The 144,179-nt window shown below is 43.4% G+C and overlaps 1 protein-coding gene across 4 annotated transcripts; it reads right to left on the minus strand.

Moving 5' to 3' along the window:
- Window positions 1-19,405: 19,405 nt before the first annotated feature.
- On the minus strand, window positions 19,406-109,392 carry ADTRP (androgen dependent TFPI regulating protein). 4 transcript variants are annotated; one of them, XM_079147913.1, is made up of 7 exons: window positions 109,182-109,392; window positions 87,226-87,471; window positions 76,488-76,622; window positions 74,352-74,453; window positions 45,785-45,900; window positions 35,641-35,792; window positions 19,406-20,182 (listed from the first exon to the last, which is right to left on the minus strand). In XM_079147913.1, the coding sequence occupies exons 2-7, from the start codon at window positions 87,373-87,375 to the stop codon at window positions 20,148-20,150; spliced, it is 690 nt and encodes a 229-aa protein (XP_079004039.1). In that variant the 5' UTR covers window positions 87,376-87,471; window positions 109,182-109,392; the 3' UTR covers window positions 19,406-20,147. The 4 variants fall into 4 exon arrangements, with proteins under 4 accessions (XP_079004039.1, XP_079004038.1, XP_079004037.1 ...); XM_079147912.1 differs by having other exon boundaries at window positions 87,226-87,486; window positions 109,182-109,391; XM_079147911.1 differs by having other exon boundaries at window positions 109,149-109,391.
- Between the last annotated feature and the right edge of the window lie 34,787 nt (window positions 109,393-144,179).

The following is a 144,179-nucleotide window of genomic DNA, read 5'->3' on the forward strand; positions in this document are numbered from 1 at the left end:
GGGTATAGGCCAAGGAGTGGGATAGCTGGGTCAAATGGAGGGTCCATTCCGAGTTTTCTAAGGAATCTCCACACTGCTTTCCAGAGTGGCTGCACTAATTTGCAGCCCCACCAGCAATGTATGAGTGTACCTTTCTCCCCACATCCTCGCCAACACCTGTTGTTGCTGTATTCTTGATAATCGTCATTCTAATTGGGGTGAGATGGAATCTTAGGGTGGTTTTGATTTGCATTTCTCTCATTACTAGAGATGTGGACATTTTTTCATATGGTTGTTGATTGCTTGTAGATCTTCTTCTGCGAAGTGTCTATTCATTTCCTTAGCCCATTTGTCGACTGGATTATTTGTATTCTTGGAATAGAGTTTTTTGAATTCTTTATAGATTCTGGAGATTAGTGTTCTATCTGAAGTATGATTGGCAAAGATATTCTCCCACTCTGTAGGCTCTTTCTTCACATTGCTGATAGTTTCCTTTGCTGAGAGAAAGCTTTTTAGTTTGAATCTATCCCAGTTATTAATTCTTGCTTTTATTTCTTGTGCTATGGGAGTTCTGTTAAGGAAGTCTGGTCCTAAGCCGACATGTTGAAGATCTGGACCTACTTTTTCTTCTATAATCTGCAGGGTCTCTGGTCTGATTCAAGGTCCTTAATCCATTTTGAGTTCAGTTTCGTGCATGGTGAGAGATATGGGTTTAGTTTCATTCTGCTGCATATGGATTTCCAATTCTCCCAGCACCATTTGTTGAAGAGGCTATCTTTTCTCCATTGCATATTTTTGGCCCCTTTGTCTAGTATGAGAATATTGTATTTATTTGGGTTTGTGTCCATGTCCTCTATTCTGTACCATTGATCTACCTTTCTATTTTGGTACCAATACCATGCCATTTTTGTTACTATTGCTTTGTAGTAGAGTTGAAGATCTGGTATTGCAATACCCCCTGTTTCACTCTTCTGCTAAGGATTGCTTTAGCTATTCTTGGTTTCTTATTCTTCCAGATGAATTTCATAATTGCTTGCTCTATTTCTGTAAGGTACGTCATTGGGATTTTAATTGGAATTGCATTGAATTTGTATAGCACTTTAGGTAGTATGGCCATTTTGACAATATTAATTCTTCCTATTCAAGAACATGGAAAGATCTTCCATCTTCTAAGGTGTTCTTTAATTTCTTTCTTTAGTGTTCTGTAGTTCTCATTGTAGAGGTCTTTCACCTCTTTTGTGAGATTGATTCCCAAGTATTTATTTTTTTTGAGGCTATTGTGAATGGGGTAGTTTTCCTAATTTCTCTTTCTGAAGATTCATCACTTATGTATAAAAATGCGTTGGATTTATGAGCATTAATCTTGTAACCTGCTACTTTACTGAAGTCACTTATGAAGTTCTAAGAGTTTTCTGGTGGAATTTCCAGGTTCCTCTAAATATATAATCATGTCATCAGCGAACAGGGATAGTTTGACTTCTTCTTTCCAATTCGTATCCCTTTAATTTCTTTGGTTTGTCTAATTGCTCTGGCTAGAGTCTCAAGAACGATGTTGAATAGAAGTGGTGAAAGAGGGCATCCCCTGCCTTGTTCCAGTTTTTGGGGGGAATGCTTTCATGTTTTTTCACCATTTAGAATGATATTAGCCATGGGCTTAGCATAGATGGCCTTTACAATGTTAAGGAATGTTCCCACTATCCCTATTTTTTCTAGTGTTTTGAGCATGAAGGGGTGCTGTATTTTATCAAATGCTTTTTCTGCATCTATTGAAATAATCATGTGATTCTTGACTTTAAGTCTTATTGATATGGTGAATTACATTTATTGATTTCCTGATGTTGAACCAACCTTGCATCCTGGGGATGAAACCCACTCTATCATGGTTTGCACTATCTGTTTTAATATGTTTTTGTATGCGATTTGCTAAAATTTTGTTGAGAATTTTTGCGTCGATGTTCATTAAGGATATTGGTCTGAAATTTTTCTTCCTTGATGAGTCTCTGTCTGGTTTAGGTATCAGTGTGATATTGGCTTCATAGAATGAGTTTGGGAGGGTTCCCTCCTCTTCTATTTTATGGAATACTTTGAGGAGTATTGGAATGAGCTCTTCTTAAAGGTTTTGTAGAACTCGGCTGAGAACCCATCTGGTCCTGGACTTTTCTTTGTTGGTAGGCTTTTGATGACTTCTTCTATTTCAGTATTTGAAATTGGTCTATTTAAATTGTGTATGTCCTCCTCGTTCAGTTTAGGCAGTTCATATGTCTCTAGAAACCTGTTGATGTCTTTGAAATTTTCTATTTTGTTGGAGTATAGATTTTCAAATAGCTTCTAATTATGTTTTGTATTTCAATCGTATCTGTTGTGATATTTCCTTGTTCATTCCGAATTTTAGTGATTTGGGTTTTGTCTCGTCTTCTCTTTGTTTGTGTGGCTAAAGGTTTTATCTATTTGTTTATTTTTCGAAGAACCAACTATTTATTTTGTCAATTTTTTGTATTGTTTCTTTTGTTTCAATTTCATTGATTTCAGCTCTGAGTTTAACTATTTCCTGTCTTCTACTACTTTTGGTGCTGGTCTGTTTCTTCTTTTTCTAGGGCTTTGAGCTGTAGTGTTAGGTCGTTTATTTGTTGGTTTTACTTTTTTTTATTAATGCGCTCCATGAAATAAATTTCCCTCTAAGTACTGCTTTCATAGTGTCCCGAGATTTTGATATGATGTTTCTTTGTTCTCATTTACCTCTAAGAATTTTTTAATTCCTTCCTAATATCTTCTGTTATCCATTCATCATATAATAGCATATTGTTTAATCTCCAGATGTTGGAATAGTTTCTGTGTTTTACTCTTTCATTTATTTCAACTTCAATACATTATGATCTGATAGAATACAAGGTAGTGTCTCTATCTTCTTGTATTTGCTAACTTAGCTTTGTGGCATAATATATGGTCTATTTTAGAGAAGGATCCATGTGCTGCTAAGAAAAGTGTATTCGCTCTTGGTTGGATGGTATATTCTATAAATGTCCGTTAAGTCTAAATTATTGATTGTGTTATTGAGATCTATGGTTTCTTTTTTCATTTTTCTGGAATATCTGTCCAGTGGTGAGAGAGGCGTGTTAAATCACCTAGTATTATTGTGTTATGGTCTATTTGGTTTCTGAAATTGAGAAGGATTTGTTTGACATACATGGATGAGCCACTGACCTTTTGACATTAATAAACCCATTAATCTAGTAGTTGGATTTTAAAAAAAAAATATGTCTTTGGATTGTGCATATGGTGCATCTCCTTCACACTTCCATTGGTCTTAACTAGTCTCTTAGATTTCTCACCTCGAATCCACCTATTCAGCTTCGGTCATTTTTTTTTTAACCATTTCCTGTTTATTGCAGATATTTTCCATGTACTCCTTAAACACAGTGATTCCATAACTTGCATCTAATTATTCCCAACATGAAGTAGAGTCTTACTGCTGCCATTTCCCTCTCATGTGACTTTCCTGTGAGCCAGCTGCCTTTCACTACATGCTTCTAGAAATCTAGAAAACAGAGTTTTGGTGATTCTCAGGACCTGGGAGAAGGTGCCCTTCCCCAGACAGTTTTGCATATGCCCCTGATAGGCATTTAGGGCACTACCTCTGTGCAAATAGCCAATTTAAATTAAAGTCCTGGCTTAAAGTTTCCTGAACAACCCCTGGATTTTGAATTCAGGCTATAAGTTCTCAGGGGACTCTGTGTGGTGTGTTTCTCTCTCTGCTCAGTATTAAGACACCTCTATCTTGGGACTGTGGTTAGTTTTTACTTCCTGAAGTTTCATCACTTGAGGTTCTTGGTTAATGTAAAGGAGATCCAGCATCAACCTTCCAACGAACGTGGTTGGACTCCAAGCTTTGACTTTCACTTCTCTTACTCAAAGAACTCTTCAAAACTCTAACACTATTCTCCTAGCACATTCCTTAAGGCAAAAGGCTTTTGATGTTTTTCTGGAGTCTCTTAAATTTTGGTCTGATAATTCCCTACTATCTTCGTTATTTCTTTGATGTTTTTAAGGAGATGAGAAATTATTTTACCTATTATTTTTAAAATTGATTTTAGCAGGAGGGTTGGCACAATTGACCTTATTCTTTATTATTGGAAATGGAGGAAATTTGAAATATTTTTTGTAGTCTCATTTTCCCATCATTTCTAGGTATAAAAGTAATCGCCCAAATTGGTGCCCCACTATTTAAGAATTTTATAATCCTGAATGTCAAGAAAGAAGAAAATAAAAGAAGAAAAGAGGTCACTAAGGAGACCACTAGCAATCCAACAAACATGGAAAAATATTTGAAATTCATACCAGGAAGCTCAAGCATAAACAAAAGGATGATTTTTTCTTAATATAATAGCAGTCTATATTTGTATTGATTGACATGTACAAAGTTACCACATAGGTTAACATTGTAGAGCAGCAAAAGGTATTACGTCCCTGTTTCTGGAGTCTGGGGGCAGTCCAGCTGGGTGGTTCTGGCTCTGGATACTGTGGGAAGTTATGGTAGAGATGTTGGAGGCTTGCCTGAGAGGAAGCTGTTTCTGAGGCCATCTATTCGAGTGCTGGCAGGAGACTTCTGTTCCTCACTGACTGCTTTCTGGATAGTTCAGATGGTTCCTCTCCACGTGGTCTTTACCATTAGTCTGCTCATGGTATGGCAGCTGGCTTCCCCTGGAGTGAGCAATCTGGAGGAAGTCACCAAGACAGGAGCTGAAGGTTTCCTTGGAAATTCGATACCATCATTTCTGCCATGTTTTTTGGGAGCACACATAACAGCAGGACCATGTGGGTGGTGGGGGTCACCTGGGGCCATCTTGGAGATGATCTGCCACAAGCTCCTACAGTTCAAAGGGAGGAAAATCCAAGCAGGAAAAATAGACAATATAAAAAGTCTGTTTTTATGGAGCAAATGCATATAAATAAATATTAAGATATATCTTAAATGCAAAACGATGTTCAACCTCATTCAAAATAAAAGTAGTGTCAGTCAAAACTGTATTGAGATCTAATTTCCACCCATGAGACTGGTAAAGGTAAAACACAAAGTTATAACTGGTTGTAATGCTAAGGATTTGGGAAAACAGAGCCTCATGTTTTGTCAGTAATGGTAGATGTTGGTGAAACCTCTATGAAGAGTAATTTGGCAATAACTATCAAAAGTAAAATATACATATCCTTTGATCCACTTGGAGGAATTTTATTCAAAGTATTTTCTGGCACATGTGCAAAATGATGTCTGTATAAAGATACTTAGTGTAGTGCCAATTTGTCATAGTAAAAGATTAGAAACCATCTCAGTTTCTATCAATAGGGGACTGATTATAGTAATATGAATATAATAGAATTTGATGTATTTCTTTAAAAAGAATACAGCTCTTTTTGCTGATTTAAAAATTTCAGCAACACGTACTGAAAGATGTAAAAATAAGATGCCAAATAGCACATTATCATTTGTGAAAAAAATATGTATATGCTTATAACTCAGTAGAGTATCTCTGGAAGCATGGCTAAGAGATTGAGACTTGGTCCTATTGAAGAGGGGATTTGGGTGGATAGGTTATATGGAGGTGAGAGAGAATTGCTTTTAATGTATTCCCTCTTGTACACTTTAAATTTTGTAGTGTGTGCATGTATTGACCATAGTCTCAGTCTGTTTTCTGTTGCTATAACAGAACACCTGAAACAGGATATTTGTAAATAAAAGGAATTTATTTTGGCTCACAGTTTCAGAGGGCCAAGAGCATGGCACCAGCATCAACTTGGCTCTGGCAAGGGCCTTATGCTGTGTCACAACATGGCAGAGACCAAAGGGGAAGCAAGCAAGTGCAAAGAGAAGATATGCTTGCAAAAGAGTGACAGGAAAGAAGCCACTCTCTAATAACAACTCCAGTTCCAAGAAATCTAACTCACTCCCAGAGACCTAGCAGCATAAGAACCCTTATGCATTTGATAAAACAAATTTTATGGAAATTAACATATAAAGTTTTAAAAAGTCAAGGCTATTCTTTTCTGTATTCTACCATAAGCTTCTTGCAATTAGAGGTTATATTTTAAATTTTTTTGTATGTCTTACAGTACTTAGTATGACTTGTTGTAGAATCGCATAAATATTTATTAGATAAGTGTCTGAAAATGAAATTTCTAAAACCATGTTTTTTTTTTTCCTTTTAGAAGATGGATTGAATATTCATCTAAACGCAGAGTATGAGCATCAAAGAGATTGAAAATACAATATCTCATCATCTCAAGGATGAGAGGGCACAAGGAAAAAAGAGGAAGCTCATGCAGGAGAGGGACAGCGACAAATTGCTAATTGGAACAAGAAATAGGAATTTCACAGAATAAGATAATTTGTTTCAATACACCTTAGTTTTCTAAGGGGAGGAGTCGATTTAGCCACCAGAGGGCGCTCATCTTCACATTTAATAGTAGGCTTAGATCCAAACATGAGATGAAGGAAAAAAAGCAGTCTAAGACCAGAAAGAAAAACCAAAATGAACTATATAATGCATATACTTCCCCTCCTCGCCAATTACACTATGCCACCAATGTTCGGATGTCAATGTGATAAGATGCCAAGGCATCTTATTACAGGATGAGGGGCTTGAACATCAGTAAATGTGCTTTAAATACTCCATCTCTTGTTGAGGAGGGCTTCCTGTCTTTTGTTGGCTGCAGTTTGAATTTTACCTCTCATGCTCTGTGATGTACAGACTGCCTGGAAGGTATTCCATATGTTGGGTAGGAAGGGGGGAGCCGTGGTGAGCCACTTCCTGTAAGCCTGCTGAAGCTGCTATTTATTGAAATTTTAGTGCTTTATGAAGACTGGAAGGTTCTAAAATCTAGGATAGCTGGAGTGTTTAGCATTTGCAGTTTGTACTGTCTTCCCTTGATTTTGTTCTACTTGAACTTTGGGGCAGGGGTAGATGTTATAACCTGACTTGGGGCCCTCTTGCTGACTTTTTGAATTGACACCACCCATAAGTGAGTTTTCCTTCTATGAGCATCTTCTGACTCCTGGTGGCCACCACTGGCTCCTTTGGGCTCTGTGATTTTACCACTAAATCTATCAGGTATGTGTATTATAACCTGTAAAACCCCTCATTGCACCCAGAGAGCCTTTGGGTGAAGAGAGCAGAGAAGGAAATGAACGTTTATTGAGTGTCAACACCAGGCTAAATGTCCAGGTCTATTACCCTCACAAAAAGCCTAATGCACAGCAGATATTGCACTCCTGATTTGCATAAGAGGAAACCAAGCTCTGCGAGGTTGAGTGACTCACCCAGATGGAAGTGCTGTGGAAAGGACGACTCATTGAATTAGAATCTAGAAGCTCTCATTCTTTTCACCCCGACATTTTAGTCGACTCCTGATGTCAGCTTGTTACTTTGGGCTTTCTCTTCTCTCTGGTGACCACCTTCTCTTCGACCTGTTTAGGGTTTTTGTGATGGCAGCTCGTCGGTGGAGCTTGAAGGCAGTGTATTTGATGTCTCTGGGGAGGTGTGGCGTGATGGTGGCCGCAATGCCACAGGATTGTTCCCCACATGTGGGAGGAAGGCGAGGGTGGTGCCCCTAACCCTGCCACCCGCCGTGTGCGAGGGCAGTACTTGAAGCAGACCCTTGCAGGCTCTGTAGTGGCTGTCATGGTCCTGGGCAGCTGATACCCTGAGCTGGGAGCGGGTCACAGCTCCTCGCTGTGAACACAGGTATCATTGCAAACACTGAGTGTGTGATCAAGGGCCTTGCTGCTGGGAGAAAGGCACCGTGGCCCATGGTCAAGAGGACACTTGCCTTTTCCGGCTTTCCCTGCACTCCTCCCACCCCCACCTAAGTCGCCTGGCGAGCAGTGTTATGTGGCGAGCATGGGTTTGCTTATGAGCCGCCCTGCAGAGCAGCAGGCTGTAGCGGCTCCTTCAGGAAGCCACACTCAGGACTGTGGCCTCCAGAGCATCACTGGCCAAACCCAACCTGTCTACAGACCCAGCTCCCTGCAGCCCCGCCTCTGCACAGAGCATCACAAAACGAGTCCCCTTCCTGTCACGTGTGAAGGGGTCTCAAAAAACTGATTTCGAAGTAACACTCACAGGTTCGGGTTTTCTTTCTGAAACCTGTTCCACTGGATGGGTCCATCCAAGGGAACAGTCTGCTGCTGCTTTGATAGGAGCGGTGGGGTTTGGGGAGACTCTTGAATGAAGAGAGGAGGCAAGCGGAAGCCAAGGGATTATTATAGGCCTGTGAGTCACAGGGGCTGCAGTAAATGACGCAGAGCAGGGTGAGGGAGGGCGGGCAGGCGGGCGCCAGCAGGCTGGAGGCGACTGAGGGGAAGGAGGGTGAGGTGGGAGCAAAGGCAGAGGAGTGTCCGGGCTCCACAGAGCAGCGGGACCCACAGGGTATTGTGTGCACAGGTGCAGAATTTAAGGAACTGGCTCATGGATGAAGGAGGCGGGTAGGCCCAAAGTCGGCAGGTTTGAGGACCAGGGAGGAGCCCACTTTGCAGTCCAAGCCTGAAGGCAGCTGAGTGCTGGCAGGTTCCCAGCAGACTCGGGATGCTGCAGCAGTCCGGGGCTCTACCCAGAGCCAAAGCGCCTTGAGGCCTGGGGGTAGGCATGAGAAAGCCCACGCGGTGAACTCTGCAGAGGCCTCACATCCACTCCCGGAGCCTGGCCCTCTACTCTGCCTCAATGTCACCTCTGCTGGTGCACCCAAGGGACCCTGCAGTCAGCCGTTGCCACCAGAGTCGCTGAGCACTAGCACCGTCAGGCAGTGGCTCGTACAGGCAATGTTAAAACAACCTCAGCCACTGCCATTTCCAAGGAAAATCAAAAGAGAATTTCCATACATCAAGAGTCAAGGTGGTTGGTGTCCAGCCTTGGCTGCCGAGTGGAGTGACTTGGAAGTGTGCCCCAATCCATAGTCCGGACCGTTTCAGAATCTTTGGAGAATCTTTGGAAGAGGGTTCTGGGCAAAAGGATTTTTCTAAGCTCCTCAGTGACTTTAAATATGCAGGCAAGGCTGGGCAGTTCTGCCATGTGCCTGTCTGTCCACTGTCTATTGCTGTAACGGAATACACAGGCGGGGGTACTTTATAAAGAGTAGAATTTTATGGGCTGTGCTTGTGGCTCAGGGGTAGAATGCTTGCCTAACATGCAGGAGGCCCTGGGTTTCATCCCAGCACTGCCAAAAAATAAAAATAAAAAATAAAAAAGTAGAAATTCATTTGGCTCCCAATTCTGGAGGCTGGAAATTGAAGAATAGGGCACGAGAATCTGCTCAGCCACGGGTAAGGGTCTTCTTGCTGTCATCAGATGGCAAGACAGAGCAAGTGTGCCAGTTCAGTCCTCTTCCTATATTTATAACATCACTAATGCCACTGTGAGGGCCCCGCCCCCACGACCTCATGTAATCCTAATTGCTTCACTATGGGGCATATGAATTTGAGGGGCTAAGTTTCCAACACACACACTCTCAGGGAATGCATTCAAACCTAATGACCCCCTTGGCAGCACTTAGCATTTCCAATTCCCTCCCAATGTCCATTTAACTCATTTTTGTCTTCTTTTATTCCTTGCTGGGGATTGAGATCCAGGGCCTCCCCATGCAGAGCCTACACCCACCACTGAGCTACAGTTTCTGAGGTTCAGGAGGGAAGGTGTTTCCACAGTGACAGTTTCCCTGAGCCCATGCCCCTCCCACATTGTCTCAGAAACCCTGAAAGGAAGATGCCTGATGTTTGACCTTGAGGAAGCGGATGGAGGACACAAACTGGCTTTGATACGGTTTGTGTTATATGGGAGAGGGGCCGGTAGCAGAGCCAGACAAACTAAACTTTGACCTTCATTCTTTTTGGGTAATTCTTCATTGAGAAGATCCTTCAGATTCATGAGCCTCAGTTTCTTTGTTCTTGACATTGGGATAGTGACAGCTCTCTCCTGGACGATGTGGTGAGGCCTAGAGAAAAACGCTCATCCTGCAGAGGACACGCGGTCGATCCCATAAATTACAGGACAGACAAGTGGGAAGAGTGAAAAATTGGAATTTGGTAGCCAATGACCTTTGACCTCAATCTCTTCATTTGTCAAATAATGGACGGGGGGAGTGATGTGTTGAGTTGAGTGGCGTGTCCTTCATCCTCCCTAGATTCATGTTCGCCTGGAACTTCAGAAAGTGACTTTATTTGGAAACGGGGGTCTTTGCAAATGTAATTAGTCAAGCATCATCATGGACCCTGCATCTATCCAATGGCGGTGTTTTTTTAATGAGACAATGGAGAGCGAGATTTGGACAGGAAGTCCAGAACTCCTGTGTGGTAAGAGACAGAGACCTGCGGGAACGGTGCCAAGTGAAGGTGGGGGGACAGATAGGAGTGATGCTGTGACAGTCCAAGGATGACTGGAAGCCCTCCAGAAGGGAGGTTTCTCCCCTACAGCCTTCAGAGGGAGCACAGTGCTGCTTGACACTGGATTATAGACCGTTAGCCTCCAAAACTGTGAGAGGCTAAACCTCTATTATATTCAAGCTCTCCAGTCCGTGGTACTTCTTTATAGTAACTCTAGGAATCTAAACAAATAATAAGAGCTAGGCTACTTCTGGGTTATTGTAACTGTAATTAGATTTTTGCAAAAATAATTAGATTTAGTAATAAAGTTTTAGCTAAATGTTCATTGGGGTTATTTAGGCAGTGGGTAAGCAACCTAGTGTGGTGATAGTCTGCGCTAGGAGCACTTTGGGGTTTTTTGGCAGTGATCGGTGAGGGGTGAGAGGCGTGGAGTCCAGGAGAGGCAAAGCAAGATGCCCGAGGACGGGAAGTGACAGCAAGGAGCTGCCTGGGGCCAGGCGCCTCCATCCACCTTCCAGGGAAGAAAGGCTCCTTGTCCTTGGTCCCTGTGACACAGCCAGCCCTTGGTAACAACATACATCACACCTGCACACCAGTACTTTAGAATTTTGTTGGCTCTCATCTTTGGATTCCCTAGAGCTGTGCTTTCAGTCTCTTCTTCAATCAGTAACCACAGAACCAAGGTTCAAGTGCTCGCCGTGTCCCCCATAAAGCTCACTGGAGGGGACAGTAAGTTTCCTTTTAACATCATTAATACAGTATCCCCTCCCGCTGCCCATCTGTGGTTTTGCTTTTTGAAGTCGCAATTATTCATGGTCCACTACCACCCAAAAACATGAAATGGAAATTCCAGAAATGAACAGTTCATAAGTTTTAAGTGACTTTGATTATAGCATATTGTTATAATTGTTTTATTTCATTATGAGTTATCGCTGTTAATCTCTTGTAGTGCCTAAATACAAATTAAACTTTATTATGTGGAGGGAAAGCAGAGTGTGCATGGGGTCTGGCACTGTACAGATTTTAGGCATCCACTGGGGTAGGTATCCCTGGTGGACAGGGGACACCGCTGTACGGCCATGTACACCCTCCCTGTCTCACATGCCCAGGGTCTACAATGGCTCCCAAGAGGACTTAGAGTTCATGGTTGAGTTGGAGTTTTGTTCTGCAGAAGTTCTTTTCTTTCTCTTGATTTGAGGCTTACAAAGATATCCACAATGGCGAGGGGGGAGAACATGACTGAACTGGGGGACAACAGTTCTCTTGGCCTCTTCCTGTTCATTTGGTTGGATGCTACAAGGGTGCAACTGGCAGAAAGGGCCTGGCAGAAGCCGATGCTTGGCAGGGCCAACACAGTCTGTTTTATGATACAGAGCCTTACTTAACCACGAGACTTTAAAGATTGGAAAAGTTGAGTTATTGCAAGCTCATAGAACGACAGCCTAATTGCCTTTTAGAATGTGGTTAGGAAATGTTTCGTGTAGAATAAGGCACGTCTTGTTTGAGCGTTTTCAGAATCGCATAGCAGATTTCCCAGCAAGGTAAAGTCATTCCACATTTGTTTTCCTAACCACATCATCGAGCTTCATCATTCAGATCTTAATAAAATTTAGTGTTGAGTGAAAACAATCCCTAATGTGTAACCAAATATATCTGCTCAGGCCAGACTTAAGCCTCAGCGGAAGGCTTGTAAGCTCTTGTAGTGGAAGTGATCTTTCTCTTCCTCCTGTCAGCATCTCAGAGGAGCTGAGTCTGGCTGAGCAGCTGCTAACAGGGAGCCGGGACAACCAGGCAACTCTGCTTTCCAAAGCTGCTGCGACGTGGAAGGACATGAATCTCCAACCCTAACGCAAATGGCGCAGGTGGAGGCCACCGTGTCCCCACTCTGGCCATGTGATGCAGATGGCCAGAGCACACCCCTAGTAGGGACTTTATAATTATTTGTTAAATGAGCGGATGGATTCTGCAGTGCAGTACATAATATTACCCTAAGTCCATGTATGGCATGAATCTACACCATGCACAAACATAGAAAGGAAAAGATGTACTTCTTTTGTATACAATGAATCAAAATGCAGTCTGTAAAATTTAAAATATATATATATAATAATATAATATAATAGTAATCAATATAAAATATATAATCTCTAGATTATGATTTCCAATCTATTTTAATGCACCTGTATCAGTTTTATGGAAACATTCATAGAATTGAAAACTTGAGACTTATTAGGTTGAACCCTTTAATTATCAAAGAAATGTGTTATTTTTAATTACACCATTAGATTAGGATACCAATTTAATGGTCACAATAGTTTAAATAATGGAAGAGGAAAGACTGACAGAAAATGAAGAAGTCTCTTGCACATTTTAAAGATGAATATGATTTTAGGAAACTTTTTTCCTTCATACACATGTGTACACACAAGTGTTGTGCATGTGTACTTCCACTGAGTCACAGGCCACATTTACTCCTGAGGGTATCTGTCAGGATGATGAATCTTCCATATTTACTCTCAAAAACTGAAGTTAGCATACTGTAGCAAGACGTGCATGCCCGTGTCTACAGCAGCACAATTCACAATAGCAAACTATGGAACCAGCCTAGGTGTTTGTCAATGGATGGATGGATAAAGAAAATGTGGTACATGTACAAGAAGGAGTTTTATTCAGCCATAAAGAAAAATGAAATTATGTCATTAGCAGGAAAATGGATAGAACTTGAGACCATTATGGAAAGTAGGTCAAATTCAGAAGGCTGAAGGTCTTCTGTTTTTCTCTCATATGTGGAAGCTAAAAAGGAAAAAGGAGAAGATGGGGAGCTGATCTCATGAAAAGCAAAATGAGATCAGGAGAACAGAGGAAAAGTTCTGGGGCAGAAAGAGGGGAGGAAGCGGGAAGGGCTGGGGAGGAATATTGGCCAAATTACATTGTTATGGTGTGTGCGTGTACTAACATGTAACAACGAATCCCACCATTGTGAACAACTATAATGCACCAATAAGAAAATGTGTTGAAACAAAATAAAACAAAACAAAAAAGAAGCTGTTGTTGGTGGAGAGAAAACCATTGTGGCATGCGAGTCAGACAGATCTGGATTCAAATTCCAGAGGTGCCATAAATCACTGAGCATGTTACTTAAATCTGTCTGAGCATTTAACACCTATTTGAAGCCTATGGTTTGCTACTCTCTGTGCTCTGTGGGGATTACGATGGCGAATAAGACACACTTCTTGCTCCCAAAGGGCACACTCTGAGTCTATCTCTAATGCTTTGGGATCTCTGTGACTGGTTGATATGATAGATGTTTGGTTAAAAAGGAATCTAGGAAAGCTCAACCCACCGTAGGCTCCCCAAGAGCCAGTGGAATCCAAGAGCTATTCTATTTTTAGTCCTTTGTCTTGGTAAGAATGGCACCAGCCCAACACCGACTTCTCTAAAACAAACTTAAGTTCCTGTAATGTCAGCCAGACCATCAACAACACTGGAGGCTGAGAGTAACACGTCACAGCTATGTCCCCTCCGTCTAGTCCTCCCAGGGCATGCAACATTTAGTTGACTCTCGGCTGCCAAGATCGCTGACCAGCTTCATTGTGGAGCTACTGTAAACATGCTTTGGAGTGGAGAGCTGAGACACCTCCAGCCATCTTTTGGCAACTTCCATGGTGAGCAGTTTCAAACTAGGTGAGATTTGTCCTTAGAGGCTGCAGCCAACCCCTTTTGTCCCTGTTCCCTTTCTTACAAGATCTTTGTTTTCATACTCCCAAGCCTGCTTCCTTCCCATATTAAAATGTACTTTCAAATTACCTAGCATCTCTCATTTGTAGACGAACATGCATGAGTTTAAAAACAAATGACTTTTGTTTTCTTTTTTAAATTATTTATTTTTAAAATTTTTTACAGACTGCATTTTGATTCATTGTACACAAATGGGGTTCGTCATTTCGTTTCTATGGTTGTGCACGATGTAGATTCACACCATTCGTGTAATCATACCTGTACAGAGGGTCATGATGTCTGTCTCAGTCCACCATTTTTCATACCCCTCCCTCTCATTTCCTTCTACATAATCTAAAGTTCCTCCATTCTTCTCTCCCTCCCCACACCCTCACCCCCAATACATATCATTCTCCACTTATCAGGGAAAACATTTGGCCTTTGGTTTTTTGGGATTGGCTTATTTCACTTAGTATGATATTCTCCAGTTCCATCCATTAATTTGCAAATGCCATAATATTATTCTTCTTTTCTTATAAAGAATTACATATTCAATTGTCTTTACATGGAGACTTTATCCCTAGCAAAGGTTCTTTGTCCACATTAGAAACTATTTGGGGTGGTAGTACGAGCACTCTTTTGGGTCTCTGCAGAATCACCCATGGGAGGGGCTGATGAAGTGTGGTACTGTGATGAGGTCAGACTAGATCACAAACAAGACTAGTCTTCAGTGTGCTCTCTTCCCACTAAAGGAGCCATGTTCCACAATCTGCCTATTGTGAATTGAGCAGCTATGAACATTGATGTGGCTGCATCTCTGTAGTATGCTGATTTTAAGTCCTTTGGGTATAGACCAAGGAGTGAAGAAACTGTGGTATATATACATAATGGAATATTACTCAGCCATAAAGAATAATAAAAGTATGGCCTTCACAGGCAAATGGATGAAATTGGAGAATATCATGCTAAGTGAGATAAGCCAATCTCAAAACACCAAAGGACGAATGATCTCGCCAATAAGCGGATGATGACACATGATGCGGAGTAGGAGGGGAGCAAGAATGGAGGAAGGAGGGACTGTATAGAGGGAAAAGAGGGGTGGGAGGGGTGGGGGGAAGGGAAAAAAATAACAGAATGAATCAAACACCATTACCCTATGTAAATGTATGATTACTCAAATGGTACGCCTCTACTTCATGTACAAACAGAAACAACATGTACCCCTTTTGTTTACAATTAAAAAAAAAAAAGAAGGAGTCATGTTCCTGGGTTGGACCCAAGAATCTGACAGGCTCTGCATTTGGGAACCAGGACCATCCACTCATCTTATCTGGAGCTCAATCTGCATGCAACCTGATGCTCAAGGCCGGTCCTTGTCTTCTTTTCCTTACTGTCATGGTTTGGATGTGAGGTGTCCCACGAAAGCTCATGTGTGAGACAAAGCAAGAAAGCTTGGAGGTGAGATGATCGGGTTAACCCAGTAAGTGAATTAATCCCCTAATGGGTGGGTGGGGTGTGGCTGGAGGAGGTGGGCACTGAGGGCATAACTTTAGGATATATATTTTGTAAGTAGCAAGTGAAGTCTCTCTCTCTGCTTCCTGGTCGTTATGTGAGCCATTTCCCTCCACCACACTCTTCCGCCATGATGTTCTGCCTCACCTCAAGCTCCTAGGAATGGAGCTGGCTGTCTATGGACTGAGACCTCTGACACCGTGAGCACCCCAAGAAATTTTTCCTCCCCAAATCATTCCTGTCAGGTCTTTCAGTCACAGCAGCGAAAATGCTGACTGATCATTAATTTGTCCTGTGTCCCATTCTATCCTTGTTTTCTCTACTGCTGTCACTGGAAACTGTAATTTGATCATCACTGTTAAAGGAATTCTGGTTTTGAAGGTGGAGAGAGGGTCTTAAGTGTTACTATTATCTCTAATGTTGGGGATTTCAGGTTCCAGGGAAGCCCAAGGTGGAAGATATTTGATAATGAAGCCTATAAGGTGAAGAAACTGCAAGTACTTCTCCAGAGAAGTTTATATTCTCAGTACTACCTGGTGACTCGGGATTAAGCTTTGTTGGGATAAAGCTAGGTAGACATGGCGCTTGGTCTCAGAAGTTTGCAGTCAGGCAGTTTAGGATGGGGGATCATGAATGCCAGGCACTTGCAGCCACCGCTTTGGATTATCTTATCTACTCATGGAAGGTATTATAATCTTATCTTTGGACATAAGGAATCCTAGCTCAGATAAGTAAACTGTCTTCCCCAGTCTCAATGCAGAGAAAGAACAGTGGAGACAGAATTTGAACTTAGGTGTGCTCTGGGTTTCCAGTGGGTGTTCTGTCTGGCCTTCCACACCATAATGGAAGCAGAGGCCAAGGGGGACGTGTACAGACAGGGATGGGGACTGTGTGGGAGTTCAGGAAACCTAGGAGGGTTATGTAAAAGCTTTTAGGAGCGGGAGTCAGTGGCCCTCAGGTGAAGTCTGCAGCCAGGGGCAATGACATGCTTATTCCCCAGGAGCTGGAAGGCAAGGGTCTGACCTGGTCTGCCAGGGCTTGAGGCTGGAATAATGATGTGCAGGGGCCCAAAAGGGGCAAACCCCAGAGGGGAATGAAGACATCCCTGTGAAGCCAGGGAAATGCAGGAGGGTGTCCTAGGGCCGGCACAATTGCGGGGAGCCATCCCCTCTGGAGGAGGGTGTGGGGGCCTCTCCTCAGAGGTCCTCTGCGGAGCTGCTGCTTGCAGGAGGCTGCTGAGGGGAGGGTGGGCAGGTGAGGGAGCCAGGTGGCTCTCCTTCCCTTTCTGGAATCCTGGCCAGTTTCAATTTACATAACAGCTTAATCCACAGAAACAGGAGCCGCAAGGCAGGTTCTTTCTCTTTTTTTTTTTTTTTTTTCCTCTCCAAGACACGGAAACCTTTATTTTCTCCCTACACCACAAACCGGTGCTGTTAAATAATATTGGATAATTGCACCTGTCGTGCTCTCCATATTGTGCCGAAGAAAAATAATTGCTGGTTTTCTGCTTTGCCGTTTAGCTGTGACTCCGTCATTTGACTCGGAGCATGTCATTTTCTCCCATTTTAGACTGCGTACAGTCAAACTGTGTGAAAGGACTCCCAGATAGCGGCCCTGCGTGTGCGAGTGGGCGCGGGCCTCATTCAGCAGCGACTTCTCATTTATACAGCATTGAAAATCCACAGCTATAAATAAACAGTTCCGACTGGCTTTGCTGCCTACTCAAATGCTTTATTAAAAAAAAAAAAAAAAAAAAAAAAAAAAGCATGAGAAAGGAAAACAAGACTGGAGGAGGAGTCGGGTTTCTGCATCCTGCGCCTGGGAGGGAAGACAGGACGCTCAGCCCTGCTGGCCTTGGAGGAGGCCTGGCCTAGCCGCACCTCCTGCCTGGTCCCTCACGCTCCCGGGTGCAGGTGCAGTGGGTTTGGGGATTACAGCAGAAGAAACTGGCTTCCTGTTATGACAAATACTGCCAAGTGTGTAGGTGCAGAGCTCAAAATAGCTCGGGAAATGTATGACCCTCTGCGGGAGGAAGAGGTGGATGAGGTCTTCTACCCAAGTTCAAAATTGGTTTCACATGTGAGACGGTGACCAGGGAAGAGGCACACGCACAGGCTGGTTCCTGGGTGGTGCTACTGTGACTCCTCCTGGTGCCTGGACCACCTTCTCTTTGTAAGATATGAATGCATTGTTATTTTTAGTGAAGGCCTTCAGATGACCAGCTACTGGTCATTTGCTCTGCAATAAAATTTAGAAAGACAGGCTGCAAAATCAAACATCCTTGTAAACGTGGCACTACCATTTCTCTGCTCTGAACTCAGATGTGTGTTGGAGACAGGCATCAAAGATCCAGGGACTAGGCACATCTCTTCCCAATTGTGCATTGGCAACATGTTGGTAGCTGGAAAAATGCCCCAGTGGGGGACAAACATAGTGTCCATGTTTACGTCATGGAAATGGGCAACTATCAATTAAGATTTTACAACCCTTTTTGTACCCCCAGAGAGTCGGTTGTTAAACATTTACCAGCACACCACCATTCAAACTTAGTTTACTCATTGTGAAATAAGGACACGATATGTTTTCTACTTACAAAATTTTGTGCAGTAAAATGAATGAGGGTGATTGTAAATTTCATGACACTATATAAATCTTGCTGGTATCGTGGTTTGGTTTCTATTAGTCTCCTTTTATAATTACTAGGGACTTAACACAGCCCTGTACAGGCAGCACATACTGTGTATCTTTTAATGTGGATTTAATCAGTGTTCATTATAGGTGTTTCACGGCTCATATTTTCTTAAGCTACTGCTGCACCGCAGAAGCACTTGGGTGCTGGTTGTGTATGTACTCAGCAGAAAGTGGTTCTGAGATTTCTGCTGTTGGAACAGAAGTGATTGCACAGTGACCAGCTATGCTGCAACCAAGGTTTAACTTGGTCCTGGGACAGCAAAGCCACAAATAGAAATCTGCAGGCTCATCTTAGTCAAGAGCTTACTGTGAACGAGGAGTGTGCGACCCAAGTTATCTTTGGGTGTGGAAAATTTGGGTGATCCCCTGCAGGCATCATGGTGGGGTATTTCACCGTGGCAACTGCTTCTGAGGCCTGCTGAGACCAGGTGCTCAGAGCAGTTAAGAGGCAGCAGCAGGTGTGGGAAGAGGTGGTGTCCCCAGCTCTATCTGAAGAAGACCCGAGACTCTGTTTCTGTGAAAGTAGAAAAGAAGTGGAGGGTTGAACAGGTGTCCTGGTGCCTGTCCTCATCTTTCCTGGGGATGTGCACCTGCCCTGTTGGAATATTCTCCCTCTTCCCGACAGGGAACGCTGTTTTTGGTGTCCATTTTTACCAACTTTCCCCTGTATACGTTAGTCAGTCTTGTCATTTTTCTGCTCTGAACCCAGAATGTGCTAAAGACCGGCTCTTGAGGATCAAGGGACTGTGGACCTATCTTTCCAGCTCTGCACTGCGCATGTGTTGGTAGTTGAAAAGTACCATTTACTCTGCAGTCCACATCCTGCCCCCATGAGCCCAGAGACACACTAGAAGGCTCAATCATGGCTACCCACCAATGGACATTGGCCATTTGTTTTCTTTTTAAAATATGTCTATAAATCAAGGCCTGGAATAAAACCACTTGGAAAATTAAATCAGCGTTCAGAAATTCTTGTTAATCACCTGACAATCAGCTTTCTTAAACCACGTACTATCTCAACAAAGTACTTGTGCCGCAGGAATCTCAGAAGGCCTCATTACTATATTATACCCCAAACATAAAACACAACATTTATTTGACAAATTAATCAATATTTGAATGGAAAAGAGTGTGACAATGTCATTATGTTCACAATTTATTCTTGCCCCAAAAGTTTGTTTCCAAAGAGGACCAATTTCCCAATAGCTTATAACTTATTTTCTTATTGCCCCAACTAATTTACTGTGATACCAGGTAGACAGACAACTTTGGTAGCAACCTCCTCCCTACATTTCTAAATCAAGAAGAAGAAAAAAAAAAAAATACAGAGAGATAAATCCATGAACATAACTACCTTACTAAAATACTTATTTTTTAGAGAAAAAGAGATTTTGGAAAATGGCCCAGAACTGGAAGTTAGGAGATCTGGGTGATAGAAGGCCTTATCTTCATTTAGATTCTTTGATGCAGGTAACTTCTCATCTGGATCCTTACCATCCTCCTTTGGAAAGTGAAGAGTTTGGATGATCCTAAGTTCCTCTCCCTTTCTCTAAGTATTCTTTAACATGAAGTTTATGTGTGATTCTTTGACCTTTGGCCAGATTTTGACCCAGAAACCATCATCTTCCGTGAAGGTCAGGCAAAGTTAACAAATTCTGAGATGGGAAGCAGTTGTTCTGGGCATGTATAAACTTTCAAAGAACCAAGAATCCTCAAATTAATCTATCTTCATAACCTCTGATTAAATTTAAATATCGACCTCTGTCCTTTCTACATTTCTATGTTCTTCTATCACCTCCCCCACAGAAAGAATAATAAACAATAATGCTGATGAGAAAAAATCTCATGTTTTCTTCCTCCTTGATTTTTGGAAAATGGTGTGTGATCACTTCCTCTTCATCCATGGCTGCATCATGTCACCTGTACAAACAAGAAGATAGAGATACCTCAGTCTTGGGGTTTCCCTAACAGATGTTTTCATGTGGGTAGACACTTTTTCTCTAGCAAGAAGTGTTCTGAAAAAATAGTCCCCAACTCCAAGAGCAGAAGGCATCTGCCGTCCTCTGATGACAGTGCTGGCAGGTAGCTCTGCATCTGAGGCACTGGTCACGGCTGCCTGTGGTGAGTGAGTGTAGGCTGCATTGCTGAGACTTTAGAGATGGAGAGGAGGAGACCATGTCCAACTAGAGAGGAAACAGAATAATGGGTGTTCACCTAATTGGGATTGTTTCTGCAGACTCTCACCAAATCAAATTATATCAACCCAGCAGGAAAACTAAAGACATAATGGATTCTTCTTTTTGCTTTTGTTTTTGTTTTTGTAAGCACAGGGTAGGGAGCTTCTTCTACTGAAATTATAGCATTCGATTTCTAGAATGACATCCATTCAGTCAAAAAGTTAGTACCTCCGTACTGAATGATCATAAATCTTTGCATAAGCTTTGAAATTGATAAAAGGTTATTAGGTCATTATCTTTTCTGCCTGTTGCCAAATACTATCAATCCTACTTTGAAATGTTTCTCAACTCAGTGTCTTCCTTCATTCTGGAAATTAACCCCCCCCGGTAGTTTTGGTTTGGTATTACCATAGCAATCTCATTCTTCTAATTCCAGGCCAAGTTCACCCTTCAGATTCTGCGGCGTTCACTAATTCTGTCCCTAACAGGAAACATTAAACATCTTCCACTCATTTTATTTTGCTGGAACCCCCTTCCTCAGAGGCTGTAATGATGGTGACATAAAGACCTACTTGTGGCCTCTTACCCACTCTGATTTTTTAGGACCACCATCTCCTGTCACTCAGCCTTGTGACCACCCTTCTTTTCTTCCCTCTCAACAAGGTTTTAAGGCCAGAACTCTCATTCATTGTTCTCTTTCTCAGCAACCCAGATTTCTCCAGTTACCCCAGCAAAATCTTAATATTGATTTAGTTTTGCAGGGTAAATGTTGTTCTCATTTATGTTTCTGCTTATTTTCATTTTGATGTGAAACCCCCACCCAATTAGATCATATCTGTGTTACATATACAACTATGATAGCAATACCTTCTCTCTTCTGCAGTGTATACTTTGGGCCTTTAAGGAATTATTCATAAACTAAATAACAGGCCTATTCTCTCACATTCAGGAGCTTGGTTGACATGAACTTCTGAAATCTGTTCCCTTTGCAGTCATTCCAGGGCTCCGAGACCTTCTTGATCCATGCCGTTTAGTAACCCTAGCCCCTGTGGCTAACTGTAATCATAACCTTCCTCCTTAAAGTCCAGGTGCCAAGGGCTGGAGATCCCTCCATTTTAGGAAACACAGCCAGACATGAAGGCTTAGAGGGAAATAGAAAGGATGGTGTGAAGTTCTGATGGACAAGGAAATGTCTCCCCCTGGGAGATCAGAGTCTCCTCCAACTAAAACCAAGCAGCAAGATGGAACACCAGGAAATTCCCGCATATCCACTGCTGTGAATGGATGTGGTCTGAGTGCATCCCAGAAGCCTATTGTGATTAAAGATCTCATCCCCACTGTGATGATGTTGGGTGGTGGTGGAATCTTCTGGAGATGGGTTCTTGTGGGAGACCTTAGTTCACTGGGTCCTGCCCTAGGAAAGCAGTTCTCATGGGACTCGGAGGTAGTTGCTATAAAAGCCTTAGTTTGGCCCACTCGGCACTCTCTCTTCTCCTGGTTTGGGTTGTAACCATGTGCATGCTCCTCTTCATACACCTATCATGATGTGCTACCATCTGCTTCCCTCAACAGAGGCCAAACCAATGGGGCCATCCAGCTTGGAGTCTCCACAACTAGATTCTAAATAAAACTTTTCTCTTTATAAAGTTAGCTGCTTCAGGTATTTCATTACAGGAATGAAAACTGACTAATATAATCAATAATATGCTAGAAAGGCACCTTCCCAGTTTTCTGTGTTGAGCTCCAATGATAATTTTATTCTGTGGAGACTTGTATGTATCAATACCTCAGAAATTGTGTTTTTATTTTTGCTTCATACAGGGGAGGCATGAAGTGGGTTCTTAGTTTTTCTCACAGAGCTGAGCAGTTTCTAAGTTTCCAAGTCCTCTGAATTTATCTCTATGTTCCTATTGTACATGGGAGCTGTTGACTTAATAATAGATCATATATCTCAATCAAAGTTCACAAAATGGATTTCAAACCCTGGGAAATAATATTATTTGTTATAACATTTCTTGATTGAACAGAATTTTTTTCCCAGTAGAAAGTCTGCTAGTTGGCAGCTAGGGAGTTAGATCCATCCCTGACTTTTTAGTTCTTTCTTTATCCTCCATCATATTGTGCCAAGGGCTAGAGAGATTTTAGGTCAAATATTTAATGTTCATTCACTGGTGTGACAAAAAAACCATTGTTTTAATCAATATTGCTGTAGATATCATTATATAATTATATACTTTATAACTCTAATAGTCAGAACATAAGATAAATAAAAGCATAGTATTCTCGAAGATTTATAACTCTGAGTTTACAACTAAAAGCTACTGCTAGACTTTGAGTTGAAAATCTGAAGAGCATTATGGAGTTTTGGTGGGCTGCCTTGGAGAAGCCTAACAAGATGATGCTTCAGAGGAAGGACATGGCATTAGAGGAATAGGACTTGTGCATTGGTGAACTGAAGTCACTGTGTAGAAGAACCAGGAAGAAGATGGAACTGTGTAGAAGAACCAGGAAGAAGATGGAACTGTGTAGAAGAACCAGGAAGAAGATGGAACTGTGTAGAAGAACCAGGAAGAAGATGGAACTGTGTAGAAGAACCAGGAAGAAGATGGAACTGAGGGCTGGCTGGAGCAAATATCCTGGTAAGGGAGATGAGGAAGAGGGAGAAACAGTAACACAGAGTAGACTCCCTTTGAGCTTAGGGATATGAAGTTAAGAAGGCAAAAGGAATTATATTTTTGCTATTGACTAAATATTGCTCCAGTGGGATCATACTTTAGAAGCACATGTGGAGTCATCTCATAATAAAATACTTTTTTGTTCTTCATCTCAAGGATAATATGCAAGAAAAATATAAATTTCTTCTTGTATAAAATCAAGGAGGTAGACCAGATGGCCTCTAAGCAGCTTTCAACAAGAACAACAAAAAATATTTTAAAACACCCAGTCTGTGGTAAATAATATTAAAGGTAAGTTTTTGTTATTTTATTGTTGCTTTGTTTTGTCTTAGGAAAGTCTTAAAATAATTCTTTTCAAGTACCATCACAAAGTCACTTGGCCAGACTGTAATTTTCAGTGTATTAGTTTATGATTGTCATTCAGGAGAAAAAGCATCATTGGTCTTGGAACCTGAACAGAGGACAGCTTGATCCCTGGCACATGGCCCTCAGGCCAGTGGGAAGACGGGGCGTGGACTCTGGGTAAGCCAATGTCTCTCCAGCCACCCCTGCATGAGAGGCACTGCCATTTTGCTCTGTAGGCACTTAGTCCTTTCCTCTGCCTGATAGCTCATGGGTTGGTTTTCGTTTTCCGAAGGACTTGTGTCCTGGTGTCAGCATCCCTATGGTCCTATCATCAAGAAAAATAAAAGAAAATTAACCACTTAAGTGGCAAGAAGGACTTTGATGTCATGTCCTGATAGCCCCTTTCCTGGAGGAGAATCTGCTTGGGGCCCATTGAGATGGTCAGATGGGGCGGGCCAAACTCACAATGATCTCCCAAGACTGCTTCCCCTGTCTGTTATTATTGTTTGAAATCAATTCCATGCTCCAATAGTAGAAATGAAAACTTTCTCAGTGAGTGGGTTATCCTAATAATTCCTCCAGTGCAAATTGCATTTGCCTGGCACACAGGGCCAGACCCTTACAACTGTGGGCCCTGCGAAGACTTCTTCACACACTTGCCAAGTTTCCACTGAATTCCTGGTATCATTTCTTATAACTGTCACTTTTGCTCTCTTCACATTTATCCACTGACATTATGAATGAGGGGGGAGGAGATGAGCAGATGTTTTGCAACTGTGACCCTGACATAATTATCTCCCTTGGGAGGCCTCCGGGGTCCTAGTTGTACAGAGACTTATCCTTAGACCAGCAATGATATCTCTGGCACACACTTTCAGAGGGCAGAATCCCCATCTGCACCCAAGGTCTACTGAATGAAAAAAAACCAGATTTTCCAAGATCTTCATTTTAACCATATCCAGAGGCACATACCGGTTTGAGAAATACTGCTCTATAACAGTGACTCTTGGCCCTGACTACAAATTAAAATAACCAGGAAGCTTTAAATAACACCCCTGATAAATCCCCATTTCCAGAGATGTGGCTATAATTGGTCTGGAGTGGGCTTGAGAGTTAGTGTGTTTAAGACACCTTCAGTGATTTGCGGCCAAGGTTGAGAACTACCATTACGGAGATACCTGGATATTTAACAGGTCATTGCTGATAGTTTACCTGGTATTCTTGACCACCTGATGCTGGTCTGGTGGCTCCCAGCCAGGTCACACTCTCAAAGTTTCAGAAAAGGAGATTCCAAAGAATTCTAGCCTCAATTGGCACAACCCTTTTCACTGTAAGTTCTTGAATCCACACACCATCTCTGTCCATTTGCATGTAGTTAGGTGACTATTACTTTAAATGACTTTTAGCTGGGACACTGGTAATTGGTGCAGAAAGTGGAAGGGGAGGCTGGGAATATCCACACAGAGGAGAAAGGTGATTTTTGCTGGGGGAGATTGAGACTAACAGCAATGGTGACAAGCTCTTGCTAGTATGCAAGGCTCTTTACACTCAGACAGTCATCTAAGGACCTCCATGATCTTAGAAGAAGAATGTAAGTATCATCTTCATTGTGAAAAGAGAAAACTGGAACCCAGACACTTTGAGTGCTTTGAGTAGACTCATAGTGACACTGGACCCCCAGCCACTGCCTCCCACTGTCTCCCCAAAAGTCTCCTTTCACTTTCTACTCTCACCTAAAGAGCTCAGACTGCAGAAGGATGACAGAAGAGAATTTGGGTTTGGATTTGGATAGACTAGGTGACTATGTATATGTTGCCATAGATCCAGAACAGAAGATGTGGAGAGCAAAGGGAATCAGAGGATGGATTAGTGTGGACCTAAGACAATCCAGACATCAGTAAGGACAGCGGCACAGCAGGAATATACCAGGACCATCCCAGACAAAATGGGCTGTGTGGTCACCCTGCTGAAATGTCAGGCTGCCTTTGAAGAATTGAAGTGCACTCCCTTAGGCAGGTTTGTGGCGGGGTGAGGGACATATGTCAACTTTCTCTATTCCTTTTTCCTCGGTCTTCCCTTGGTCTATATTGCCTGTCCCGACCTGCATCTCTTTTTCAACAACTCTGCAAACAGAAGCCCATATCACCACCCTCCCATACTCCCTAGGCTCCTGGTGCAATGCCCTCATCTACAACTAATCCTAACCCTTACCCTAACCCTACCCGCACTCCTGGTGCAATGCCCTCATCTACAACTAACCCTAACCCTTACCCTAACCCTACCCGCACTCCTGGTGCAATGCCCTCATCTACAACTAACCTTAACCCTTACCCTAACCCTACCCGCACTCCTGGTGCAATGCCCTCATCTACAACTAACCCTAACCCTTACCCTAACCCTACCCGCACTCCTGGTGCAATGCCCTCATCTACAACTATTAGAAGCACTCCTTGTCTGTGTCTCCAGAACACATTTGCAAAGAGTCCCCCTTCAGGCCTAGAGAGGACCCTGGGATATCCCACCAATGCTCTGACGGGGAAGCTAGTAGAAGCGAGGATTAAGATATGGACAGGACACACTCCTAATCCTTAAGAAACCCAAGCTCCATATAGAAACAAAGCCCTAAGGCAGTGGTTAAAAAACAAAACAAAACAAAAAATGGTACTAATGCTATGTAAGTTGATTGGGAGGCACAGGGGGAGCCGTGGAGCATTTGGGAAGGAGGTCAGATCCAACCTGGGCAGAGCAGGCAAGGCTTCCTGGAAGAGGTGAGTTGAAGTGAATGAGGAGGTGTGACTAGGAAAGGACTGAGGGATAAGAGGAAGAAGCCCGTGGAGGTCAGAAGCAACATCAACATGGAAGTGAGTAAGTGCACCAATGCTACTGGAGCCCAAATTGAGAAGAAGGTGAGAAAACACTGAGACAGGGACTGGGTCGTTCTAAGGGCTTGGTCCTGGACTTGGTCCTGCTACTGTAAATGGGGGAGGCCTTAAAGTGTCATGGGCAGAGGAGGACGTGGGGACTGATCTCTGTGTCACATGGATCAATAGACCACTGTGCTTGGATTTCAGCAATTTAAAAGCATTCGCTGCCATTGCAAATTTTTTTTTCTTTTCACATTTTTTATTGGTGCATTCTGGTTGTACATGATGATGGGATTTGTTGTTACATATTTGTACATGCTCACAATATAACAATATTATTTGCCCAATGTATAACTCACTTTTTTTTTTAATTGTAAACAAATGGGATACATGTTGTTTCTCTGTTTGTACATGGCGTAAAGGCATACCATTTGTGTAATCATAAATTTACATAGAGTAATGTTGTTTGATTCATTCTGTTATTATTTCCCTTCCCCCCACCCCTCCCACCCCTGTTTTCCCTCTATACAGTCCTTCCTTCCTCCATACTTGCCCCTCTCCCTAACCCTAACTCTAACCCTAACACTAACCCTTCCCTCCCCCCATTATGTGTCATCATCCACTTATTAGCGATATCATTCGTCCTTTGGCTTTTTGAGATTGGCTTATCTCACTTAGCATGATATTCTCCAATTTCATCCATTTGCCTGCAAATGCCATCATTTTATCATTCTTTATGGCTGAGTAATATTCCATTGTATATATATACCACAGTTTCATTATCCATTCATCAAGGTTGGACATCTAGGTTGGTTCCACAGTCTGGCTATTGTGAATTGAGCAGCTATGAACATTGATGTGGCTGTATCTCTGTAGTATGCTGATTTTAAGTCCTTTGGGTATAGGCCAAGGAGTGGGATAGCTGGGTCAAATGGAGGGTCCATTCCGAGTTTTCTAAGGAATCTCCACACTGCTTTCCAGAGTGGCTGCACTAATTTGCAGCCCCACCAGCAATGTATGAGTGTACCTTTCTCCCCACATCCTCGCCAACACCTGTTGTTGCTTGTATTCTTGATAATCGTCATTCTAATTGGGGTGAGATGGAATCTTAGGGTGGTTTTGATTTGCATTTCTCTCATTACTAGAGATGTTGGACATTTTTTCATATGGTTGTTGATTGCTTGTAGATCTTCTTCTGCGAAGTGTCTATTCATTTCCTTAGCCCATTTGTCGACTGGATTATTTGTATTCTTGGAATAGAGTTTTTTGAGTTCTTTATAGATTCTGGAGATTAGTGTTCTATCTGAAGTATGATTGGCAAAGATATTCTCCCACTCTGTAGGCTCTTTCTTCACATTGCTGATAGTTTCCTTTGCTGAGAGAAAGCTTTTTAGTTTGAATCTATCCCAGTTATTAATTCTTGCTTTTATTTCTTGTGCTATGGGAGTTCTGTTAAGGAAGTCTGGTCCTAAGCCGACATGTTGAAGATCTGGACCTACTTTTTCTTCTATAATCTGCAGGGTCTCTGGTCTGATTCAAGGTCCTTAATCCATTTTGAGTTCAGTTTCGTGCATGGTGAGAGATATGGGTTTAGTTTCATTCTGCTGCATATGGATTTCCAATTCTCCCAGCACCATTTGTTGAAGAGGCTATCTTTTCTCCATTGCATATTTTTGGCCCCTTTGTCTAGTATGAGAATATTGTATTTATTTGGGTTTGTGTCCATGTCCTCTATTCTGTACCATTGATCTACCTTTCTATTTTGGTACCAATACCATGCCATTTTTGTTACTATTGCTTTGTAGTAGAGTTGAAGATCTGGTATTGCAATACCCCCTGTTTCACTCTTCCTGCTAAGGATTGCTTTAGCTATTCTTGGTTTCTTATTCTTCCAGATGAATTTCATAATTGCTTGCTCTATTTCTGTAAGGTACGTCATTGGGATTTTAATTGGAATTGCATTGAATTTGTATAGCACTTTAGGTAGTATGGCCATTTTGACAATATTAATTCTTCCTATTCAAGAACATGGAAGATCTTTCCATCTTCTAAGGTGTTCTTTAATTTCTTTCTTTAGTGTTCTGTAGTTCTCATTGTAGAGGTCTTTCACCTCTTTTGTGAGATTGATTCCCAAGTATTTTATTTTTTTTGAGGCTATTGTGAATGGGGTAGTTTTCCTAATTTCTCTTTCTGAAGATTCATCACTTATGTATAAAAATGCGTTGGATTTATGAGCATTAATCTTGTAACCTGCTACTTTACTGAATTCACTTATGAGTTCTAAGAGTTTTCTGGTGGAATTTCCAGGTTCCTCTAAATATATAATCATGTCATCAGCGAACAGGGATAGTTTGACTTCTTCTTTTCCAATTCGTATCCCTTTAATTTCTTTGGTTTGTCTAATTGCTCTGGCTAGAGTCTCAAGAACGATGTTGAATAGAAGTGGTGAAAGAGGGCATCCCTGCCTTGTTCCAGTTTTTGGGGGAATGCTTTCAGTTTTTCACCATTTAGAATGATATTAGCCATGGGCTTAGCATAGATGGCCTTTACAATGTTAAGGAATGTTCCCACTATCCCTATTTTTTCTAGTGTTTTGAGCATGAAGGGGTGCTGTATTTTATCAAATGCTTTTTCTGCATCTATTGAAATAATCATGTGATTCTTGACTTTAAGTCTATTGATATGGTGAATTACATTTATTGATTTCCTGATGTTGAACCAACCTTGCATCCTGGGGATGAAACCCACTCTATCATGGTGCACTATCTTTTTAATATGTTTTTGTATGCGATTTGCTAAAATTTTGTTGAGAATTTTTGCGTCGATGTTCATTAAGGATATTGGTCTGAAATTTTCTTTCCTTGATGAGTCTCTGTCTGGTTTAGGTATCAGTGTGATATTGGCTTCATAGAATGAGTTTGGGAGGGTTCCCTCCTCTTCTATTTTATGGAATACTTTGAGGAGTATTGGAATGAGCTCTTCTTTAAAGGTTTTGTAGAACTCGGCTGAGAACCCATCTGGTCCTGGACTTTTCTTTGTTGGTAGGCTTTTGATGACTTCTTCTATTTCAGTATTTGAAATTGGTCTATTTAAATTGTGTATGTCCTCCTCGTTCAGTTTAGGCAGTTCATATGTCTCTAGAAACCTGTTGATGTCTTTGAAATTTTCTATTTTGTTGGAGTATAGATTTTCAAAATAGCTTCTAATTATGTTTTGTATTTCAATCGTATCTGTTGTGATATTTCCTTGTTCATTCCGAATTTTAGTGATTTGGGTTTTGTCTCGTCTTCTCTTTGTTTGTGTGGCTAAAGGTTTATCTATTTTGTTTATTTTTCGAAGAACCAACTATTTATTTTGTCAATTTTTTGTATTGTTTCTTTTGTTTCAATTTCATTGATTTCAGCTCTGAGTTTAACTATTTCCTGTCTTCTACTACTTTTGGTGCTGGTCTGTTCTTCTTTTTCTAGGGCTTTGAGCTGTAGTGTTAGGTCGTTTATTTGTTGAGTTTTACTTTTTTTATTAAATGCGCTCCATGAAATAAATTTCCCTCTAAGTACTGCTTTCATAGTGTCCCAGAGATTTTGATATGATGTTTCTTTGTTCTCATTTACCTCTAAGAATTTTTTAATTTCCTTCCTAATATCTTCTGTTATCCATTCATCATATAATAGCATATTGTTTAATCTCCAGATGTTGGAATAGTTTCTGTGTTTTACTCTTTCATTTATTTCTAACTTCAATACATTATGATCTGATAGAATACAAGGTAGTGTCTCTATCTTCTTGTATTTGCTAACATTAGCTTTGTGGCATAATATATGGTCTATTTTAGAGAAGGATCCATGTGCTGCTAAGAAGAAAGTGTATTCGCTCTTGGTTGGATGGTATATTCTATAAATGTCCGTTAAGTCTAAATTATTGATTGTGTTATTGAGATCTATGGTTTCTTTGTTCAATTTTTGTCTGGAATATCTGTCCAGTGGTGAGAGAGGCGTGTTAAAATCACCTAGTATTATTGTGTTATGGTCTATTTGGTTTCTGAAATTGAGAAGGATTTGTTTGACATACATGGATGAGCCACTGTTTGGGGCATAGATGTTTATGATTGTTATATCTTGCTGATTTATGCTTCCCTTAAGCAGTATGAAATGTCCTTCTTTATCCCTTCTGACAAACTTTGGCTTGAAGTCCACATTATCTGAAATGAGGATGGATACTCCAGCTTTTTTGCTGAGTCCATGTGCATGGTATGTTTTTCCCCATCCTTTCACCTTTAGTCTATGGGTATCTTTTTCTATGAGGTGAGTCTCTTGTAGGCAACATATTGTTGGATCCTTCTTTTTAATCCAATCTGCCAGTCTATGTCTTTTGATTGATGAATTCAGGCCATTAACATTCAGGGTTATTATTGAGATATGATTTGGTTTCCCGGTCATATGGTTCATTTTTTAAATTTTATTTATTTATTTATTTGACACTACTTGGTTCCTCCTTTATTTGACAATTCCTTTAGGATAATTCCTCCCTTTGCTGATTTGCTTCTTTGTTTTTTATCTCTTCCTCATGAAATATTTTGCTGAGAATGTTCTGTAATGCTGGCTTCCTTTTTGTAAATTCTTTTAGCTTTTGTTTATCATGGAAGGATTTTATTTCATCGTCAAATTTGAAGGTAAGTTTTGCTGGGTATAAGATTCTTGGTTGGCATCCATTTTCTTTCAGGGCTTGAAAAATGTTGTTCCAGGTCCTTCTAGCTTTTAGGGTCTGGATTGAAAAATCTGCTGATATCCGTATTGGTTTCCCCCTGAATGTAATTTGGCTCTTTTCTCTCACAGCCTTTAAAATTCTGTCTTTATTTTGTATGTTAGGTATTTTCATTATAATGTGCCTTGGTGTGGGTCTGTTGTAATTTTGTGTATTTGGAGTCCTATAAGCCTCTTGAACTTGATTTTCCATCTCATTCTTCAGATTTGGGAAATTTTCTGATAGTATTTCATTGAATAGGTTGTTCATTCCTTTGGCTTATTTCTCTAGGCCTTCCTCAATCCCAATAATTCTTAAATTTGGCCTTTTCATGATATCCCATAGTTCTTGTAGATTCTGTTCATGATTTCTTACCATCTTCTCTGTTTGTTCAACTTTGTTTTCAAGGTTAAATATTTTGTCTTCAATGTCTGAGGTTCTGTCTTCCAGGTGTTCTATCCTACTGGATATGCTTTCTATGGAGTTCTTAATTTGGTTTATTGTTTCCTTCATTTCAAGGATTTCTGTTTGTTTTTTTTTCAATATCTCTAACTCTTTATTGAAATGATCTTTTGCTTCCTGTATTTGCTCTTTTAACTGTCGATTGGTGTGATCATTCAATGTCTGCATTTGCTCTTTCATCTCATCGTTTGCTTCCCTAATGATTTTAATTATGTACATTCTGAACTCCTTTTCTGTCATTTCTTCTGCCTTGCTGTCATTGGGTTTTATTTATGTAACATCTAGATTTGTTTGCGGCATTTTCTTTCCTTGTTTTCTCATATTGTTCAGGTATCAGTGATCCACTGAGATATTGCAGATTTCCTCTATTGACTTATAATGTCCCTGAAGATTTCTATATATATCCCCCCTTAGCCTTCAGTAGGCTGAAGTCTTGGAGGAAGTTGATAATGCGGTGCTCCACAAAGAAGCTGCCTCTCTAGGAGTGGTGGCCTTCAGGTGGGATATATTCCCTGCTAGTGTGCAGAGGTGCCTCCACTTGTTGACCAATGGTCATCCAAAGGGGAACTAGGCTGCGGGCTGAGGCAAAGCCTGTTTGGGCCTGTGTCTCTGGTTTTACCGTCCTTGTGGGGAAACCTCACCTGGCAGGGAAGACTCACCCAGTGGGGAGGTCTCACTGGTCAGTTCCCCTCCTAGAGGTTCCCCTCAATTTACAGTTACCGCCTGGGCTGGGCTGCCTTCCTCTGCAAAGTTCCCAGGGGCCCGGCCCTACCCCCCGGGCCTGGGAGCCTCACCCTTCGCAGATGAATCTCCTTAGGCTGCCCCTCCTCAGAGAATCTGCCCGCAGGCCTGGAACCTTCGCTCCGCCCCTAAGCCTGTCTCTGTGCGGCTCTTCCACCCAGAAGCCTCCTAGATCCTGGAACCCTGCTCTGCAGCTAATCACCTGGCTATGTGGCCCCTCCTCTGAGCAGCCACCTGGGGCCCCGTACAATCGCTCTGAGGCCCAGAGACCTGCCACACCGCTCTTCCTCCAGATAGCCGCCCCGTATTCCTGTGCCGTCACTAGGAGTCCAAGCAATTCACTGCGTGCCTCCTCCTCCCACCAACCGCCCGTTGCCCTGGGCAATCACTCCGAGTCGAAGTGACCCACCCCGTTCCTCCTCCTCCTCCAGGTAACCCCCCGGGTGTTCAGGAGCGGTCACTCTGAGTGGCTCTGAATCCACGTGACCCGCTGCATGGGTCCTCTGAGCAACCGCCCGGAGCTCTGGTGCGGCCACTCGAGACCAAGCGACCCACCGCGCTCCTCCTCCAGGCAGCCCCCCTGTGTTCAGGAGCTGTCGCTTTAAGTCCAAACAACTCACCACTCACCTTCTCCTCTGAGCAGCTGCCTGGAGCTCCAATGCAGTCACTGCGAGTCCAAACGACCCGCCGCGCTCCTCCTCCTCCTCCTCCTACTCCTCCGGGCAGGCCCCGGTGTTCACAAGTGGTCTGAGTCCAAACAGCTCACCACGCAGCCCCTCCTCTGGCAACCGCCTGTAGCTCTGGTGTAGTCACCCGAATCCAAGCAGCTGCGCTCCTCCTCTCCTCCTACTCCTCTGGGCAGGCCCCGGTGTTCAGAAGCAGTCGCTCTAAGTCCAAACAGCTCACCGCGCCCCTCCTCTGGCAACCACCTGTAGCTCTGGTGCAGTCACTCCGAATCCAAGCGGCCACGCTCCTCCACCTCCTCCTCCTCAGGGCAGGCCCCAGTGTCCTGAGTCCACACAGCTCTCCTCGCCACTCCTCCCCTGGGCAGCCACCGGAGCCCCAGTGGTTGCTCCGAGTCCCAGCGCTGTGCTGAGCAGCCTTCTCTCCGATGCTCCCAGTTGTCTGAGTTCACTACTCCAGCGGGGGGAGGGGCGTCTCGCTGGCAGCTCTACTTCACAAAGTTCCCTGCATTCCGGGACTACCGTCCCATCTGGGACGCCTCCCCAACGGGAGAGACTCACCCGGCTGCTTTGAGTTGGTCCCAAGTCTCTCAATATCTCCTCTTTTGAATCTTGAGTCCTGGAGCAACATGAAATGCAGCCACCCTCTAGGCTGCCATCTTGCCATTGCAATTTTGAGGGGTTTAGTTTCTCTTTTGTTATTCAATTGTTTGCAGTTAATACAGATCTGTTTGGTATTTAACACATTTATGATCCAATTCTGATGCTATATAGAACTTTTTCTCCATTCTTCTCTTCTTTTTAAATTTATTTTATTTTTAAAATCTTTGCAGGTTGAACCCAGAGGCTCTCTATCACTGAGCTTCATCCCTAGCCCTTTTTATTTTGAAACAGAGTCTCACTAAGTTGCTAAGGCTGACCTTGAGCTTGTGATCCTCCTGCCTCAGCCTCCTGAGTCGCTGGGATTATAGGCTTGCATCACTATGCCTGGCCACCTGTTATCTTCATAAGGAAATAGACATATAGAAAGAGGAGAGAGAGAGACAAATAGTCCCTTATGACAGTCTCTGTCACTTATGTGAGCCTTTGCATTTGCACAATGTATGTGAGGGTCCCTACATTGATTCTGGCTTCTTTGCTCATTGGGACTTAGTTGTAGTGGAAAATTGAAATATAGTACCAAAACAATGGCATATTAAGAAGAGCTTTGTACTGAAAACAGTGATTTCAAGGAAAATAAATAATAATGAAATTTTATTTTTAATTCAAAGGATGTTTAAAATTCACGGTAACAATTTAAAAATTAATCATTATCGAACTCAATATAATTGATTAAAAAGTTATTTTTCTCTAAGTAATCCCATTTTTTTTCCCTGCACTTCTTAACATTTGCCAAATTTCAAATGTTTTTTTTCTTTCTTTCAAATCTATAGATTTGTGGAAAGCATCTGAAAATCTTTACTCAGAACTTCAAGGAGCCCAAAACAGTCAGAATTAGTTATCAATGCATCTAAAATGTCAACATATTTTGTGATTTGGAATCTTGATTTGGGGGGCGTGATTTTTAGTATTTTATGTTTTAGAGTTTGCTTTCATATAGAATATTGGCTTGGAGATTTTCTGAACCAAATTCTTCAAGAGCAGAAAACATGTGACCAACCCAAGTTGCTTGCTTATTTCTCCAGGGGCTCAGCCTGTCCTCAGAAATACACACTGTGGTATTGAGCCTTCTGAAACCATGGACGTTTTGTGTACACCGGCTTACAGTTCACACTTACTCATGCAAAGGGCAGAAGATGTCATCTCTATTTGTAGAACAGAATGGCCTGTGAGCTAGTGGTATGGGTGGGGGCTGCAGGTAACTCTGCCTTCTTTATATACCAATGAGGGCAGAGTTCCTGCACACCTCCTTCGGTGGGCTGGGGGTGTCACATTTTGCAACCTGACTTTCTGCTACCTGTGGTTACTTTTCTAGCATAAAGCATGTTCTGAGGTGCAATGCACAGGGGGAAAGCAGGGATGAGAATAAAATCTTTCCTTTTAAAATTATCTGAGGATTACTCTATGAAGAAACCACCTGCTTCTACCCACCTATGATTAGAAAGCGTGACTTGCTCACATGTCCCCATTGCCCAGGACCCTATCTAAATGAGAATTCCAATGTCAAGTACAGCATGTGATTCTATTTGGTAAATGCTTTTTTTAAGCTTGAGAAGCAACCTAATAAAAGAGGGATAAAAACTCGTCTGGGAATGCACTGCTGAGATTGGACAAGCTAAGAGGGTCACCTGAACTCACTTCCTTCAAAAAGGAAATCTTGACATGGCAACAGCTTTGGTCCACCTCGCTTGGGTAGTGGGGGACTCTGCTACCAATATTTTTTTTTCATTCCTAGAACAATAATATCTCGTTTTCTGGGTCCTGAGCTTTCTAAACAAGATTTAGCTTTCAAGTTAAATAAGGTGTTGTCTGGGGAGGAGGGGAGATAATTTGATGGAGTTCTTGGAGAATGCCAGCTTGTCCTAGGCTATGGCTTTGCCTGCTTTGGTGGGACTTCTCCCAGTCCTTTGGATGAACATCCTCAAATACTACTGCCTTCTGTGTTGAACTAGTTTTTCCTTCCATTTCCAAAAAGAATGGAGAAAGGGTAAGAAAGAAATATCTTTGTAGACAAGAGAGAAATACACTGACCCCATTTCCAGTGGTTGATCTTCTCTCCAAGGAGGTAGATGCTGACACTCAAGAAGTAGCTGGAGGAGAAGAAGGCTGCGAGACCCAGGGGGCTGAGTTTTCCAAGCATGGGGTACACCCACCTACCAGTCTCAGAGTAGATCCACAGGACCCTGTAGGAAACAAGTGACAACCATTAGGACAACAGGCACAGACTAGCCATTTTCTCCCCAGCATCAGTGGAGAACTGGAGCCAGGCAGATGAAAAGCAGCCAGGAGAAACGTCTGTCCACAGATTCCCACAGCTCTTCAGAAGTGAGTCTTCTCTTGGTAAATTAACTTGATTTAACAAGACACCTTGTTTCATGGTGTGAGTGGGGTCTTTTCCTCCTAATCCATTAAAATCAAATCTTGGTGAAAGCATAAGGGAAACAAACTATTAGTCAAGGAGAGTTTGTGACTCTGTGAATAAATTATTCCTCTGCTGAGACTGACAGTTTGCTGAGACATGGGACCTCCTAAGATGGCATCTGCTTCTGGCTCTCACCAAAGAAGTGAAGAATTTTTTGTTTTTGTTTCTGTTTTGGTACCTAAGAGGAAGGAAGAGCTTTCCATTATCTCTCCAAGTCCTTTTGGGCTAGGAGGAACAGAGACAGAGAGAGAGAGAGCCTTATTGCTCTGATACAGTATGCCTGGGGTTTAATTGTTGGTTCCAATTTTAGCTCAAGGATACAATTATGGATAGAGTGTTAAGTAGGAATGTATGGATTTACCGGAAGGCCCAGATCTTGCTCACATGAGGATCCACTGTAAGTCATTTCCATAAGCCAAGAGAAGGAAAAGAAATGCTAGGAGAGAAGCCATGATATCCAAGTGAAGCCTAAGAATGTGGTTTGCTGGAAACGAACTGTACTGCAAGATGCCAAAGTCTGAAATAACTTAAAAATCAAATATGGGAAGATGTCGCATTAGTTACAGTTTGTAATTGGTTAAGAGTACAGAGTCTGGAACCAGGTTTCTGCCATCTATTAGCTATGTTACCTGCAGTAATTTATTCTACCTTTTCGGTGTAAAGTGGGGACCTGAACAGCACAGACCTTGTGAGACTGTTGTAAGAATTAGGGAGGTAACATGTCAGCTGCATGCCTGTGTTCTGTGTAAGCTATCACAACTGTTGGCAGGCTGTAATCATTTGACAGGAGTTCCCAGCTTCTATCTCCATAGAAGGATGACCCAGTGGGAATCTTCTCAGCAACTTTTCTTCGAGTCTGCTCATCTCTTGTAACAATTGAGATAAGCCAGGTTCTGCTTCAGAATCAGCATTCAAATGTGGCTATCCCGGATTGTCAAAGGAGTTCAGAGAGGAAAATGAAGTTCTGAGCACAATTAAACTTTCAGAAACTCAAGTGGGATCTCTGTCATTTCAAATTCTTTGTTTGTTCAAGGTCTCGTGAAAGAGACACAGGCTGACATTCAGGTCCAGGACTGGAGGGAGGCCAAGGAGGCAGTTGGGGTGTAAAACTCAATAACTCATCTTTGTGCATCAAAAGACACAATCAACAGTATGTAAAGGGTACCCATGGGGTGGGAAATAATATTTGTAAGTCATATGTCTAATAAGGGCTTATTATTCAGAAGTTATAAATAAGTCATATAACTCAACAATAAAACTTAAACAGCCCAATTAAAAACAGATGAAGGACTTAATAGTATTCTACAGAGGAGACATACAAATGGCTAACAAATCCATCCAGTGAGGCTCACCATGGCTAATAAGTGGGAAATTGCGAATTAAAACCACGACAAGATGTCACCTCACTCACCTGCATTAGGATAGTCACTATAAAAGACACAATAGTGAGGATGTGCAGAAATTGGATCCCTCTTGCCTTGTTGGTGAGAATGTAAAATGGTGCATCTGGTATGGAATACTATATATGCATTCCTCAAAAAAATTAAAATAGAATAATCATATGATCCTGCAATTTCACCTCTAGGTATATACCCAAGGCAGGGATTCCAAGAAATATGTGTGTATTCATTAGCAGCATTATTCACAGTGGCCAAGAGGTGGAAATGTCTCACACATTCATTGGTGGATGAATGGATAAATAAAATGTGGCCTACAGATCCACATTAAAACAAAAAAAATTCAAACACATACTAGGACATGGGTGAACCTCGAAGACATTACGCTAAGTGAAATAAGCCAAACAAAGGACACCCGCTGTATACTTTCATTAACGTGAAATGTAACAGTGTCAAGTGCTCAGAGTCAGAGGGTGAAATGGCGATGGCAAGGCATTGGGGCTGTGGTACGCGGGCTTCAGAGTTTAAGTTTGGGAAGAACAAAAAGTACTGGATGGATGACGGTGACAGAAAGCCACTGACCTGCACACTTCGAAGTGGTAAAAATGGTAAGTGTTCTGCTATGTGTACTTTATTACAATTTTAGAGATTGAAGGAGGTGTTGATCTTTGGACTCTGTAAGTGTAGGTTTGGTCCATGGTCCCTGGTCCTGGTCCTATTTACATTGCTTTGTTTTCCCAGGTCTATTTTGATGCTCCTCCCACAGCAATGTTGAGATGACTACAGAAAAAAAAAATTCTTGCCATTATCACAGCCATAGGAATTCCAGAGGCTGGGCACCCAGGGATGCATGCGGAAGACTCTCCACAATGCTCCATGCTGCTGGCTGCTTCTCACAACAGGGCAGAGAACGTACCAGAGGCAGAAAATAAATATCCCCAAGTCGACCGGGCTTCAGTAAGGAGATGCGAGAACACTCCAAACAGATTGTATTAATTAGTTCATATGGTTTATTTTGTTTACCTGAAATCAAGGCTTTCGGATTCCCATGCACATTTACATAAGAGAGTCTACAAATAAGGACAACCCCCTGGAGGCCTGGAAAGTTTCTGTTTACTTCAATTTTTGTTTCCTTCAGCATAAGACTCATAGAGGTTCAAAGATGAGTGAAAGAATTGTGAGTTTTCATGGAGAAAGTGCTAGGTGTGTTGGCCGATGGTGGGAAAGTAATGGAAATAGAAATAGGGAGGAGGGAGAGGAGGCTGGCGAAGAGCCCTCAGCAGGGAGCACCAGGGAGGAGAGCCACAACGTCAGGGGTATCGCTGGACATGAGAGGGGGGACAGAAAGAAAGGAGGGGAGCAGGGATGGGCGAGCAGGCAGGAACAGAGGGGTGGAGGAGGAAGGGAACCTCTCCCTCACAGGTCCTGCCTTTCAATGACAGCTCTCTGCTCACTCTTGCCCCCACGTCTGATCCCATGAAACTCTATCCACAGGTTCCTCCAGTACGTCTTTCATGACCTTGGTCCAGGGCCCTTCGTCTAGCCTGTGACTCTGTCCTTTTCTCCCAGTTGGTCTTCTTGTGCCCTTCCCTTCGCTTTCCACCCTTCAAGTCACCAGGAACCAGGCATCGTTCTAGAGGTGACCCTGTCCATGACACCCCCAGCTTTCAGTAGCCATCCGTTGCATCCAGAAAATTCCAAGACTCTTCACCTGACCTACTTGGCTCCCCTGCCACCATCCTGCCCAAAACCCTTCTGGGTTTTGAATGAAGCAGTTTCTGGGTCTTGTCCCCCGGGATCAACTCCACTGCAACATCTCCAGTGAGTCTGTCTCCCAGACACACTTCTTTTTCTTTGCCAAGTTCAGTCTTACACTTCAAATCTCATCTTGAAAGTCACTTCTCTAGAAAGGTCTCCTGGAAACCCAACCTCCATTCAGGTGGGTTCTTGTGCCATGTGTTCCCCTACCATGGAACTTACCAATGTTGCTGGTTTATTTTCCTTCCCAGTCTGAAAACTGCATGGATAGGGATGGTTTCTGCCATGCACATCAGTTTCCCAAGTACCCAGGACCAGCTGGGTCTTTCTGCCTTTAAGTGATGGCTGTCCGGGTGGTTCTGGTAGGAATCATGGCACTCTGTGAATGTTGTTCACCACAGTTATGGTAGTCAGCTCTCAGCTTCCTGAACCTCAAGACAACTGTAGCCTTTGAAACTTGGGAAATGTTCCCACTAGCCTTCCAAGTTTGGGTTTCACTTAATTAATACTTTGAAGAGGCCAATATGCTGCCCCTCCATCGTCATAGAACAATGTTTTATATCCTTCTAGAACTATCTGCCATAGGAATCTTTGGGTGCCAGGCTGGCTGGTCACAAATAATGTCATAGAGTTTCCTCATTCTAGATCTCATAGCATCAACATGGTGACAGTGGAATTCAGATCTTCTCTCTTATTAGTAAGGAAGCAGTGGCAGTCTGTGGTTAGAGATAAATAGATAAGGAAGTTCTGTGGGCTTTCGGCATATCGTTCTTGAAGTCTTAACCTTCATATCACATCTTTCTCACCCAGCAGAACAAATCACATTAAAGGAGTGAAGATGCTATAATTTGTTCCCCTAAATTCATGCAGAAGTTTAATCTCCAAAGTCTTATGTTATCAAGTTTTCACCCTTGTGAGTGGGAACTTAATCTGACTGTGGTGTTTAGGAACAGGACCTTTGGGAAGTGGTTAGATTAGGCTAGGTCATTGGGGTGGAGCCCCCATGATTGAATTCTGGTGGCTTAATAAGGAGAGGAAGAGAACACAAAGACACAGAGGTATACATTTGCTCCTGCCATGAAGTAATGCAGCCAATGGGGGCCCTTGCCTAACCCGTGCATACTGTTTAGATTTCAGCTTCCAAAACTGTTAATTAAATAAACCTCTTTTCTTCACTAAATAGTTAACACCTGATATTTTATTATAGTAATGAAAAGCTGACTGATATAGGAGAGAAACTTCAAAGCGAGAATGGTAGACAGATAGTTCATCTGGATTTTGACAATATGAGCAATGAGGAGAGTTGTTGGAGTGGCAACCCTGGCATGGAGATGCAAAACCCTTGCCCAATCCCTCCCTGACATACCTCTCCCATTGAGAAGCTTCCTTCCTGCTTAGGGACAGTGGAGTTCTTGTCCAGTCCTGGTTTTCTACCACCTGATGATCTGATCATTCTCTGCCACCTTGGCCAGCCTCTGGGATTAAGCTACATAATACCTTGGCTGAGTTTGACTTGCACAGTATGATTTTACTTCACGTTGCTCCCACCTCGTCAGTCCAATCCACTTCAAGTGCAACTGTCAAGATTGACTATTTAAGGCATAATTCTCTGTCCAAGTCATTAATACCCCACAGAAACAATCAACAGCAACAATAAACTCTTCCTCTGTCTACGTAGATAGTCCCCGACTTGCAATGGTTCAACTTTACTTTTTTTTTTTAGTACTGGGATGGAATCCAGGGACACTTAACCAATGAGCCACATCCGCACTCCTTTTTTTAAAAAATATGATTTTTTAGTTGTAGATGGACACAATGACTTTGTTATTTATTTATCGTCATGTGGTGCTGAGGCTTGAACCCAGTGCCTCACGTATGCTAGGCAAGTACTCTATACAACCCCAACACCCCACCCCTTTTATTTATTTATTTTTTATTTAGAGATAGGGTCTTGCTAAGTTGATTAGGGTCTCACTACATTGCTGAGGTTGGCTTCAAACTTTTGATCCTCCTTCCTCAGCCTCCCCAGTCACTGGAATAGCAGGTATGCACCACTGCACCCAGCCCAACTTCACAATAATGGGAAAGCGGTAGGCACTCCATAGAAACAGTGCTTGGAATTTTGAATTTGACTCTTTTCCCAGGATTGGAGGTACAGTCCAATCCTCTCCCAATGTTGGGCAGTGAGCTCCAGCTCCCAGTCTGTCACATGACCACCAGGGGAACACCAGTACTCCAGAGTGACATTAAGGTAGATTCAATGAATTTTCCATTAAGGACTGTTTCAACTTACAAAAGACTTATTGGTACAAATGCCCATCATGGACTAAAGAGTGTGCACACATCTCCTCTGGTTTGCATCCACAGTCCCCAGGAGTGGGCAGTTCCGGGGCTGTTTCCTACTAATCTCATTCACTCTCAGGTCCAGCTGAAGAGAAGTACTGACCTTTGCTTCCATGTGCTCTGTGCTCTCTTGACCTTGGAATTGAGCTCCTGTGGTTCACTTTTTCAGACTTATTGCAGCTCTGACCCTGCTAGTCCTTCCCACAGTGCTCAGCCAGATGTCCCCTCATCCTCCCCTGAGTTCCTGTGGCTCCTTGTATTTTTTAATGACATTTCATTACTTTCCAGCTTATGCTCTTATAATACGTATGCATAGCTCATTTCCATTTATTAAGTATAAACCCCATGCAGCCTGAGGCTTGGCTTATATGACTTTGCTGTTCCCAGCGCGACCAGTGCTGTGTTAGGGGAAATATTTGTTCAATCAAAGAAGAAATAAAAACCAGAAGAAGGAACATTTCTATTTTTCCTGCTCCTCACCACTGCCTCACAGAGAGCTAGGTGAGGTGTTTTGGGGTGAGAGAGCAGGAAGGAGTGAGCAGCTACCACACTTGGAGGTGACTAATGCTTTCCAAAGGAAGTGAAAGATTTGTAGTCATTACTACTTTGCAAAGCTTTATTTTCCCACTTCGGGGCCAGCCCTCCGATTTTGCAATCTGAAAAATAACAAAAAGCAAGCAGTCCATGGATGGCAGTCCCCACGGTCTCGGGGGCTATTTTTAGGTCATTGTAACATGGTTTCGGCAGTGAAATGCTTCTCCAGCTCAGTGACGGCAGTTTTTCTCTGACTCATGTTTGGTTCTCACGCTCCCTGGGCCAGAGCCCATGTCTTCACCTCATTCCTGCCTTGCTATTTCCCCCACTTGGCCACCCAATTGGCACACCTAACTGCTGGCCCATCACACTTCCAGCGGCATCTCCGGGGGTATCCTCAGTGTGGGGGACCTGCTGTGGCCACCTGGGGCCACGAGGCCCAGCATGATGTGAAAGGGCAAAAAAGATGGCAGGCAAAAAAGAGTCAAAGGTCCCCTCGCCAGAGAATAGACAGAGATCGGGAAGTTTCCACCAATGGAACAGCATAAAATGCCCCTTAATAAACTGATTTGATTTGCTCTAGCAAAAATGAAGCTGGACGTACCAAGTGCTGATTTAGTACTTCTCAAGTGATAGCAAGGACTAAATCATGGCAGCTCCCTGCATGGGGCCACCCTGCCGGCCCCAGGGCTCCATCCCTTCCCATCGCTGGCTCCTTTACTGTGACTATAGTGTCCTGTCCAAGCACAGAATCAGAGACAAAAGCATCAAGAATGATTTCTAGACTGCAGAGACTGGGGCGACTGTTCTGGCTGCCCACATATCCAGCACGTAGTGGGGTGTTTTGCACATGTTGGGAGTTGAACAGACGCCTGGCCCTGTGAATACTCGGGTGCAGAACCGAGATTGGAAAGAGCAGACCATGGTTTAAGTTGGCTTAAGCTTCACTCCTCCCCCACCTCTGCCATGTGACCTTGGACACATTGTGTAACCCATTGGAGCTCCCGTTTTTCAATGCCAGGTGTATTAGTCAGCTTTATGTTGCTGTGACCAAAATACCTGACAAGAACAACTTAGAGGAGAGAAAGTCATTCTGGCTCACAGTTCCAGAGGTTGAGCCCATGATTTGCTGAGTCCATTGGTCTGGGCCCAGAGTGAGGCAGATCATGGTGGCGTGTGGTAGTGGAGGAAGGCTGCCCCCCTCATGGTGGCCAGGAAGCAGAGGGGAGAGAAGGGACCCCAGGGAAGACGCACCCTTCAGCCATGCCCCAGCCTACAGTGATCACCTAGCCTGTCCATTCGAACTGAGCTGGACCATTTAAGGCACCACTCGCACAATCCAACCATTGTTCCTCTGAACATTTCTGCATTAACACAGGAGCTTTTAAGGGACACCTCATATCCAAACCACGACACCAGGAATCTCTAAGTCACCTGCTGCCATTCACGCTCTCTGCTTTTATTTGTGGGTTGGTCAATAGCGTCCTCAGTTACTAACATCAGCCCTCCTGGAATTCCACAAATGCCAACATCTTATCTACTTACTGCTCTTCAGCCCGCTTTCCACTCTTCAGCCAGAATCCTCTAACTGTATTTCTTATGTGAACCACAAAATTTCACTTCTCTGCCTGATAGTTTAAAAGTCCAAATCCACTGATGTGATTCATGACCCAGCGGTTCCCTGTCCCCCAACTCAGCTACACCCCCTGCTCCCTGTGGCCCTACAGGGCTGCTCTTCCCTCTGCTTCAAGGTATTTCCAGGATCTCTATGACCCATTCCTATTCTCTCTTGAGTCTCAGTTGGCACAAGTGTTCCCTTTAGAAAACACTTCCTGAGCCTCCCTGTGTGCCAGGGCTGGTCGGGTCTCACCACCCTGCCTTCTCACTCCTCTTTCCAAGACAGTCCCTAAACATAGCAGACCACTTGTGCCTGGCTATATCCCAGGCGCCTTCACCCAACACCGACAAATAACTGCATGGACGTCGGAAGGGCTCACACATCCTCCCACCGCATCCTTGTCCCCACACTCCCCATCCCCCGCACGGTAGGAACTTGTGCCCAGGTACTGACAAGCCAAGACTTGCAGACCACTGCTTCTCATTGTCAAAGCCACTACAATAGGTGCTCCTTAGGCCTCCAAGAGGAAAAGAAAAACAAGTGTTGGATCCATGAGTCGATGATCAACTTTCAAGTACTTAGGTAGAAAATGTTATTGTGCTAAAGGTGCTAACTTGAAACTCCCAGAATTACACTTGGTCAAAAAAAAGTTGAAGTCCACAAAAAACAGAATGTCCAAACACGCTTTCCACTCTGATTCTCTTCAACGCATACGCTAGAGAGAAATATCTTTATGTGCACATGCTCTTAACCTCAGTCCAGGTCCCCTCTCTGTATAAGAATGGATTCCATTGCGTTAAGTCACATATGACAACAGTAAGGCATATGTCCCACCACGGTCCCATCTTATGCTACTGTGAGACATTGCTTTCTGATCACACAAGTTTTTCTCCGCAGAATCCCTGAACACAAGGCTGGTCTTCAGTGTGAGCCCTGTTCTCTAGAAGTGTCCTTTGTTAAATGCAAAGGCTCCAGAGGCTGAAAACTATGTAGAACACTGGAATCTTGAGGCAGATTTCTTTAGCAAGTGCTTTCATTAAGATAAATAAACAAGAAAGACTTTGGGCACCCAGAAAGAGAGGGCCATGGAAAGTGGACAGATTCCATGAAAGGACAGGAGTGTTAGGGAGAACCAGCACCTGAGTTATGAGCACCAAGCTTATTTGCTGTAAAGCAAACTCTGCAGAAATCCATGAAGTAGGCGCTCCCTATGGAGCCCATGTTGTTTGGAATATGCTCTCTCTCTTCCTCTGTCTCCTTCTCTCCCAGCTTCCATCCCTGACAGAGCACTGCACCGAATTAGCTCACCCCCTGGATAGGGATTGGGGGTTCGCCAGATGGCCATGCAGGAACAGCTTATGGAGCCTGGAGAGGACCACTATCATCCTAATCCACAGGTCTTGTGCTTGGAGTGGTCCTTCCCTAGGAGCAAAGCTTGCAGCTGGAGGGAAGGCTAGAGAGTGGAGAGAGCTTCCTGTCACTCGTGGAAGTCAGGTGCAGTCCCTGACTGCAGACCAGGGGCAGCGTTTTGAATGTCAGCGTTGCCGGGGCTGAATGATGAGATCCAGGCCAGCTACTTGATTCTCCCCAGCCTCCGTGAGGCCACTCTGCAAGACCTAGGCAATCTCCCAAGGCCCTCAAAAGGTGCTCCAGTAGCAGACGTGGATGCAAATAAGCCCACGATGACACAAGGCCATAGGAAGGGCCAAAACACACTCCACCTGTCAAACACCTTTTTAGGTTGAATGTGTTTCAAGGCCTCAGATCATCAGCCTCTCAAATATTCTAATTCCAAATGGAATCAAAGATCAACAATTTCTTGGGAGAGCAACATGTGTCACTTTGCAAAGACAAATTTCTTGTGAGGGGATGAAAGGAAGTTGTGACTTGCCGCGCGCACGTGTGTGTGTGTGTTCACACCTGTATATGAGCATGCCAGAAATGTTGAAATCAAACAACAAGAGTTCTTCTTACCTGGAAGTTTAAACATGGTTAAACCCCCTTTCAACCAACCTAAAGGCTCTGACAGAATGGTACGACTTTGTGGAATATTCCAGAAGGTCCTGAGCAAGCTTAAGCTGACTTTCTCTGTGCAGTTCTTACCTGCTAGTGTAAGCAAGAGTCCCAGCAGCCAACAACATGATTCCTGTCTTCTTCGATGGATAGTGGTGTGGCCTGAGGATGACTTCAAGCAGCGTGAAGGGCAATATGAAGGTGTGCTGGAGGAGAAAAGATGGCAGGTCATGAGGGTGTCGTGGCTGTCTAAGTACCCGTGATTCTCCCCCCCTCCTCTCCAATCTACCTGTTTGCACAGTGCAGGCTGGACTTTCCACTGCTGGTTTAGATCTCACTCCTTGGTTGCCCAAGGTCCTACAGTGTCTCCCTATGTGCTACCATATTGGTCTAAACTCCCACCTGGCTACCAAGGCTCTTCATAATGTGTCATCAACCCTAATGGTCCTACTCACTGCCCACTGCCACCCTCTCCTAACACACACATATGCACACACACACACACATGCCTACTTACATACACACACACGTGTGTGCACACACATGCACATACCTACACATGAAAACAGAAGCATACACACACACATTCTTTCAAATACACAACAAACATGCTCGCTCTCTCTCTCTCTCTCTCTCACACACACATACACACACACACACACATTCAACCTCCACCAGAACAAGGCCCTCATTCCCCATTGTACTCAGCCTGCTGCTTCCAATTCCCGCAGCTGTGCTCTCCAGCAGGACTGGGCTCAGTCACGCGGTGCTACATGCAGTAGGGACACAGAGGGGTAGGAGTGTTCCCTGTCCCCAGAACTCATGGATCTGCACTCCGAGTGCCAGACTGCGCGAAGCAGGACAGGATGGCAGCGGAACTGAGTGCCTCCTCTCGCTGCGTGGACCTTGTCTTCTCCCTCTGTTTTTGGATCCTCTGTGTTCCTCGCAGCCGGTGCAGTCTCCCAGGATGCCACCTCTAACTGCTCCTCATGTTCGCTCCTCTCTCTTAGTTCTTCTGCCATCATATCCTGTGCTGAGCGGTCTGGCACTTGGGGTGCAGATCCATAAACTGTGGGGACAGGGAACAATTCGACCCCTGTGTCCCCATTGCACGTAACACCACGTGACTGAGCTTAGTCCTGCGGAGGACACGAGGTGCTGTGGGTGTGCATACGCCTTCCTGGGGAACCCTCCACCCCCCCCTTCCCTGCATCACCCCTCCCTATGACCATCTGTTTTCTCACATCTTACAAAGCCCTAAAACAAGACTTGTAAAAGTGACATAAGCCTGAGATCCACCTTAGGAATGGGGGTGCTTGTGGATGGGGAGACATCTGGGGCGTGCCCCTTCTTGGCTTTGGAAGCCGATCTGGGGTCACTGGAGTCATTGCAATGTTCTTTCATTTATTGGAAACGTGCACGAAGCTCTTCTGGCCACATTCTCTACTTACTGCCAATTTCCAAATCAAGTTAGACTTTTCTGTTTCTTAGAGTTGCAGTTATGATTTCGCCTTCATTCCTGCACCCCACTATCTGCAGCCTTGGCAGCTGCTTGCACCAAAGCCTCTGTTTTCCAGCTCCATTCCACTCCTGATCCTGAGCCCCCAGGTAGCTGGCAGTATCTCAGCAGTTCTCAGAGCTTTGAATGTCACCGTGCTCCTACTCCACGTGTTTGGAACAACGGTCCTCAGCTCCAGGCACTCTTTACCGTCAGTCCCATGAACCTGGTGCTCAGGAGGCATTCCCAAGGCATAACAGGTTCTTCCCAGTCCAGCCACGCTAGCAGGATCATCAAGAAGACCCTCTGATGATAAGAAATGTGACAAGTTTTGGTGGGAAAGGGGTGGGGTAAGATTCTTAGGGGTAGAGATTCTTAGGGGGGGGCCATCACTGGTTTACTGGAGTGCCCCAACCAAGGCCACAGGGAGACACGGAACAACTGGATCCCACATTTTAGTAATGAATCCCGGTGGGACAGCATTGCCGACAAATCATGGCTGTGCTGCCTGAGGTTAGTCCCGAACACGCTGACCGTTGTATGTGCAGGTACGATGATGTCCAGGTCCACTCCCACCTTCTTTGGTTTGCTTTTAGGCTACTGCTTATCTGGGACCTCCTTCAACAAAGGAGCCCCTGTGAGGACACAGGCTTCCAAACCTAACCTTGGGCTAGTTACTAAATACCTCAACCTTTAGCTTCATTATGCTGCTATGAGGACTGAGGCACATTCGTGCAAAGGGCTTAGTCCTCAGTCCTTGAGTCTCCATTGACATTTGCAGGTGTTGTCACTATTATCAGTGTGACTGTCATCCTGCATCTCACTGGTTGACCCGGGCAGGGCTAGACCAATGGTCTGGGATAATGTCAGTCCAGGTGCCTGGATGTCCTCTGGCCTCTGGTTTGCAAGAAGCTGACACGTGCACCACACTGTCCTCCTGGGCTGTCCTGGGGACTCCCTCCCACAGGGGTTGAGGACACTTCAGGACTGATTTCCATGCTCTCTTTATCCAGACGCCACCTCAAAAGGCGAGAGCCAGCACTGTCTGCCCAGCACAGCCCTCTGCTTTTCTGCCTGCATTCACTCTGCTGCAGCCAGAAGGAAGCTACTTCTATTAAGAGCCATTAACAGGCCCATTATGCTGACCACTGATCTGACAGATTTTATTAACCTCACCCACAATCAGCAGCTCCCTGTTCTCGACATTAATGATCATCTGGAACAGGATTCCTGTGGAATAATGTAGCGTGTTTGTTTTAGGAGCAAATGAGTCTGTGGTGATTAATGCTTTTACAATAAACAACTTGGAAATGCATGGCTGGTCACCTCTTCAAGGAGTCTGCCCTTTGCATGTGACATTCAATTGGATTTCCAAATGAATTCCCCCTGATGCTTCTGGGAAATGTACTTCAGTGATGTCATTAAGTGGTAGGCCATAGGTGGTGGCTTCGTACTAGCTGGAAGGTCTTTAGAAGAACCACATTTTCTGGTGGGGGCAGGGTGGGCCTGGGAGACAAGGAAGACCACATTCTGTGAGCTTCCTAAATACCGAGCTGCTGGGAGGTGCCAAAAATGACTAAATGAACCTCCCAGAATTCCAAATGTACTGGAATTTCCACCACACATTGACATTGATTACATAACCCTTGTCAGATAGCATATAGATTCCAAAAGGGAAGGAAAAAAAAAAAATCAGTAAGAGAAAAATCAAATATGCTTTCTGCTTCCAAAAAATCTAATAATTAGGCTGGGATTGACACAAATTAGAACGCTGCCAAAAATTACTGAAAACAGTGACTCACTCTGTATTTCAATTAACAGTTTCTCAGTTTCCCTTATAAACAGTGAAACTGACAAAAATTAATTATCTCAGAGGGGATAAAATATTTCCTTCCAAAGTAAACAAAGCACCAGGGGCTGAAACAATAGCACATATAAACAGAGGGATGCAGTGAAGTTATCTTTCCTGCCAATAGAGTCCTGCTTAGGGAGACTTCGCTGTAAGTGTCTCCTTGCAAATGCATTGGTCAAAGGACAGTATTGTTCCTTCCCCATTCTTTACTCTGCCATTGTCCCTTCCCCTCCAAACCTCTGTATAATTTCCTCTTCAATCTCAATATCTTGGAGACAGAAGTAGAAGCATTGATTTGAGTATTAGTAAAATAATTGCTCTTGAGATTCTCTGGTGGCAAAATAGCCTTAGAGATCATTACTAAAATTCACCAGCCCATAAAACATTCTTAAAAGCTTGCATGAGTGGCAACTTGGAAAGTAATGATAGTGATTTAAGAACTTGTTTCTCCTCAGCCCCTACCAGGAGATAAGTAGCTTTTATAACATTTCCCCACATCTGAGGCTAAACTTGGAGTGGATGCATTTGGTCTGATTCTCAAGCCTTTGTCACTGAGATCATCTGTGGAGCCACAGTCATGGAGACTCCAAAGACTGGATTCATAAAGATGGTGGGTCACACTCCTAAGAGCACTAAAGTTCCTCCAGTGAAAGAAATTCCAGAAGCTGACACATTTTACAAATTACATGATAACATCAAAAATATGGTCTCTGCTTCCTTCCTGTTGCATTTTGCCCACCAAGCTTGCTGTCATGTCAAGTTGAATGCAATTACCTCTCAGGCCAGTCATCAAGGGATTCCTTCAATGCCCTGCCATGATTCTGCCCCCTTCCTATGTGTCTCACTTAATATTGTCCATTTCCTTTGTGTCTCACATAATATTGTCCACTTCCTATGTGCCTCATAATACTGCCCACTTCCTATGTGCCTCAATGTTCTTGTCCTTCCCTCTGTTCGGGCAACATGTGGGTTTGAGAATTAGTTCCCGATGTTGGCTTTTCCCCCATGAGGTCCTTTCCTCCAAGTCTCTTAAGATAACACCTTTGAATTGTTCATGGTACAGACAGATACTTTTAATGAAGTTTTAAAGTACTGACAAGATCTCATCTGGGCACACAAGAAGATGATTTGGGGGCTTATAATATATTAGATGTATCTTTGTTTTTAAAAATAGCCGCCCTCATAAAATCTCTGCAGGGACAAACATATCATCAAAACGTCAATTACAGTTTAAAACATAAAGAAAACAGACATGGAAATGGAGGCAATGCAAATCTTGATAGAATGTGTTATACCCAGGCCTCTGCTGGGAGTGTCCTGTATACTTGAAAATTACATGCAATAAACACTTGGAGTAATAGTTGCTTCTTAAATTCTAGCAAGGTCAGCCAGTCCTGCTTTTGCCACTAACATCTATTTGCAGCTTAAAGTCTCTCCCTCCCTCTGTCTCCCCCACTACACTTTCTGCCTCTAACTCCCTACAGGACAATGACGACAAAGGTCTGAGACATACATCCAGAAATATTTTATATTCAAAAGCAGAAACCATCCATATTCTCTATGTTCCTTGTTAAAGGCACAATTTCTATTCATATGAATCTCAAATAGGGAAATTTTGAAATGTACGCATGGGCCATAAAGCTTATATTTCCAGGGAGCTTAAAAAAAACAAAAAAATCTTCCACCTTTACTACCTTCAGAAGTGTTTTTCAGTCTTAAGTTTTCAGATAACTGAATTTGCAAACAATTTCTTTTTTGCTTTCTAGGAACTCACTGGCTCAGCTCCACCACTGTAATTAAAGAGTCAGTGTTATAATGCCCTGGGTGGAGGGCAGAGGAGAGATAAACCACCCACAGAAAGAGCCACAGGAAGATTTCTCTTTGATCTCCAGATCCACCCAGGTGGGCTGAACCAGGTTGTCCAGGCTGCAAACAGAAGCTAAAAACCAACAGTCTAATTTACACAGAGTCATAATGTTTACTACACTTTACTCTGAAATGCACCCAGAACAAGGTGAATGCATACGTAGACAGATGGACATGTTTACGCTGAAGCAGAAAAAGTAAACTATTAATTGTGAAATCTAAGTGGTGCACAACACAGGTGCTCACTGCAGGATTCTTTCATCCTTGCTTTATGTTGGAAAATTTCATAATAAAAAAAGTGAATAGTCTTTATTACCTGGAAAGAGATATGAACTGTCCACCCGGCCAAGAAGGAACCCGTACTACTATTTATGAACCTGGACATGAATTGAACCAGTGGTTAAATTGTAATTCTGCAAATCTTCTAAAGAGACTCCAGGTGATCTTTTATTTGCTACACTGTTGTTATTTGGGTTAATATATAGTTTTATCAACATCTGAAAGCATTGTTCTTTTTCAACTGGGAGTTGAAAAAGTCTGGTTTTGAAAGAGTCTAGCCAGGTTTTTTTTTTTTTTTTTTTTTTTTAAAGTGACTATTTGGATTTCATCTAGTTTAGGGTGAGAGTAAAGAAAGATTTGGGATCTTAGAGCCCTCCAAACAGGAATGTTTGTCTGCCTCTTCCAGTCTCCTTCCTCTTTCTTCACCCCTCCAATGTATCCAAATTCCTTTATCTAATTGAGCTCTCTCTAGCAATAACACCCTACACACCTATAATCTTTGACTTATACCTTTACCCCTCTTCATTTGCTTTCCCCCAAATGCTCCCCATAGCCTCATATTCTTTTATCTTCCGAAGTTTCAACTTCTGAGCTTTTTGTCAAGCAGGTGCACCTTTTGGTACACGACAATCAGGCCAGCCTTCTAAAACAAGTTTCATATTGCTACTCTCCTGCTCAAGAACCTTCCATGGATCCCCATTGCCTCCGTCCGCTAGCCATACTCCTTCCTAATCTGACTGCCTCCTGTCCACAGCATCTCCACACCCCTCCCTGACTCCTGCTCAAACTTGATCTCATCATTATCCTGTTTCCTTTCCACTTTTCCACTTTAACTTGGTTCTTTAAATTAGCCCTAAATTATGCCTTTCCAAAAAATTCATACATTCACACAAGAAAATATAAAAGAAAATTATTAAGACTCAGGAGAACACTGAAACGCAATTCTACCAACCAGAAGATTTACAGGGCTACTGTTATTGAGACTCAAGTTTAGCAATATGTTTCCAGAGAGCCAAAGTCAAAAGATAAGTGGATAAAGCTTAAAGCTCCTTTTTAAAAAAATTTTTTTTTATCTTAGAGAAAATAAAGTTTTTCCTGCAGTAAATAGGTCAGAAAGAAATTTATGCCATTGCCTTGCACCTAGGGGACAATGAAGCAGCAGAGCGATTTTAACAGTGTCTCCATAACCAAAGTCAAGAGTTCTAGATTCCATCAACTAAAAGCATCCTAATAAAACCCAATCGAGAGAAGGGGACCCTGCGGGTAAGGAGATGAGGTTTTAAAATGGTGCGGCCCCCTGATGGGGACAGTGGATGGACTCAATAAGCAGGATCCTCCCTGCTTATGGAGTTGGTTGGTTCCGGTTGTGAATCGGACGCCAGTCGAGATTCTGTTCTCTCTTTCAAGCCTGGCGTGCAGGTGTGATCTTCTGGAGGCGACACAGAGATGCCAGTGCTTGGAGAGATTTAAAAAGCCAGGGGCAATGCTGGCACCCTTTGCTGCAAATAAGCCTCATCAAGGAACCTCCTCCCGGGACGGGGAGGCCTCTTCCCCTCAGGCCGTCTCCTGAGATGCCCCCTCTCCTGGCCCTGCCTCTGCTCCTTCGGTCTGCACTGGCCCTGTGCTTCGGGCCTAAGGACACTCAGTTTGCTTTTGTGCACTGTCCACTGCAGGTGTTTTGTCCCCTTCTAAATGAGATTACAAACTCTTCAAGGGAAAAGTCCTGTGTTTCAGGACTCCCCTCAACTTCTGCTTCATACATGCTTTGATGTCCTTGTTGCAGAGTAGGACTGAGTCCCTGGTGTGACCCGCAGAGGGGTCTGGTTTCCTCTGCCTCCTGCTTCCTGCCTGCTTCTCCTCCCTGGCTCTCTCATTGCTCAGCCGCCCACCGGGAGACGCCACGCCCACCTGGAGACGCCACGCCCTCCTTCTCCTTCACCCAAGTGATCTGTCCCTCCCTCCCCCACCCTCTCCTCCCTGTGCAAGGCTCAGTGACCCCCAGCAGGTGACCTTCCGGCTTGGCTGTCCTGGCTGCTCATTTCCTTCAAGTCACACCAAGACATTTGCCTAATACTGACTAAAGTCTTCCGAAGGCAGAAGCACCCAAGGCCTGGGGCGGGCACCACTTTCTCTCCAGTGCCCAGCATGGTGCTTAATCACGATGGCCGCTTTATATTAGTGGCATTGATGTAGGAGTCCATGAAACAAAAGTGGGGCCAAAGGGGAAAGAAAGGTCCTCTGCAGAGCCCAGGCAGTCAACTAGGACCAGATCCCGTGATCGGCCACGTGTCAGGTCGCGTCCAGGACGGCGGGGTCACAGAGTCAATCTCAATTCCCGCTGGTCATTTTGCCCTTCCTTGAAGCTGAAGATGAAGCACACGCCTTACAGGGAATTCACAGGGAAGTTTCCGAGCGAATGTGACTCCTGGGAACTCCTGAGAACTCCTGGGAACAACTGAATAGAGGACTCAAAAACTGGGGTCACCACATAGAAGCGGGCAGCCCGAGGGCACTGGCAGGATATGCAGCCCACAGAGCTGCCCTACGTCCATCTTGGAACTCCTTGCCTGAGGCCTCCATTTCGAGGTTGGGCCAGGAGGGACAGCCCCTCCCGCACCTTCAGCTCTGCTGGTCTCTTCTCAGTAGCTTCCCCGTCTCACACAGCCCACCCTCCCTCCATGCATGCTGGCCCCGCTCCTCATGGAGAGAGACAGACAGATGGGCAGTTCTGAAGAAAGGTGCTCCAACTTGGAGGGAAAAGACTCTTCTTTTCTCCAAGAGGAAGTTTAGGGAGCACTGGGGTTTGCTATGGCTTTGGAAGCGCCTGTATTAAGCCCCATCCCTTCCTCTCCAAATATGTCATCACCATGTCAATGAAGAGCTCAGAAAGTGTAGGCAGCTGGTTTCCCTGGGAGATGACAGTGACTCAGGAAAGCACCCTGTGAACAGGAGCTCTGGGCTCCGGGGCAAAGTTCCAAACCCTCCACATAGCAGACCCAGGAGGGACTTGATCCCAACCTTCTCCTTCCCACTTCCTCTCCCCGACCCATCCCCATGCTCTAAGGGGGCTCTCCTGGTACTCTGAAAGAATGGTGGGTGTAGCCTGGTACACTGGCGCACACTGGAAATCCCAGCTGCTCGGCAGGCTGAGGCAGGAGGATGGAGAGTTGGAAGCCAGCCTCAGCAGTTTAGCAAGGCCATAAGCAACTTAGTGAGACCCTGTCTCTAAATAAAATACAAAAAAGGGCTGGGAATGTGACTCAGTGGTTAAAATGCCCCTGAGTTCAATCCGGGAAAGAAAAAGAAGAAAGAAAGAGAGAGAGAGAGAGAGAGAGAGAGGGGGGAAGAGAGAGGAAGAGAGAGAGAGAGAGAATGCTCACTGGGGGTTACAATCAGTTGATTCAGGGTTAGTCTGTGCGTGTGTGTGTGTGACCTTCCCCTGTGTGGAAGGGGACATGTACACTCACTGTGAGGGTCTTGCCAATGGAGAAGGAGATGGCTGGAGTAAAACGAATGAAAACAGGAACTTTTCCTAAGCAATGCTCTCTTTCAACATGCATCCAGTATCTCAAAAGATGAGTTTTGATTCAGCAATATCTGCAGTTAAAGAACATCTAAAGTATGGTTTTTGCAGTCAGAGAAATACTAATGAACCGAAACTTAATTTATTGCCACCCTGTGATGTCACCCTAGGACCAGGCTGGTCCTAAACGATTATGTGGTGGAGGATCTGGAACATGCTAGACAGCAGCAGGAGCAACCAAAGGAAACAAGCCTTTGCTCAACTCCAAGAGCGTTTCCCCTTCCCAGGACTCGCTGGGTCCAAAATCTCTGTCACTCAAAGTCATTTCTGCTATAGTTTTTATTGGTCTCCCAAAGCCAGGTCTGATCAGTCTCATGGTATGTTACCAAATCATGTTTTGTTATTACAAAATAAACACTGATTATTATCACTGATTAGATAACTGCATGTCATAGGGACTTTTTCAATTATGAGGCACTTTTTCTTTCCAAAAAATCCCAAAACAAAAGAACAGAAAAGCAAATAATAAAAATAAAAAAAAAAATAATAAAGAGCAGTCGGTAGATATCAAAGAGAAGATATCCAGGAGAGTAGCAGATAAATGAATGTGGCACTTGGAAGAGAAATCTAGCTGGAGAGACAGGGACTTGGGAGTTGTCAGAGTGTAGTTATACCCTTTTTCTGGGAGGTTGGGGGTGTATATAAGAATCCAGGGGCCCTTAACCACAGGCCTTTTTATTTTTTATTTTGTGACATTGTCTTGCTAAGTTGCTTAGGACTCACTAAATTGCTGAGGCTGGTTACCTGGAACTTGCAATCCTCCTGTCTCGGCCCCCTGAGTTGCTGGGATTCCATTCATAGATATACCATTTCTAAGTGGCAGAAGAGGAGACGACTCAGAGAGAGTGGAAGAGTAAGTGGAAGAATAAAGGATCTGGAAGGAGACGCTGTGGAACATCAGCACTACGTCAGGGTTCCTGAACACCTGCACCATTGACATTTTAGAAAAGATCATTCCCTGTATTCCCCGTGCTGGAGGGCTGTGCTATGCACTGTAGGACATTTAGTGGCATCCTCGGCTTCTACCCACCAGATGCCAGTAGCAAGCCCCTGGCCCCCTGGTTGTGCCCATCAGGACTGTCTGCAGACTTTGGTGAATGTCTGCTGGAGAACACGACCAGTCTTGGTTGGGTGCTCCTGATTTATAGGACAGGTGAAAGAAGAGCATTGTGGGAAGGAAGTTGACAGAAGCAGTGAGAAAGTGGGGAAGTAAGAGACAGAAAGAGGTTATTTCAGGAAAGATGTGGCCACCTGTGTCCCAAGTGGAAGATATAAGCACCAGACACCCTGGGCATAGAGACAAGAGGACTGTTGCAAGCTCACTCCTTGAACTCCCAGGTGGTTTGCCCTTCCTCCCAGGCTGGGTCCTGCCTCCTTGTCCACTCCTTTGGACCTTCGGGGTTCAATTTGCTGTCCCTAGAATTCTAAGACATGGAGCCTGGAGCCTGAGACTGAGGGACATTCGGCAGGGAGACATCTCCAGGATTGCCATCACGACCTGTTCCACAAATCACAAGGGTGCGCAGGAATCTCAGGTTTGTACTTGTAAAATCTGGGAACCTACCTACAGAACAGATTGGTGGTTCCTACAGCCCACCCGTTCCGAACCCTCCGCGCACCTGAGAGCGCATGCCCAGGCCCTGACACAAACCTTCCACCACCAAGGACTTTGGTGCACTTCCTTTTCATGGTTTTCTTAGGAAAAACAAAACAAAATTTCTCCAAAGGTCACAAAATTCCTCCTCACCACAGAATCAAAAAAAAAAAAAAAAAAAAAAAAAAAAGAGAAAAGAAAAGAAAATAAAAGAAACATGCTTTTTACGAGTTGGTACGTGTGTCTGGAGAGAGATGGCGAAAACACCCACGTTTTTCCTCCTGTGTGTGCCCCCGAGAGCTCTCTGGAATACCCCACTGAACTCACCAGGCAGTTTTTGGTTTCCAAACTCAGAAGACAAAGAAAACAAGCAATGGGGTTTTTTATGTTCTTATTTTTGTTTTGTTTTGGTGTATGTGTTTTAGCTTCCAAATCTGAATTTTTCACTTGTAAAATCTGCTCCTAAAAAGGGAAGTGAAATGCTGAAACCTCCCATTTTTACCAGGCTCTTTTTTCAAAGGTGACCTCAAAAGAAAAGGGTCCTTGATTACTGCGGAACTATTAAGAGGTTAGGTTCCATGGCCGCCGCCCAAGAACCGACTGTGTCTTTACCTCTAAAGTTTCTCGTTCAAGGTTCAGAAGGGTCATTTTCACACACAGGACAAATGTCCCATTAGTGGCCACTTTGCACGTAGGAGCCCTTCGTTGGTATGTCAAGCATCTCTCCCAGCAATAATGGTAGCGGGGAAAGTGACCCCTTGCAGGCCTTCACAGAGCTAGAAAGAGGCTGGTTCTATCTTCAGCCATTTCTCCTGCCCTTTCTCTTTCATTTGGTTACCTCTATCACCATTTCCTCGTCCCTCTTTTTAATGTCAGCCTCTGCCACCACTGTTCCCTGATTTGATGGCTTTTTGAGTGGTCCTTGGCTACCTAAGTAACACCTTGGTAACACCTGGTCGTAGCACGAGAGTGTATACCCAGAAGTCTCTGCAGAGAGCACCATCTGGGAGCTGCAGCCCAAATCCCAGCATACCTCATTTCTCCTCCAACACAGGAGATACAATCTCGATGACTCGACTCTGCATTTCGTTAAACATAAATCAATCGCTAACTTCCCACATCTCAGATAGAACTACCAAAAGCCCCATAGGTAACTTAAGGCACCAGGAAACTCTGGAACTTTCCTCATTTATAACTTTTTCTACAGTGTACACCCTAAATTTTCAAAGCATATATGTGTCACCCACAGCTTCTCAAACTGGGCTGCCTTCAATACCCTGTGACCCCAGCACACCCTGGGATCCATCGAGGGCACCGAGAAACTGTGCAAATAAGAAGGGAAGCCTTTCCTCATTCTCTCAGGTAACCATCTTCATGCAGTACCTGGGACATCCAGGGGCTGGAGATGAAAAGGTGAGCAAATATGGTCCCTGCTCTTGCCACTGTCATGTGGTTGGGACTAACTGTATGGAAGGAATTTCAAGCTGAGTCTTGAAAAATAAGATCTACGGAAGAGCAGGTGGGAAGCATGCCAGGCAAGAAGAAAGACATGTGCAAAGGTCCTGGTGTAGGGAAGAGCTATGAGGTTTGTAGGAACAGAGGAGAGCCAGGAACAGCTAGAACATAGAGGAGATAACTTCAGTCTGAGTTTGTGGAGTTAAACCTGATAAACCAGGTTTATTAGCCCAGGTGGCTACTGGGAGTTTATATTAAGTGGAATGGGAAGATGAGAATTAGATTAGATTAGTATCTTCCAAACTACTTTGCCACTGTTTGGAGAAGGTGGAGAATGAAAGCAGAAGACCAGCCTGGGGGTGTTCCATGGTCCAAGTGCAAAGTAAATGTGGCCGCCAGGGTGCTGGCAGGGGAGCTAGAAAGTGAACAAATTTGCTACCTATTTTGGAGGTGGAATGGACAAGATTACCCACTGGCCTGGCTATGACGATGGCAGACAGAATCAGGAGATAAAGTCAATGCTGGTTTCTGTCTTGAGCAATTGGGAGGTCATGGCTCCATCTCCTGTGATGGAGAAGCCCAGGCGAGACTGTCTGTGAGAGTGTAACGACATGTCCAGTTCTGGACAGGTTAACTCAGAGTTGTCTGTAACAGGCTTAGAGATGTGTCTGCAGCAGAAGGTCAGGCAGACAGGTATGTAAGGAGGACTAGGCTGGAGTCTGGGCACACGGAGAGAATGAAGGCCACGGAGTGGGACTTGTGGGCTTCTGGGGAAACAGCACTGGCAAAGCAGATGTGGAGGTGGCCCAGGAGAGCAGCATCGTTTAGACGGCAGGTAGAGGATGCAGGCAGAGACAGAGGCGGGAAACACACAAGGAGCTATGGATGCAGAGTTCCAAGGCGGGGAGAAGTCCCCTGTGCCCAATGCTGCAGGCCTGTCAGGATGACAAGGTCAGGAGCCAAAATTTGGTCAAGCAGGAAGGGTTGTGACCAGAATAAGAGGAATGGGCAGAATCAGAACAGGTAACCTGTGCAGGCCTGGGTCGCCCTGGGCTCTGTTACGTTCTGAGAGGCGAATTTGTTTCTTCCCCATGTGGCCTCAGTGGCTTTGTCTGTGCCAAAGGAAACTCCTAACTAGGCCATCCACCTCCCATCCCGTAAGAACATGGGCTGGGACCGGAACACGAGTTCTGAGCTGAGAGTCACCTCTGCTTCCACTGGCAGGAAGGTGTGCTGTCCTTTATGATCTTCTGGATGCCAGAGAAGAGGATTCAGAAAAGTCCTCAAGCAGCAGGCTGCCATTCTGCTTCTAGAGGCGCCTCAGGGAACAAGATGGCCCCATCTAATACGCAGGAATAGAAGGACGTGGTGTGGGGTTCCAGGCACCTCTGCAGGCAGGGTCTTCCCATCAGGGATTTGGGCAACTGGTGCATGTTTGGGGATGGAGGACTTGAGAATTTAGTTTCCAGTTAAATCTTTCACTGGAGAAATCCCAATTTAACAAATAGCACCCTCCCCTTGAGAAACCCAGGTGACCCTGGGTTTTTGTGCACACCTTCCATGCTGACGGTAACAGCTAAGAAGTAAATCAAATAATCCCAGGGACATTAACTCCCAACCCTGAAACTTTAAAAATGCATCAGCATATAAAGAAATACAAATTTATAGTTAATTGTCACATTACCCAGCAGGGAAAGCAGGCACTTTGATCACCTCCAGTGATAATGTCATGAACAAGCGCTTTTCTTAATTGCCAGAAACCCTAAGGGCCTCTCCTTCAGGGGACAGTTGCCAGGATGGGGTGGAGGGAACAACCCACCAAATTCATCCATAATCACAATCAGGATTACCAAAAGCAGCCTGGGAATGAACTTCAAGAACAGGGATCCTGTTCCTGATAAACAGATGAGCAAAATGGATTATTCAGTCATGACTTTCCCTCTTTCCTTTTGCCTATCCCTATAAAATGAACAACTCAAAAACTTTGTATTCTCTCCCCAAATGTATCCTGACCATCCTATTGTCCTTCCCTAGTCCCACTGTGTTTTTGGCTGGAGTAACTCCAGGAGGGTTAGTGGTCTGGTGCAGAGGTCTGTGCCTTCAGCAAGGGTAGCTTCTTCTGGTCCTTTCCCCAGGAGCCACTGCCCACATCCTCTGGTTTGAATCTACCCACACCGCTTCCAGTTGCCTCTCCCTTCTCTACAGCAGGATAGTGAGGACCAGGGATTCAGCATCCATCCATCCATTCCCCCTATTCAATTCTCTCTTCTACTGACACTGAAGTCATATGCTCCACTTTTATTATGGCAAGAGTTATTTTAGAAATTATAACACGCTTCTTTAACCTGGTGATAGGTAATCAATATCCTTATCGCTAGCCTCTTCCCACCAGCAATCCAAAGGGGCCCTGGAATGTCTTCATCCCAAGTACCTCTATCCCAGTTTACACTGTTTCCGTCTAGTATTTTAGTTCCTTTGAGTTTTAGTTTTGGGGTTTTAATCACTACAAATTGGACAAAGTGCTTGCCAGCACGTCTCCCTTTCGAAATCACTTTTCCTCCTGAAGTCGACCTTTAGAAATTCCCCTAGTGAGGGCCTGTCTTTATTGTACCCCTATTTTAGAAGATACTTCCAAGGAGTAAGTGATTGACAGCTTGAGGTTTTATTCTCAGCACCTTGAAGCAATTATTCCACCTCCTGGCTTTGTTGCGACTGAGAATTTAGCCGTCAGTCTGACAGTACCATGGTCCTAGGTATGGTGGGGGCTTTGGTCCCAGGACTTCTCACCTACCAAAATCTACAGATGTTCAGTCCCTTATCTAAAATAGCAGTATTTGCATAGAACATATGCACATCGTATTCTTTCAATCATCTCTAGATTTCTTATCATACCTCACATCAAGCCAATGCTATGCAAATAGTTGTTCCTAGCTGGGGTTGTGGCTCAGTGGTAGAGAGCTTGCCTAGCATGAGCGAGGCACAGAGCTCGATATAAAAAAATAAAATAAAGGTTCATCAACAATAGTTGTTCCCGTATTGTTTAGGAAATACTGATAAGGGAAAATGAACAAGTTCAGTGCAGATGCAACTTCCTTTTTCAAATATTTCTAAACTGCAGTTGATTGAATCTATAGATTCAGAGCCTGCAATTATCTGTGGGACTGTAGTTGTAGGAAATCCACCTCATGAATCTGACTGCATTTAGTGTTTTCTTTTTGTCTCAGGTGCCTGCAGTGTCACACAAGTGGCTAAATGAGAGTGTTCTTTGTCTTCCCTTAGTTTTGTGTGGATTTTTTTCCTTTTCTTTTCTTTTTTTTTTTTTTTTTTTTTTTTGTACTTCTTGAATCCGAGAATCAGTTTTCATAAATTCTGGAAAATAATCAGTGATAGCTCTTCAAATATTGCCCTTACTTCCCTGTTTTTGTGATCTCTCCCTCTCCTCTTTTTTATCTTGGTTTTGGGGAATTTCCATTATATTCTTGTCTGTAAGCCAAGCATTTAAAAAGACTTAAAAAAAAATCTTTACTCAATATTTTATGTGTCTTTCTTATAATGAAAGTTTTTTTTTTTTTTTTTCAGTCCATGACTCCACTATATGGCCAGAAATGGAAGTCATCCAGGACTTTGTTTCCTTTGAAAATGGATGACTTCCTCCTCATGTTAAAGATTATGGGCAAAATGCAAAAGGAAGCAAATTTTATGGTCAGGCATCAACAGGGTTCACTCAGAAAAACAGAATTCCATCCAGGGACTCCTAGGAGGAAGGGATTTGAGTTTTCAGCAGTCACTGGAAAATCAGAGAGCCATCTGGTAGAGGGGGTGACTTTTGGGAACTCACCAGGAAGATACTGCCAACGAACATCAAGGTCTCCACGAACTGCCGCCATTGATCTCAGCTGCCCAGGGTGTGATGTGTGTGATTCCTGGGTGTTTGTCCAGAAATCACTACCCAGTTCATGTCTGCAACAGCCCACACCTCTGTTTTTACCTGCCACTAGAGAATAATGGCCTCTCCTTCCCTTTCACACCTCATGAGCATGGCTGACTCTTGCCTAAGAACCACAGGGAGAAAGGAATTCTAGGGGCTGTGTGTGGTTCCAGGCTGCTCCCTGCAATGTCCAGAATGGAGAAGAGGGGATGGCAGCTCCAAGCAACAACAATTTAGTATGAGTCAACGTGTGTCACTGAGAGCACTGTATGTTGTGCACATAGTGCTTTATTTTCTCCTAATAATGACATAGAAGCGCAAGGATAGGAAACGTGCTTTCCCTGTTGGGAGGAATCCAAAACCCAGAGAGGTTTGCTAACTTTTCCAAAATCAATCAGCAAGACAATGGCAAAAATGGGATCAGAAATCAAGGTCTTCTTGTACTTAAGTCCATTCTTTTCAAGAAATCAAAGATGAATTTGTAGAAACACCTGCAATTGACCATTTTTCCAACTTAGACATAGAGCTAAGAAATTTTAATTCCACTCACACTGACCTCAGTTTTAGAGATTTAGCTCTAACATTTATCCTTTTCAACCTTTTAGCCCAAGTAGACATTGAACACGTGTAGGGACGTCCGTGAATAAAGAATTTGATCCACCTAATGATCCATTTCCTAGCAGCCTGTACCTGGAGATGATGTGATTATCTGCATCAGGCTCTAAAAGTCACCTTCTCAAAGCAACAACAACAAAAAGTCACTAAAACTAAGTACCATTCCCACTGGACCCACCCACAATTCCCTATTCCAGTTGTCAAATATCATTCTCAAATATTTCTTAGGCACCATATTTTTTTTGCCAGGCTTACAATTTCTGTGATCACAATGATATTTTCTTGCTACTGACTCTGACATTAGGTTAGTGAAGTATTATTTTAAAATATGTCAGTGAGAGTATGCATATTAATTAAAATGTTCCCATATATAAGCCTTAAACTAGACTCCCTGTGCCAATTGGAGACAAAAGACCTTTATTAAATACTATTTGATAGGTTAAGTATTTTAATTTCTCTGCCAATCATTCCTACAAAAGAATATTCATCATGGAGCATGAAATGGGTGGAAAAGGAAATCTCATCTTATGATCGTCTGCTAGCTGGAGTCAGAGGTGCTAAGATAAGAGCAAAAGCAGAATTTGCAAAGAAAGGCCACACCCTGGCCTCCTGATAGCCTGGGTCAGTTTTCATTCTGTTTTAATACCCTGGTAATTAGTTGATTCTTTGAGTGAAGGAGGGGATGTCTCCCAACATACCTGGAGGTGCTCTCCAGTGACAGGGGAGCACTTTGAGTTGTCAGTCACTGGTAAAGGACAGCGAGTTTACACACAGTACTCAGTGGAGAATCACGGAGCTAAAAGAACAGACTCCCAAATTTGAACAGGGTTTAACTGGCACTGCCTAGGCCACGAGTCTTTCTGGTCCTCATGTCCTCGCTTCTCTTTAACTTTTGCTCTGACATAAAGTCTTTGAGGACACGGATGAATCCAACAAATACATGAAGATGGTAGAAAGGGAATAAATCAAGGTGCCTTAGCCTGCTTTCTGTTGTGATAACAGAACACTACAGACCGGGTGAATTATAAAGAACACAAACTTATTTCTTACAGTTTTAAGGACTGGGAAGTCCAAAGTTGGGGAGCCTGAATCTCATGATTTTTTGTGTCATTTCATTCCATGGCAGAAAGCGGAAGGGCATGGGGAAGAGGGACAGGGACAGGGAAGGCTGGACTCATCATTTATCAGGAACTCATACAAAGTCCACTTAATTAAACTGTCATTAAATCCAATTAATCCATTTATGAAGGTGGAGGTTTTATGACCCAATTGCCTCTTCAAGATCCCACCTGCCAACACTGTTGCGCTGGGGATGGCTGCCAACGTGTGAACTTTGGGCAATGTGTTCAAGCCCTAGCACCAGGGAAGCAAGGCTGGTAGGAGGTTAAAGGAGTTGGTGAGATTCCAGAAGGAGATGGCAAACCAGGCACCTGACATGGAAATGGATGAGCTCACAGGTGGGGAAGGGGGATTGAAGGGAGGAGCTGAGCCTTTGGATACTCAAGGCGCGAAGCATCTGAGAGCTAAGAACCACGCGATAGAGGTGTCACATGTGGGCAAGTGTGATTATAAGCTCAAGCAGACTTGGAGAAAATGTCCTGCAGAATGAGTCTCCTGGCTTAGTAAGCCAAGGACCTGGAGGTGGGAAGGAGACCGAGCTGTTGGGCAGACTGAAATTCCCGAGGCCCCAGTGACAGTGAGGTAGCAGAGGCCAGGGAGCAGAGAGGAGGGGCTGGCTGGGTGCCCGAGGGCAGCTCCCTGCTGCAGGCACGGACAGCACCCCACAGCTGTCAGAGCTTCTGCCTGTGGGCTTACTAAGCAATCAGAAGCAGGACGTGGGGTTTTCTGCACTGGCTAGCTCATCAGCAAGGAGGCCGCGTGTCCATTGGAATCTGGCACAGCAACCTCCCCGACCCACTCGCCAGGCTGCCCCCGGACACTTCACTTCTGTCTTGAGATTAGGAGACGTTAGCTCTTTCCTACCTACTTAGATTTTTATTTTTGTCGCTTGGTATTTCAGAGAGGCTTAGGATCGTCTGTTATGAGTTTCTTCCTCTTGGTTATTCTCCAGCATAAAGTCATTCTTCCCGATGGGGTGTCCCGCAGGTTGCCATGGAAGTGAGGACAGGCTGATTCACACAGGAGGGGACCCTCCAGCCAACCCGCAAGGGCACCGAATGATCTTGGTTACTAGAATTCCTAATGCTTCTCAAAGGACATTGATGCTTTTTTGATCTCCTAAGAACATCCTTGACCTTGCTTTAGAAATCGAGATTCACTTTTCTCGGGGGTTCTCCCATTTACGGGTGTTCTCTCCCCAGAGAATCACTGCATACAGGGATTTCAAAAGCAGACTACCCTTTGGCATATACTGGGAATTCTCTGAGTTGAGATTTAAAACAAAAAAACTAATGAAAGAACATACCCCTGTCATTCTAGTTGGGGTTCTCGGGAGAGGAAGAAAGCTAGTTGTGCAAAACCCTAAGGGGACTGGGACTCCTTTGCCAATTCCTTCTTACACTCTCTTCTCTTCACCTTCAGATTTCCGGAGGGGGAAGATGGCTTCACTGTTGTTCCTCAAGTCACTCTGTCTCTTAATCCCAGGTGAGCGTCTGATTTCACCACCGAGATTTAGGTATTCCTTTAGCTTCTGGGTGTTTCCCAGGTGAATGCAAGAGCAGAACCTCACCCCGTTGATGTTAGAAATGGAATGAAAGGGCAAGAGGGATGGCTAGAAAGTTTCCAAGCTGTGGGATGACCCCCAAGGAGCACAGTAGTGCTGAAATCTGAAGTCACATTCAAGTACATATCAGGGCGTGGGGACTGGTCTTCATTCTGCAGAGGAGCCTGAGCACGCAGTCAGCCATGATGGACAAGGGTCTTCCCCAGGCTACTCACGGAAGCACCCATTCACTGGCTTAATGAGTACTCTCCCTTCCCTAGAGTCACGCGAGAAGCTATTTCTCCACATCATTTTCTGGTCAGAAAATGGTGTCCATCTTTCTGAGGGATATCTGCTTGCTCGAGTTCGAATATGATTTTTACTCCCACTGAAACTCATGTTGAAATATGGTTGCCACTGTAGCAACGTTGGAAGGTGAGTCCCTCTGGGTCCCCTTTTCTTGATGCCTACCCTTATGCTCCCTCCAGACAATTACAACCACGTTATGTGACAGAATGAGGACCTCACCAGGTACAGTCATTCAATCTTGAACTTTCTTACCTCCAAAACCGTGAGCTCAATAAACCTCTTGTCTTTATACATTTTTTAGTCCTAGGTATTCTGTGAGAGCAACAGAAAAAAACTAAAACACTGGTCTAGAGCAGAAAATCACCAGAGCAGATTTTATATTAGAAGTCAGTGGTACAACAGACTGGGATCAGAGCTGAATGACTTGGTGTGACATGGTTGCTTTTGAGACTGCAACTCAAAGTTATTTTACATGTCTTGGGTGGGGTTGGGTATCACATTCAAAATGCGCTGATATGTGACCATTAGAGTAAAACTGGGCAAAGGGCACAGAGGAGCTACGTTATTTCTTGTACCTACATGTAAATCCACGATTATCTCAAAATAAAAAGTCGAATTGGAAATCAGTTAAGAAATAAAGGAAAACTATGTCCATAGTAGATGATGGATATGTGTTCAGATAAAGATTATATAGAAAATCTTTTTCTTTCTGGTTAGAGACTGAGCTTGCTTGAGTAAAAGATGTTAAATATGTAAGTATTAGAGAAAACACAGGTTTATGATTTAGGATCTCAGTCTGGACCCAGCTCTGTCCTAACTGGTTCTGTGCTGTTGGTCAAGTTGAATAAACTACTTGACCCTCGGTTTCCTCTTCTGCAGGGTGATCAGTTTTCAGAGATGGAGACATTTTGCTCTATGATTATAGGCCTGTGTTTATGTCTCAGGAAGCAACACAAGGGAAGAAATTAGTGCTAGCTAACTTAAACAGCAACTAACACAAACTGAGACCACTACCAACACAGAAAAGAAACAACTTGCCATACCACATTCATTGAAAAATAGAATCAAAATGGGCATTTTAAGTAGGTGCTAGAAGTAGATTTTTACTCTTTCATCCTTTTGCCTAAAATATAGGACTTAATAGAGGAAAAATAATGTAGTATGTCTTTCTAGAATCCTATTAAAAATAAATGCAGATCTGAAATCCAGAGAGCTTCTGATTTTTGTAGCTCCTCAGGTATTTATAATCCCAACCCACCCTATGTGGTGATATGCCTCCTATATCCCCCCATGTTTTATTCCTGAGTCTAACTACTAGTACTAGAAGGCAAGGAAAATTCCAAGTTCAAAACCTTCTGTCAATCTCCTTTACCTAGAGAAAAGTTCTTAGCAACCATGCTCTTCAGCATCTGATCCCACATGACTCCATCCATTTATCTCCTGCATTTTCTCTCTTTAATAGCTCTGTTCTTGTCAAGCCAATTACACTGGGTTAAACAGAGTTCTCTTCACACTTCATGTTCTTCCTGGAACCCCAGAATACTACAGCGTTTGGAAATAGATGCAGATGCAATTAATTAAGATATGGTCACGAGGGACTAGGCAAGGGCCCCTAAACCAATTTGACTGATGTCTTTGTGAAAGAGAAGAGACACAAGGGCATGTGCACACAGGGAAGGCGATACAAGGACAGAAACACAACCAGGGAGAAAACACCATGTAATGACAGAGGCAGAGTGGGGTAAGTGTCCATGAGCAAGGAAGACCAGCAACACTAGACGCTGGAGAAGGTAGTGGACCAGAGACTCCCCGTGGCCTCCTGAGAGAGCAAGGCCCTGACAATCCTTGAGATCAGACTTCTAGTCTTCAGAACTGTGAGAGAACACACTTCTGTTGGTTTAAGTCCCCCAGTGTCCTCGAAAACTAATAGAGATCCACTTGCTCATGGCACCTCGGCTTGCCTGGCTGGGTCACCGCTCTGCTGGGGTTCACCATTCTTCCTCCTTAGACACCCCTCCTAGCTTTTCCATCCACCCTTTGAAATCCATCTTAAATCTCCACCTCATTCTTCCTTTTCCCAACCCATGCAGTGGGAAGTGAAGCTTTCCTCTAAAGCTATGTCCAAGGCTCATCTTGTATGTATTGGTGGCAAGTTGCGGATTATTCCTGGACACTTCAGTATTTTCACATTGCGATTTTTCTCTTTTATCCCCTGTGATCCCACAGATGGTACCATCTGTGCCTAGCATTTTGTGAGATTTTCATGGACCTTGGTTGCTGGATTGACTTGTTGGTCATGGAAGTGCGGTGCCATTCTGAAGTAAGAATCCATCAAGCGCACAGCCTCCAGGGTCTCTCCACGGTCTCTTCTGAAAGTGGCTTTTCAATACCCACAGGAAACACTAGGGTGGGGTGTGAGACATTTGGTGATGGATTTTGATTTTGGTTGTGAAGAGCAACATTTGGTAACAACCCATCAGTCCCTCAGTCTGATCGGTGGTAGTTCAAAGGACATGCTCCCCAGGTCTTGGGGCAAAGCCTTCACTCATTTACATCGTGTCTGATCACCTTCTCAAAATATTTTGATACTTGATTTCCAGAGACCAAACAGGGCTAGTCGTCTGCCTGGCTCCTTGGCACTTCCTCCTCAGACACCTTCCTCTAATCTGCTTCTTCTTCCTCCCAACCACTGAAGACTGGAAAATTCTAAGACTCAGTTCCCGGGTTATCTCTTCTAAGCATATCTAGTCCCCATGTGAACTTATTCAATTTTCAAAAATATCTGTATGATCAAGGCAACCAACTTTATGTCATAGCCCAAAAATCTCCCCTAATTTTGACCCACCTAGAACAATATGTCCAACTTCCTGTTCCACATCTCACCTTCACTGTCTAATAAGCATCTCACACTAATGTGTCCAGGTAGGACAACGGATTTCCTCATCTATAGTCCCTGCACCTCCTGGTGTCTCTATCCATACTGTCCCTGATACACACACACATGCACGTGTGTATGCATATACTTAAGTGTATGCCGTGTGTGTTGGGAGGGACAGGGAGGACCTCCCTCCCTGAAAACATGACCTCCCCATTATGCCCGGAATCAAACCCTAACTCCTGACATGTCCTGTGAAGAATAATGTGAACCCTGGCAACAACCAACCATCCTCCCCCGTACCCACGCTGGCCATGTTCCTGTTTTTTAAGGACTCCGGCCTTTCCTCTCAGGGTCTTTGTATCTGCTGCTCCATCTCCCTGGACCTTCTTCTGCCAGAACCTTCCCTGGATGTTTCTCTCACTCTATCCACATTTCTGTTCAAGTCCAGGTTCATCATAGAGTCATCCCTTGACCACCTATGGTTGGGGGACACTGGGGTCTGGGCCCCGCCCTCTTTCTTCCCCTTTGCTTCCTGGACACTGTGAGGTGAGCAGCTGGGTTCTACCACACACTCCCTGCCATGATGTTCTGCCTCACCACAGGTCCAAAAACAAAGGAGTCATGTGACCATGGACCGGAATCTCTAAAATAGTGAGCTGTCATTAATCTTTCCTCCTTTCAAGTTGATTAACTCTGATATTTTGCCATGGTGATAGAAAGCTAACTAACACAACACCTGAGCTGCCCTGCACTGATACCTTCTTACGCACGCATGTGCACTCATACGTACACACATACCACAGGTACACACATATGCACACGTATACTCACGATCATGCACACTACCAATCTCTCTCTCTTTACCCTGCTTAGTTTTGGCTTTATTAATTTCACTATGTGGCATAGTGCTATTCACTTACTGTTTAACACTTAGGATTATGCCTACAGTACAAGACAGGATTATGTATAAATACAAGGTCAGGGTTTCTAGGGACAGTGTTGGTTATTGCTGCATCCTCAGGTCTTAGAAAATAATGTGGTACCTAGTATACTTAGTATATACCTTTATTTAGCACTTCCTTATATTCAAGTTGAATGTGTCACCTATTAATTATCACATAAATTAGCTAGATTTTATATAAATGTTGGATTAGGTATATAATACCTATATGTTAAATTTCTTAAGATTAGGAACCATATCTCATATTTATCTTACACCCTATAGAGAGAAGAATGGCACTAAGTACATAATAGTGATTTTTTTTAAATTAAAAAAAAAATTAAAAAAAAATTAAATTAATTTTTTTTTAATTAAATTAAAAAAAAATCTTGATTTTTGTCCTTTTGTTTGAACTCAGTATTGGAAATCATCTGGGGCCCTTCTTTTCAGGTTTATTCTCAGTTATGTCAGGCATTCTTACCTCAAGGCTCATAAATGGAATTTTGAAGGTCCATGAGCCTCAAACATACAAAATTTAATAGGTACCTGTGTTTTTCTTGGGGAAGGGTCCAAGATTCACAGAGGAGTCTCTTTCCTAAAGGTTGGTAAACACCAAGCTATCAGGAGATTTCTAGACCAGGGGTGGCCTGTGCTCAGAGGTGGGGCTGGGGTGGAGGTGGGGAAGCCAGAGGGCAGGGAGGAGTTTATGATACCTGGAGACCAAGGAAGGTCATCTGGCGCTGATGTGGCCATGGGGGATCATCTTACTCCTCAGGACTCACCGATCCCTACTTAACAGCTCAACAATTCCATATCAAGCTTACGAATGGGAGAGAAAAATCTGAAATTGGATCTGAATTCTCGGGATAGACCACACCTTGCCTGCTATGATTGAAGAAGGAGCTGGGAGATTTAGAGTTTTGATCCTTGGGCATTTGGACTCTCAGCACGTCCTGGAAGAGGTTGTCCAGTCATGCCCGTATGTGGGTCACAGCCAGGCCAGGACACACCTGGCAGTAACCACAGAGTGCATGCCCCCACCTGGGCCAGTGCCTTGTATTAGCGTTAGCTGTTCCTTATTTCACTTTGTGTCTATATACTACAGTCAACCAGATTCGACACCACTAGATGTCAGAACCCTTGTTAACTGTCAGTGTCACATACATAATGGTGCTTACTAATTATTTTTCTTAAGTGAATAAGTGACAATGTATCCAGCAGCTAAGTAGCTGTAGCTGGTGCTTCCTCAAATTTGAAGAGGCCAGGAAAGGCCTTCCTCTTACAATGGCTGATTGTTCTGAAGCCACCACTAATATCAATGGAACTTTTTTAGTTCTAAGACTGTTGGAAGGCGGGGTCATGGACCTTGGCTGGAAATTCTCAAGTTTTACATGATAATTACATACATACATGCAGTCCTTGGTAGTCTGTAAAGTGCTTAGACACGCGTTCTCAATAGCCATGTGCTGTTTTCAAATGTAGCAAGACTCTCTTTCCATGAGAAGGAGCTCTGGTCCCTCTCACTCATCCTTGAGAACAATTTAGGTTGATTTCCACAGAAATAAGTGCACCAGCTTCCCTCCAGTTGGGTTCTGATAGTTTTCTCAGTTACTAAGACTTCTTTTCCTGCTATTTAAATCTGTCTGCTGTGGTTCTATCTTTAGTAAGCATTTAGATAAGACCTGAAGAGTTGATGTTTTCCTGGCAAAACCTGGAGGAATACTTTGTTGTTCTTTCCCATAAAAAATGAAGACTGGGGAAATGCTTAGCAATAAAACAGTCAGGTTGATCTACATGACCTAAGGCAGCCAGGCCCAGACGGGAGCTCTTCTGTCACCAGAGCAGCCGCCCGTCTGTGGTGGATACAAATATCCCACCACTGTGACTATTTGGGCCGAAGGTGTAGCAAGGGCAGGGAAATGTCCAGTAGCGAGGACCGTCTGCTTCGGAGATACCTACTGCAATGATGAGTTCCTGAGGATTAGGAGGGTTGGGCTGGGAGGATTCCAAAGACTTGGTTAGTCAGAAGCTTCTGGAACCACACTGGATCAAAGGGCACAGAGGTATTTCTGAACTTAACAGCTACTACTTATAAAACCCAGAGCAGCATCACAAATGGTTACAGGGAAAAGATTCCAATGATAAAGGTAGAATAGCAAGATAAGGAGGACTGCCAAGTGAGAGAACTTTCAGGACAGCATGAAGCTGGTGACATGAGGTATTAATTCTTAAATTGTGGGGAGGAAAAGGGAGCAGAACAGGAAGCAATTCCCAGAGTGGGGCCCACACCAAACAGAAGCCACTAGTAACCAGACCACCAGGTGTGACTTTGGCACCCACCGGGGCAATATGCCAGCATTGGATCCACTCCTTTGGGTGGTCATGTAAGAGTACTAGTAAAATATGGATCAAAGGGCACAGAGGTCATGTAAGAGTACTAGAGAAATATGTTAACACATTGTCCCAGTGTTAGTTGAGTTTTCATTACTATAACAAATACCTGAAATAGTCAACTTACAAAGAGAGAAAGCTCATTGGGGCTCACTTTTTTATTGTCCCTTCCATGATCAATGGACCCCATTGGTTTTAGGCCTGTGGTGAGGCAGGACATCATGGAGGTGAGGGTGTGGAAGAGCCAAACCTCTCACTTTGCAGCTGGGAAGTGAAAAAGAGGAAGAGGAAGGGGCCTGGGGTTCACTATGCCCTCTAAAGACCGCAATGACCTAGAGACTCTTACTAGGTCTACCACCTCCCAACAGCACCTTCCTGGGAATCATGTCTTTTACCACAGGGACCTTTGGGGGACATTCCAGACCTGAAACCTACCACCAAGAACAGCCATTTCCATGTAAGTTTAGTATCTAAGAAGTTGGCGAAGAGCATTCCTTCAGGCAAAAGCCCAGGAAAGTTAAATAGTAAGGGTGGAAATGTCCAGAGTAAGGGACAGTCTGGGAGAGAGGGATGAGATGTAGCCATGAGGGCACTGGATTTGGAGCAGACACCAAAGGGAAGCAGGAAGTTTGGGGATAAGTGCATTAGGGACACCCCACCTTGGTCATGGTGACACTGATGACTTTCCTAGAGATGGCTCTGCTGGGATTTCACCAATGAGGTTGAGAGAGAAACAGAAGCATATCTGCCTCTGACCCAAGGCAGGCTGACTCCTCCTCTTCTCTCCTGGTCACCACTGTCCCACCTCCTGGGACTCCTGTCCCTTCTAAGGGATGTGAGTGACTTGAATGACCCAAAAGCAAGGGGAAGAGTCACCAACCCCACTCCCAGGTTGTGAAGGCACAGGATACCTAAGCATCTCCATAGTACAGGAGCTGCCTTACTAATTAGCTCATGGATATAATACATTATCCAGCTCTCTGCTTCCAAAATGATCAACAATCCATATGGCTGTTTACTTAGCAAGGTCACAAATATTGGGCATCACCAACACAACTCTTTGGAAGAAAGCCAATCAGGCATCATGGTGGGAAATGAGCTCCCAAGAGGGAGGGAACTGGCAATCATTATAAGAAAATGACTAGGTGAGCTCATATAGCTTGGACACCATGTGTGATACATGAGTTTGGCCCCAAAAAGAAGGCACACTTGAGATTCTGCCTCTTGATTATTTTTGCAAGTTCCAGCTCAGCCAATTGTTTCCAATCACTTTGCTTTCTCAGATTTTGCTTAGAAGCATACAGATGGGCATCCTGGACATTTTTTTTTTTTTTTTTTAACGTGAAAATTCTCACTTTGCTATATTAATTAACCAAGCAAGTGGCATCCTTTGGATTGCCTGGCAAATTGTAAAACTAGATCAAAACCACAAAGTCTGGACTTACCTGTGACACAGAATGAATTGTCCTCAGAAAACAACCCTAGCTGTACTGTGTCTGAGCTTGATGGCCCCAGGCAAGACACTTGCCCTCTCTTAGCTAATTTTTTTTTCATTTGTAAAAATCAAGATGATGCTGGTTATCAAAGAAGGTTGTTAAATGAGCTCTAGCTGAGGAACATGCTTTGTATAGTGTAATGTGCCATTAAACAAAAGAAAAAAAAAAAAAAAAAGCAGGACTATTCCCCAGAAAGGTGTATCTCAGATTAATATTAATAAAGAATAGAGAAGACAAGAAGTTGTTGGTAGGAGGGGATTTCTGAGAGGTAGAGATTATTTAATATGTAGCTTTTGGTCTTGAGGTCTAATTAGAGCAGAACTGGTGCATATTAATGGATAATATCTCACAGAATGAAATAGTTGAGCTGAAGGTAAGATGTTTTTTCTGGAGGTGCCCAAACAGGCAGTAGTGCTAGGGGACTGAGCTGCTTTCCAGGTCACTGACATATGAGTTTGAAGACCATGCAGAGCTGAGGGGCAGAAGAACATCTGAGTGAATGTGGACCTGGCTATGCTTCTCTCTTGAGATTTCCCTCTGATTTTTATTTTTATTTATTTGTTTCTTTGCTTGCTTTTGTTTATTGAACCCAGGGGTTCTTAACCACTGAGCAACATCCCCAGCCCTTTTTATTTTTTATTTTGAGACAGGGCCTCCCTATGTTGCTTAGGGCCTTGCTAAGTTCCTGAGGCTGGCTTTGAACTTGGGATCCTCCTGAGTCCCTGAGATTATGAGCATGCGCCACGGTGCCCGGCTCCCTCCGATTTTTAAATGTCATGTGCTGAAACCTCCTTATCACCTCCTGACTGACATGGAAACGTGTCATGACATGAAAACCCAAATAAAAATGTATTCAGAGAAATATGCAAAGAAGAATTCCATTGGCGATGCAGAGTCCTGAGCGAAGTGCAGCGAAGAGCGTGGCTGAGCTGCGCGACGTTCTGCGGCTACCACGGGGTGGGCTTTGTGTCAGGCTTGCTTTATTCCACTCCTAGCTAGGAATAGGGTCGCATGTTACGTGTGTTCAGAACCGAGCTGAGCTAGAAGGTTGCCTGCCCTCTGGGTGGCATGGCTTTTTGATGACTTCCTAGGTGACTTAACAGAGAGTCTTGCCTGGCCATCTCCACTGCTCTCAGTGGACTCTGCAACTCCAGTGGCAGTTTCTCATTTCATGACCATCAAACTGCTCGTAAAGTAGTGACAGGGAGGGAGGGAGGAGTGATTGGAGAAGCTGAGGAACATGAATAAGCACTTGGGAATTCAGGGTGCGGGTCCCTGAGCTTCGACGTTCCTCCAAGTCCCCTCACTCACCATTGCGTGATTCATCCATACTGGAAAGATGTCATCTAGGACCTTGGGGTAAACAAGCTCTCGATCATAGAGAAAGATGGTCCAGAATACCAAAAATACAAACTGGAAATAAAACAACAACAACAACAACAAAAACCAGCATCATTAGGTTTGTTTTTCATCAAAGTTTTCTAAGATAATCAAGGAAACAGCAAAATTAAAATAGATACCAGTCTTAAAGATAACTCATATATACATTGTAGGAATTTTAAACTAAAGGAAAAAATGTTTATGGTAGAATTGCTACATCCAAGCTCCCTGGGGGATGCCTCCGTGCACTTGTTGATTAGCTTTCCAATTATTTGTTATCAAGGCAGGCAGAGAAGATACAGATAAGCTAGATGCATGGTGGCCCATGCCCATAATCCCAGGAATTTGGGAGGCTGAGACAGGAGGATCTCAATTTTGAGGCTAGCCTCAGTAACTTAGAAGGGCCCTAAGCAAGTTAGTGAGACTCAGTCTCAGAATAAAAAATAAAAATGGGCTGGGATGTGGCTCAGTGGTAAAGCATCCCCAGTCCCAAAAAGATTTAGATCCCCAGTCCCAAAAAGAAATCAAAAAACCTAGACACATAGACCATGAGCACTTTGTTTTACCAATGACTTCTTTCTCCTCCTAGCGTGCACCTCGAGTCTTGAGAGCCGGCACCTGGAATGGCTTGATTCTTACACACTTCTTGCCCACCCCTTAAAAAACTGACAAACTCTTGGATAATTCGGAAGCTAGCTAGCTAGCTGAGAGTCAGGTCACTTCCTTGGTCAGGACTCTGACTGATCTCCATCTATTGTGTTTCCTAGGTGTCAAATCATCTGCTGTGTTACCGTTGATGCTGAAAATGGGGTGGGGGACTATTAATCTTCTGATCTTCCCATCTTCTGAAATTTCATAGGCTTAATTTATAAGCCTTAGAAACATAGACAGACTCCACTGTTAATTTTAAAATTTTGACCTTTAGAAGACTTTCTGGGGGCGGAGCTGGTGGTGTTTGGCACAGTGAATCTGGAATGCTAGTATTTGCTCTGTTACCTGAAAACTCATTAGTGTTTGCAGAGTTTCATTTTCCTTTGGTTTTGAAGTGCAGGTGCCACAGGAAGTAGGACAATGACAGGTGGTCATTTCTAACCCTAGGCCCTGCTGCTCAGCCGGCAAGCTGGGTCTGTTTTCCCACTCCAGCTGGTGACTGGAACAGAAGCGGGGGTGACATTAGCAAAGCAACTCACCATCCCTTTCATGTCTGCTTTTTCCTAATGTCTGTTCATTCAGCACAACGAATGAAGCACCTACTGTGTGTCCTACGCTAGGCTTGTCTTTCTCTCTGAGATCGTCTTTTCCATGTGCCAACTCTGAAGGTCTCAGATCTTTTATTTTTAAAATTATTTTAACTCGATGATTTTCCACTTGGAGAAGTAACCCAGGCTTATTGTACCAAGTGACATGAGATGTATAAAAGGGGAAATAGGTCACCTGCCCCACCCCGGGCTCTCCATACTCATACCCTAATGGAAATAAAGTTGCTTCAGTTACATAACTTCAGTATTCTTGGTGAGTTGACTCCAAGAACCCCCAAGGATGCCAAATCCACAGATGCTCCAGTCTCTCATACAGAATGCATAGTATATGCATATCACCTGCACATATCCTCCAGTAGACTTTAAATCACTCTTGATTTCTTATACCCGATATAATGTTAATAGTGGTTACAATGCATTGCTTCTAAATTTGTATTTAATTGTTGTCTTTATATTCAAATATTTTTGATCCAGGATTGGCTGAATTCATGGATGGAAAACCCACCGATAAGGAGGACTGACTACTTGATTGAGGAAGTTCCTTCAAATTTCCCCATTCGACAGCAATAAGGTCTAGACAGCGATAAGGACCTTGCATTAAGCTTTCACAAAGATACCAAAATTCGTGATATGATGAGTACAGTTCCCCATTTCCTGATGACCCTAGACAGTGTGGTACAGCTACAGACAGAACGTTTATGCAACAGCAGTGGCTCTGGTTTTTGATAATAGGTTCCCAAACAACCTGGCTGCCCAGAAGAGTCTGTCCATCTGTCTGTTATATGAGCTCCACAACCTGGTCACTTACTGTGGACACGGGAAAAGCCAAGGTGGTGAACAGCAGGTCTCTGAAGGCAGTGATGAACTTAATGTCTTTTCTTCCTTTGATTCTTTTTAGCACATCATCCAGGCAGGCGACCCCGAAGAAAAAGGCCTGCAAGAACTAAATTCATTACAACAAATGAGGGCATTTTCATTTGTTTTAATTAATACATTCTTCACTGATGTAAAACCGCATCCCTCTGGGAGCAATGTTGATTTGGGAAGGAGGGAGCTGTTCTGCTGTTTTGGTTGAGAGCCAATTCAAGGACTGGGCTTCCAGCTCCTTGGACCCTGACCTTGCTTGCTAAAACTGATTGAGGAAATTCATTTAGGGGATAATAATGTGTACAGTATTTAGTGTAATGGGCTTGAGTTAAAATGGAAACAAAATCAAAAAGCCAGCTTAGAAGGACAATGTAATGAGAGAGATAACTTGGCTATATGGATGTGGGATGAACCCAACAAAGACCACAAAGACAAAGAGCCAGGTATGACGGCCACGCCTCAGGTGTCTGCCTAGGGAGAAAAACTAAGAAAAAAGCTGAAATCTCACTGGGAAATCCAGTATTAGGGTCAAGAGCAGGGATGGAGCTCTGTGCTAGTCTGAGGAAGATACACAAGATGGCGGCTGACTTAGCTCAGGGAGCAGCCAGTGTTTCTCCTTCCCCACAGAGGGGCCTGAGAGGCTTACAGGGACAATCTGACCAAGGCTTAAATCCAAGGACAGAGCAAGAAATCCCTGGGCTCTGGTGAGGCCCCTGAGGCAAGACAAAAGAGAAGTCCATTTCAAGGAAATACAGGTGGAGTGTCCCTTATCCAAAATGCTTGAGACCAGAAGTATTTTGGATGGGAGATTTTTTCCAGATTTTAGAATATGAGATATCTTGGGGATAAGACCCACGTCTACACCCAAAACTCATTTATGTTTCATATACCCCTTTGTACAAATAACCTGAAAGTAATCTTATATGGTATTTTTTAATAATTTTGTACATGAAACCAAGTTTCACACTGTCAGATTTTTCACTTGTGTCATTGCGTTGGTGCTCAAAGCGTTTTGGATTTTGGAGCACTTCAAATGTCAGGTTTTTGGATTCTGATGTTAAACCTGCAATATGACATGGAAGGCAACTTTACCCAGTCTTAGTGTTGCTCACAATCTCATGACTTCTAATTTAAGTCCTGGGGGGCCACAACTCACAGAGTTTGGGCCAGTTTTGAGTTGTGCTCATGCCAGGATCCATCCTAATCTTTGGAAGCTCTGGTGGATACGCCAGAGGCAGTAAGGGCTCTGCTCTTCGGGAGGAGTCAGACAAGCTCTGGAACCTGGGAGCTGGGCCAGAGATTAGTCAAGTTGGCTGTTGGGGACTAGTCTCTGGGGCCCAGACTCTAGGAGAGATCTTGCAGGGTTGTCCTCATGCCCCTCGCTGGGCTAAGGGGCACGCAGGAGAGGATACAGAGTGAATCCCGTCTCTGTTGCCAGTGGGCCCTCAGACCTGCAGCACCACATCACCCAGGAGCTTTCTAGAAAGGTAGGACAAGGCCCTACCCTGGATTGTGGGATCTGAATATCTGGAAAAGGGGTCAAGAAGTTGTTTTTAACAGGCTCTCCAAGACATCCTTATGTAAGGTAAAGTTTTAAAACCACTGAATCAGGCATAAATTCATTACTCAGAAATCTTACTAACTACTCAAAACTCCAGCAGCTGACTTTAGTCCTCACTTGTCTTGTCCCAGACATAACTAAGCTTTATATCTGCACAACCTTATAAAGTAAGTGCTATTATTAAACTCCCCACCACCATTTTACAGATGGGGAAACTGAGGCACTGAGAGAGATGAACAAACTTGCCTAACAGCTCATGGCTTCAGAGTCCTGTGCATATAGACATGTGAACCAGTTTTCTATACATAGATCAAGTTTCTAAGAACAGTTCACATAAAGCACTGTAGGAGGTGGGAAGAGAGACAGTTATCTCCAGGCGGGGGAATTAAAAATTAAAAACAACTTTTCCAAAACAGCGATGCCTGATTCCTATCCCTAGAGATTCTACTTTAGTGGGTCTGGGGGTGCAGCTTAGCCTTCAGCATTTCTTCAAATCCTCCCAGGTGATTCTAAGCCTGGGTCACTAAGGATGAGAACCACCTGCCTAGAGGAACTCTGCAGAAATTCATACCTAGGGTCCCGAGAGAGATGGGGCCAAGGAGATGGAGATAGTCAGACCCTCGGGTGTGATAAGACTGCTAGAGAGAGGTGGGGTGGGAGGGGTGAAGAGGGAAGCAAATGTGGGGAAAGTGTCCTCATCTAAGGGTCAAGAGGGGACAAGGCCAGCCATGGTGGCATAGAATGAGCGAGTGGTAGAAAACCAGGACTGGACAAGACCCCGTGGTCCCTAGGGGAAGAGGAAGCTTCCCACCGGAAGAGCATGTGTTGGGGAAGGTTGGCAATGGCTGTAACTGTCCATGCAGGGCTGTCCCCCCCAGGACTTGTCACCTCTGCGGGCACTTTTCACACCACCCCTAAGGGCTGGAGAGTTTGGACATGCAGGCCTTTGCACGGGATGTCAGAAGAAGTTGCCTCCCTGTGGCTGCTCCCGCTACCCAGGTGGCTCTTGTCTCTCCCCTGAGCAGCTTCCCAGGTAGCAGCTGCTCAGGCCGCTGCTTGTCTTAGGAGGGGTAGGCCTGGGCCCTGGGCCCCGGAGCTGAGGACTCCACTGTTCTGTCGTTGAGCCTGGTTGAGCCTCTGCCAGGTCTTCCCCTTTGGGGCAGAGGCTGCCTCCACCCAGCATGTGAAGTCCATGTGACCCGTTTCCTCCAGTCGGAGCTTCTTAGAGTCATCACCATCAAGCTGACCCGCTCTCTTGCTTTTCCCAGTTATGAAATGTGGAAATCGGATGAGGGAAGAGAGCACATTACTCAGCACCTCCGGGGTTCCTCTGTCAATAAAAGTTGGCTCCCCACTGCTAACCTGCCAATCGCCTTCCCCCTCCGCCCCCAGCTCACACGACGCTTCGCCGGCATATGCCACCCTGGCACCCGAAGATGCCAGCTGCCTGTGAGGCAGGCTTGTCTCCACTGAGCTTACACGACACTGACATGACATCATCTGTATCAACCAGGAATATCTGGGGAGTCCCCACATCAGCGCTCGGGGGAAGCAGGAGGGTGTCGCCAGGAGAAAGACACAGGCAGGAGCCACCGACGGAGCTGGAGGGCCAGGAGCATGAGCTCTGAGCTCTGAGGGGCAGCGTGGGGCGGGGGACATTGAGGCCAGATTTGAATCATCTCATCCAAACAGCCATGGCCTGCTCATTCTCCAAGGACAATATCATATGATGCTTGTAAAACATGCACAGAAGGAACAACCCAGGGAGAAAGTGCTGCTTGTTATGAAGTCAGTTGAGTCCAGTGCTGAAGACCTCATGCCCTGTAGTTCCAGAGAGAACTATATTTGGAGGCAGGGTCTGTAAAGAAGTCGATAAGTTAAAATGGGCTCACACGGGGTGGCCCTCCTCCAACAGGACTGGACACAGAAGAGATCATGACCAGACACAGAAGGGCGAGTACAGAGGACACAGGGAGAAGATGCCACCTGCAAACCCAGAGAAACCACCCCTGCCCGCTTGGTCTCAGCCTTCTAGCTTCTAGAACTAGGCGAACAAAATGCAGCTGGGTCAGCCCCCTGGTCTGTGGTGGATGCTACACCAGCCCTGTCACCACGCAATAGCCTTAAACCATGTTAGCAACCAGTGGTCTTCTTTGAAGAATCCTGCAGCAAAGTGACTGTCGTTCCATTTCTCAATTATTCTGGCTGCCCACGAAAGCGGACAGCACGTGGTCTTCCCGCTGCTTTAAAACTTCTCTTCTCTGATTCTCTTTTCTACTGGTTCTTCCATAACTCTGCTCCCATGGAGAGCGCTGTACCTTTTTCTAAACTGTTCTAAATTTGTGAGCTGTCTTTTTTTCCTGTTGCTAACTGACGAACTTCACCACCCGTGACAGAGCTGGATTTACATTTTTCATAACTAATGCAATTTATAAAGTCGTTAAGAGGTATTTAGTTTTCAGAGTCCTGAGTCTTCACAGTTCCACAGAAATCTTAAAATCATGGAAACTGAACCTAAGTCATCAAATTTCTTTCCTCGCCTTAAAGCCACAACGCTGTTAAGCCACCCCAGGAAATGAGAATTTCTTCTATTAAAAAAAATAATTCCAGAGAGGGAGATTCCACAAGTTCCCTGCACTCAACGTGACCACTCCCACTGGGTGAGTCAAGGAATCCAAGCCCGGCTCAAGCTTCGGTGTCTGACTCAGCTGGGTTGGGACTTTCTTATTCCTCTCCTTCGAAATGATGCAATCCCTTCAATGAAAGAGTATTCCAGAATAAAAGAGCAAGCAGGACGAACTGTGATGAATATTTTATCTCTCAGTGGTGGGCGGGGTGGCATTTGGGGCAGGTGGAAGGGAACCCTGGCCAAGTCTATGGGTACAGACATGTAACATTCTATTTCAGTCATCATTCATAGACAAGCTTCAGTAAGCAAATGAGATAAAAGGATAAGATAAAGAACGCAGGAGAAGAAAGTGTGTGCAGAACACAATTCTGAATAATGACAAAAAATGGAGACTAAGAATATTATGGAATAGGTTGGGGGCTCATGCCTGGTCAAGGTGGTGTGGTTGATGTCAAGAGTTGGGTAAGAGTAGAATGTCTGGGGATTGAGTCTCTTACAGGTGGGATTTCCTAGAAAGTGGCTCATACCAGTTAGAACCATGTTCTTGTCATGAATTCATGCAGCCAACGTCTGTGAAGTGGCAGTTAGGAACCCAGAATTGCATTAGACCTCCTATGGGCCAGAAGTGGCTGACTCCATGCTAAGATACCTCTACTAGGAATAAGGAAAAGAGGAGGAGGAGGGGGAAGAGGAAGAGGCTAAATAGTTATGGTAACTATTTTCCATCAGGATGGAGAACCTGAAATTCCGAAGCGTGTCCTCAGAACTCTTGGGAGAAGGAAGAGAGGGAGCAGGATGGGGGCAGGGAGGTTAAAGGCTATGCAAATACATGCCACCCCCTCTCCCCCTGGGGAGCCCTGGTGCTGAGCTGCCCTGAAGTGGGCCCAGTGAACCCCGTAGTAACCACTCAGGATGCAGCGACCCCAGGAAGGGCTCAAACCTTGGTCCAGGTGGCTTCCTTCCCCTGAGGGCAATTCTGGGTGAAAATCAACTGTGAGCCTTCCAAAGTCAACAATCCTCCTCCCGGCAACTGGGGAAGGAATGTCTCCGAGTTGAGGGAGTGTGAGGATCCAGGTTCCTCAACACTACACATGAGCAAACAAAGGCCCAGAGAAGTCGGGTAACTCACTTAAGGCCACACAGCAAGTGAGCAGAGCACCAGTGTTCTGGGTCCAGAAGCTGGACCTTCAATCACAAATCTCTATATTGTATATAGACAGCCTGCCAAATTGCTGACCGTCATGGTTACTCAATAAATAATGGCTACCTTACTTTGGGTGCTGGTGGTGACCAGTCCTGTAGTGACATCAGTCCTTATCCTTTCTTCTGAGAGCTAAACCTGAGCGGCCATGAGCATCTTTATGGGCATAAACAGGCAAGTGTGTTTCTGACTCCGTCACGCTTGAGACTTCCATAGACGAACACACTAACCCGATGATGGCAACCAGGGACTCCAGGGACTGGAGTGTCTTCTCGCTGACTACTGGCTGCCTTGGCGTTTGGACCAGTGGAGGGTCTCCCGGGTCCTCTCTTCCTTGGCCCCGAGGACATCATGATCCTCATCTTGTTGTCATCCAGGAGCTTGAGGATGGTCATGTCACAGCTGCCTGGGGCCTGGACTGCTTTGCAGAGAGGGGTGGGAAAGGTCGTGTGTCTGTCGTTGAAGGGGTGGAGGGAGAGGGAGACAGGGAGGAGGGAACCAGCCAGAATCTCCCCTGGAGATGCAGTTAGTTCTGTGGTGCCACATCTAGCAACGTTTCCGAAGGAAGTTTATTTTTAAAAACAGGAACCATCAGCAGCCTCATGAACTCTGCACACCAAGTCACCACGGCTGAACGTCCCCCAGCTCCCCACAGCTTGTACCCCCAGGGGCCAAGGAAAGTCCTTGAATGAAAGCGGGATGGATGGCGGGTAGGGGATGCGACCTTTGTGTCGGGCTCAGGCACTGGATGGTAGAGTCAACGCAGGCAGACCAGGCACATCCAGGGCTTGGTCCCCACACCCAGCTTCCGGGGCTTCCCCATTCAGCGGGACTCACTGCTCTCTGCTCCCCAAGGGCCCCAGTGCCTGAGGCCATCCACCCCAGCAACCAGAGCAGGGCAGGCAGCAGCTCAACAGAGCCGTCCTCCCCTGGGGGCGACGGAGCATGCAGCCTGGGGAGGGAGATGAGGAGCTAGGAGGGTGGTGGGTGACCCTTGCCGACTCCACCACACACCACCCAAGTGAGGAAACGGATCTCCTTGGAACCACTCTCTGCGCTGCACTGTCAGTCAAACACAAGTTGGCTGGAAGCTCACTGTCCCCTTCCCACTTTCTCTCCGCCTGCTCACACTGGGCTGTGACCATTCTGTCTGCTTATCACCTGTCCGCCATCCACCCCTGGTGACCACACCGTGGTTGAGTACTATTTCCATTCCTATTTGACAGATGTGGAGGTGAAGGCACAAATAAGTGCCTAGACCAAGGTCACAGGGACAGTAAGTGGTGGAACTGAGATGGTGTCTCAGAGACAGGCCCCAGAACTCACGACCATGACCATCGCGCTACACTACCTCTCCTCCAAACACAGAACCAGCTGCCTCTTCCCTGGGGTCAGTTGCTCCCTCATTAGTCAGAGAGTCACACCTGCCCTCTCCTTCCTTTACTCTTCCTCTTTGATGGTGCCCCACCACTGCCACCAAGCCTGGAGGAGCTCCTGTCCATGTTTCCTTTGGATTCCTGGATAGTTTCAGGGAGGAATGGGGAAATGTTCAAAATGCAGACTTGCAGTAAGATGGGCTTGGTTCCTCAAAAGGGAAAGTAACCACGCCTCAGCCAATGGGAAATGGTAGCTGTTTCAGAGGAAGGGTATAAACTCCCCAGTCAGCTGGTTGGATACTAACTTCACCAAACTGAGCTAAAATAAATGCCCAGGTGTTATGGCAAACAACAAGACTCCTATGAATAATCAATGCAATCATCGATGAACAAATCATTAGTTAACACAATAAATCAGTAAGAACACACAGTCATTAATCAGATCATGACACTTCATGTTAGAAATTTTGAGGTCCAATATTTAAACTTCAGTAACATATTTGAAATCTATCTTTAACCTCTTAACCCTCTGAAATGCACACAGCCCATCTCTGCGAGGTGGGGAATATTTAAGTCACACTTTCAAGAGCTCAGAAAGGACATCACTAAAAGTAAGTCCCTCTCTGATGGTGCACAAGGTCCAGAAGTAAGAGGACATACATTGTCGAAACTCAGGAAAATCTAAGGTCAAGGTAAGTTACCCGGGTTTAATCATGTCTATGGTGGTGGCATATACAGTGTAGAACGTAACTTGTTAGGGTTGGCAAGAACCTAGGAGGCAACACTCCTGATTTGGAGCCAATTAGAGGAATTTAACTGGAAGGTTAAGACACACTGGGGGAAGGAAGGAATTCAAAAGTGATAGTATCCAAAAGTAAGCAGAGACTGAGAGATGCTCTAAAAAGTCAGAAAAAGGAAAACTGAATTTGGGCTGACGTTGTCCCACAAAGATTTTAAGAAAGAATGTAGGATTTCAGGTGGTCTAGGAAGGAAGCAAAGTGCTGGAGAGAAGATGGGTATGGGCAGAGAAGGTAGCATCTAGCCCCTGGACTAATACGGGTTTGACACAAGACTTCTAGCAGAAGAATTCAGCCTTCCTGGGGAGAAAGAGACCTGAAGCTTATAGCATCGGGTGAGTTACTAAACCAGGAGTCTGAGATTGGTTTCCTAAAACAGAAGGGAGCCACAGAAATTTCTTGAGCATCAGACCATAATTTGAAAAGAGCTTATGAATAACCTAACAATAAATGGTCTCAAAAGACATCTCTCAAGAGAAGGAATACAAATGACCAACCAATATATGAAAAACTGTTCAACATCCCTAGCAATCAGGGAAATGCAAATCAAAACTACACTGAGCTTTCATCTCACTCCAGTTAGAATGAGACTCATCAAGAATACAAATAACACTGAACGCTGGTGAGGATGCTGGGGAAAGGTACACACGGACACTGTCGGTGGGACTGCAAATTAGGACAACCACTTTGGAAAGCAGTTTGGAGAGTCCGCTGCAGACTAGGAATGGCACCACCATATGGCCCAGCTGTCCCACTCCTTGGTATTTATCCAAAAGAACCCAACTCAGCATACTATAGTGATACATGCATACCAATGTTTATGGCAGCGCAATTCACAATAGCTAAATTATGGAACCAGCCTAGGTACCTGCCAACAGATGAATGGATCAATAAAATGTGGCATATGTCCACAATGGAGTTTTACTCAACCGTAAAGAAAAACAAAATTATGTCATTTTCTGGTAAATGGATAGAATTGAAGAACATCATGCTAAGTGACTCGGAAAGTCGAGGGTCAAATGTTTTCTCTTATATGTGAAAGCTAGAGATAAAAAAAAAAAAAAAAAAAAAGGAATACAAAAGGGTGTCTCACAAAAACAGAAGGGAGACCAACAGAGCAGAGGAAGCAGGGGAGGAGGGATGGAGGAAGGAGAGGAGGAAACGGGGAAGTAGAGGAATGAGACCCACCAAGGGATTCTATGCCCATGGAAGAATATCCCACCATGAACCCCACTGTTGTGTATAATTATAACACCCTAATTAGAAAACAATAGTGGTAGGAGAGAAACCAGAAGAATGGAGCAGGGGACAGCAGGTGGGAGGGAGGGACAAAAGGAAGGTCCTATTGAATGAGGATGATTGAATGATGGGCATGTAGGATTTTGGCAGAATGAATTCCACTGTTATGAATGATCACAGTGCACTAACAGAAATGGAAAAAAGGGAGATTGTGATATTAACAAACAAAACAAAATAAAAAAGAGATTTGGAAGTTTCATGGAATCTGAGTGGTGGGTGGAGGGACTGAACAGGGAAGATAGTAAAGAGCTGATGTGGTCTTCCAGGTATTGAGTAGTAAGAACATGGAATGGGAGAGGCAGTCAGACTAGGGGAGAAGGGATGGACCCAGCAAAAGGTAGAACCAAGGGGATTTGGATTGGGATTGGTCAAGGGAGATTGGTCAAGGGGGATTGGTCAATTGGGATTGGTAAAAAGGGGATTAGCACTGGGATATGGCAGTATCATTAACAAAAGTGTTTTCCCACTGGTGGGAAATGAAGGCTCTTTGGCAGGTAAGTGAACTAAGAACTAAGAAGTCAGGGAGCTGGTCTGTGGGGGTAGGTGATAAATCTATGCTTAGCCATACTTATGTGAGATAGAACATCTATACTGGAATTTGGATTTGATTAGAGTGTCAATCTTGGGTACAGACTGACTCCCTTTTCTCTCTCTCTCATTGACTCTTTTTTATACAAAGTCAACAGATATACCAACATCATTTTTTAAAACCTGTTGCACTCTTATAGTCCTAAAAATCACTTTTGTTTTGTTTCCTGTTTTCTTTTTTCTTTTTTCCACAAAATTATAGGATCAAAACCAGTCACCTTGAACATTTCCAACACATGAGAGTTCTATTTAGAGCTCAAATTTTTCTGGCCGGAATCAAGAGGTAGCAAATGACCAGGAGGGAGGAGGCAGCAACTCTAGGCCTCTTTAACTTGAACTCCACCATTTCCACCTCACAAGAATTCCAATGTCACTTTTTCTGACCACACATATCCTCTGTCAAGAGGATTATGATTCCAAAGGATTGGAACATTCCATCCAGTTTCTGAAATCAGATGTTTACACCGCACCCTATATTTTAGTCAAAACCCTCAAACATTAGTTTTCTTCCCCAAAAGATGTTCCCTTTTTAGCATTTAACTTCCAAGACTATTTTTTAACATATTCCCAAAATACTTTAAAAAAGAAAAATCTCTATTTTCTCTCATTCATTCACACTTCATTCATCAGCATGTGGTCAGCCAGGTTAGGAAGACAAGAAGGTTTTTAACTAGTTGAAAATGTGTGTTTGCTATTGGGTTGAGGGATTTGTCCTTTAAGATGAAGTTTGAGCCTATAAAAAGTTGAAGTGGGAGCTGGGCATGGCCAAATGTGTTTGCTTTTCTTAGATAAATCTGTTAGTCTGTGTGTGCTGTGAAATGGCATTATTCCTCCAATGGGAACCACACTTCCTACACAACAGACGCCACTCTGCCTTCTCTCCACAGACTTTCCCAAGCAAGGTTCAACATCCCTCCTGTATTTGTAGTCGATTCCATGAGGAAACCATGAGTTTGGTCCCCCACTGGGGTTCCAAGATGAGATTCTTTGCAAAAGAACGTGTAACAATTAACCAGTCCAAAAATGTAGCTACAGAAAACTTCCAAAGTAGAATAGCAACAACAACAACAACAACAACAAAACCTGTTAATAGAAAAAGACAAAACTCACCACCAATGAAGAAGGAAAACAAAAGTGGAATTTTGTATTTAATAAAATTCAGAAGAGATCTAAGGAGAAGCACTGACCATACAGTACAGTGGTCGCTGGTACGGCCGTGTGGACTTACCAGATTAAGAAGCGTCAAGTACTTCCACTGGGCACCATCCTGAAATATTTTATATTGCTTCTGATCCTTTCCATGACGTGGGATGTAGTAATTGAGGAAGACGTACCAGTTCAAAACAAGAAAGTGGTATATGCACGTGCAAGTCTTCATCACGGCTTCCTCTGGCCAGGGCACTAGATTCCTGCGGTCACTTCTTTGTAGTGTCCTTCCGTGAGTCACAGATCAACTCCTAGGCAGTCTGGAGAGCTGTAAAACACACCCCTTTGGGGTTCAGAGTTCCACTTCAGGCCGAAGCTTTGCTTCTCTCTTAGGCAATAGCCCTGATAAACTTGGGAAAAAGGATTAGTGCTGGTTTTCAGAGTCCTGTTTACATAATGATAATCTGAGGATTTGCATTTATTTTAACATAGTAGCCTTGGAGGGGGATGAGAAGCAAGAGTTGCCCTTTGCACTATTTGACTAGGGCACTGGAGCAGCAGTGGCATGGTTAAACCACCTTATTATGAAATACCAGTAGCTTTAGCTAATAAAACACTCTCCTGGCCCAACTAACTCTCTTTTCATTTGGGAAGAACAGGAAGCTGCAATATAATATCTCTTTGAAAGAAGCAGGTTGATAAACCAGGAGGTGGAGCCTGGGTATGTCGAGGGCAAGAATCAAGGTAAGGAGGAAAGGAAAGAGTGCGGCAATCTTGCTCCTGAGATTGCCAACCTTTGATTATCCAGAGAACCCTCAAAGGTTTCTCTTGTTTTGGTTTTCTGTTGTTTGGTTTTGTTTCAGTTCAGTGTCTTTAACCTAGATAACTAAGAGTCCCCAGGCACTCCTTGCACATGAGCGTTCCTGTGCCAAGAGGCACGAAGCCTGGGAAGGGATCTGTGGCCTTGGACCCCACATACCTGAGGGTAAACAGTGCTGGGGAAGGCAAGGGTCTCTGTACTGCCTTGGAGGGGATGAGACATGGTTGGACTGGGCAGAGCACAGCAGTGGCCCTGCCTCAGCCTCAATAGGGGAGAACAGAGGGACCACTGGAAGTGCCAAGCCTTGTGACATCACCAGCTTGTCTCCCTGGGCAACCGACTAAGAGGGTTGAGCAAATTCCTCAGAGAAAAGCTCCCAATGCAGTTATGTAAGTCCGCTGTTGGTGCTATTGCTGATTTCACCAGGGCTCCCAAGAACCAGGAGAAGGAACTGCAGGGGGAACCTGTACAGCAAAACAGAAACAGAACCAAGCCTGGGGTCTAAGAGTCTGGACTTCGCAGATCAGGAACCATAGACGGGAGGAAAGCAAACCTGAGCCAGCACCTGAGGGTCTGCATGTAACCACGTCCTAGTCTGCAACAGAACACCACAAACTGGGTGGTTGATAAACAGCAGAAATTTATTTCTCACAGATCTAGAGGCTGGAAGACCAAGACAGAGATGCTGTCAGACAGTGTCTGCTGGGGGCCCACATTCTGGTTCACAGATGGCCATCTTTTCACTGTGTCCTTGCATGAAGGAATGGGCAGATGAACTCCCTCGGTCCTCTTATCAGGTCAAGAATTCCATTTACGAAAGCTATGCTCTTATGAGCCAATCATCTCCCTCCACCCTCCACACCCTAGTACCGTTGCTTTGGGGGTTGGGATTTCCACACATGAATTTCAGATTCTAAGAGCAAATCATTCCCCAAAGACAGCGTGATTCAGGTTTTGGGTGACATATTGCTCTGTACAAAATTCTGTGACCTGTCCTAAAATTAGTAAAATAATAATGGCAGCTAATACTTTTACAGCACTTAACTATTTGCCAGACATCATTCCAAGGCCTTACATGTTAACTCATTTAACTCTTTAAACTCCTCTATGAGGTTAGTACTGCCTTTGTATTCCTTGGCAGATGAGGAAACAAAGACCCAGACTGCCAAAAGGTTGTGTCCAACAACGAGTTAAGAGGCAGAGCTGTGTCTGTGCTGTAATCAGTGAACCTGGAACGAAGAAACAAGGTCTGCTCTGCATGCCCCCAAGTCCCCTTTCCAATATTCTCACCCTTTCTTCTGAGTCTCTTTTACTCCTTTATCTTTCCATCAGAAAATTCTCTCAAAAAAGGAACAGAAATGTTTTGAAACTTGGTGCACATATGAGCTATCATGCTAGGTCTCCACGAGCATTTCCATTTTAGATATTGTAGCTCTGGAGATTTTGCCCCTTTATACAAAAATCTCAAAAATAATTCTGCAGATGGGTAAAGATTGAAGCCAAGATTGGAAGGGGTGGGGGGTGGATAAAGACCCACATCTCTGAAATGGGTGTGTCAAAACCTAGAGACTGGCCTTTATACTGCCAAGAAGTTTTTCCTTGTTCTTGCCTCAACACCCACAAAGGAGAACTCTCATAAATATTGATGTGATTATTTAATTTGATTTGCAAGATATTCAGTGTTTGACATTAGCATCCAATTAATTGTTAGCATTTTAATAAATGGTAACCTAATACATACATATGAGGATCCATATATAAGAACTATGTAACTTTTAAACTCAACATCTGCATTTTCTTATAAAACTTTCCATAAAAGTGTTGCCAAATGGAGACTCTGGCCCAGTGCTGTCGTGCACACCTGTAATCCTAGCAGCTAGGGAGGCTGAGGCAGGAGGATCTCAAGTTTGAAGCCAGCCTCCGCAACTTAGCAAGGCCCTAAGCAACCTAGCAAGACTCTGTCTCTAAATAAAGTTTTAAAAGGGGCTGGGGATGTGGCTCAGTGGTAATCACCCCTGAGTTTAATTCCTAGTACAAAAAAAAAAAAAGAGAGACTTTGGATTGTGAACACATTCACAACATAATTTGTACCCTTGGGTGAACAACCAGGTATATTTTAATGGAGCAGTTTGGCAGTCTGTCCCTACCATTGAAACCAGGTAGAGCTTTGGAGAAAAATTAATATCACCAGTTAGCTACACAATATCATGAACTAATACATCTTAAGTGTGCTCCTTGCCTGTCTTTCTCCTTTCTTCAAGAATGTGGAAGGCTGATGTTGAGAAATGGAATTATTCACTATCTTAAATTAAAAGACAAATATGGCAGAAATTTAATAGTTTTACACTGGAAATATAAAAAATATAACCATAAGCATGTTTCATACTTTGATTTGCATAATACACATTTAACTTGACTAGTAAAAGTGATGTTCTTAACAATTCTCTACCCTGTAGGGGACTGAAGCACTCTTGCTTAATTTCCCAAGTATTTATTGAACAATTACTATTTGCAGGAGACTAGCTAGATGGAGGGGCATTCCTGAGGACTAAGAGAGACGGGACCCTTGTGGGGTGCGGTGGCACACACTTGTAATCCCAGCTGCTTGGGAGGCTGAGACAGGAGGATGGTGCGTTCAAAGCCAGTCTCAGCAAAAGCAATGTGCTAAGCAACTCAGTGAGACCCTGTCTCTAAATAAAATACAAAATAGGGCTGGGGATGTGGCTCAGTGGTTGAGTGCCCTTGAGTTCAATCCCTGGTACCCACTCCCCCAGAGAGAGAGAGAGAGAGAGAGAGAGAGAGAGAGAGAGAGAGAGAGAGAGAGAGAGAGGCAATCCCTGACCTCATAGAGTTGGTATTCTAGCAGGGGAGACAGATGCTAAGCAAGAACAAAGCCAGGTGTTAATTCGTAATTATGGAAACTTCTGCAAAGGGAAAACACAGGGGGATCATGGAAGGAACAGCCGATTCAGAGGTGGGTGGCTGGGGTGCAGGAAGCTGGCCCTCAGGAAGCCACGCTCAGTGCTCTCTCAACCCAGCCAACATGCTCTGACTGGTCTTCATGCCTCCTCAGTGACTCCTCTTTGCCAGCAACTCTGCGCTGGTGCTTCCCAGAGAGCTGGTCCCTCACTGCTCTTCTCAAGGTGTATATTCACCCTAGTGATTTTATCCACGATCATAGTTTCAACCACCGCCTTTATCACCACCAACTCTAGTCCTCTAGATCAGATCTCTCCCTAATCCTTCCAAGTTCAAATATATCTTCAACTACCTGCCATTGGACATCCTCTGAATGAGGCAGACACACCTCAAACTCTAGGTGTCTAAAAAGGACAAACTTCCTTTCCCCACACCTGGCCTTTCTTGTCTGTTTCTCTGTCTTGGGTGATGGCTCCATCATCTACCTGAGAGGCTTCCCCATCTTCTCTCTCTCCTTTATTCCCCAAGTCCAAATTCTGCCAGTTCAGGCCCAGAGAAGTCCCCTTCTTCCCATCTTTTCGATAACCTCCCTGGTTCAAGTCTTCATCTCTTGCCAGTACCATGGCAACTGTCTCCTAATTGGTTTTCCTGAGTCTAGTTTTATCCCTTGGATCTGTGCTTCACAAGGTTGGGGGATGTAATTCTTTCTGAAATGCTACATTTGTCCTTGGCTTATGTCCCTTTACCACATCAGCATCACCAACAGGAAAATATCTGAGTTTGGGAATTTTAAGACCCTCCTGCACCTGGCTGGGGTACTTTCTCCAGCCTCATCTCCTGTCTCACAATTGATGTTCCTTCTCGAAGGCCACACTGGCACAGCCTCCCACCCAAGCCTGGCCAGACCACACCCAGTGCCTTTTCTCCTACTGTCTCCTCTTCCTGAGGGCCTCTCTTAACGAGTTTTTAACTGGTTATCTCAGAATCATCCTCCAAAATGCAGCCCAGCAGTTTCCTTCTCCAGTAACCCTTCCTGAACCTCTCCTCAACCAGGCCATGTTTCATAAACCCCCTTAATGCCTATGAATCTCTGCAAATTGCGTGATGATTAGAAGATCATCTTCTTTTTTTTTTAAGATGCCATTATCTCTTAAGATTCAGAGATGCTGTGTTTGAATTCCCAGAACTTAGCAGAGTGCTGGGCACAGAGTAAACCCTTCTTAAATATCTGTTGAATAAGAAAATAAATAACCTAATTTAAAAATGTGCAAAGGACCTGAACAGATACTTCTCAAAAAACAAGAACAGAAAACAACAACAAAAAAAGACATAATGGACGACAACAGGTATAAGAAAAGATGTTCCACACTATTAATCATCAGGAAAGTGCAAATTAAAACCGCACAGAGCTGTCACTTTATACCTGTCAAATAACTATTATCAAAAAGATCAACGAAAGTGAATATTGGTGAGGATGTGGAGAAAGGGGAACCCTAATGCACTCTTGCACTGCTGGTGGGAATGTAAATTAGTGCAGTCATGGCAGTAAAAAGTAGGGAGGTTCCTCAAAAAGTTAAAAATGGAACTATATATGATCCAGAAATCCCTCTACTGGGTATGTACCCAAGGGAAACGAAATCAGAATGTGGAAGATACCTCCTCACTTCTAAGGTCATTGTACCATTATTCACAAGAGCATGACATGGAATCATCCTAAGTGTCAAACGATGGATCAACGAATGGAGAAAATGTGGTATGTATGGGACAAATATTGCAACACTATTATTCAGCCTACAAAAGGAAAGAGATCCTGCCATTTGCAACAACATGGGTGAACCTGGAGGACATTGTGTTACATGAAATAAACCAGTGGTGGAAAGACTGATCTCACACCTGGAATCCAAGAAAGCCAAATGCATAGAGGCAGAGAGTAGAAAGGTGGTTAGTGAGGGCGGGCGGTGAGGACAGGGGGAAGGACGTGACATTTCAGCGCAGAGGAATAAGTTCGAGAGGTCTCTTCTACATCATAGGGACGTATATTTAATAACAGTGTATTGTGTGCTTGCAAATTACGAGAGTAGCCAGGCATAGTGGTGCACGCCGGTAATTCCAGTGACTCAGGAGGGTGAGGCAGGAGGATTACAAGTTCAAGGCCAGCCTCAGCAACTTAGTAAGACCCTGTCTCACAAGAAAAAAAAGGGGGCGGGGCTGAGGATGTAGCTCAGTGGTGGAGCATCTTGGGTTTAATCCCCAGTACTGCAAAAAAAAGAAAAAGGAAAAAAAGATGCTGAGAGTAGATTTTAAGTGTTCTCACCAAAAAAAAAAAAAAAAAAAAAAAAAAAAAACAGTGTGAAGTAATGCATATGCTAGTTATCTTCATTTAGCCATTAGATAACATATGCACATTTCAAAACATCCTGTTGTACACCAGAGATGTTCACAATTTTTATCAATTCAAAAATAAATAATTAAAATGAAAATATCTGTTGATTAAATGAATATATGAATGCTGGGCATACCTGTCTACTGAGCCCTGATGACAAGACTGGCTTATTCATTAAAAAACTATTAAGTTCAGAGTGTCCAGCAGGTGGATTCAAGGCAGGAAGCAGAATCCTAGGAGGAGTTAAGTCACAGGTAGCCTATGCCCTAGACGAACTTGCAGTCAAATGGTGAGACAGGTATATAAACAAAAAATTATAGCATGATGTGATAAGTACTATAATAGAGGTATGCATAAACTACTAATGGAATCTAAATTATCCTGCACATTATTCTGTCATTTTAAATATGCAGAAGATGGAGCTACAGATAAATGCATTGCATAGGCCAGGGAGACTCCAGATTCCAGGCAGGAGAAGATAAAGCTTAAAGTCATCTCGCGGAATACGGGAGTCATGGCACCAACACAGATAAACATCTTGCCTGGTAGAGATAAAACCCACTTCCAGACCAGCCACCAAGGGACAGATACACAGTGCAGAGAGGGACCTTGGGCTCAAGTCTGAGCCTGGACATGTGGTACCACCTAGAGTTAGTCAGCCATCAGCCTCACTGGGGGTCAGTATGGTTTGGATCTTAAATATCCCCCAAAGGCCAGTGTCGAAGGCTTGGACACCAACCTGTGGGGCTACTGGGAAGTAGGAGATGGGGCCTCATGTAATAAAGTTAGGTCACTGGGGGCAGCGATGCACTTGAGGGGGATATAGGAACCCTGACCCCTTCCTCTTTCTGGCTCCTGGCCTCCATGTCTTTTCACTATTGTGTACTGTGCAGTGACAGGCCAAAGCAATATGGCCTAGTGACCATGGACTTAAACTTCTGTAAGTGTCTGCCAAAATAAACCTTTCCTCCTTTAAATTAATTTCTCAGGTATTTTGTCACAGTGACAGGAAACTGGCTAACATAGCGGTGAATTTCCTTATCTGTAATGGGGCTCAAGGAATCTAGAGGGGTGATCATTTTGCCGCCCAAAGGTGCAACATGAACTGAGCTAAGGAACTGTTGAACTAGGGCTTCTGAAGAAATTGGAGGGAAGCCCTAAGCCCACACAGATACCCTGCCACACCCATGTAGACCACAGAGCCGGCCACAGTGGAAGGTTCTGGAAGGTGATGATCACACATAAACAAGTGTATGCTGAAAAGGAAATGGGGATGTCTGGGCACAGATTATGAGATTATGGTGAACAGGTCTGAGGAGTGTAGTTTCATTCTGACACAAGGGAGAGACTCCCCAGCTACTGTACTAAGCAAACAACTACCAATGAATTCCAATAATTTTAAGCTTCAAGACCAGATAAGCCAGCAGGACCAGTCCTCCTCCACTCACCCTCTCAGCCTACAGAGACCTTCTGAAATGGTCTCTTCCTCCGCAGCCTCAGGAGCTCACTTAACTCGGTCTCTCTTTGGGGAAACAGTTTCACCATTAAATTCTCAGATGAGGGGGCTGGCTTTCTTTGCAGGACCACTAGCCGATGCAGCCAAGAGGACTCTGAGCTCCTCAGCACAACACGTGGTGTCAGGAAACTACAGATGTGAGTCAGAATTTGATGTTTGCTTGAATCGATTCTGCCACTGTGGTATTCTCGGGTATGCTTAGGGGGTCTCTTGGGCCTCCTGATTATTCTCTCCCAGCTCCGTTTGTATTTCCCTAAAACCACCCGCTGTCTCTGAATTAATACCACATTCACTGCCTTCTGAAGCACCTCTCCCCAGGCAAAGGAGGTGATTCTGGAAACAGAAGTGTGTATGGGGCCCAGCTAAAGTCAAGGTGCAGGGAGACCCGGATCTTCCTTCCCTGGGAGCCCTGATCCCCGTGCCGGGTGAGGCGGTGGACCTTTTGGGTTATTTGTGTCCAATTCAAGAGGACTTGTTTTTCTCAGAGGCCACTGTGACTTCCCCGCTTTTCAAAAACTAGAACTTTCAGGAAAGGGCCCCCGTCTGAAGTCTTGTTTGTTGAGAACATGTGTGGGTTTCCAACCACCAAACTAAGCCAATGCCGAAGGGCAACAGGACTTGTTTTTTGAGTTGTTTTTTATTTTAGTATTTTTTATGAGTCTATAATAACCCTCTTCAACCACCACTGTGCCCAGGCATTAGGAAAACTGATTCCCATCTGCCTTCCTCTTTGATCTCCAACTTCACTTTTACAGAGGAACGCAGTGTGTGGTCATCTTCCTAGACTCACTCAGGGAGAGAGCTCTCTGTCAGTAAGTTTTCAAGCTGCCTTTTGAGTTAAAAGGCCAAAGAACTCTTCCTGTTTACAAGCATGATATTGACTCACCTTATTTAAAGAGTTTAGATTAAAGGAAAAAAACAAAGCTGGAGGTCTGTTAGTTCAACCTCTTCATCTTCCAGATGAGAAAATTAAAGTTCAGAGAGGTTGAGGGACTTGCCCCAAGTCACACAGCTATTACTGCAGGGGCAAGGACCAGAACGTAGATCTCGTAACAACTAGGTCAGTGTGCTTTCATGTTGTTGTTGATGTTGTTGTTTTAATTATACTTTTTTTTTTCTTTTATCCAAGTTCTAGGATTTTCAAGTGAATTTCTCTTGTGTGAATTAGTTTGTAAGTCACTTGATTATGTGAGATCTGATGAAGTTGTTAAAGAGAAACTGTCTGCCCAGAAAAACCATTTTTAGACTGTCAGATTTCACATTTTCTACATCTCTGGTAATCAGAAATGTGTAATTTTTCTCATAATGTAACTCAGGTATTTCAAAATAGACTTCTACATCCTGAATTAATCATTAAAATTCCAAAAATATTCGATACTGGCCAATCAGCACTTTCCAGTTTCAAGGCTTTGAAACTCTGGTGTGAAATTCATCATAAGAACAGAGTCAATTAAGCTCTGTTTTCTTTTAGCAGTCTATATAGAAAAACATGACTCTTGTGTAGTCATATATGTGAATGGCACTTTGTTGATTTTCAACCTAACGCCTCTATTATTTGTTGAAGAATTTGTTGAAGTCTCTAAAAATAATAACTATGGATTAGTCTATCTCTCCTTTCAGCTCTATTAGTTTTTGCTTTATGTATTTTGAGACTCTGTTGTTTGGTTCATACACCTTTAGGATTGCTATGTCTTCCTGGTGGATTAACCATTTTAGGTATGTAATGTGCCTCTTTGTTGCTGGTAAGCTTCTTTGTTCAAATAAAGTATACTTCATGTTACATAATAAAGCTATTCTTTTTTAAAATCAAGGCTTACAAAATATACATGATATTTCTCCACATAATTGTTGCAGATTTTATAGCAATTTTTTTGGTTTGCAAAAAAGAGGTACTACCATTATATGAAGCATTTTTTAAAAATTGTATCAGTACTACTTACAAATCATTTATTATTAAATCTCTTTGGTGTAAGATTAGGAAGCATGGAAACACTTGTGAATATACATTAATGCAGTGGCTACAATTATGCTGTAAAACATGGTATTTTTCACTACTTTTTCTGTCAGTCTGTTTTGTTTAAATTAAAATGAGTTTCCTGTATACAGCATATAGTTGGAACATGTTCCGTGGGTTTTATACAGTGGTCCAATATCTGCCTTACAATTGGTATACTTAGATCATTTATATTTAAGGTAGCTGTTGATAGGTTAGGACTCTTCCTCTGAATTACTTGTTTTGCTGTGTTTCCTGTTTCTGATATCTCTGGTCTCACCTTCCTTCATGCGACGTGAACACTTTTTAGAATTCCTTCCTGAGTTACTCATAGTGTCTGTATCTCTTGTACAGTTTTCCTAGTGGACGCTCTGGGTGTAACAACACATATACAACCTATTGCATTCTCCGGATGCTGAAGTCTGACCGCTTCCAGGGGTGTGGACTCCTTGCTTCTACATTAATCCCTCCCTCTTCTCCCTTTCAAACTTCTCAGCCTGGACTCTCAGATGGTGCTCTCATTTTTGTACTTGTTATTAAGTATCATGCATGAAACTCGTGAGAAGAGCAAGTCGATCACTGTTCCATATTTCTGTCCCTTGCGTAGTTCCTCTGTCTCTCCTAAGGCTTTAGATCTTCTTTTATGTCTTCCAGGCTGAGTGACTTCCTTTAACTCTTCTTTAAGGGTAGGTCTGCTAGTTCTCATCACCTGAGAGTGTCGTTACTTACCTTTGACTTCGGAAGAATACCTTTGTAAGATAGAGGGTTCGTCCTGGGCTCTCCTAGCCCTGGCTGGGGGCTGCACCATCCTTTAGGCCCCTGGGGCCTCAGGGGTGAAGTGTGCAGCTATTTCCATTTGTGCTTCCCATGGTTAAGGTGTATTTTGGGGGGGCTGCTTTCAGAAGTTCGTTTTTAGTTTTTGGAAGTTCAGTGATGGTATGCTGAGCCATATTTGAAAATATTTCAGTTTCTTAAATCTGTAGGTTTATGCCTTTCATCAAGTCTGGGGAGTTTTCTTCCATGATGTTTTTTTCAAATGCTCTTTCAACCGCGTTCTTCCTCTGTTCTCCTGTGGGACTCCCATGATGTGACCTTTTTTCCTCTTTTTTTTTTTTTGGTTTCTCACCAGTCCCCTCTTTTTGTTTTTGGCCTATTTTTTTTCTGATCTTTAGACTGGCAAATGCCGTCCATGCACACGGAAGTTCTTTGATTCTGTGCTCTGTGTTTCCATCCTGCTATGTGAAGTTGTTATTTCTGTTATTATGATTTTCTCAGTTCTATAATCCCCCTTGGGTCTTTTTTATAACTTCTATTTCTTTGCTGATATTTTCTATTTTTCAATTATTTCAAGAGATTCATAATTGGTCATTGAGCTTTGTTTTCATAACTGCCTTAAAGTCTTCACTGGATAAATCTAGCATTCGACTCATCTATGTTATGTTAATTGATGGCCCTTTTTGTTGTTGTCATTCAAGATGTTATTTTTAGCTGGGCAAGGTGGCTCATGCCTGAAATCCTAGCAACTCAGCAGGTTGAGACGGGAGGATCAAAGCTCAAGGCCAACCTTAGCAACTAAGGGAGACCCTGTCTCAAAATAAAAAGGGCTGGGGTATGACTCAGTGGTAGAGTCCCCTCCCTGGGTTAAATCTCTAGTATCTAATAATAATAATAATAATGTGATGTTTCCTCATTCTTGATATGATAGCTGCTTTTTAATTATATTTTGGACATATTGGCTATTGTCTTAGGAGACCCAATGTTACATTTGAATTTTGTAATTTAGCAGTTAGTCACCCTGCACAGGGATCTTGATCTGACTTTTGTAGGCCAAGGTTCTGATGACAATTAAATTTTCTGAGCCTGTTAACAATACTATTTTGACTGACTTGACTTATTGGTGCCACAGGGGCCCTAGTATAACAACCAACTGTCTCTGGACATTACCAAAAATCCCTCTGGGGAGAAAATCACTCCTAGTTGTGATCCACAAGGCTGAGGGGTGCACTTTGGGATCTTCTCCATGTTTTCAGGCTTCAGCTCCTTCCCTGGGGAGAGGAAAAGGCTTTCTTTGCCTCCTCCTCCATCTGCCCACTCTTGCACTCAATGACGATGCTGATAAGTGGATCCTATCATGGGGCAGGATTGGATTTCCTGCATAATCCAACTCAGATTAATCCAGCCCTTAATGAACAAGTGGCCTTTATTAAAGAATTGCAGCTATCGAATTTCAAAGTGAAATCTTTCTAGAATCAAATACATACACTTACATTCAGAGGTAAGATAGGCTTGCCAAAGATCATTATCAGAGACATCCTTTATCGCTTGTTAGTTGGTTTTCTTATTTCTACATTGCTGAAATGACATCACGTGACCTTTCGAAAGTTTTTGCTTTTCTGCCTGGAAACATGGGGTAGTGTTTCATAAAAACAAGGAACAGGTTGTGGGGCTTGTAAAAATCCCCTTATCTTGAAAAACAAAAACAAAAAGGTTAAAAAAAAAAAAAAAAAAAAGACCTACCTGATGGTTCACTGCAGAGTTGTTTTGGTTGATCATTTACTGCCGGTGAATAAAAATGCTGTCCTGAACCTGCGTGGAAGAGAAGGAAGCCTTATGGGTCACTGTTCACAGGAAGGTCTCACCTGTTGGCCCCTTTGGCTTCTCTGCTCCCCACGCAGTCACTTTTCTTGCACGTTAATTATTCATCTGGAACGGCTTCACGTCACTTGGTTGGTCGGGGCTTGTGTATGCTCACTGAGTATCTTCCATCAGTCTCCTCCAGAGTGCTAATGGTGTTTTTGGCTACTCAAACTGATCTCAATTTGTTTTATGGGTACCCCAAATAAATGACATAAAAGAAAAACAGCCCCTCTTTCTTATCTTTGCCAAAGTAGAGTTCTTTGAACATGGCCTGCTGGGGATCAGGATGCTGTGCAGATTGTGACCTGCCAGCACGGAAGTACCGCTAGTTATCAACTGGTGAGAGCAGCCGGGTCCTGGCCCTCAGCTCCAGCCCCCAGCCCCTTGTCCACTGTGTCTTGAAAGATATCACAGCTTTTTCCATGACATTCTGCCGTTTCTTTCTTCTCTCTCCACCTTGTAAGACTCAGAAGGAGCCATGTTAAAAGGACTTGGAAGAAGCCTATGTCCAGAGGAGATGAAGTGTGACTACTGGACTTCAAGACTCTTCTCCAGTACCACGGCCTTGTCACCGACGAACTTACTTGAATTGCTGGGGAGCTGATTGAGAGGCTCAGCTCTCAGCAGCACCACGTCAACCCTCCAATTACCAAAGTCGCCCTCCCTACTTTTGTGGCAAGGGATAAATAAATAAATAAATAAATTTGTATAAATGTATTTAAATAAATAAATCCGTTTTTCCCTAGTCTTTGGCTTTTTAGTGGAGTTAGCATGAGCATCTGGCTGTTATTTCAAAGCTGGCATCGGCTGCGGAGCTAAGAGAGAAGATTTTGGATCGAGAAGCCAGGGATGCAGTTTCCACCTGGGCGCTGAGGCTCTGTCCTCTACAGTCCCCGACATCCTCTTTGGAACGCTAAGAGGGAAAGGAGGACCCAGGAGATGTTTGCAGGGGCTCTCAATTGCTTTCTGTTATTTAAATGAGGCTGCTACCTGCAGTTCAAATTTGGCTTCTGAAAAAGTATGGACTCCAAAATGAAGTGAGGGAAAATGTTTCCACCAAGTGGCCATCAAGTGAGGTCTTTCATCAGAGCTTCCTGCTGTCCATCCTGGGTGAGTTCTTCCCACTGTGTGGCCAGCGGTGAGTGAGTGAAACTTGGTGTCTCAGTCTCCTCCGCTGTGAAATGGGAACAACAAGAGCACACACCCCAGAGCACGCTGGGCAGACCGAGAGGGGCAGGGGCACTGGGGTGGTGAGCACCCAAGGTGCACTAGGTTTTACGACAGGAAGTACTTGGAGAACATTTCTCTGTACAGCCTCCAACTGGTCTGAGCACCCAGGTGGCTCACAACTAGTACCTCATTTCTAGAAAGTGTTTGTGAGAGCAACTTCTGCTGTATGTTTGTGAGAGCCTGGTGGAGGGTCCAGATCTATCAGTAGCCTTTCTCTTGCTAGCAACCTGAATGCTTTCCAGAAGACCTTGGGAGGGAACAATTTCTAAACATATTTCGCAGTTGTCTGAAGACCAACATTAGCTTTCAAACTGAAGACAAATCTTTACTCTCATTCTGGGGCTTTCCATTGAGACTATAATGACCCAGAATTTCCCACTAGCCCCTACTAAGTTTCTTAGGAATTGAAAAGGGCAAGTGAAATTGACCTTAAGTATCACCAGCTTTCTGAGAGAGAGAGAGAGAGAGAGAGAGAGAGAGAGAAGAAATGTCTCCTTGGGGTGGGAATAAATTCATGCAAATAAGGGAACAGACAACGCTCAATGTTAAGCTGATACCCCTGTTTTAGCCAAGATGAAGACTACATGATAATTCGAAGTATCTTCTGGGTAATAGAAAAAAAAAATCACCTATTTTTCAAATCTTTAAGCCTCGGAAAACTGATTTTGAATGCACAGCCCAAATATTGTCTGCTTAGAAGAAGTTTCTTCTCCAGAAATCTGGTGGTAGGAAAGACTGTTAATCAATGGCGGAGGGAAAGGTGCATGAATGACATAGCCCCAGGGAAGCCTGCTGTATCTTGGGAGCACTTTCTGTTTGAGGAGGGAAATGGCTCTCGTAGCCTCAGCCATCACAGAAAGGGGAAAAAAGAGGTGCTGTGGAAGCTGCTTGGTACTCCAGTTTCTCTTCCCCTGCACTCCCATCTGTGGCTCCGTAGAGGGACAATGGGCAGCTGGGGGTGGCACTTTCTAGTCCCACAGAGGAGAGGATTGCTGGGCCTGGCCCCAGAACCCCTGAGAGGGTGCTGTGTGGGCCCCATCCGTGAGCTCCTGCTGAACAAACCAGAGCAGAACATTCCAGCTTCCCACCCAGAATGAGGGGCATGGACAGAATGTTGGTGTCTCCTCCCTGTCATCCATATGTTGAAATTCCATTCCCCAGTGTGATGGTGTTTGGAGATGGGGCTTTGGGAGGTGATTAGGACAGGAAAGCAGAGTCCTGGGATTAGCACCCTTGTAAGAAGAGACACTTGAGAGCTTGCTGCTTCTTTCTCCACCACAGGAGGATAACACCAGGAAGAAAGGCTGTGCCAGGAACCAGTCAGACTGGCCCCTCAGCCTCTGACTGTCCAGCCCCCAGGCCCGAGAAACAAATGTCTGTTGTTCAAGCTCCGTGATGTATAGTATTTTTGTTAAAATCATCTGAATGACTAAGACAAGGAGCACACCAGCTCCCAGTTTCCTCTGTATCCTGAGAGAGAAAGAGGCTTTGTGGGTGACACAGGAAGAATAGATGGTGGACCCATTTGGCTTGGTGAAGCCAAGTGAAGATTAGAACTAAAGGCTCCTTCATCTACCTGAGAAAAGGAATGGAGTAAGGAAAGAAAGGGAATTTACCCCTTGAAGAAATAAGCCTGTCATTATTAGCTATTGGCCATTTTAATTCATTGTAATATATGATTTCATTAATTTGTTAAAGACATCATCCATACAAATAAAAATAAATGCTAACATAGATTAAGCATACCAATGGCCCAAGCAGATACTTTGTACAAAATCTCTCATTGTTTTCTTCTTTACATTATCCTAAAGCAAGAATTATTGTGCCATTTGACAATTGAGAAAGTCACATGTAAGAACAGGAATGGTTAAATAACTTTGCCCAAGGACACGCAATGAATAAATGGCAGAACTTGGACTTAAAGTCATTGTTATCTCACTCAAAAACCCATTATCCTATGAGGACTCTCTGCACTACCTTTGCAACTGTTCAAAAAACCTAACTTACCCTGAAATAAAAGACTTATTTAAAAAAATTCATGACCTACATTGCTCTACTATGCTCTCTTTCCAAATAACACATCCGAGGGTTTTCCTTTGTTGAAATGCTAACTTTCTTAGCACTCTTGAAAAACAGAATGTCGTATTTTCACATCCATGTTCCTTCCAGCATCTACATTCCCCAAGTGCCGTCCTTGTACTTTTCCACGTAAAGCATCTAAAATGGAGCTGGTCACTCGGGACACTCCTAATAAGTGTTGGCTGTCATCATTACCATCATCATCGTCACCATCACCACCACTACCAACCCCTGTACCTTGACAAGTCCTCATTCCTTCTATCTGTACTGGACGTATCGGTAAACATGTGCAGACCCACCAGGCAGTGAGCAGGACCTGGAGTAGGTGTTCAATAGCCTTTTCTGAAATGAATACATTCCTGTGCTCATGATTCAATTTTTTTTAATAATGAATCTTCACCCAGTCATTTTGTCTCTGTTTCTGTTTTTAATTTGCCTTTGCCCTGGGGGAAGAAGAACGTTGCCAGAGTGCTGTCCCCTCCATGACTCTTGACCACTGCGTAGCTTCCATCCAGCCAATGCTTGGGGTCGGGATGCAAAGGACTTCAAGTCCCGTTCCAAGCGTGGTACTCCTCAGGAATATCCTCCCTTTGCTCTATCTCACTTAGATCCAGCTATCCTCTCTGCTGTGCTGAACATCAAGGGAAAAGCTGTCAGTGGGAACAGAATTAATGTGACCTTTATGCTCTATGGACACAATTTTAAAGGGGCCAAATGGTCTTCTCTTGCTGCTTTGTTCAATGTTCCTTATGCCTGTGCACTTTTCCAATAAATGCCAACAAGTGTTTATAAATTCCTGGGCTCTCAGAAGATGGAGGGCACAGACCCAGAAACTTGATGCCAATTCTGCAAAGCCAACCTTGTCCCTGCAGCTTTGCTGACCCATCACACTCTGTGTTCACTGAGGCGGTGGCCTCGTCACATGAGCTTATTCAGCATTTGATGAGGGCACTGTTTTAAATAACACTAGCTCTAGAAATGGCAGGAAGTACCCTCTAAGCTCAGCAGTATCCGCCAGATTTTTCTGCCATGATGGGGGTTTCTGTTTCTGTGTTGTCTGGTATGGAAGTTACTAGGCACATGTAGTCAGTGAGCCCTAGAATTGTGCTAGGGCATGAGGAACTGGATTTTCAATTTTATTAATTTTATTCTTTTTTAATTGATTTGGATTTAATTAGCACCATGTGGTGGGTGGCTACCGTCTGGGGCAGTGCAGCACCTTGAGGTGATAAGTCATCTCAGTTTACCCAGGACTGAGAGGTTTCTTGGTCTTCAGGGCTAAACCTAAACAGTTTCAGACAAACGGGGACAGCTGGTCACACTAAAGCGAATTCCTTTCTAAAATACTTTGGATTTTTGGAAATGACAATTAGACATGAGGCAGTTGTGGTGTAGACTAAAAGGAAGAGAAGGGCAGAGATGGCTAAAGAACCGAACTTTCTTTCTCCAGTAAAACACAGTAAGTGTGAATCGATGAGACAGGGGTTTGATCCTTATGACTGAATCAGTCTATGTAAAGCCCCAGTAAAAATCTGAAGAAGAAAAACACTCACAGGACACTGCCCTCAGTCCACTTCCAGAGCCCAGCAGTAACTGGCGTGAATCCCCCTGGAGAACGAAAGGCTACAGACAGTTCACTGCAGTCCAAGTGCCTTGAATTCCTGATCCCGGCTGAAGATGTGGGTAAGAGCCACCAGAGATGTATCGGGCATCATCTTCCCAGTGAAAGCTTCTGTGTTCCCACATCTCATCTACCTGCCAAACCAGAGCCTGAAACATGCCACTAGAATGCATCCCTTTGAGCTCAGTGGGGTGCTCCATCAGAACACAAACATCTTCTAAGGCAGTCCTAGCTAACTATGTATCAGTACCATACTGTAATTTTTTAGTGCTCAAATTGACCTCAACTATCAAGATCCTGAAGAAATGAAATAAAACAATAGTCTCAAAACCACTTGTGAATACACATCCTCATCATTAATACTTTTGAGTCATGTTCCCTGATGGGCATGCTTGCTGGTAATTATGGTAAAACCATAGATTAATAAACATATTTTTGTATTTTAAAGAAGAATCCTGCCATTACTTTTTATTTTGCTTTATTTACACTTTGCTGTTCTCACATCTCTGGAACATTGGACCTAAGTGAGCACCTATGTTAAGTTATAAGACAAGTCTCCCTTATCAGAAACGCTGGGGACCAGAAGTGCTTTGGATTCCAGATTTCTCCAATTTTGGAATATCTGCATAGATTTTAATGGTTGAGCATTTCTAACCTGAAAATCCGATATCCGATATCCGAGCATCTTGTCAGTGCTCAAAATTTCCGATTTTGGAGCATTTCCAATTTCAGATTTTCGAATTACATATGTAATTATGAATATATACAGACACAGTTGCTGAGATAAATATGAGATTGAAATCGAGCCCTTCAGGCTAGTTTCGTTTTTGTTGTTCTTGTTGTCTTGCTTTGTTTTTGTATATTTTCTTAAGGAGCCCATTTATTTAGAATTTTTCTGGTCAAACGTCATTGTGCCTAAGAATTACTTGGGAATCTTGTTTAGAAAACAGAATTCTCCATCCCACCCCGTGAGATTCTGCTTTACTTTGTCTGAGGAAGGGTCAAGAATCAGCGTTTGCAATCAGATTCCTCCCTCAACCCCATGCAGGCTGTCCAGGATCAGGCTGTGTTCACACCCCCAAAACTATGGAAAGAGTGGAAATGGTTGATCATCAAAGCAACCTTGACCCTGAGTAACACCATCCAGGCTTTATGACCCGGTGACCACTGCTCAGAATAGGATCTTCGTTTTGGAGCTGATAGGAACCAATAGAGCAAGGGGGAGGTGGGCGTGGTGTGGGCGTGGGCCTGGCGTGGGCGTGGCGTAGGCGTGGGCATTATGCAGGTGTGTGCAAATGCACCACCATGCTTCCAGGTATGAAACTAAACATTTAGTATTGGTCTTCCTTTTCTCTATCGAAGAGGGAGCTTGTTTTGAGTATGCCTATTTTTAATAAACTAAAGACTTTGGAAAGTACACCTGGTAAATCTTATATCTTCAAGAATTGTTTCTAAATTTGGGTCTCATTAATAGATGTGCCATTTTTTTTTTTTTTTTTTTTTTTTTTTTTTCCTCCTCAAAGAAGAATTGTTTCAATTGCACTTCTTGGTTCATGGTGTTCACAGTGAAACCTAGGTCAAGTGTGAATCTTGATTCTTGGACAAACTTATTACTGGATACCCAAAGAAGAATTCAAGTACTCTATGAAGGTACATTTTGCTACTTTCAACAGACGAGTTACATAATTTGCAGGGAGAAGCTTGGACAATTTATTTCCTAGAAGGCTTTTAAGGTCCAGCAAATATACTCCACATAGGTGATCCTACTCAGGACATCCTCAACATACACAATTCTGCCTGTACCCTGGTGTGAAAACAGAGTGCTAAAGGTAAGACCCTAGATAGAAATAAAAGAACAAATCAGCACAGATTTTTCATATACAGTTGCAGTGCAGTTTGTTAAACTTTTACCATTCTCATTTCTTGTGAGAAATGATTTTAAAAGAATGATCTTGAAAAGTCAGTAAACATAATTGGTTAGATAATTTAATTTCTTTCTCTTTGCTAATAGGAATTTCATTTGGCAAAGTATAGCAAGTATGTGGGAGCCAGGCATGGTGGTGCACATCCGTAATGCCAAATACTAGAGAGGCTGAGGCAGGAGGATAACAAGTTCAAGACCAGCCTCAGCAACTTAATAAGGCTAGATCTCAAAATAAAATAAAAAGGGCTGGGGGTGTGGCTCAGTAGTAGACAGTTTAGAATCCATCCCGAGGACTACCAAAAAATAAATAAATAAATAAAAGGAAAAGAAAAGAAAAGCAAATATGTTTGTACTAACCACATTCTGCTTCTTTCTGCATCTCTAACACATTGTGTACAATTGTCCACTGTGATCACTTTGAAATGCTCCCTACAGACTGTGTCATGAAAGACCATGGTAGCAGGCTTCAGGCAGACCCACATGATGTAAGAAAGGTGGATCTCCTGTCACTCCATTTCAAGTAATTAAAGTTTGGATCTTTAGCGTCCTCCCAAAAGCTCGTGTGTTAGACAATGCAGGAATGTTCAGAGATGAGATGATCAGATTACAAGAGCTGTAACCCCATCAGTGGATTAATCCACTTGATGGATTAATAATTTGCATGAAATACTGGGTGGTAACTGTAGGCAGGCAGGGTGTGACTGGTGGAAGTAGGTCACTGGGGGATCTTTGGACTATATCTTGTCTCCCGCCCCAGCAACTTTCTTCCACCCCACCCTTTCACCCATGATGTTCTGCCTCATCTCAGGCCCAGAACAATGGAGTCAGCAGACAATGGACTGAACCTCTGAAACCATGAGACCCAAATAAACTTTTCCTCCTCTGAGCTGCTCTTCTCAGGTATTTTGGTCACAGTCACAAAAAACTGACGAACACAATCCTCAAGTGTAAATGTGTTATCATTTACTCATTGAAATCTCGTTAGTCTTCAGAAGCAGTATCTTGGAGATTATTTTAATAAAATCATGGGATTTCTGACCAGGAATCCCTGAGATTTGCTACTTTGCTTCCACAGGAAGATCTAGCAGGAAGGGTGTGCCTAAAAAGTTACATGATACAGTGTCCCCTCCTGTTGCTCTTGGGGCACCCCTATCTCTGTTGCCTCCTTTCTTCTGAGGCTATCATACATCATGGTCACGACCCATCCCTCCTCTCTCCTGTGTCCTATGTACGGTGTTCAGTGTTTGCCAGGAATCTCTCAGCTAATTTACTCCCCTGCTGGTTGGACATCTAAAGAACTGTGATGGGTATAGCAGATACATATCAGGCTTGGTCGAATGGCATGATATAGTAGTCGGTGATTTCCCTATTAGTTTGGAGTGTATGAGGGGACGCCCTTCTCTCCCTTCATCCCCACCTACCACTCCCAGCTGGTTCCCACAACTCTAAAAGACTAGGCACTACAACATGTAAAAATATCTGAGATGCTGAGAAGCCCTGCAGACAGAGCTGGGCTGAATATCTGTAAGTTTTCTTCTTTCTCAGGGGATAGGGAAGAATTCTCCTGACTATAAAGACAAGGATAAAGCAGAGTTAGACTCCTGGACTTTGAAAGGGAGAAAGATGGGGGACAGAGGCATTTCTGAATGATGAGGCATCCACCTTGCCAGGGGTGACTCATCATGGGTTCACATGGCTGCAGCTTATCTGGAGAGGTGGGTGTGGCCCAGTGTAACCATGCACTGAGGCTGCAGGTGGCAGGGCACACCTGGGCTTGCTTTGATCTGTGTCTTATTGGATTCCTGTGATCTAGGTCCTCCAGAGTCACTTAGCAGCAGCACTGCCAGGCCAGGTGTATTTTACCAGGGGCCTTCTGACAGCATGAGCCCCATATTGACTGGCTAATCTACTAGTGACTTCTATGGCTGAAAGTTCAGAAAAGTGTAGGCTTGATTAAAGGAGAAGGAAAGGTGCCAGGCAAGTCACTAGGAGGGTTCGGAGACACGTCTGCTGTCACCAGCAGCTCTGCATTTTCCCTCCCCCTCTCCCTCCCTTCCTACCATCCCTGGAAATGGAGCCCAGGGCCTCAGGCATGCAAGACAAGAGCTCTACTACTGAGCTTTATCCCCAGCCTGGTTCTGCAGCTTCTGCCTGCAGGTGGTGTGGCCCCATCTGCCATGCTCAGTGCCTAAAGTAGCCAGAAAGTACCACCTGCCCTAGGAGCTTTTGCAGAAATACCCACGGGCAGTTTGAAAATCTTCAGGATCAAAACAGGAACAAAAATAAATTGCCCTGCGTAGTATTTAAATTCAGAGGCAGGCAACAGGAAGGGAAGATAATTTGGCACTTGGCATTTGGAGTCCAACTCATATGGTGGGCAGGAGGCTCCCAGCAACCCTCTTCATCCTTGACCAAAGCAGTTAATGGTATTAAACGTTTTCATGTGATTTCACACCCAGCTGTATTTGAGTAGACATGTGGCAACCATTTATTGGCACACGGGAGAAACGTTCGGAACAACCAAGTGGCAGTTCTGAGAAGCTACCCGAATCCACCTCCCTGCCGCACACCTCCAAGTCCTCACCCTCTGGGTACTGTTTCTCCGCACTGATGAGCCTCACGTGCTGACCTCTGCATGCCTGCATGGGATGCACCCGGGCCGCCCGCATGTCCTTCCAAGGAAGATGCAGAGCTGGAGCCCGAGCTTGACTTCCGGTGGACCAGGGGATTTCCAGGCCCAGATCACCACTTCACTAAGACAAGCTCCGGCTGGGCGATCAGAAGTGCTCTGTGGCAGAGGAGGGCCACATGGTCCCCTCCCAGGGCCGCGCAAGCCACCTCTGCATCCAAGCCAGTCGTCGGGTAGGGAGGAGGGACACTCACCTGCCAGCTATTTCTCGGAAGGCTTGGCCTCACCTTGTGGGACTTCCTTGGAATGGCTCTCTTCCATTCTAGGAGTGTCAGGACTGAGGATGATAGACAGCTCTTAGCAGGTCTCCCTCGGAGGTTGGTGAAAACTCATTTTGCTTATGAAAGAGCAAGAAAGCTGGCTGGAGGTGGGAGAGCCTCTCAGGCTGGCTGGCTGCTGGGAAGGCTGTCCAAGGTGAGCAGGCACATACCTGAGCGGTGTGTTAGGCAGCAGCAGCTGTCGGGAACCCGGGCGGGGTTGCTGGCAAGAGCCACATTTTTTTTTTTCTTTTTTTTCTGGTGAGTGGGAGTTCAGAGGCCCCTCCCTCCACCATTGGCACCATCCCCCTGGAGAAGGCGTGTGCGGGATTGGGAAATGGAGGAAGGGCGTCCCAGGGTGTCAGTACATGTGAGCGCCTGTGTGGGCGTGGGCATGTGCAAACGCAGTAGCAGGTTTCCCTCTGTGACCTCAGAACTGGTTTTCCTTTCATGACACTTGGATTTTACAAGAGGTTACAAGAGCTGTGGAGTTTTTCTCCCATGAAGTGGCATGAATTAGCTGTGCTTTTCAAAGCGCCTTTTGGAAAGATGCAGGAGTCCTCTTTTATTCCCAAACAAAATCTTATTCCAGAGCCCCAAATTATAGAAGACATCAAAGCAGAGCTGCTCTGATTGGAGTGTGTGCTGGCCCCCAAATCCAAGCCCCCTTCTGAGCCTTCTCTCCATGGCCAGAGAAGTTCAGAGGCACCCATGTGGACTTGGCTCTCCAGAACAAAACTGAACAGACCAGGGGGTGATCCAAAGAGGTCTGGCTTTCAAGTCAGACAGGCCTGAATTTGGACCCTGTGACCAGCGAGGCTTCTAACAGTTTATTAACATATTTGGACCTCAGTTTCCTAATTTCTAAGATGGAAGTCATCTTGGAATTCATGTCACAGGGCAGCCAGGACAGGAGGGAAGACAGAAGGCATGTGGCACCAAGTCTGGCACATAGGGTCCTGATGCAACTTACTGTTGTTAGTGACTTCCCGGAAGCTTTGGGTATGAGCAGCCTTTCAGAGACCAGAAGAGAAAGGAGACTTCTCCATGCTCAGAACTCCATAGCTGTTATTATTCTATTTTCCCAGCAGCATCTGAGTGCCTTATCATCTTCTCTCTAAAAACAGGAAAATCAAGACATTATAAGACAACCCACAGAAATGGAGAGAATCTTTGTAAATCTTATTCTGATGAGGGTCTAGTATCCAGAATATATAAAGAACTCCTACAACTCAAGAGCAAAAAGACAAAATAGGTAAAGAACTTAAAAAAAGTCAGTTCTCCAAGAAGATACACAAATAGTCAAAAATCACACAAAAAGTTGCTCAGCATCCTTAGATGAGAAATGCAAATCAAATACACAATAATACACGACTTCAAATCCACTAGGAATAGTAATACAGAAAAGAGCAGGTGTTGGGGATTAGGTAGAAAACAGTCACCGCTTCTGTGGAAATGAGTTTGGCCGTTCATTAATGAGTCGAACAGAATTATCATTTGACCCTGCAATTTCAGTCCTAGGACATGCCCCAAAGAATTTAAAACAGGCATTCAAACACAAACTGGTTCATAAATATTCCTAAAAGCTCTATTCACAAAATCCAAAAGGCAGAAACAATCCAAATGTCCCCTGAATGGTAAATAAATAAACAAAAATAGGGGCTGGAGTGTAGCTCAGTAGTACATCACTTAAGGGCCTAGGCTGGATTCCCCAGTACCAGGGGAAAAAGGTATAATGGGATTTGCAGACAATGGAATATTATTCAGTCATAAAAAAGAAAAGGTGGCAACACGTGTTACAATATCAACCTCGAAAGCATTTCTGAGTGAAGGAAGCCAGACACATATCATATTATTCCATTTACATGGACTGTCTAGGAGGGGCAAATCCATAGACGCAGAAGGCAGATTGATATTTCCAGAGGCTGTAGGGAGGTGGGAATGGGGAGGGACTACGAGTTTCGTTTTGGAGTGATGAAAATGTTCTGGAACTAGATGGTGGTGATGGTCGTGTGGATGCACTCAGCGCCCTGACTGGCACACTTTAACACAATTAAAATCTTTTATGTTATGTGTATTTTATCATGATTTTTTTTTTTTTTAAAGAAAACAAGTATCTTTCTAGCTAAAATATAGCTAAAAGTGGTTTTGGAGGATTGGTTTCTTCTTTGGTCTTCTTGTCTGGACACAGCAAAACACAGCCCTGAAATTCCTGGGCATGTGTGCTCAGGAAGTCTCTCTCTTGTTTCAGGGGTTCACTTCCCTCTGTGAAGCTCAAGAAGACTGGCCTCAAGAATATGAGTGGCCACCCTTCCCTCAAAGGAAGAGTTACAGGGGGACCTTTCCGGGAGCCCAGCCAAGAGCCTGCTGGGGCCCTGGCTCATTGGGGATGCCTGGATCCGCTCAGCTTCGGGGATCTCCTGCACGCCAGGCTCAGCTGGCCACGTTTTCCCGTTAAGCTCTTTCCTCTTTCTTCTCTCAGAGGCGGCATGTCAGGAACTGTGGTCTTCGGGATTCTGAATGCAACCCCGTCGTTGGGCAGGGTTTGGGATCCCTGGGCTGCGTTTGCCCAGCCACTAACGCCCTCGTCCTTGCTGTCACTTCCACCGGGAAGCCTCGCACCCTTTGTCCAGCTTCCTGGGACATCCTAACACTCTGGATCCTCACTCCTTTCCATTGCATCCCTTTGCGGAAGAGCCACTCTTTTGCATTCCACACTGCAAAAGCCAAACTCCCGGGGGAGCGAACAGATGCCCTTCAGCCATGTTAAGGACACCCTCGGGGACGGAAGCACCTGCCCAGTCCCCCGACGACCTTACCTCACCTCACCGTCACACGGGCACGCTGGTCCCACTCTGAAGCAAGCTCTGCTCTGGCAGGGAGGGTTGACTTGGTTTTGCATTTCTGTCTTCAGCTACTTCCTGCTTCATCATTCGACGGCATGAATTGAATTCGGCACTCCATCTTCACAGATCAGACGTCCAACGCGGGGCAGAATGGGAGCGAGGCCTTCGAGAGGGACGCGGTGCCCCCAGGACCAGCAGGGGGGAGAAGCCACCCTGTGAGGCTGATCATGACCTCCCCAGACGCGCTCAGACACACACAGACTCCGGGACCACAGAGCCCTCTGCTTGGGCTGGAGGGAGCCACAGAGCTGCCTGCGACAAAATACCCAGTCATTTCTTTCCTTCTCACCTCCATCCAGCAGGACCGTGTGTCAGCACCACGCAGAGTCCCTACTACCCACTCCAGGAAAAGAGAGCCACTCATTCTGATTAACTGTCAGAACTAATTTTAAGCCATGTTATTATATGTTAAGGAGGGAAAAGGAAATCCAAGAAACTGCACTTAAGGGCAGTGCCTAATCAGGTTTTTTCCCCTTCATCTGTTTAGTACAAAAGCTGCCTGGAATTACTGGTGTGAACCACTTTATACCCCTCTTCAAGTGTTAATTAAATGTGATATTTTAAAATACACACTCCTCTCTCCAGGTAGAACCAACTGAGCTCTTTGTAAATTGCCTGCTGCCCATTGGTTTCCCCTCCCAGCTCCTCACATAGCCTCTGCCTCCTGGTTCCCTGTGGGGGCTGCAACTCCAACAGCAATAAGTACGGAGTAATTATTTCTGCCAGAAATGTTCCCCTAAAAGGGGTTCACTTTATTTTGGTGTGTGCATGTGGATGCCTGAAAGAAAGGCATATTATAACATCCGTCCCTTTTGTTTTCGCTTTTTAATACCCACTGGTTCTCCAAGATGTCATTGGCAAACATGACATCATTTGCTTTTGTTCCCCTTATAAATATTTTCCACTCAAAACCCGCTTCTTACTTCCAACTGCAGAGTGTCTCGCTGTGGAAGGCAACTGTTGTAAAGTCATAGACTGAATGAATTCAGCCTGGGTGGTTTTGATTTAGGAAATATTTATTAAGCTTTTCGTCTGAAACTCCTCTGACAGTTTGGACTCTCCTGAGTCCCTGAAGGCAGCTCAGATGGTAGATCTGTGGTGTCAGGTAGAAGTTGCGGGGACTTGGGTAATGCCATTAATCTGTCTGTCATGTCTCTTGCAATCATGGAAGGTGATACCTTTGACAAATCATTGCTGAGGGCCTACTGTGTGCTGACCGGGCAAGTTCTGACCAGCAAGGTGACCATTCAATCCATGTAGCATGCATATGGCTGTGTTTTCCTGCAAGAGAGCCAGTTGAGCACTCTGTAGTGCCATCTAGAGATTTCACTGGACTGAAAGTAGTAATGTGATTTGTCTGTTGGCATAAAAGAATCCCCCCTTCTGTGTTCCCAGGGATGTGTCCCAAGACCCTATGAATGCCTAAAATCCCAGATCATACCAAACCCCACACTGTTTTTTCCTGTACATATATACTTCAGCTTTCTGTTTTAAGGAAGCACTTCATAACTTCTCTTTAAGCATATAAAAATTGCCAGATTTCTGAAAGCAGCCACCTCCATCTTGGGACACCACTGCCACCATCGCCATCTGAAGATGTGGCTGCCTCTATCTTGGGACACTGGCCAGGGCCTGGAGGTCCACTCTCAAGGTGCCTGCCAGTTTGGTTGCACCTCAGGTCTTCCCACTGGGTGTGCTGATGGCCACCATCTTGCTGCAGAGGCAGAAGAGAGTCAGGTTTCTCTCCAGCCCTGTGAGTCCTGAGGCACATGGGCATGGATGGGCTGGTACAGCAGGTTGGAGGGCTGGAGGCGGGAATGAGGGCATCATGCTCTTGGTTTGCCCAGACAGCCTGTCCAGAACCCACCAGGTTTCCAGGGCCTACTCGAGTTGGCACCAGCCTGGTTCCCGACTCCCTCCCCAATCTGGCATCCGCAGATCCCCTGGTCCCACTAGGTCTGGCATCAGCCCAGCACCCAACAGGGCTCTCCAGCTCCCCAACCCCTCCCTGGCCACCAACCCAGCCCAATGCTCACAGCCATGTGGCCAGCCCACAGATCTCAGTGTCTAGTCCTGATCTGCCTGATACAGAACAGCTCTCCACAACAGGCACACAGCTCCCGGCACTCAGACCTTGGGACTGCCTGGGAGAGAAGTGACTGACATCCTGATAGGAGGAGCTATTTGGTTTAAAGAATGTATATCGTTTGCATTGGGTGATGTTAGTGCTGCTCTCCCACTTAAAGATGAGGTACTGGAAACCTTTAGAAACACTGTAAGTCTACAGGGTAGAAACTGCACTGCCTCAGATCCATACTGCTAGATGGGTAGACACGTGGCCATCATGAAACAACAAGGGAACAAAGCTCCCCAAACAAACCAAGATGCTCCAATAATAGAATCCACAGACGCCACAGTAGAAGAAATGTCAGAGAAGGAGTTCAGAATGTACATAGTTAAACTGGTGTAAGATGGTGTAAGGAATGATATCAGTGAGAAGTTTCAGGAGGTGAAAGATCACTTCAATAAAGAGAGAATATGAAAAGAAATCAAGCAGAAATCCTCAAAATGAAGGAATCAATACAGAACCTCACGCAAAGACAAAATATAAAATCTTGAAACTACAGTTGACCACACAGAGTAGATGGTAAGAAACCATGAACAGAATTTCTAAGAATTATGGGATAGCATGAAAAGACCAAATTTAAGATTTATTTGGATAGAGGACCGTGAGATACTAAGCAAAGGAGTACATACTCTTTTCAATGACATAATATCAGTAAATTTCCCAAACCTGAAGAATGAAATGGAAAAATAAATACAAGAGTCTTACAGGACACCAAATGTACAAAATTATAACAGACCCACAACAAGGTACATGATAATGAAAATGACTAGCATACAGAATAATTTTTAAGAATGTTAAAGGCCACAAGAGAAAATTATCAGATTTTATATAGGGGGAAACCAACTGACATCAGCAGATTTCTCAGCCCAGACCCTCAAAGCTAGGAAGGCCTGGAACATCGTATACCAAGTACTGAAAGAAAATGGATGCCAACCAAGAATCTTTTATCCAGCAAAATTAAGCTTCAGATTTGAAGATGAAATAACAACCTTTCATGATAAACAACAGCTAAAAGAATTCACAACTAGAAAGCCTGAGCTGCAAACTATTCCATGAGGAGGAAATGGGAAAAAAAGTAAAAACCAGCAAAGGGAGGAACTACACTAAAGGAATAGTCAAACAAAGGAGAAACCAAGTCAAATTAAAAACTAGAAATAAGCCAAAATGAACATGGATACAAATCATATCTCAATAATAACCCTGAATGTTAATGGCCTAAAATCATCGATCAAAAGACACCGACTGGCAGACTGAATTAAAAACAAGGCCCAACAATATGCTGTCTCCAAGAGACTTACTTCATAGGCAAAGACATTCACAGACTGAAGGTGAAAGGATGGGAAAAAACATCACTCATATGGATCACATAAACAGGCAGGGGCTTCCGTCCTCATATCAGATAAAGTGGACTTCAGGCTAAAGTTAGTCAGAAGGGACAAAGAAGGACAATTCATATGACCTAAAGGAAATAAACATCAGCAAGATATAACAATCATAAATATTTATGCCCCAAACTACAGAGCATCTATGTATATCAAACAAACCAGTCTCAATCTCAAGAATCAAATAGACCACAACCAGATAATACTGGGTGACTTTAACATGCCCATCTCACTACTGGATAAATCTTCCAAACAAAAACTAAACAAAGAAACTATAGAACTAAAAAATACCATTAGTAGTTTGGACTTAACAGACATGTATAGAATATTTCATCCATCAATGAGCAAATACACTTTCTTCTCAGCAGCACATGGATCCTTCACTAAAATAGACAATATTTTATGCCACCAAGCAAGTCTCAGCAAATAAAAAAAAAAAAAATAGAGATACTACCCTGCATTCTATCAGATCAAAATGGAATGAATGTAGAAATCAATGATAAAATAAAAAATAGAAGCTACTCCAACATCAGGACTATAAATAATATGCTATTGTGTGACAAATGGATAGCAGAAGAAATCAGGCATGAAATAAAAAAATACTGAGAGGTAAATGAGAACACTGATACAACATATCGAAATCTCTGGGACCCTATGAAGGCAGTGCTAAGAGGAAAGTTCATTGCACTGAGCTCATTCATTAAAAGAATAGAAAATCACCAAATAAATAACCTAACATTATATCTTAAAGCCCTAGAAAAAGAACAAATCAGCACCAAAAGCAGAAGATGAGGAATAATTAAAATCAGAGCTGAAAGCAATGAAATTGAAACAAAAGAAACAATTGAAAAAATTGACAAAACAAAAAGTTGGTTCTTTGAAAAAATAAATAAAATTGATAAACCCTTAGTCACAATAACAAAGAGAAGGAGAGAGAAAAATCAAATTACCACAATTCATGATAAAAAAATGAAGTATCATGATGTATTCATGATGATCATCTACTGAAATACAGAAGATGATTAGAAACTATTTTGAAAATGTATACTCCAATAAAATAAAAAATCTCAAAGACATCAACAAATTTCTAGAGTATATGACCTGCCCAAATGAATCAGGAGGACATACATAATTTAAACATATCAATTTCAAGCAATGGAATAGAAGATGCCATCAAAAACTGACCAAGAAAAGCCCAGGATTAGACAAATTCTCAGCTGAGTTCTACAAGACCTTCAAAGAAGAATTAGCACCAATACACCTCAAATTATTTGAAGAAACAGAAAAGGAGGTAACCCTTCCAAGCTCATTCTAAGAGGCTAGTATCACCCTTATAACAAAACCAGACAAAGACATATCAAGGAAAAAAACTTCAGACCAATATCCCTGATGAACATAGATGCAAAAATTCCCAATAAAATTCTTGCAAATTGCATAAAAAATATTAGAAAGATAGTGCACCACGATCAAGTGGGATTCATCCTGGGGATGCAAGGTTGTTTCAACATTTGGAAATCAATAAACGATTCATTACATCAATAGACTTAAAGACAACAATCGTATGATGATTTCAATAGGTGCAGAAAAAGCATTTGACAAAATTCAGCAAGCACCCTTTCGTGTTCAAAACATTAGAAAAACTAGGGATAGTAGGAACATACCTCACATTGCAAAGCTATCAATGCTAAGCCCGTGGTCAACATCATTCTAAATGGAGAAAAATTGAAAGCATTCCCTCTAAGACCTGGAATAAGACAGGGATGCCTTCTATTACCACTTCTATTCAACATTGTCCTTGAAACTCTAACCAGAGCAATTAGACAGACAAAATAAATTAAAGGGATTCAAATAGGAAATGAAGAACTCAAACTATCACTATTTGCCAATGACATGACTTTATATTTAGACGATCCAAAAATTCCACCACAAAACTTCTAGAACTAATAAATGAATTCAGCAAAGTAGCAGGATAAAAAATCAACACCAATAAATCTAATGTATTTCTATTCATAAGTGATGAATTCTCTGAAAGAGAAGTTAAGAAAACCACCCCATTCAGAATAGCCTCAAAAAAATAAAATAAAATAAAATACCTGGGAATCAATCTAACAACAGAGGTGAAAGATCTCTGCAATGAAAACTACAGAACACTAAAGAAAGAAACTGAAGAAGAACTTAGAAGATGGAAAGATCTCCCATTTCTTGGATAGGCAGAATTAATATTGTCAAAGTGGCCATACTTCCAAAAGCGTTATACAGATTCAATGAAATTCCAATTAAAATCTCAACATCTTTCCTCACAGAAATACAAAAAGCAATCATGATATTCATTTGGAAAAATAAGAGACCCAGAATACCCAAAGCAATCCTTAGCAAGAAGAGTGAAGCAGGAGACATCATAATACCAGAAGTTAAACTATACTATAGAACCATAGTAATAAAAATAGCATGGTATTGGCACCAAAATAAAAAGGTAGATCAATGGTACAGAATAGAAGACACAGAGACAAACCCGCATGAATACAGTTATCTCATACTAGACAAAGGCACCAAAACCATTCATTGGAGAAAAGATAGCCTCTTCAACAAATGGTGCTGGGAAAACTGGAAATCCATATGTATCAAAATGAATTTAAATTCCTATCTCCACCCTGCACAAAACTCAATTCAAAGTGGACTAAAGACTTAGGCACTAGAGACACTGTGCCTAATAGAAGAAAAAGTAGGCCCAAATCCCCACGATGTCAGCTTAGGAACCAACTTCTTTAACAAGACTCCTAAAGCTCAAGAAATAAAAGCAAGAATCAATAAATGGAATGGATTCAAACTAAAAAGTTTTTTCTCAGCAAAGAAAAGAATCAATAATGTGAAGAGAGAGCCTGCAGAGTGGGAGAAAATCTTTACCACACACGCACTTCAGATAGAGCACTAATCTCCAGAATTTATAAAGAACTAAAAAATCTTAACACCAAAAAAAAAAAAAACCCAATCAATAAATAGGCTAAAGAACTGAACAGATACTTCACAGAAGAAGCTATCCAATTGATCAACAAATATATGAAAAAATGTTCAACATCTCTAGTAATTAGAGAAATGCAATTCAAAATAACCCTAAGATTTCATCTTACTCTAATTAGAATGGCTATTATCAAGAATACAAGAAACAATAGGAGTTGGCGAGGCTGTGGGGGAAAAGGTACACTCATATATTGCTGGCAGGAATGCAAAATGGTAGAGCCACTCTGGAAAGCAGTGTGGAGATTCCTCAGAAAACTAAGAATGGACCCACCATTTGACCCAGCTATCCCACTCCTTGGTTTATTCCCAAAGGATTTAAAATCAGCATACTACAGTGATGCAGCCACATCAATGTTTATAGCACTCAATTCACAATAGCTAAGCTATGGAACCAACCTAGGTCCCTTCAAAAGATGAATGGTATGTACACATAGTGGACTATTACTCAGCCTTAAAGAAGAATGAAATTATGGTATTTGCAGGTAAATGGATGGAGTTGGAGAATATCACGCTAAGTGAAATAAACCAACCCCAAAAAACCAAAGGCCAAATTGTTTCTCTGATATCTGGATGTGAATTATCACAATAGGAAAGGGAGCTAGGGAAAAATACAGGTACTTTGCATTAGGCAGAGGAGAGTGGAGGGAGGGGAGGGGACATGGGGGTAGAATAGTAGACTGAATTGGACATTATTACCCTCTGTACATACATGATTACACAACAGGTATGATTCTACATCATGTACAACCAGAAGAATGGGAACTTATACTCCATTTATGTATGATGTGTCAGAAATGCATTGTACTGTCATGTGTAGCTAATTAGAACAAAATTTTTAAAAAGTACAATAGCACAGAGAGGTAGGACAGAACTGGGCAGCTAACCCAGGTGACGGGTAATGATGGCTTGGCAGCATTGCTTTAGGGAAGACAGAGAGCAGTGGCCAGACTGAATCTGTCTAGAAGGCTGAGCCAGAAGGGATTACTGACAGATTACAAGGTAGCACCAAAATTTTTGTCTTGAAAAGTTTGTATCTGCTTTCTGTAGAAAAGGACCCAATTTTAGTTTTCTTTCTGTTTCATAGTTCCAAATACAGCTTTGGATGAATTTAAACAAAAAAAATTGCCAGCACCACACTCTTGCATCTTGGAGGCCATTACTAAGGAAAATATGAATTCCTTGAACATAAGCACAGCAATACTGTCACAGTGGATCTGATAACTGAGATGGTTAAGTGTCTAATGGGCAGGTAGGGGTACAGTGTGGATATGCTGGACAAAGGAGAAATTTATGTCCCAGGTGAGACACGGTGGGACGCTATGACATCAAATCTTGTTGCAATTGAAAACTCATGAACCATCTGTTTCTGAAATTCTCCAGTTAATATTTTCAAACCATAGCTGACACAGGTAACTGAAGTCTTAGAAACCGAGATTATGGATGAGGGAGTAACTACCACAGTATTAATTTTCTTCATTTCAAAATATTTTACCTTTATATGCAAATATCTCCTGTTTTATTTTTTATTTCTTCCTTTTAGGTACACAGTAGAATGTATTTTGACGTATCATACACACATGGAGTCTAACTTCCCATTCTTGTGTTTGTGCAGACTGTGGAGTTACACTGGTTGGGTATTCATATATGAACATGGGAAAGTGATGTCCAATTCATTCTACTGTCTTTCCTACATCTCCCTTCCTTCCCCTATTCCCCACTGTCCAATCTGGTGAAGCTCTACTCCTCCCTCCCCACTTTTGTGAGTAAGCATCTGCATATCAGAGAGAACCTTCGACGTTCGCTTTTTTGGAATTGGCTTATTCACTTAGCATGTCTTCAGTTCCATCCATTTACTGGCCAATGCCATAATTTCATTCTTCTTTATGGATGAGTAATATTTCATTGTGTATATGTACCACTATGTAAATGTCTTCTGATGAGCATTCTTCTGAGACATGGAAATGTTGAAAGTCTCCAGATCTCTGGAAATGGCTCACTTGTAACGTAGACTTGGGGTCATCTTGAGATTTGGTCCCTTGAATGGCACCCCTTACAAAAGCTTCCCTCTTGGATTGAATGATCAGTCACCATTGGAGGTCCCAACTTGCGCACATTTGAAGAGGGTTATGTTTGTATCAATATAGAAGATTTGGACTAGAAGTTACTCATGAAATACCTAGAGATTCACAATGCAGAGTCCAGGTGGCAAGGTGAGTTCTGAGCGGTGAAGTGAGGCACACTGGATTTGGGTAGATCCAACAATCAAGTTGGACAGAATCAAGACAGACTGTGGTTCAAGGTACAATATTTAAGAACAGAAAAAGGTGAAATGATACACCTGGGACTCAAACTTGTGCACAATAGACCTGATTAAACATCAACAGTGTCAGAAAGATTCTGTTAAAAATGCTCACACACTTATCTTCTCATGGTAGAGAGATACCCTGAATGACACCTGGGAGTCCCAGCGTGCAACCTGCACAGAAGAAAAGAATCACATCTATGTACTAGGTCATGTTCCAATTTGATACAGGGTACTCCAATAGAAGACAGAATCTTGGTCCCCAAGATTCATTTTGTCATGAAGAGTCTATATTTCTGAGTCTCAGTGGCCAAAGAAAACAAAACCGTGGGGACCACAATGTATCTTTAACCAAAGTTATCACCTATGCACCTTTGACCTGTGGCTCTTAACCAACCACCCAGAGGTTACTAGAAATCAGTGAGTATTCCTGGAGCAGAAACATTGGCTTCATGGAATTCCTGACTCCAGAGATAGCTGGTGGCAGGGCTGTGGGCACATTTCAGATAACTAGATTCCCCCAATTTCTGAAATCATGCCAGTTGGTTTTCTGACTACGTGTATGCAAATTTGGAAGGATGGACTATGAAAAGAATCCAGACACATTTTTATATAAATAAGGACACCATAAAGACAGGCCCTGAAGAGCCTATATGGTCCTCACTTGTGGAAAATGTTCAGAGAGCAAAGGAATGAGGCAGAACCAGCTCCCCACCCCCATTCCCCTGGGGGTTTTAGAGCTCTTTCTACCCTTACCTTTCCCTGACACACCCGCGGTTTTCTTAGAAATCAAAACCAGCTTTTGTTTAAGGGGAAAAAAAATCAATATTGCTTACCTATGAATATCTCCTATAGTACTGACCTAAATGGGCTTTCTCCAAAGCCACGTCAGCTAGGACTTTCACATGAACAGAAGTCATGAGCCTGTTTCCCCCGGAGATCTTCCAAAAGCTCCACATGAATCCCATGGTCCTCTTGCCCACAAGATATATTTGACAGAGCTTGAAATTTTGTTTCACTAGACTTGGAAAAGTTGGGGGAATTTAAATCTTGGGATAACCGAAGATGAAGAGTGCAAACCAAGAGTGAACTTGCCTTGATGTTCTCTCCAGGGACATTTCTGTCCCATTAGGTCACTCTGCATTTCAGACCTCAGTTGAATTTTCCCTTATGGGACAAGGTAATATTATAAAGCACCACTTATCACATTTCAGTGCACACTGAAGTCAGATGAGGTAGTTCTGAGGAGTGCCCGAGGTTCTGCATTTCTAACCAACCCCAAAGTTATGCCAATGGCGCACAGAGCCCTCTTCCATAAACAAGACATGGTGAATTTACTGCATTGTAGATGAGCCACAGATGGAACTTGGGTTCAATCCAAATTCTTCTAACGTTTTGCAAGTTACTAACTCTCACTGAGATTCTGATTTTTCATCTATAAAATGACAGAGAGTATTGGTTTTGCCCCAAAGTATCATATTGCCCCAAAGTATTGTTTTCATAGTTCAATGAGACCTACCAGTAAAGCATGTCGTAGCTCCACATTGCTTGGTGATTTGGGGGTTTTCAGGGTGGGGAGAGGGAAACAAAAGTGCTTGTTTGGATTCTCCACCCAATGCCCATTGGGCAGCTGGTCTCCTTTGGGCTATTCACAGCAGAACTGAGAAGAGAAGTAGGGAGGGCAGCTGCTTGGTGATTGACAACCCTCATCAGGTTCCTTGGCTCTAAGAGGAGGGGTAAGCAAAGGTTAAAACTGATGAGGGTCCATTTGAGACCTCAATTCCTGAGGAATGCAACACGAGCTATGTCCCCTCTTTAATTCTGAAGGAAAGTTAAGGACACACATTTCTCTTCTGAATTTCTTATGAAAGAGAAAGAATGGAAAGTAAAAAAGGCTGCTATCTCTGAGATATTACAATCAATGAATTTATGAGACAGATGGAGCCATTCTCTCCTAAGATTAAAATTGATCACTTCTGGAAAAGGGCGTTGAGATCTAGGACACTATTATTGTGGCACCTCTTTGTTGAAAAGGACCTCCTAGGCCTCACGCTGATCGTGCTGAATTGGTAAAAGTCCTTGAATTCATTCAAATGAAAGCAACTTGTCTGAGTCTTGGCTGGTTTCGCTGGGTTAGAGCTGGCGTGAGTGCTGTGGAGAAATTACTGGGGTAAAGGTCAAACGAAAAACACAGTCCCTTGAATAATCACTAGACTTCCAACCCAAATCCATGTCGCGCCTCTCAGGATGCTCTGTGAGATTCTGCCTCTCCTTTTTTTAACTTTGGTTTCCCGCCAGAAATGGATGCAGATGCATCAGCCACCTCATAAGGAAAACCTGTTCTCACAAGTTTTATCGCACAACTTGGCAGAGAAAAAACCTTGGGTAGAGGCTGAGAACTTTCACATATATCCAGAAAGCTCGGGAATGCTGCCATTTTGACTTACCGCCCACCACCGACAAGAAACTTGGGCAAACTCTGTGAGCCAGGAGCTAAGATTCCTTTCCTAATCAGAAAAGGGGAAAACTCTGCAGCATCCAAGTTTCTCTTTGGAGGAAATGTCGGAGACTGTTACAAAGCCAGGCCATTTAGAACTTCGCAGAGTAATGAGGGAGCCCAGAGATCAGTCGCCCAGGCTTTCCACCCTCAGACCCGCTCTGCTCCTCCTCTCCTCCCAACCACCACTGGCCACTCAGGACAAGTTCTCTCCCAAGACTGAACCCCAGGAAAATGCCAAATTGGGGCAAGGAGAGATGAAAGTACAGAAAGGGACCAGGAAGAGCGATGATTTTTGTTGGGTCATTCCATATGTTTGGGAGTCCACAAGAAATGTGATCAGGGCTCCTTCCAAATAGTAAATGTTGAGGAGGTTAGAATGTGAAGCTGGGAATCTACTAGAACATCTTCACCTTGCTCACAAGTTAATCATTTCCCTAGGAGTTGGAGTTTCTTGAGGATGTTTGGGACTCGTTTTTAAGCCACTTGAAGCTTGGAAACAATGGTCTCTCTTTTACTATTTTCATGGTGTTCAGAGATTTCAAACCAGGCATTCTAGAATGCACCTACCTTCCACAGATGGAGACAAATTAGTTGAAAACACATAGGAACCTCTCACACACAATACAAAATTTATTTGGCAAGTGTGGGTTACATATGTGTTCTTTACCTCAGCATCTTCGCGGGTCACTGTACGCAGATTCCCTCCTGGGTTTGAAATGGCCTCATGTTCACTGTGTGCACCAAAACCTCATGCTCAGTCACTTTCCACAATCAGGGTTTTGGAATATATAAGTCAAGGTGCCTCTGCTGGAACCCATCAGGTAGATAGGTACCACATACGGGGACTGGAAGGGAGTTATGCCTCCGGCAGATATGACTCTCTCTGACTGGCCAAACAAGCTTATGAAAAATTATAAGGGGAGAGAAAAACCAATAATGCACCATATCTCAGTCAGATCTTCCCATTTTCCAAGGGGAAATCACTGTACTTTCTCACTTTGTTGATTTCAAGTGAAGTATACCTAACAAAAAAATACAAAGATGAATGCAATGTGATTACATGAGTCCGATCACTTAGCCAAATAAACCATGGCATGTGGTAAGAGTAGAGTTAATGGTTGTGGTTTGGACCTTAAACATGCCCTGAAGGCCCACATGCTAAAGACCTGGTCACCAGTCTATGGCACTGTGGGAGGTGGTGGGAACTTTAGGAGGTGGGAATTCAGCTGCTTGAATTAGGCCCCCTCCTGCCTCTCTCTCCTGCTTTCCTGGTTGCCATGAAATGAGCAGCCTTCCTTGCCTTACACTCTCTCCTGCCATGATGTGCTGAGCCACCACAGGCCCAAAGCAGCAGAGCTAAGTGATCATGGGATGATACCTCCAAAACTGTGAGCCAGAAAACCCTTTTCTCCTTATGAGTTGTTTATCTCAGGTACTGTGTCACAGTTAAAGGAGTCTGACTAACACAGAATCATGTGCTTCTGTTACCATTATCATCATCCCTGTCATTGTTTCTGTAACTGAAACCTTCAAAATCTAGTAGGGTAAAGGCCACTTTACTATTTGCACTAGAAGGTATAAAATATACAGAGCATATTATTGGCATACATAGATTTCTATAAGAACTCAGAGGAAAAAAATAGAATTCCTGAGAATAATAATTGAAGGCATATAATAATAAGGAAGCTCAATATCTTCCTCCCTTCAGTATTGTGTTTGAGAAGGTCATCAAGTAAGATTTTTGTAAGGAAGTATGTTAAATTGCTCTTCAGCCCAAGAATTCCAAGTGTTCGCAATTTCCTTGGTAATACATTGTATCTCTATGCACATTAATTGATTTTAATCTTTCTATTTATACCTTTAGTCAAATGATCATGAAATAAGGTGTTCTCCAAGTCATTGTCTGCCAAGTGGTAGAATTACAGGACTTAGTGGGTAATTTGGTAGTCTCTTTATTTTTATCCTCATGATTTTATAAACTTTGTATGTCTTATCAACCTTTCTGTAGTCTGAATGAAGAATTTTAATATGTCATTTTTTTTCCCTAAAAAACTCATCTACTTTGCTCTTTGAGATGTCTTCTGGCAGGTCTCTACAACTCTTACTTTTCATTTTTAAGGTAACACAACAGAATGGTACACAGAATTCCTAGTGTAGCGGTATCTTGGTTAGGCTCAAGAATGTAACAATGCTTCAATCTTTCTTTTTCCTTTTTTTAATTTATTCTTTTAATTTTTTACAGACTACATTTTGATTCATTGTACACAAATGGAGTACTTCATTTCGTTTCTATGGTTGTGCATGATGTAGATTCACACCATTCGTGCAATCATGCATGTACATAGGGTAATGATGTCCGTCTCACTCCACCATTTTTCATACCCGCCTCTCATTTCCCTCCACATAATCTAGTTCCTCCATTCTTCTCTCACCCCCACCCCACCACCCTCATTATATATCATCATCCACTTACTAGGAAAAACATTCAACCTTTGGTTTTTTGGGCTTGGCTTATTTCACTTCACATGATATTCTCCAATTCCATCCATTTATCTGCAAATGTAAAAATCATCCTCATGTTAGTATGAGCTAGGGGAGCAACTTCAGGTAATTCCCTGAAACTGGGGAACTGTTTGTGTCATTGCCTTTAGAGAATTTTCTGTTACAAAAAAGAAATAATGCAGCTGGGCATGGGGTTCATGCCTATAATCCCAGTGGTTGGGGAGGCTAAGGCAGGAGGATACCAAGTTCAAGGCCAACCTCAGCAACTTAGCAAGGCCCTAAGCAATTTAGTGAGACCCTGTCTCAAAATAAAACATAAAAAGGGCTTTGGTTGTGGCTCAGTGGTTGAGCAGCTCTAGGTTCAATCCCCAGTAACCAAAAAAAAAAAAAAAAAAAAAAAAAAAAAAAAAAAAAAGAAGAAGGAAAGAAAAAGAAATAATGTTTGCTTGTAAATTGATGGTGTCTTCTTACATGGTTTCCCAAAAAAGAAACATCACTTATTTACTCAGGTTTGTGCTGGTCACTCTAAAAGTTACCAAAGAGAGCATATGGTAGATTCCTTGTCCATGAGAGGGTTTAAATCTACTTGAAACTATATATATATATATATATATATATATATATATATATATAAAATTTTGAAACAATATATATATAAATATATATAAATTTATAAATATATATATATATATAAATAATCTGCAATAAACTTCAGGCCAAAAGAGCTTTTAGGATTTCAGAGAGGAGAGAAATTGCTGCTGTCCAGAGTAGTTAGGTTAGGCATGTGTTTGGAGGTTGAGGAAGATTCTTTTGGTCTACATTGTAGAATAGAAATAGCCTCTTATCACAGGACCAAGTACCTAAGAACCTTTAGAAATAAAAATCACAAGTGGTTCCTTGTCTAATGAGGAACATCCTGTGTGTGCTCACATGTTTTCAAAGGAGGCAGCTATAAAGGATGGAGCTTGGTGAATGCTTTCATACACTCCACGTTCTTCTTGAACAGAACTGCATGATCAGTTGCCTCTCCCTGAGAAAAACATCTGAGTTTTCTTGTCAGGGAAGATGAAAGTTTGCTGTCATCCTCATACTTGCCACAAAAGAGAGGGGAATATTTCTCAGCTAAAAGAGAGCAGGTCTGGTTATATTCTTAATGGTATTCGTCTTTAAAAAATCATATCTGTCCCCTTTTGAAAACAGGCCTTGATGTAACGGCATGGGGATAATTCACAGTGCAAGCACCCATTCCACCTAATGATCAACTGTGTTTTCTCTTTTCACAAATAAGCCTGCACTATGAAGCAAATTAGAGAAACAGCCAGGGTGAATGCATATCCAAGGGCCGCCATCTTGGATTTAAATATCTCATTCTTTCTACAGTTTGACCTGGACCTGTGGGAACTTCCCTGGTCTCAGACAACAATCCCAGGTTACTGCCACCTGTGAAAGAGGTTTGTGACTGGGAAGATGTGACCTGTACACCATTCATAGAAAGATTCTCCTTCATCTGTGGTGGCAGACACTGGTCCATGCGACTATGTGTAAACAGCATAAACATCCAACAAAGAAGCCTGGATCAAAGAGTTCTGGGTGGGCAGAAGTCTCATTAGCACCCACTGCCTAGGCTCATTCTTTCAACCACCATTTGTTGACACCTGTGACCTCTTGGGCACCTTTCTAGGAACCACCCATGCAAAAATGAGTAGAGTCTTGCCTCTGAACTGTAAGTCTAGGGAGACCCAGACATGAAAATACATGATCAGAATGCAATATGGGGTCCCTGATAGGAAGGTAAAAATCAAGGTGCTATTGACCTTACAAGGCAGCACAACCCCACATGAGGTATGACAGTCATGATGATGTTTAAACTGTGTGCCTTGAAAGATAACATGGAATTGAGATGGAGAGTTGGAGGAGGCCCTAGAAGGTATAAAGAATTGAAAATGGTCCCAAATTGGTGGAGGTTACGACATTGGGTTGGGGAGCAAATTGCTGATGGTCCCATATTGATGGAGGATAGGGCATTGGGGTTGGGTTGACTGAAGCAAACTCTCAAAGAGGACTTAGAAGTGATGCCAAACTCTAGAATCAAGTGGAGGATCTTTGGAGGGTTATCATTGGAAGAATAATGTGATGAATGAGGTCTCTGTTTTAGACACTTTACTCTGTGGCAAGGGATTAGCGGAAAGTGAGATTTAAGCAGGAAGAAAGGTGTTAGGCTTTACCAGTAGATCTAATGAGTGCATGAGGGAGACACAGTGCTCCAGGTTTAAGGGGCCAATCCCATCAGCAAGGGGTGCTTCCCAGCTGATTCTTATTATCATGTAGTTCTCACATTTAGCCAATTCACTATTCCAATGTTTGTTCATTGTGTTAGTTCCAATGTTGCTGTGAACAAAATACCTGATAAGAACAACTTAGAGGAGGAAAAGTGTATTTTCCTTATGGTTTCCGAAACTCAAACTGTGGTCAGCCAAGTCCATTACTCTGGACCCAAGGTGAGGCAGAACATCATGGTGGAAGTGTGTGGTGGAGGGCCACTACTTACTTCATGGCTGCCAGGAAGCCAAGGCAGGGGGAGAGGTGGAACAGGTCACAGGATAAAAGAATATTCCAGGGCATACCCCAGTGACCCACCTTCTCCATCCACACTCCACCAAACTAGTTACCCCCTGATCAGTCCATTCAAACTAGTATGGACTTATTAGGTTATAACTCTCACAATCCAATCATTTTACCTCTGAATATTCCTGCATTAACACAGGAAATTTTGGAATACCTCCCATCCAAACTATACCACTCATCAAATCTTCATGGAGCAATTATTACGTGCTAGATACTGGTGATATAAAACTGGCATAGTTCTAGCCTCTTGGAGTTCAGATTCTAGGGGGCTAATGACAATTAAATCATTGGTTATAACTGGGTTTAATTTGACGGAACCCAAGTTAAATACGATGCCTAAAATTCCAGTTTCAGGTATGCTAAGTTAATACTCTTCAAATCTCCTCTGACTTGTGTAACTTCTGGTCCTTCACCTATTTTTCACAATGGCAGCATTCCTTCTGGGTATTAAATAAGTTATTTGTTGATTGGAAGAATACATAGAGGAATGAGTGCCAAAATGATATTTCAGTTCCTTCCAGTTGCTTGTGCCTTGGACCTTCTCTGATTGTAGGGCTCCATCTCTGTGTCTACCTCACAGGGAGACACAGTCTAATAGAGTGGAAAGAGTCTGGACTCAGGAATCTCAAAAACCTTCCATGCCAACAACTGTACCTTGTTTGTTGAGGGAAGTTGCGACAGTACATTAACCTCTCTGTGTCTCAATTTTCTTATCTTTAAAACAGGATTACAAAATCTATCTTGCCAGGATGAAATACAAAGATTTAAAGGATTTAAGAGTAAGGATTGTATATTTTATATATTTCCATGCCAGACAGGAATGGGCACAGTTAAGAGTGAGTGTTATGACTTCACTGGGTCCCCTGTCACCTTCCTGCCTATAGAAAGTATGAAGAACTTCAAAGTAAATTCATGATGGTGTCACTTTTCTACACAAAACCTCAACTGTCTCCCTGTTGCCTTCTTTTTAGTACAGCATTTTAGGGCCTTAATGCTTTAATGCTTCTGTGTCTAGCATGTGGTAATTGCACAACAAAGATTTGATGAGTGGTACAATTTGGATACGAGGGGGTCCCCAAAGGTCCCGTATTAATGCAGGCATGTTCAGAAGTGACATGATTGGAATGTGATCGTTTGGGTCTTGAGTGCCCCCCATGTGTTAAAGTCTTGGTTCCCAGTGAGGTGCTGTTGGGAGATTGTGGAACCTTTGGAAGGTGGGATTTTATGGGAGGTCCTTATGTCATTGGTGGTGTGCCTTGAAAAGGACCATGGAACCACAGCACTTTCTACTTCTCTTTTGCATCTAGGCCATAGGTGAGCAGTTTTGTTCCCCACATACTCTGCCTTGATGTGCTGCCTCAACAGAGGCCCAAGCAATGTCGCCAACAGATCATGGACTAGCACCTCCAAAACTTTGAGCCACAGTGAATCTTTTCTCGTTATCATGACAGAAAGCTGTCACTGCCTTCCTAGATGTAGTCCTGTGTGTCCTCATTTCCCTCTCCTCTCCTATGCCGATCACCTTTGGCACCCTGGTATATGCCTTCTCCCAGAGTCTCCTCTGAAGGAGAGAAGTCAGGGATCACATTTCCCTAAATCCCTTGCTCCAGGTTAGAATTTGCCAACATAAGCCATTATGCATGATTTGGAAGGGAGATGGGAAGGACATTATTTAGTGGAGACAGTTGTGGTTGGCAGTGGCAATTTCTTCCCATGGTCACAGATTCATTCTCTACCAGGAGCAAGGCGGCAGCTGTGTTTCACAGGGAGAAGAGTTCCTTGCAGAAGAGGGCATAGCTATCCATCCAAGTCCTAAAGGTCTGCTGAGCGATTATCTTCTCAAGCATTTGGAGACCCATATGGCATTGCAGACACTTCATCCACCATCCTATGTGATAAATCAAAGTTGTAGAGCAGCTCAGAGTGTCTGGACCTGCTGCAGATCCCTCATCTGCTCTCAGCCCTTTGCAAAACTGCCTAGTTCAAGATACCTTGGCACATAGATCACCACAGCACACCTGCCCACCACATCTACTGTCTAAAGAGCACAAACGTGCCCCAGCTGTTGTGCCTCTTACTGGGAGGAAGTGTAAGATGCCACAGATTTGGCTTCATCTCCAGCCAGGCACAGTGGTGCATGCCTGCAATCCCAGTGGCTCCATAGGCTGAGGCAGGAGGTTTGGGAGTTCAAAGCCAGCCTCAGCAACTTATCGAAGCCCTAAGCAACTCAATGAGACCCTGTCTCTAAATAAAATACTCAGAAAAGAAGCTGAGGCTATGGCCCAGTGGTTGAGTGCCCCTGAGTTCAATCCTCACTACCAAAAAAAAAAAAAAGAAATTGACTTCAAAGGGAATACATCAATATTCTCCAGAGCACTGGGCCCCTAGAGAACCTTTCACAAAAGGTTTGGCCTCTATTTTATCATAAGAGGAGTGTATCCCAGGTACAGGCTGCTTCTTCAGCCTGGTTCCAGGAATAAGAAGACATGGGGTAACGCCAACCATAGCTGCAGACAACCAGCAGATCTGTGGGCAAAACATAAATTACTGTGATTCTAAGCATCTGAGATGTGGGAGTTTTCTGTTCTCGTAGCAAAAACTAACAAATACACCTTCGTATGCCTTTCTCTCAGCCAGCTGTAGCTTGTGACCTTACATGTGCCTGTTCTTCCTCATTGTCACTTCCAGATTGGCAAATTAAAGGGCTCCATCCTCCCGCAGCAAGATCTGGTGTTGTGTTTGGGGATGAGGGCTTGCCTAATGGCTAGCTGGAAAGCCTTTTTCCCAAGTTTAACCTCCAAAGCACTTTAATTACATCTGTTTTCTTGTTTGTGAGTTCATCTCTTGCACTTTATGATTTTCCTTCATACCTACTGTAGTTATTTTGGTTAATCTTCCACCATCTAGAATGGTGAGCCTATGCCAAACATGACAATGTCAACTTCTTATCAATGGTAGTTTTAGCAATGGTCCTAGAAAATCAAGAAAAACAAAAAGAGAAAACACTAGTAGATTTCTAGGAAAAAGTTCCATACTTAAAAAAACAAACAAACAAAAAAAAACCAGGATAACAGGATAGTCCTCCCCTCTCCCACATTCTTTCTTTCTCTATGTTGCTCAGAGGGTAAGGATTAAACAAACTGGGGGGACAACTGAGCTGGAATAAGTACAGAGGTCTGTCTGTGTCCTATTCTGTACATCCTGTGGCTCTGGGTCTATGTCAGCTGCACACATTTCTATAGCACCCAGGTGGGTTTTCCCAAGAGAGACACTCAAATAACTTATTTCCTGCTTCATTAAAAAGAATGCTCTTCAAAGTTATTGTTCAAATTTGGAATGTAAGATCTTTGAGTAAAATGTAAGATGATGATCGATATTGTAGCCTGGAAAGTTAGTGGACAAACTTCTCAAACCCTCATGGATACTTGTCCAAAAGTGAGTGAACAAATAAACAAAACTTTTAAGGGAATAAGAACCACTGCAAAGGAAAAAGAGAGAAAGAACTTTCTGGAACCAAAATTGAATAATCCTGTTTTTTTTTAAGTCCTTGTAAATGAGGTTAAAGATTACATAGATTTTCATCTGTACAGGAAGTCGAGGTTTAATTCTGCCGTAAGATTCCAGTGAGCGTGGCCAAACCGAGTAAGGACGGAAACTAGAATTATTGACCGAAGGCTACACTTAAAAAAAAAAAAAGAGTAATTTAGTATGAAATGAAATCGACAGATGTTTATGGTATTTATACAGTATGCACATTTAGTAGTTTCATATCAAGGCTTTGAAGAATACAGTATTGTATTTCATGACCACATTTTAAAACAGAGGACTGCTGCAAAAGTCTGATGAGTATCTCCGAGCTGGGTTTTCATCATTTCTGAATTGAACAAAAAGGTAGGTGGCATTTCTTTGGGACCTTTTTAGGACTGAGTTTAAGATCTTGAAGCTTCAAAATAGGAAACAGCCTTTTGGGGTGGTTTTAACTTCTCTGAATTGTTGAACTTCCTAGCATGGAATATTTACAACTTCTAGTAAAGGAATACCTTAAGAAAGCAGTGAGGTTCTGCAGAGGTTTTGTTTTGTCTGAGAAGTAGTAAAAGATGTCGGTGAGTGCTTCACAGAGAGAGGCTGTTGAGGTTTCAAGCATCATAAGAAAAAGAACCACTACAAAATTAATAATATGGTTATGAATTCCTGGCCTGCACTCTGACAAAGAAAAAGTCAGCTTTCCCTTGATTTGAGATCCACTTTTTTCCCTCACTGTAAAACCTAAATGCACTGGTATTACTGAGAATAACAGAAGCAGGAGGAATATGATTACTGGTGAATTTAAAATAGAAGTTCTCTGTTAGTAATTAATACACTAGGAGACAGGAAAATCTGTCCTATCACTATTATTACGTTTTCTACTGCAATACCGAAGAAATCACTTTGTTCAAATGAAATGGAATATCCAATACGACAGACCATGAAGAATCGATAGTCGGTGGCAAAAATACAGTTATTCTCTCATGGACACACAATAAATGATTCTCTGGTATTGACGTGCTCAGCAGTGCAATCTCCACATAGCTGTTCGAGTTGGTACAGGATTAGAAAACTTCATATCACATTTCTATCTTTGGTATTGATTCCCAAGGAAATGTAAAAAGAAAATCATTATTCTATGACTCAGTTTACTATTTCTGAAAATGAAGACATTGAGTCTTACTGTTCAGCCATGAAAAGGAGTGAAATGCTCTTTTGTGGCAATGTGAATGGAAGTGGAGGTCATTGTGCTGAAGGAAGCCAGAGGCGAAGGACAGATGGCCACGTGTTCTCATTCGTTGGTGGAGACTAGAAAGTTGGTCTCATGGAAGAATGGAATGGAATGGCAGCTGCCGGAGACTGGGAGAGGCAGGGTGGGGCGATGGACGGAAGTGGGGTAGGGGTACTGAAATGCAGTGGAATGAGAGGAACTAATTCTGGCTTTCCATGGCACAGTAGGTGACTATTAGTTACATTGATCTATGATGTATTTCAAAATAGCTAAAAGAGAACGAAGGTTCCCAATGCACGGAAATGATTGACATTGAGGACACGGGGTGCTTATTGTCCTAATGTGATCATTTCAAATTGTGCACGTGTTGAATTGTTGTCCTGTACCCCATAAAATGTCTCAATTAAAAGAAGAAGAAATTGAACACATGATCATATAAGTCTTAGCCTACAGGGTTGAGAAAAGGAGGCCAGTTGTTCTTCTTTGCCTATGTTCTTTCTTAGAAAATCATTAGCTGTTGAGAACCCAGCACTCATTTTGCAAAACGTATGTTCTCAGTATGTAGTTGTTGAATCACATTTTCATAAAAACATAAGTGTGCTTTTATGGATGGCAGTGTTCCTTCAACAAATCCATTGAGAACAGTGGCTTTGTGCTTGACTTTTAGGGATAGATGCTAACTAAAATCTAAGAAGCAACTTCTACATGGAAATAGGGCTAGAACCTGTAAGAGGAGGAGTCCAACTGGGCCTGGGCTGCTTCATGGTTAGTAAATAATGAGATTATTGGGAAGCACAACAGAGAGCGTGTTCTTTGCCTTTTCCCTTTATTTTGTCTTGTCCATTAAAAGATATCAAGCCAGATGTGGTGGTGCACGCTTGTAATCCCAGCATCTTGGGAGGCCGAGGAAGGAGGATTGCAAGTTCAAAGCCAGCCTCAGCAACTTAGGGAGATCCTAAAGCAACTTAGCAAGATCTCTGTTTCAAAATATAAAACTGGCTGGGGATATGGCTCAGCAGTCAAGCATCCTTGAGTTCAATCCCTGGTATAAAGAGGGAGAGAGAGAAAGGGAGAGAGAGAGAGAGAGAGAGAGAGAGAGAGAGAGAGAGAGAGAGATTAAATAATCATTATATGACAGACTGATAATATTATAACATTCACAACAAAAGGTCAACCTCTCTTACCGAGTCACTGCAAGTTGCCTGGATTATAGTTTGTTGCCCTTGGTTGACCCATTTAACTAAGTGATACTATGTATAGTCAGGAATTGAATAGAGACTCAAAAACACAATTTTTCAGATTTCCTCTAGTACTTTTATTTCAATTTAATCATTCTTACAAAACAATTTCATTGAGTAAGAAGTTACGGACGCGGGATGCGAGGTGGCTGTGACAACGTGACTCAGATCTTGGCTGCCGTGGCATCAGCTCTGCTACTGCACTTTGAATCCACCTCCGTGGTGGGGCCGAGGGTGGGCTCCAGAAGGCAGCCCTCATCCCAGAGCCCAGGGCCCTGTGCCCCTGGGGCACACCCAGGCCATGTCCCAGTGTGGAGGGACGTGGGCCAAGGCCCTTTCCTGGAGGGTGGGGCCTCCTCTGATGAGCACCTTGGCTCACTCGCTCCTGGTGGGTTTTGCTAATATTCCTCTGCGGCCGGGGCAGCCCAGGCTGCCCCCCAGCATCCGTCCCTCCTTCCCTTGTTCCCCTCATGATCTGAATGACTGACTTCATCTCAGCATCTCCTAAGACTAACATAGGTGAGGAAAGAGAACCAGCCACACATCTCTCTCTGGGAGGTGAGTGCTGAAATGTCCTTAATTCTCAAAGAGACTTTTCCCAAAAGGGTTCTACCCTCTGCAGCCTGCAGGGCTGCTGCCTGGTCCTTTTCCCTTGGGACAGCAGTGGGAAAACCTTTCGGTCTCTTATTTTTTATTTCCACTTAGAGCATTTTTCTTTGATTGGCAGATTGTTTCTCTAGATGTGTCTATGTTATTGATTACGTTTTTGAGACAGGTAAACCTTGGAAAAGTTACTTAAGCCACGTGATTTTTAATTATACACACACACACACATATAATATATATAAAATAACACCTGCTTTGTAGGCTCATTCATTATTTATTCAGGAAATACATACTGAATGCCTGGTAAGTTCTAAGCAATAAGCAGTGAAGAAAAAAAAAATGCATTAAGCACAAAGCTCACAAGTTGGCATATATTAGTTGCTCAATAAATTATGACATTATTGATTACTATCTTTATTTCTGTTCATATGACAATTATAATTCTTCCTTTTGATCTGAGGGAGGTTTAGCCCTTGTGAGGTGGTTTTGTTATTTTTCAAATTTAATCTTTATAATCTTGAAAGTCATCTCTTTCTCCCCACATTCAACTCTTGAGAGTTAGCTCCACATCCTGCCTCCATTTACTCTTCCCCTCCTTTCCTTCCTTGACATTCTCTATCCCAGATTCCAACCTTCCTCAACTGCGGAAACAACTTCCTCATAGGTCACCTTTGACTCCTGGCTACTTGTGCTGATTGCTGGAGTTGCTGTAACAAATACCACAAGCTGTGTGGCTGGAACAGCAGAAATTTCTTTTCCCCTGGTTCTGGAAGCTGAAGTCCAAGACCAAGCCACAGGCAGGGATGGTTTCTGCTGGCTTGAAAATGGCCTTCTCCCTGGGTCCTCCAGTAGTCTTCCCTCTGTGTGGCTCTCCACTTGTAAGGACACCAGTCAGACTGGATTAGGGAACCCCATTCTGAGCTCATTCCATCCGTATTACCCTATGAAAGGCCCCCCTCCAGACACAGCAGGGATCAAAGCTTTCAGTGTGCACGTTTTGGAAGAGATGATTCTGTCTATACCAACCTACATAATCGTTCCCTTTGCTTACTTTATTTGCCCTTACAGGATAATTCAAGTGTTCAGTCTACATCTTTTTAAAAAAAAATTGTTCTTTTTAGATATACATGACAGAGGAGTGTATTTTAATGTAATTATGCATGCATGGAGTATATCTTATCCTAATTAGGATCCCACTGTTATGGTTGTACACAATGTGGAATCTCATTGGTTGTGTATTCATAAAAGAACATAGAGTTATGTCCGATTCATTCTATTCCCATCCCCCCTCCCTTCCCTTCATTCCCCTTTGTCTAATCCCATGAGCTTCTATTCTCTCTCCCCTTGTTGTATGTTAGCATCTGCATATCACAGAGAACATTTGACCTGTGTTTTTTGGGGAATGGTTTATTCTACTTAGCATGATAGTCTCCAGATCCATCCATTTACCAGAAAATGCCAGAATTGCATTCTTCTTTAAAGCTGAATAATATTCCATTGTGTATATATACCTCATTTTCTTTATCCATTCATCTGTTGAAGGACACCTAGGTTGGTTCCACAGTTTAGGTATTGTGAGTGGAGCTGCTATAAACATTGATGTGGCTGTGTCATTTTAGTATGCTGATTTTAAGTCCTTTGGGTATAAACCGAGGAGTGGGATAGCTGGGTCAAATGGTAGTTCCATTCCAAGATTTCTGAGGAATCTCCATACTGCTTTCCAAAATGGTTGTACCAATTTGTATTTCCCACCAGCAATGTATGACACTTACCATCTTGAAACCCTCTCTTCTTTGGGTTACTGCAAACCCCCTGGTCCCCCACCACTTTCTTGGGTCCCCTTTTCAAGTTTATCTTTCACTAACAATTAAATATTGATTTTCCTCAAGATTTTGACCTTGACTCCTTCTTCTTCACTTTCTTCCTAGATGATCTGGTTCATCCCTGTGCTTCAGTCCATTAATACAGAGAAAACTCAAGGATTTTTTTCTGTAGACCAGAACTACTTGCTTGATTTCTCTATGTATTTACCCCTGTCTGGACCATAATAGACATTGAGAAAAAGAGTGATTTTTTTCTCCTGTTCAGTTAGTTGTCGTATTGAAATATATATATATATACCCTGCAAAAATCACCTCTCCTTCCAGTCATAGGAGGGAATTTCCAGGATAATCTTGGTTGAACTTGTGTGACCCTTGACAGAACTGACCTGTGTGTGCAGCTGCTCTTGACATCAAGGTGGTGGGGGAAGAGGGGAAATTCCAAGATGCAGAGTGCATGAAAATAGTTTGAAAAGTTGGCTGATAAGCATCTACATCACAGCCATTCTGTGACTCTGTCCTGTTGTGATTAGGGACTCTGATGCAATTGTCACACACTTTGGATGGGGTTGAGGGGGACTTTTCAGTTTGAGCAGAGTGGGTCCATTCCTTAGACTATGGTGAACCATTTCAAGATATTACGGTTTATCTTAGATGTAATTATGTAGTTCTTAAGATGATACATTACTAATTATTACTAATTAGAAATGGACAGATCCAATCACTCACAAAGAATCCATGCTGTGAGTGTAAGCACTAGGTCTCAAGCAAGCTCAGACATGGGAGAAAGACACGGAAAATGGAAAGGTCCCAAAGAAAAGCCCCTTCATGTCACCAGTACCATGGCTGAGCCAGAGCCAGCCCCATCTGTCACAGTCAGAACCACCTCATGTGCATGGCGGACAAAAGCCTTAGCTTGCCCACTTCAGGACAGGCACTGCCCAAGCTCACCCTGGGGCAGTCTAACTTCCTTTGGAATGTGGTCCATCAAGATCATTTTATCGGGAACTATTTAATCCCATGCCTTCTGTTTGTCCTGAAGTAAATTAGCTTAAGTGATCATCGTATCAATTGGATTTTCCTCAAGAGCATCTAATTTATCAAATGTCACAAAAATGAACATACCCATATTTACATATTTATATTCTTTCAAGTATTCTAACTCAGAATATTTCCAGTGGGTTGGCTGTTCCTTGGATTTGTTTGTTTGTTTGTTTCTTGTAGACTAGCAAGTTTAATTTTCTTAAGAAAGAAAAAACACACAAAACTTAAAAAATCTCCCTCTCCAAATGGGCGTGGTGGCACACACCTATAATCCCAGCCACTCAGGAGGCTGAGGCAGGAGGATCGCATGTTCAAGGCCAGCCTCAGCAACTTCATGAGACGCTGCCTCAAAAGGAAAAATAAAAAGACCGGGGGTGTAGCTCAGTGGTACAAGGTCCCTGGGTTCAATCCCTAGTCCTGGGGTGAAAGCATCTCCCCTCCCTGTGTCAGCTCCAGGCACTGCTCATGACGTCACCACACCCAACTCACCAAGACCCGGGACAGGGATGAATGATGAATGGGATTTCAGCACATGTACCCAAATCAATGCAAAGAGAAGGCCCCTAAGGGAGATGCAGGCACCTCATGAAACTTTTCTATGAAGAAAAAAAAATAAAAGATAATTTCACCCCATTCATAGTGAAGTGGGTGACAGAAAAATGGAGGCCAACTGTATTGGAATGATGCCACACTGCCCCTAGTCCCCTTTTCTGAGACTTTGGTTTGTTTTTCTATATTTTTTCCCCTTTTTTTTTTTTTTTTTTTTCAGGACTCTCCCTGAGCTCAAAAGGCATTCAGGAAAGTGAAGACTTCCAAGCCAGAGGAAATGAGAGGGGCATAAAAATGAACTTCTGATTGCATCTGAACTCATCCAGATGGCAAAGGGAAAAGAAAAAAAAAAAGTGACAATTTTGACCTTAGGAAGTAGAATCCTGGTAGGAAGAGTCAACTTGCACTCCACTCCAGGGTCTTCCCTGATGGTTTAAATAAATGTTAAATTACTTTGTCAATATTTTTAAATGGCCGGTCGAGGAGCGGAGTGGTAAGGAAAGGAAGAGGAAGAAGGTTGACTACGCAAATGGAGCCACCAGCTAAGATGGTCTGTGCCAATTTTTACAGCTGGATTTTTATAAAGTCCTTGAAGAGCTGGGCGAGGGACGGGTTTATGACGTTGCCATGGCAGTGCCGTAGTTCCTTGACAAAATATTGTGACATGGAAGCAGAAGGAGCGTGGGAGATGGACATGGCGGGCAGTGCGCCAACCAAAGACCCTCACTAAACATTTCTGCAAAGGACACCTCACTGCACTGTGGCTGGACTTCCTTAGTGTGGATGAAAGGTGAAGAGATAATCCAGCATCATTGCCGGGATAAAGCTCGTGATGCCTGCAGCTATTCGATCTTTGCCTAAGGATCTTTGTCTATAATCAATGAGAACACAGAATTAGTCCAGCGGGGGAAAGAAGATGTGCGCAGTTCCTTTAAATCCATTTGCTATGACAGCGTTTGATTACTGAATTTTCCTACCTGTTTCTCTGAGACTCTTTCTGTCAATCCAGGAGTTTCCTCCTGAATCGTCAAAAGTGACTGCCAAGTGCAGAAGAAGCATTCTCTAGTTTTCAAACTGAGAAACAATTTGATTGAGTTCAGTTTAAAACAGTTGACTTTTGCTTGCTAGTGTGTGGTGATGTATTTGCCCCTTAACACTACTTGGGTGTTTGGGTTTTTTCTCTCATTCATGGGTGGGGGGAGCCATTGAAGTGGCACGTCTTCCTTCCCACAGAATCCAGAGCAAGCGTGGGTTGCAGTAGAATGGGCTCTGTAAGTAAGGGACTCTGGGTCAGGTGTATGGAGCATGCCCATCGCTCATTCAGCTGTTCAGCAAATATCCCCTGAACATCTGCCATGGGCCAGACACTGTCCAAGATGCTTCCCCAGTGATATGTGGGACAGAGGATCTCTGTCTTCCTAAAGCCCAATGCGTTGGTACATAAAGCAAAGGCCTGTCTACAGAGCAAATCTCTCAGGGAGGAAGAAAGTCACCTTAATCTAGAAACCAGAAAATGATTAAGTCATCATTCACCTCTGTGACAAACCCAGGCTAACTGATCTGTCAGAGATAACCAGTCATGTCAGCATGGACAGACATACAGAGTAAGTCTGATTTCCACTCTGAGGTTTAATCAACAAACAGGCTCTCAGAGTATTTTTCACATGAATTCTTACTATATACTTTTGTATAATTTTTAGGCTCATTTGACTTTTTTCTTTTTCATTTTCTGGGATCTGTGCTAGTAGAGTAAAACTTCACATTCACACTTAAAAAAGTAAGTATTCAGTCTGGCTTGAGTGGTGTGAATAAGCAACTATCTCCTACTCACCACTAATATGGGTGGGGAGAAAGAGAAAAATCAGCTAATTTTAGCAAAGTTGCAGAATAGTAAACTCACTGAGGGTCCTGAGTCATGTGGAGATGAAAGAATCCCTCAGATGAGTAAGACCGTGTAGCATCTGTCTTTCTGTGCCAGGCTTCTTACAATTAGCACAATGTTCTCAAGGTTCATCCACATTGCCACAAATTATAGGATTTCATCCTTTTTTGTTTTTATTTTTTTCAGTAGTGGATACTGAATCCAGGAGTTCTGTACCACTGAGCCCCATGCCCAGCCATTTTTGTTTTATTTTGAGACAGGGTCTTGCTAAATGGCTCAGGCTGGCCTCCAGTTTGTGACCCTCCTACCTCGGCCTCCAGAGTGACTGGGATTATTGGTGTGCACCACGGTGCCTGGCTTCTATAAGATACTCATTTTAAGGCTGAGTAGTATTCCCTCATGCATGTAACACATTTCCTCTACTCATTCATCCACTGATGCATATTTAGGTTAATTCCATGGCTTGGCAATAGTGTTGCAGAAGGTAGGGAGAAGGATAAAGACTGGTCAAGAGCTCCAAAGCTTCAATGAGATAAGAAGGATAAGTTTAGGTGCTCTGTTGCAAGTTGGGTGACTAGAGTTAGCAATATTTTATCCTATATTTCGAAAGAGCTAGAAGAGAGGATTTTGAATGTTCTTACAACAAAGAAATGATAAATGAGGTGATAGATATGCTAACTACTCAGATTTGATCATTCCACAATATCTATATGAGAGCACACTGTATCTCACATATATGTAGAACTATTATGTCAATTAAAATAGAAATCACACTGAAAAAAAAAACAAGATGAAGAGAAAATGCGAGCGTTTGTGTAACCATGTTCCCGGAGGTGCAGACCACGGAGCCAAGCAAAGTGCACCCAGCATCAGCGATCTATCCCAGCAGAAGGCACTGGCCATGCTAACTGCACTGAAACTTGCAGGTCTTCAATAAGCTGCACTCAGCAGCAGCAGCTGAAGGGGAATGGTCTAAGATTGAGCAGGAGGCTGGGCAAATGCTGCAGCCTTCTCTAGCTGCCCTGCCAGGGCTGACCTTGGAAGTTAAGATCAGGGAACTGAGAAGGAACATCAGCAGTTGTGGAAACGGACCCTGCCGTTTCTTTTAGCCCTCTCCAATGGCTCACACAATTCACCCAGGTAAAATCTGTGCATTGAATGCAATTCCACAGAAGGCATTGCTTTGGCTGCTAAGGACACAGTCCTGGCCAAGAAAGACCTGTCCTGTGTCATTCAGCGGACTACAGTGGTGTAGCAATGTGAGTTGGTGACCTAGATATTTAAACTGGCTTTCAAATTGAATGGAGTTGAGTGAATCTTTCTGAGTACCCACTAGAGCTATCTATCCCCCAGAAAGCACCCTGAAGCCAAACTGGCAATGATGTTTACATTCTACCTCCTTTAATTGCTCAAAGCTAAACCCTCCTTGGAGCTTTCCCACTCTGCGAGTGACGAGTGCATGACCCAGTAATATCAGCATCTGTGTCTGGAAGATGCACTGGAAGAACAAGACCAGATGATATGGTGCTCGTGATCCAATGACATGTTCTCATGGGCTTCTAACTTGGTTGCCACATAAATGTTCAAACAGTATTGACACTCATTACTCTTATAAACACGTGGATTTTTTCTCTTCCACTCAAGGAATAGATGCATTTAATTTTAACACATTTAAAGCAAACAACATCAAAACTTCTGCCTAAAAACAGTGACTGTCATTGTCAAATACTACTTAAGACCCCCTTTGAAAATTCCTTGGTTGCTTCTAGAAAGGACGGACACAGGAACTAGTTGAGAAGTATTCTTGCTGCTGAGGTGTGAGCCATCAATGTATAGTGAACCTGTTTCATTGGCCCTTAGGGAACCAGGCAATTATCAGACAATCCCCCAGTTTTCCCCGTTAGTAGTAAAAACATTTCCATGAACATAACACTTCTTACCAAGTCAAGAAGAATGGTTATTTGAATGTTCGTAGTATCTTTTAAAGCCATAGATGCTTACTCAGCATAAAAGAAGAGCAATTTAAGCAAAGCCTGACCGTAAAACTCAAAGCCTTTAAATCCGTGGAGGATAACAAAGGTGAGATTTAACTCGTATTTCCTGCTGGGATAAGTTAAGCAAGTCAGAGTTCCCACCAAGGTCTGCTATGTTGATAATGACTCAGGCCTTGTGAGCTAAATATCTCATGATCCCTTCAATAGATATTCAGAAAAAAAAAAAAAAAATAGATATTCAGTACCTTCTAAGGACGAAACTCTGCAGTAGGATATTGTTTTTTAATGTCTTTTTCTTATTGTAAACAAAAGGGATACATGTTGTTTCTCTGTTTGTACATAGAGTAAAGGCAAACCATTTGTGTAATCATAAATTTACATAGGATAATGTTGTTTGATTCATTCTGTTATTTTTTTCCTCCTCCCCCCACCCCTCCCACCCCTTTTTTCCCTCTATACAGTCCTTCCTTCCTCCATTCTTGCCCCCCTCCTTAACCCTAACCCTAAACCTAACCCTAACCCTAACGCTAACTCCTCCCACCCCCCATTATATGTCATCATCCACTTATCAACGAGATCATTCATCCTTTGGGTTTTTAAGGTTGGCTTATCTCACTTAGCATGATATTCTCCAATTTCATCCATTTGCCTGCAAATGCCATAATTTTATCATTCTTTATGGCAGAGTAATATTCCATTGTGTATATATGCCACAGTTTCTTTATCCATTCATCAACTGAAGGACATCTAGGTTAGTCCCACAATCTGGCTATGGTGAATTGAGCAGCTATGAACATTGATGTGGCTGTATCTCTGTAGTATGCTGATTTTAAGTCCTTTGGGTATAGGCCAAGGAGTGGGATAGCTGGGTCAAATGGTGGTTCCATTCCAAGCTTTCTGAGGAATCTCCAAATGCAGAAGGATATTTTTAAAATGATATGATTCCCATTTCAGATTTGATCTACAGTTTTTAAACCGTATTCTCAGAAGTGGGGTGGAAGCAGTGCTTGAGCTTATACGCATAGGCATTTCTGTCTGAGGTTTGGTCACCTGAGCTGCAGATGTTCATAATGGGGAAAAAAGTGCCCAGCAAAGCCAACCGAATTGTTGTACACCGTCATATCAACATGTATGTCCAATTTTTTTTACAGAATGCATTTTGATTCCCTGTATACAAATGGGGTACAATTTTTCATTTCTATGGTTGTACAGGAGGTAGATTCACACCATTCGTGTAATCATACATGTACATAGGATAGTGATGTCTGTCTCATTCCACCATCTTTCCTAACCCGCCCCTTCCCCCTCTCATTTCCCGACGACATAATCCAAAGTTCAAAATTTTTGACATATCAAAAATTCCTTTAGCAACAGGAATTTTCCAGTCTTAATCAAGAGATAAACAAAAGATATTGGAGCCAATATTTGAAAGAATTTTTTTTTTTTTTTTTTTTTTGGCTGTTTAAAGAACTATTAAAGCAGAAGTTCAAATTCCTCCTTGGATCTGAGGGTTTGTTTGCTGTTGTTCCCAATGCCAGTCGTAAGGTTGAGGTCAATTATGTGATGGTTTTGAATAAGCTGAAGTTCCTCTGACTCTGGGCAGGTGAGCCTCCCACAAACGGCCAGAGCACAGAAAACATGCAGACACGTTTACATCCAGCTACACAAGGGCACCACACACTTCTCAGGTTGTTTCTTCCAAATTGCCTGATAGGG

The sequence above is a fragment of the Sciurus vulgaris genome (genome assembly GCF_902686455.1).
Source record: "Sciurus vulgaris genome assembly, chromosome: 7".
NCBI classification, from domain to species: domain Eukaryota; kingdom Metazoa; phylum Chordata; class Mammalia; order Rodentia; family Sciuridae; genus Sciurus; species Sciurus vulgaris.

What these genes read in the sequence shown, in the direction of transcription:
- ADTRP (XM_079147913.1), bottom strand. Translation starts at nt 87,375, where the DNA reads ATGAAGACTTGCACGTGCATATACCACTTTCTTGTTTTGAACTGGTAC. An exon ending in ACTCTTGCTTACACTAGCAG is followed by an intron (nt 35,793 to 45,784) that starts GTAAGAACTGCA and finishes TGTTTCCTACAG; the next exon opens with GGTCCTGTGGATCTACTCTG. An exon ending in GATCAACCACTGGAAATGGG is followed by an intron (nt 20,183 to 35,640) that starts GTCAGTGTATTT and finishes TTGTTTGTACAG; the next exon opens with GTGACATGATGCAGCCATGG.